The sequence below is a fragment of the Nuphar pumila genome, chromosome 4, assembly GCF_984573655.1.
Source record: "Nuphar pumila chromosome 4, dmNupPumi1.hap1.1, whole genome shotgun sequence".
Lineage (NCBI taxonomy): Eukaryota > Viridiplantae > Streptophyta > Magnoliopsida > Nymphaeales > Nymphaeaceae > Nuphar > Nuphar pumila.
The window spans coordinates 8084255-8196124 of record NC_143252.1 but is presented as its reverse complement, the minus strand read 5'-3'; the positions used below and the strand labels follow the sequence as shown (position 1 = coordinate 8196124).

At 36.9% G+C, this 111870-nt stretch overlaps 4 protein-coding genes across 8 annotated transcripts; 3 read left to right on the top strand and 1 right to left on the bottom strand.

Moving 5' to 3' along the window:
* Positions 1-22082: 22082 nt before the first annotated feature.
* On the top strand, positions 22083-26868 carry LOC149839251 (auxin response factor 2-like). Its single transcript, XM_090003956.1, has 11 exons — positions 22083-22173; positions 22934-23046; positions 23259-23354; positions 23720-23776; positions 23858-24010; positions 24414-24498; positions 25254-25344; positions 25423-25584; positions 26353-26472; positions 26546-26621; positions 26692-26868. The coding sequence occupies exons 1-11, from the start codon at positions 22083-22085 to the stop codon at positions 26866-26868; spliced, it is 1221 nt and encodes a 406-aa protein (XP_089860082.1).
* Positions 26869-27333: 465 nt separating this feature from the next.
* On the top strand, positions 27334-29519 carry LOC149839250 (auxin response factor 24-like). Its single transcript, XM_090003955.1, has 3 exons — positions 27334-28125; positions 28304-28494; positions 29047-29519. The coding sequence occupies exons 1-3, from the start codon at positions 27334-27336 to the stop codon at positions 29198-29200; spliced, it is 1137 nt and encodes a 378-aa protein (XP_089860081.1). The 3' UTR covers positions 29201-29519.
* Positions 29520-33493: 3974 nt separating this feature from the next.
* Positions 33494-62428, bottom strand: LOC149839249 (putative mediator of RNA polymerase II transcription subunit 19b). Of its 3 annotated transcripts, none has more exons than XR_016431473.1 (7): positions 62169-62428; positions 60613-60654; positions 35470-35759; positions 35139-35369; positions 35006-35065; positions 34347-34483; positions 33494-33509 (listed from the first exon to the last, which is right to left on the bottom strand). XR_016431473.1 is itself a non-coding variant. In XM_090004055.1 (6 exons), the coding sequence occupies exons 2-6, from the start codon at positions 60644-60646 to the stop codon at positions 34433-34435; spliced, it is 666 nt and encodes a 221-aa protein (XP_089860181.1). In that variant the 5' UTR covers positions 60647-60654; positions 62169-62428; the 3' UTR covers positions 34298-34432. The 3 variants fall into 3 exon arrangements, 1 of the variants encoding a protein (XP_089860181.1); XR_016431474.1 differs by lacking the exon at positions 33494-33509 and adding an exon at positions 33856-34268; XM_090004055.1 differs by lacking the exon at positions 33494-33509 and having other exon boundaries at positions 34298-34483.
* Positions 62429-103045: 40617 nt separating this feature from the next.
* Positions 103046-109593, top strand: LOC149839248 (large ribosomal subunit protein eL20z-like). 3 transcript variants are annotated; one of them, XM_090004053.1, is made up of 5 exons: positions 103046-103206; positions 106846-106916; positions 108887-109010; positions 109081-109198; positions 109332-109593. In XM_090004053.1, the coding sequence occupies exons 2-5, from the start codon at positions 106901-106903 to the stop codon at positions 109383-109385; spliced, it is 312 nt and encodes a 103-aa protein (XP_089860179.1). In that variant the 5' UTR covers positions 103046-103206; positions 106846-106900; the 3' UTR covers positions 109386-109593. The 3 variants fall into 3 exon arrangements, with proteins under 3 accessions (XP_089860179.1, XP_089860178.1, XP_089860180.1); XM_090004052.1 differs by having other exon boundaries at positions 106840-106916; XM_090004054.1 differs by lacking the exon at positions 103046-103206 and adding an exon at positions 105891-105923 and having other exon boundaries at positions 106840-106916.
* The last annotated feature ends 2277 nt before the right edge of the window (positions 109594-111870 follow it).

Genomic DNA, 111870 nt, shown 5'->3' with positions numbered 1-111870 from the left:
GTTTATTATAGATTTTAGCTTATGGATCTAAAAACTAAAAAATGTTTAAAACTTGTATTATTTGAGAAAAGTAAGATGTTTTTTATATATAAGTGCTTTAATTGGTGTCGTATTGGATCTAATTATGAAACTTTATAAAAAAATCCATTTTAGCCCTTTGATATGGATCTTAAATTGGATCCAAGTACGAAAAATGTTTAAATTTCAAGTAATTTGAGAAAAAAATAAGAATTTATATTTTTATGTACAAGTACAAAATCATAAATAAATCATAAAACCCTAAAATGTAATCAAATAAATCAAAAAACCATAAACTATAATAAAATAAACCATAAAATCAAATAAGTCATAAATAAACTGTAAAATTAAATATAAAAACCCTAATCAAAGAAAAACACAACCCTAATCAAATTAACTATAAGAAGCCCTAATTAAAATTTGATTCAAAGCCCTAATTAAATAAAATCAATGAAAATCTCTAATCAAATTATATATCAAGGGACCCAATTAAATATATTTTATTCAAAGCCCTAGTCAAAGAAAAACAAAGGAAAAAACCTTAATCAAGTCAAAGAAAATCACTAATCAAAAGAAATATCAAATACCCTAATTAAATATATTTGATTCAAAACCTTGAATCAAAGAAAATCATAAAATCCCTCAACCCAATGGCGTAGTTGTATAACTGGTAGGGGTCTGCCTAACCCAGCCTTTCAATATATATATATATATATATATATATATATAGCAATTACAAAGAATTATATCATTCCTCTAATGGATATTAAAGTACGTGTTACATAGACTCACAAATTTAGTTCATTGCAAGACTAGAGCTGCAAGCTCTTTCTAAAAAAAAAAAACTAGAGCTTTTAGCAGGTTGGCTCCTAGTCAGTTGTAGGGATTACCGAATCCAACCATATCGGAACCTGGCTAATCAGATTAGGATGAAAAAAAAAAGCATGGGACTTTGTGCATGTGAACACACACACACACACACACATATATATATATATATATATATATATATATACTTACGGGTAGGGATAGCTGCCTACTCCTATCTGTGCCTACCGCTAGTCTATTGGGTTTTTGAAAGATTTTTGTTTTATGTTCTTCTCAAATCTGACCATATAGATGTGTTCTGCATGCTTTGATTTTATAAGAATGAACTCTTGCATTGTCCGATTCCAATATGTATACGTGGATAGGTTTTTATAAGGTTTGAGAATCGATGGTGCAAGAGTTTCATAAATATTCAAGTTTAAAATTTTGTGTTTTTTATTTATTGAAAAACATGATAAAAGTACTGCTACTGTATAAAACGCATCTGCACAGATTTGCAAAAAACTGCCTTTAAAACCCCCACTCTAAGGCACTTATTTCCCTATATGGTAACCCAATTGTTTGATCATAAGTTGGACGAAGCGTTATTGTTGATGGTGCCCAATCAAATGGCCATGCTTTGTCGTTTTTTTGTGCGCTCATGGGTTTTAGCAGCGGTATTAACTGCCGCTAAATCTCGGGGGCCAAAACAGAGAATTAGCGGTGGTTTAAAACCACAGCTACTTCTCATATATACCTATTTGAAATAAACAGGTATATATATATATATATTGCAATTTTATGAATTTGGCAAACAAGTTGATGGATCATGGTTGACCTGACACTGTATTGGACTTTTAAAGACTCGATCCAATTTTAAATTTGGATGCATCTTAGATTTCCTGATAGAGTCCTCGGTCTTGTTATGATCCCAATCCCCGTGTGGTACCAAATCAAATGAAAGATGCAAAATATATTGATTTTCATGTGAAAAAGTAAGATGGGTCGGGCAGCTTTGATGCCAACCAATGGCTAAGCCACATTAAGGACAAGGTGGGCAAGTGCCCACCTTGACTAAAAAACCCCTCAAATAGGGGAGTTATGGTCACCCTGACCCGTTGAAGGTCGGGTCAGTGCCCGCCCAGCCTTATGAGATATCAGGTCAGCGTGGGCACCACCCAACCCAACCCTTTTTTTTTAAGGCAAGTTGGGGTTAGGCATGCCCCTACCAGTTATACAACCATACCTTTGGGTTTTGAACTGGCAACGTCCACATGCACTAGCTGCTCCTACCTGACAAGCGACCTCTTTTTCGCTGCCCATGCTTGACCCCGATTCCTCTCTCTCTCTCTCTCAACTTTTACATAGTTTGCCATTAAGTGGGCCTCTCCCTGCATACCCATGGTGGTTGACCATTTGGTCATCTTCTTCTTCTTTCTCATCATCATCATCATTTTCTTTTTTTTCTTCTTCTTTCCTTTTGTTTTTTTAAATTATTTTATAAATCATAAATGAATGCTTTACATGGTTTTTATTTTAGGGGTTTTATTTGTCTATTCAATAATCATAATACATGATTTTGTTAGGGCTTAGGTCTTTATTTAGTTTTTATTTTTAAATAACATGAATGTTTAATTAAGATTTTAGAATTTTTGTATTTTTAATTAAGACTAGATATGTAATGAATGCTTTATTTTGATTACAATATTAAGAGTTGTTCTTTCTTTTTAATTAGCATAGATCTATGAATATTTTAGGACTTAAGGTATTGATTTTGGATTTTTCTCAAATGACGTGAAAGTTTTATTAAGGTTTAGTTTTTTTGTTTTTTTTTAATTATCATTAATTATGATTCCATAAGTGGAATGCTTGATTTTAGTTCACTTATCAAACCCCTAAATCTATTATTTTTGTTAGGATTTACGTTTTTTCATTTTGGTTTTTGAAACAAAATAAATATTTAACTAAATATTTTCATGTTTTTTTTTAATCAGCATTAAACATGACTCCATGAATGCATGCTTGCTTTTGGTTAGAATTTTAGGTTTTTTTTTTTTTCAAATTACATATATGTGAATGTTTTTTATTACAACTTAGGGTTTTGATTTAGTTTTTTTTATAATAACATAAATGTTTGGTTATAGTTTTAGAGTTTTTTAAAACTACCACTAGGCATGAATCTATGAATCATAAATGCTTGTTTTTAGTAGAATATTTAGGTTTTTTTTTTATCAATCAGCATAAATCCATCATTTATGATATTTGTACAAATTTAAGGTTTTGATTTTTTAAAATTTTATGAATATTTAATTATGGTTTTAAGGTTTTTATATATTTTTCTTTCTCAATTAGAATTAAGCATGAATCCATGAATAATGAATGTTTGATTTTTGTTACAATATTAGGGATTTTGTTTTTTTGTTTTTATATCAATTTGTATAAATGAGAGATCCATGATTTTTATCAATTGTTATTTTTTTACAACTACCAATGAAACAATTATGAATTGTTTTTCAAATATAAAAAAATTGATATTGACAATTGAAAAAGGGGAAATGAAAACCTTTTCAATGGAAACCCTCCCAACCCTCCCCAATAAAAACTTGTTTTTTTTCAAAATTTTGACCATATATGATTGATTTACTATAAACATGAATTTTGGAGAGAGAAAATGGTATTTGGTGCCTAAAAAATTTATAAAAATTGTACGCCATTGATTTTGAAACTTATAAAAACCTATCATGCATGAGAATCAAATGCTCAAAGAACTTATTCCTATAAAAACAAGCATATAGATTACATAAACATAACAAAATCCAATAAAACATCCATTGAAAAGGTTTGGGAGGGTTTTCCATTGGGGGTGGTTTTCATTTCCCTTACAAAAAGTACCTTTTAGACTAATTATTTGTTTTTTTTTTAATATATTATTATTATAATTTATTAATAAATGTTTTTCTTTTTACTATATATTTGTGCTCACCCTAGTTTAAATTCCTGGCTCGGCCTCTGATTCCAACGTGAATCAAACTGGCCCAAATCTTATGAATCTGACATAGAATTACAAGCACTAAAGCTGATCAGGTGATCTGCCAAATCACTGTGGGGAAGCACTTTAGCATTTCCACCGTCCATTTATCCAATAGCATTGTCCCCCGTGCAAGTCGGGGATCCCATCAAAAAGGTCCTAATGATATCATCATTATTGGCCGTTAATCCCCAGAATCGGCGGTGGAGATGTCAGAGCATTTTCCTGCCATGAATTAGCAAATCATCTGATCTGCTCTCATAGATACATATTACCTGGATCTGACAATATGGGTTGGTTCCCCCAAGTGCTTCCTAGGTGTGGTCTATTTGGCGTGTCACCTGATTGGCTACCCTTGATGGGTGATGGTATGTAATTGGTTTAATTTTTCAATTAAAAAAACGGGTAACTCCCAGTCATAGTGACAAATATCGTGAGATTTATGAAAATCTCACGATAATATCTTGAGAAATTGCCTGAAAGTTAAAAACGGCAATTTCTTGCGAGATTTTCAAAATCTTGCGAGATTTATGAAAAAACACAAATACCGTGATTTAAAAGTGATATTTACGTTTTAAAAGCTATTTATCATGAAAAAAATGTGTATTTTTATTTTTAAATAATTTTTATTAATATTTTCTTATAAAAAATAAATTTTATATTTTTTAATTTATTGTTTTATTGCCGAGATTTTGCCCAAAAATATACGAGATTTATAAAAAAAATCAATTTCTCACGAGTTTTTGAGAAACGAGAAATTGCCGTTTAAAACGTTTGTCACTATGCTCCAAGTGTCTTTTCTTAAAAAAAAAATGCCCAAAACTTGGACATGGGATCCTGTCATATTCGATATAACAAATATTTGGTGATATTGATTACTAACCTGACAGAAAGGAGATTATTCTGTTGATGGTTATTGGAAAAGAAGTATTGACATTTTGTTCTCCCTGTCAGCAGGTGGGGACCACCACGGCAGCGCTGAGAAATGAGACGATCTCCTGGTGGTTCAGCTTGTGGTGGGCTCGTAAAGAGCTCGTTAGACTCGTAAAATAAGCTCGGGAAGGCAAACATAAATAACAGGTGCCTGCTTCAGCCCGGTTCATATAGGCTCGTTTAAGTAATAATAAATATTTATATATCATTGTAACATAGTTTAAGTGTTTGGCTCGCGAGCAGTAGATTTAGAATTAGAATCATATTGCTTTTAATTTTTTGTTTGAAAGGCAATCTGGGGTTAGGCAGACCCCTACCAGTTATACAATTATACCATTGGGTTTTGAACTTGCAACGTCTCAACACAAGGTGACGTGCACTAGCTGCTCTTGCCCGACAATCAGAGCCCCCATTGGTATATTGCTTCTAGCTTTGGAAACAATGTCTTATCTTGTGCAGCTTGAGCTCCCAGTCAATAGGTTCAAAGTTCAAAATCTATTACTCTAGTATCTTTTTTCGAACTGAGCCAGATCAAACTTGCCTAGGTTAGCTTGGACTCATCATGATCTCGATCACAGCTAAACTCGTCACAAAAACCTCATGTTCGGGCTTGTTTATCAACCCTATATCAGGGGTGGACATATGTGTGGTCAAATTTTAATATCACCATTTTTTGGTGATATTGAATATGACCGAATCCCTTCTCTAAGTATTGTAAGGAAGAAGAAGACCTAGATGATAGTAACCCTTGATCTCCTGGCTCATTGTTCCTCCTCATCACCAACATAGGTAATTATTACCGGGAGGGGGTTCGGCATTTGTGGTTGTCGAGGTTCGATTCCGGTGAGTGTCACTCTCTTGTGCATGTCGACGTCCAGCATAGGCCCTCGAAGTGAGGGTTTGAGGCTCAAAATTCGGCACCTCTGGGCCGACAATCATAGGTATGGCAGGCTGAGCCAGTGTGACCAGGCCTTAGAGCCCATACATGGTTTCTTTGGGTGATATAAAAAAATCATAGGTAACTATTGCCTTGATTGAAGGCGTGATGTTTGCTCTCTTTTTTTTTTTCAACACACTAGGCAGCGTTTGATTCCCATTAATCAAAAGAAAGAAAAAGGAAGAGGAGAAAGAAAAAGTAAAGTGGAAGAGAAGATGGTGAAAGATCTAAATTGTCACTTGCCAGGGCAGCCGTACAAGCATGTTGGTGGGTTTAACAGTGATGCTGCTCCACATTAAGCAAACCATCCAACAAATGTAGTCAGATCCCTTTGCCACCCCCACCTACAGATGTTGCAGATCGACTTGCAGTCTACATGGGTTTTACAGTGGGAGGTGCCTATATCTTTTTCTTTCTTGAATACCTTGAGTGCTGCTGTACATATGTCAATCACATGATCAATGTACCATGACACACAGAGAATCAGAGGGATGTTTGTGGATCACATCCTGACCCCAGCCACATGCAACATTTCCTAGAAAAATAGTCGTCCAGGCCTCTCTCTCTCTCTCTATATATATATATATTCAGTATGTTATGAGGATTAGAAATATGGGCATTTTTATCATTTTTTTTGCAAATCCAACCATGCAGATGTGTTCGGCAGGATGAATTTGTTAGGAATCAACTGTTGGATCGTGTAATTTATATGAAATATGTGATTTTTGAATGCTTAAATATTTATGAAGATTATGAGCCATTGATTTTAAAGCTCTAAAAAGATCTCGTTTATGCATCATAATTGGATGACTCAAGAGCTGATCCTTATAAAGCCAAGCATGTAGATCACATATGTACGTTTAAATTCAGGAGAAACAAAACTAAATCCATGACTCATTCTAGTGATTATATATATAAACTTTTGTTTGAACTGAGTTTTTTATTTTTTATTTATTAAATCTGATTATATGGATGTGATCTACATGCTTGGTTTTCTAATGACCTAGAAAATTGGTCATACCAAACATATCTACAGAGTCAAGATTTGTGAAAAAAGGTCGCAAATGCCCAATTCACACAGTTTTCATTGTAGTTCACATATTTCAGTTATCCTCTCTCTCTCTCTCTCTATATATATATATATATATATTTGTTTATTTATTTATTGGGGAGCTTATATCAGATCCCAGTATAATTATGTAAACTTGGGTCAGGACTTGGAGTATCACATTCATAAACACACACTCTTGATTTGTATCCATCTATGTTCTTTGCGAATCTGACCTGCCGACATCCCCCAAAAAGCCACAGATTTGCTTGTTCACCTTTTTTTTTTATTGGTGTTGAAAAATGGGAAATGCATGATGAGGGTTGGTTGGTAAGTCATCAATCCAACTAACATCCCCATCATTAAGCAGACAGAGAAAGATCTATGATAGTAAGATTCTCAACACTGTATTTATATAGTTCATTTTGTAAAAAAAAATTGAGACAACAAATGACAATGTCAAAATCGTGGATTTGAAATGTAGTTGCAGGATATTTGACTATTTGTCATGGGGGTCTTTGACACTTATTTTCTTTCTTTAAAACCAAGAGTTAACATCTGAACTTTCACCTGTTTATTTTATTGTTTTTTCCTTGAATTTTTTTCCCGTGTATATATTAATAATGTTATAAATATCATTGTAATAGGTGGGATCAAAAGCTTGGATGCGCACAACAATGACGATTTCTTAAAAGAAATGGTTGCTATATCGGGGTTGAATCTGAGCACAATAGGGTTGAACATGACTTCTGGGATACAATCAAGCTTGAGAGAAAGCAGAAAAATAAAAAGAATAGAAGGTGAGATAGCATAAAGAAGAAGGGGGGAACATAAACTTATCGACTCCATGACCTAAGTCTCATGGTGTATATACATGCCTCACTAGAATGGTCACGAAAAAAGTAGAAAAAGAGATAGCATGAAGAAGAAGAGGATAGCATAAACTTGTTGACTCCGATCTAAGGCACTTGGGGGTATATGTAAGCCTCAGTAGAACGGTCAAATGGGTAACATGCACTGGTTAATGCTCAAATGGATAATATACACCCATTTAAGGCCTCAAACAGGCTTTATGCACCCACTAACATCCCAATGCATTTAAAGACATTAAGGTAAGGCTAGGTGTTGCTCTCCGAATAAGTAAAAAATAACTTTGGATTGCCCTGCACCAAAACGGTTGGTAAAATAAAAGCTTTTTAAGAGAAACTGTCCAAAAAGATTAGTCAAAGTCAAACCAAGATAAAGAAATGAGCCGAATCTAAGTTCAAGTCCAAAGTTCTATTGACAAGCCTTTGAGGGCATTGCCCTCCAAGTCAACTACTTTAGACCATAGCGACGAAAATTTTTATTGACAATTTCTCATTTTTTAAAAACTTGCAAGAAATTTAAAAAAAATCCATAAATCTGGCATTTTTTGGCAATTTTTTTGGAAATAAAAAATAAATTAAAAAATATAAAATTGATTTTTTATAAGAAAATATTAATAAAATGTATTAATATCATGTTTAAATCACAATAAATAGCTGTTTAAAACATAATTATCACATTTAAATCACGCTATTTATGTTTTTTCATACATCTCATGATATTTTAAAAATCTCCCAAGAAATTGCCGTTTTAAACTTTCAGGCAAATTCTCGAGATATTATCTCAAGATTTTCATAAATCTCGCAATATTTGTCACTATGCTTTAGACATTTTAAATCCAATGTGTTTTTCAAAAAATGTTCAATATAAAACTAAACATATTTTATAAAGTAGATTTCTTCTCCAAAATCTATTTTTTCAAAAAAAAAAGACAATAAAAGGGTTATTTTGGCCAAAGAGCTTGGTTAAAAAAGGCTATATTTTTAAGCCAAACATATAATAGTTGGTGGCTGTTGGTAATATTTTATATTCATGAGATAATTATCAATTTGGTAGCGATACTTTGCATGTTTTGAAGCATGTAAAAGTGCAACTAATAGTCGAATACATCTCTCCACTGGGCAAGGGGGGCCTTAAATGTTTTACTAATTGGATGACTGCCAATGTGAGGCTGGTGATGAAAGGGTATTCTATTGGCCCAACCGAAAAAAGAAAAAAAAGTGCTAGTAATACACAAGAATGCACTCATTCTATGGGCTCCAACTTACTTTTTCTACAATTAGCTTGATGCCTTTTATTATAGACTTGGTATGCTAGCACACTGTTCAAAATTTGGCTGACAAACTAAGCCACTCATATGGTTCTTTTATAGTTAGATTTCCTAGTTGTATAAATTTTCCATGATCTTGTTTTGTTCTTGATAATATCATAGTTGTATTACTTATTGTATTACTTAAGTAGATGACACCCAAGTACTTTTGTGTCTATTAGAAATCAGAACCCTGCACAAGAACTTGCATAGGCATGGATTCTGGACAAGCCAAGGACATGTGACTCAAGCAACAGAAGCCCTCCACTAAAATCAAAGTCTGAATCTGTACAAGAACTTGTATGGGCTTTGGAGTTTTGGCCAAGCCAACAACATGTGACTCTAGCAACCAACACTGGTGAAGTCACTATCACAATATTGATGTTGCTGCATATGTTCAAAACCTCATGAGCATAGTTAAGTCATCTAGGCCTGTTTGAATGCGGATTTCAGTTCCTAAGAAATTATAAATCCTGCGAACTTAGTGTTTAATTCATAGTTATTGGAAGCACCTCTCTAAGGGGGGAAGCATGCTTTCTTGGAATCACACTTCCTAAGAGAGAAGAATCACACTTCCCCCAAAAGGGAGAAGCATGGGGGAACACACATCCCAGTCTCAGCTTGGCATATATTTCATGCAAATGCAACTAGTTGCTAGCCAATGTTTGTTTACGACAAGGAACCCTCACGGAGAAACGGGTCACTTAATGGGCTTACCTCCCTGCGAGGTTTTACCCGGTTTGTGCTCAAGTCCTATCATTTCATAGTAATACTGAGGTTGATTGATAATCCAAAAGTTGTGATTGTTGGTCACAAGGTCAATCTCTTGGCTATCTTTCAAAATATTCAAAGGAGAAGCATTTTAAACCGAGAACCACAATCACAATTTTTTTTTATGACAAGAAACCTTAGTCAAGAACCGGGTCACTTAATGGGTCTGCCTCTCTGCGAGGTAAACACCGGGTGGGGTCACCGACACCCAAACCCTTACGGAGCCCACCAGTTAAAGGCACCCCCACACCCAATGGGAGTCGAACCTAGGACTAATGGGTCAGTACTATCGCAAAAAGCAAAGAAAATCCCAAAAGACACACAACATTGCAAGCATGCCCTAACCGCCTTTGCCAAAAAAAATCCGGCTAGTGAGATTTGTGACGTTGCTTCTAAGCCAGTCGCTATAGCTTTTTAATTAGCAACACTTTCATGAATTGGGCTTTGGAGTAACTTGGCCCAAAATGATTTAATGCTTTGATGTAAAGAGTCAACATAGGGGTCCTTTCCTGGAAATGCCAGGTGATTCCTTATTCTTATTGGCACCATTTTGGAATAGATCACCCAGGTTTTGGGTTCATAAGCAGTGACAATTGCCCTATTAAGACTCGTTTGTCTTACCAACTTGAATTACTGTATCTAGATACACAATTCCCGTAATTGATGTGACATGGGAAAGCTTTGACTGGGTTCTAGTCACTCAGATCAACTTTAGTTAGGGTTGCAAGTAGTTTGGATTCAGTTCGGATATATGCATTATTAAAATTGATCCTAATTGGATTTAAAATCAGATGGAAAAGGAAATACCGAGACTGGATCCAATTAGCTAGTTTGACATGATTTATATGTAATCCAATTTGGAGTCAAATTCTGACGTAATACTGCATATAGGATTCATATTCTAACATAGTATTGAACAGCAATCCGAATCTGATTGTTAATTGGATGATATTTGCTATACCAAATCCGACTAAACAGATTTAGACTTAATCACATATCTGGACTAAATTTGATCTGTTGATATCCCTAACTTTGGTTTACATACCAACTAGGGACCAGATCCAATTTTGGTTTAACATTTTTTTTTGTTGGTGTGTATAACATAGCCCTTTTACTTTTTTTCTTGGTTGGGATCAAGTCAATCTGGTGGCGTTACCTTAAACACATTGTAGTGTTTGATGTAGACCCAAGGGGTTTGGCTTAGTGGGATGGGGCCTAAACAGTTTGACAGGCAGTCTAGGTTCAAATCTCATGAACGTCATTTTTCTGCATAAGCCAAAGCTTGGCGACTCCCTTGGGTCGAGAGGTAAGCCCTCAAAGTATTATGTTAACATAGACATGATCAAAGTATGGCAGGCTGAGTCAGCACGGCTAGGTCTATGCCCCCGAGAGGGGGGGGGGGGGGGTAATGTTTGATGTAAAAAGAGAAACAATTTAATATTTACATATAAAATATATTGTTTGACATGGAGGGTGTTTTGGTAAACCCCAAACATGCCATATTTTATTTGGTTACAAATAATTTAAGTTACTACAAGAGGCTTTTCTTTATTTTGATGGTGACTTCAATGTCCCCTTGGATTTGGACATCTTGGGTTATTCCCCACACAATGGATGGGCCCCATTCCCTTTGTGATTACTTTTTGTTTAAAGTAGTATAATCATATTTTAATGGAATTAAATATAATATCTCTAGGGCTCAAACAATTTGGAAACTTTTTCACATTGAGACATGGTTGAAGAGGTCATACAAGAAATAGTCAAACCTTGGCAAACTATGGGCATGTCTAGGGCAAGGGAGCAAGTGGGGCCAAAAAAGATGAAGGTGTGAGACTCACTGCAAGAGAAATTCCACTAACCAAGTGGGTCACACTCCCCTTGTTGTTTGCCCCAACATGGACCAATTTTTGGTGCCCAAAATTTGTTGATATGGAAGCCATAGGAAAGACAATGTGCCCTTCTAGTCCTTGGTCCCCAACTTGCACCCTCACCATGTGCTACCATGTCCCTTTGCATAGGGCTCTTGCATTGTGCCTAGGGGTGACAATCGGGTCGGGTTGGCGTGCCAGCATACCTCAACCCAAACCCGACCCGTTTAATAAACGGGTAACCCGACACGACCCGCCAACCCATTTAATAAATGGGTTGGGTCGGGTAAACGAGTTTTCAGGTTCGCGGGTCAGATTGGCGGGTCGGGTTGGCGGTTGATGGATCGGGTTGGCAGGTAGGCAGGTTGGCGGGTCGGGTTGACGGGTTGACGGGTCGGGCAGACGGGTTGGCGGGTTGACCCACCCGTTTATTAAACGGGTCAGCCGGGTTGGCGGGTTGGCATACCCCCAACCCGAACCCGACCTGTTTAATAAATGGGTTACGCGGGTCGACCCGTTTATTAAACGGGTTGGCTTAAGCCCAACCCGAACCCGCCTAAGAGGCGGGTTGGCGGGTCGTGTCAGAAATTGCCACCCCTAATTGTGCCCACCAGAAAGGCTTCTGTTCTGTATCTTTAGGGTTTCTCCATCTCCCTCTTGTCAAATGGTATCTCTTGCTGCTAATGGACTCCCAAAATCTACCATTAAATTAGTAATTAAGGAGTTTTTTTGTAGTAGATTTGGGCAAAATTGGAATCTAATATGCTAATTGTTTATCAAAATAAGAAAAAAGAAATTTGATAAGATTGCAAATTTCTTATATCCAGGTGACCCTTATGGATGCCTTTGGATTAATGAAATCTGCTCTAATTGGACTTAAGTTCCATAAAATATATATATATATATATATATATATATTTGTATAAAAAAAAAGAAACAGAAGAATCTTGATGGAACTAAATTCTGATTCCACCCAATTTTGTAAATCCTAACACACACATTAAAGTCAAAAGTTGGAACTCACTATTCACAATTGAAAAAAACAAGCTATAAAAATAAAAGATGATATAAGGGCTTAATTCTGTTCTAATTTTATAATGATGAGGTTAAAAAAGCATGTATACGTCATCATCATCATCTTGAAGCTTTATCACAACTACATAAGGTCAACTTTACACGGCCTAATTAAAACAAATTTTTTAACTTTTTTTGAAACATTAAGTATATGAGATATTTTTCTTGACAACTAAGTTGCACCATGTAGCTGACCATCTCTCTCTCTCTCTCTCTCTCTCTCTCTATATATATATATATATATATTGCCGGGTTAATCAATAACCAATGCTTAATGATGTCCTTAAATAGATCTTGGATATTTGATTTGCCTAATTAACACCGACATTTTAAAAGCATAATATTTTAAACTCTATTTATGCTTTGAAAAATCTTTCAACTGGGTAACAAAATCTTATCGGGTAAGGGTGACTTGTGAACGTCATTAAGTTGACATGATGTCACGAGTTCAAACCTACTTTGCCGTGAGGGCCAAGCTAGGTGAACTCGCTAGTGAGGGACCCGCAGTTTTGCGTCAATAAACTTGGTGAGCTAGACAGTTTTTTTTGCCGACTAAAGAAAAAAAATAGTGGGGAGGGGTTGGTTTGGGATGTTAGATGTAGGGGTTCACAGGAGGGTCTGATCAGATTTGTCTTCAAACCCCTGGCCACAAAATGCTCACACAGATTGCAGCACGAATCATGCCAACATTTACCCCACCACACGTGCACCTGGGGTTGCTACTGACAAGTCATGAGAGTTTTTATTTTTTTGATAATCCAAGGGGAAAACCCTCCCACATATACATTGGCTGGCCGTCGATTAGTAAAATCCATGAGGTTTTTCTTGTTCACTGGGGAATACACTCAGCTTTGATCTTGCGGCAAGGAACGCCACCCATGGGTTTCGAAAAGTCGTGGGAGTTGCTCTTCGAGTTTTTTTTTTTAAAGAAAATTTTCAAAAAAGGTACCTAAATTTTGAGCATTAATAAAAAAAAAATACCTAAGTTTTAGAAAATTTTAGAAGTGCACCTAAAAATATCGTAGTTAATTAAAAAGGCCCAAGAGTTTTATTAGGTCAAGTTTGTTGTTAAATGTGATATATAATTATCATTTTACCCTTAACATCATATTTTAAAAAATACACTTAAAAAGAGTCTTTGAAGTAAATTAACTTTCTTAACTCATCTTGGGTTAGTGATAACCTAGGTTAAATGAATGAAAGTTTGTATTTTATTATGTGTGCAAAAATTTAGGTGTTTTTTTAAAAAAATTCAAAACTGAGGTGCATCTTTTATTAATTCCCAAATTTTAGGTGTGTTTTTTTTTCTCTAAAGATTAACAATAAACAAAAAAACAAAGACAAGATTAACAATAAAAAAATAAGGACTAGTTTCAAGATCCTCAAAATTTGGTGCATTTTCACAGACATATTTAAGATCATTTTACCCTTCACATTTAATTTATGAAAAAGTTCTAACCTTCACATTAATAGCTTGCAAATCTTCAAAAGACAAATCCAACTAAAGAGATTTGATATTTGTGCAAACTTTTAACCTTTGCATCGATATCTTGCGAACCTTCCAACCCTCACACAAATATCTTACGAACCACCTTAAGACTATAATCTAACTAAGAAGATTCACATCCTCATGACTAAAATCTAACTAAGCATATTCACATTATATTTATGCGAAGTTCTTTACTTTCGCACAAATATTTTGTGAACCTTTGAAAGACTAAAATCCAACTAAAGAGATTTATATGATATTTGCGTGAACCTCTTGACCTTTGTACAAATATCTTGCAAACCTCAAAAAAAATAAAATTGTGAACTAAAAATATTGGCATAAAATTTGTGTGGACTCTTGACATTTGCACAAATATCTTGCCGACCTCTAAAAAATTAAAATTGCAAACTAAAAATATTTTCATAAAATTTATGTGGACTTGACATTTGCACAATTTTTTTGCGAACCTTCGAAAGAATAAAATTCAATTAAAAAGATTTGTATGATATTTATGAGGACCTCCTAGCCTTCCCAAAAGAATCTTGCGAACCTATGAAAGACTAAAATCCAATTAAGGAGGTTCACATATAATTTACATGAACTTCTTGACCTTCACACAAATATCTTGTGAACCTCCAAATTATTAAAATCCAACTACAGAGATTTGCATGATATTTGTGTGAACCTCTGAACCTTCACATAAATATCTTGCAAACCTCCAAAAAATTAAAATCACAAACTAAGGAGATTCATATGGTATTTGTGCGGACCTTCTGACCTTTGCACAAATATCTTGCAAACCTTTGAAGAATAAAATACAACTAAGATTTGTACCATATTTGCACAAACCTCCTCACCTTCGCACAAATATCTTTGCTTTGATATTTACATGATGAAACCACCCATAAGATCAGAGACCAAGCCGCGCTGGCTTTGCCTATCATACTTGTGGTCATTGTTCTAGCAACGTAATACTCCACTTTAAACCTTCTAAAGACTAAAATCTAACTAAAGATATTCACATAATATGTGTATAGACCTCCTAACCTTTGCACAAATATCTTGTGATCCTCCAAAATTAAAATCGCAAACTAAAGATATTCACATAATATGTGTATAGACCTCATAACCTTAGCATAAATATCTTGTGATCCTCCAAAATTAAAATCGCAAACTAAAGATATTCACATGATTTTTGTGTGTACCACTTAACATTCACACAAATACCATGCAGACACTTGAAAAAGTTAAAAGAGAGATTTACATAAACCTGTTGGCAATTATACCTATGCATCGTTAAGTACCGAAACATATTGTTAAGTGTGCTTTCGCCTATTATAGCCAATCACACTACAAATACAATATTTGTTGGATGTCTATAAGATATTTATGCAAAAGTTAGGAGGTTCATGCAAATCTCCTTAATTGAGTTTTACTCTTTTAATGTTTCACAAGATATTATGTGAAGGCAGTGGCGTAGCTAGGATTCATGTGAGGGGGGGGGGGGGGGGGCAAACAGTGGTGTAGAAAAAAAAATTGGTTTGATAGTCGGGGGTTTGGGGGCAGCACACCCGATTTTTTTTTGAGATAAAATAAAAAATGGCAACAATTTTTAATAAAAAACTATTTCATATGGACAAATCAAACTATTTGCTGCACTCAGGGTTGGGCTGGGCTACAAAAAATGGATAAAAATCTATTTCATATGGAATCAGGGTTGGGCTAGGACTAGTCTTTAATATATATATATATATATATATATATATATATATATATATATATATATATATATATATATATATATATATAACTATTTCTGGAGGCAGGACTGAGCTACAGCCCAGTCCTGCCCCCCCCCCCCCCCCTAGCTCCACCTCTGTGTGAAGGTCAAGAGGTCCGTGCAAATATCATGTGAATATCTTTAGTTGAAATATAGTCTTTCGAAGGTTCACAAGATATTTTTTTGAAGATCCACACAAATATCAATTGTAATCTTTGATTTTTTGGAGGTTTGCAAGATAATTTTGCGACATTCAGGAGGTCCACACAAGTATCATATGAATCTCCTTAGTTGAATTTTAGTTTTTTGGAGGTTCACAAGAAATTTGTATGAAGGTAGTATAAACATCATGCGGATGTCCTTAGTTAGATTTTAGTCTTGAGAAGGTTAACAAGATATTTGTGTAAAGGTGAGGAAGTCAGCACAAATATCATGTGAATTTTCTTATATTTCAATGTTACGAAGTTTTACAAGATATTTGTGCGAAGGTTAAGAGGTTCGAAAGATACTGATGCGAAGGTTAGGAGGTCCACGTAAATATCATGCAAATCTCTTTAGTTGAATTTGTCTTTTGGAGTTTTGCAATATATTGGTGTGAAGATTAGGAGGTATGCACAAATAGCATGTAAATGTTCTTAGTTGGATTCGTCTTTTGGACATTCACACAATACTGTTGCTAAAGATAGGAGATCCACACAAATTAAATTAAGAATTTTGACATGTTTTTTGGTATTTGCAAAAAACAAGCCAACTTTGAGGTTAGTATGGTCATTTTCTAAAACCCATGTCAAGTCCGTATAACAAATCCAGACTCAAAAGTAAAAGTGATGGATTTAAAACCTAGGCTTAAAAAAAGCATGTAAGTTAGACTTGACTTGGATCCACCCACAAAGATCAGATTGAGGACCAATCATGCAACCTGAGTCTATCCTTTGGTTCATAATAGTTTCAGGTCAGATATTTTAATCCACATCCACACCACTAGGGTAATCAATCATCTGCTAGTGAGGGCATTTTCATTATTGTGAAAGAACCCAACGACCTTCCCATCATTGGATTGGACCCATGCCCATTTCTGTAGGTTCGTATGTCCTGAAATCACCTCTTGAACTTCATAACCGCTAACCATGGGTTAACCCGCAACCGAGAGTCTGCTTCTAGCTCGATGTTGACATGTCAGTTCCAACATTAACCTTGGTTAACGAGCATGCTCGCCTCGGAGAAGTCAGGCCGACTCCTGAAACAAACGGCGTTAAGATTCCGTTACAGGCGATGTGAGTTCCCTCAAAGAGGATTCAATAGAGTTCGCGTCCTCTTAAACTGAATTTTCGTGTGGAGTTTGTCGCTTTTCGGCCTTAAAATCGGCGAGTTTGACGTGGGCCTGTTTCTGAATCGGGGATGTGCACCACGGTACGCTGTAAATAACATATGAGGAGACATGACACTGGAGTACAACCAGTCCCAAGGGGTTCGGTGTAGTTGGAAACTTGGAGTGGTGCTTGGCCACTACAAAGGTGGTCAGGATTCCATTAGCATGGGCATGAGTTCCTTGGATATAAGAAGGGGTAAGGGCATTATGTCTCTTGCTCATTCCTAAGCAAGACAACTTTTTGAGGGTAAGGGGTGCACCATGGGTTTACGTTGCTGGGAAAGTGACTGTTGTAACTATGCCCGACATAGTCAGCACGACTAGATCTTTGATCTTGAGGTTGGTTTCCTTATTCCTCATTGAAAAAAAACTGAGCTCCCCAGCCTCATGCCTAGGGGTGGCCAACCAACCCACCAGCCCGCCCGATGGGCCAAGCCAACCCCGTTGGATCATATTTCGGATCACATAGTTTCACAATCGTCATCATGATATAAAACACGATATAAATCAGGAAATACAACAGTATAGACAGCATGATCAACAGACGATCAAAACAATAACAGGGAGCAAGCATGTCAGTTTCCACATACAACAAAAGTCCAGACAACAACATACAAAAAAATAAATGCAAAGAACATAAAGAAAACAACAGAAACATGTTTAGATTATGTAATGGGCTAAGGCGTACGAAAGTACTCCCCTTATAGAAGATTCGCCTTCACATACAGTGCAATCAGGGTCCGGCGTCCTTCCCCCAAAATACAATAGCCACGACGATTAGACCGGTGCACTCCGACGAATCGTCCTTCGAAAACAACCTCCACGAACCGAAGTTGCAGAAAACCCCTTTCGGAATAAATCAGGAAAGAGAGAGAGAGAGCAACAGGGAGATGAAAAATCGCAGAGCTCTTCTTCAGAAATCCAGAGCGTCTCAGATATCCTGTAACCCCACCCTCACCACACTTTTATAACCCACGAATGGTTACAAAGCATGAAAGGACCCGTTACGGATTCTGAGGAGACGTGACCCCTTAACGGACTTCGAAGAGTCGAGATCCGTTAAAGGAATTCGAAGAGCCATAACAGGCATGAACTACGAGGAGTCGTGACCCATTATCATTTTCCATAACCCGATACTTTGGTCTTGATTGGATATGGCCCTAAAAGGCCAATTACTCGAACCCGAACTCGAACGGCTCGGCACGACGGGTGCGCGCGCGTGTGTGTTGTGTGTTGGTCATCCCATCCTCTTGTTCTCAGGAACAAGTGTATGAGTTTACATGTGGCTTATAAAGCCCACAACAAACTCAAGCACAATCAATGTGAGACTATTCCACGTCATCAAAACCACTTTTTTCAAAACAGCCCAGTTTTTTCTTTTGAATTTTCTCTCCCTTCCTTCTTACACCTAACAAACCCTGCCCGTTATATACGTGGGCCGAGCTCGAGCTAGCACGATGGGCCTAAGTTATTTATTAATTTTTTAATAATATAAAATCTTTATATAGTATATAGTAACTTGAATAACTATTATTATTTATCTATTTAATTACATGTAAACTTGCTATTTGTTAATTATTATTAATTACATAATTGGTTGTACACTTGTACTAATTAAAAATTAGTTGCATGAAAACTTGTTATTCTCTCGTTAACCCATAGTTTCAGTCACCATTTATGCATTTTAAGTTTGGGCTAGACCGGGGCCGGACCCAGCCTGCTTCACATTGGCCTGTTGGGCTAATGGGTTGGGCCATGAGCTTCTCTTTAAGCTCGAGGGTCAAAAACTGGTCCCTTAGTAAACAAGCCAGGCTGTTGACGCCTGATGACCACCCCTACTCATGCCTTTAACCAATGAGTTTATGTGCTTTGGCACCTTCCTTGAGGCCTTGAGGGTTGGTAGGTTGTCGAAGACTCCATGAGCATTAGACTTGGTCCTGTCTTACGAAGTATTACAATTGGGTCCAATGACATTTTTCATCTATATTAATGTTGGATTTTGAAATATGCTTGCTTAATCCGAATTGAACTAATCCCCTTAAACATGTCCAACCAAGTCCGTTTGCGTTATACAATTAGAAGTGTAACCACATGGACCAACATATATTGTTATGTTTCGTTTGCGTACACACACACACACAAACCAGTATCATCGAACGGGTTAGCATCGAACGACTCTCAGATGCACGGCCACACAAAAAAAACCCAAAAAGTGTTTTTAGCAAAATAATTTGCACCGCTGATCACGTGCGCAATTAACGGTGCAAAAAGCGTGATTTGTGTCAGTTACCTGTTTGATGATCCGGGTTACTCTCTCTATATATTGTGCATATAGAGTGTTTTATAAGATATATTTTGTAAATGAGTAAATTACAAAATGCCGCGTACCATATCAGCCCTACATAATACTTGCACACATATGTACACGTGCGCACACACACACCGTATAGGTAAGATGTACATACAAAGCATTTTATAAAATAGTAAGTTCACTTTTTATAGTGAATGATATTGCCATGTTATTTAATACACTATTTAATAAATACAACTAACTACTTATTTTTGAAATGCAATTCTTGTCACATATATATATATATATATCATCAAACACTTAAAGTGTTTGATGATGGTCGGATGACTATCCACCGCTGATCTGCATGATCGGCAGTAGAAAAAATGCTGTTTTTACCAAAAAATGTATTTTGCGGAAGGTCTTTAGCTGCGGTTTTGCCTGCCGCTAAAAACCCCCAAAAACAAAAATAAATTAAAAAGGCAAAAAAATTCTGAATCAGACTCATAGCGCGAGTCAGATTGGGTGCTCGTTGATATATATATATATATATATATATATATATATATATATATATGTGTGTGTGTGTGTGTGTGTAACCAATATCCCTTGCTTCTCGAATCTCATTCCATCTTTATGGCCTGACTTGAATTTCTCCTATAGTGCTATGAATAAATAGTTGTACTCAACATATAAAAAAAAATGTTTTTTTTTATGAATCTCTTTTAAATGGTTGATACTAGAAAATGAAGCTTATACGTCACGTAATAATGTAAAAAAACTAATTTGCAAAAAAAAAAAACCACATAACTTATAAGCTATATGTGTGCACCCGCATGCATTTGTGTGAACTATCTTCTCGAATCTCATTCGATTGGTATTCTATTAAATGTTTGGTTCTAGAAACTGACCTTGTGATGAGAGGTTGCAAGTTCAAATCCCAATGGTATAGTCCTGTAACCGGTAAGTGTCTGCCTAATCCCAGCTTGCTTTGTCGAAAAAAAAATGATTGGTTCTAGAAAATAAAACTTTAGATCTACACGCGGCATATTGTGCAAGAGTGGTTTACAAGAAGCTGCATACTTTTTTGGCTATTTATAGAATACTGCCTAACATTTTATTTATTGCATGCATTTTATGTACCAGATATGAAAAGACATTTTGATTCTTTTCATACAAAACAACTCATCTTATGTCATGTTATGGTCTTCCATTAAACAAAACAGCAATGTGGACATAGCCACATTTGTTTTACTATATTAAAGGTCACCTTAATGGGTTTAGAACCAAGCATGTCTTTTAAACATAATTTATAAAAACAGGTAGCTAATGTAATGAAACAGGATGATTAAATCACACTATTATAACCAAGGGGCCTCAGGTTTGAATCCCATATCCTCTAGCTTCCTTATTAAAAAAAAAGTATTTTTACAGATGCACACAACTCTGGATACAAGGTTGTCATTTTCAACCACCGAGGTGGTATCCCATGTGGTAAGCGGGGTCCTGTGTTAAGCTCAAGGCCCAGGATCGAATCCCTCTACAATATGGGGCGGCTGTTGTTCTTGTAGGTGTCTGCCTAACCCCAGCTTGCTTTTCAAAAAAAAAAAAGCTTGTCATTTTCAAAACACTTTTTAAAGGAAGAGAAAACCACATATAGTCAGATTCTTACGGGTAGTTTGTTTCATCCAATTTACACATGAAAATAGGGTTTACTTATGAATCCTTTCATTTTTGTATACAGGTGAAACAAACACGCCAACTCCCTTTTTCTATGGAGTCTACATTTCTCATGAGTTTCTTTTCACGTTGACAATGCATTTACTGTGAAAACTGTGAAAATCCAAATTCATACACACCACCCCTTGTACCCGTGTGAGTTGATTTACTTATTCATTTTTTCACACATAAGGTAGGAGATGCCTTTCCCACGGAGTCTTCTTTTTTGTACCTGAGGATATATTAGCAAAACTAGTAAAAGAGAGAGGGTAATCTGGTAAAGTAGCTGTGTGATTAATATAAAGCAGGGTCATTACCCCGAGTCTATCAGGAGAATCGGTGCGCCCATGAAATCCAGTTTCCCGAGACAGATGCTGACTCGGGGGAAAACTCTAACCATGGTTAATCAGTGGGGTGCCTTCAGATCTGACTCGGGGTTAAGTGGTTTCCGTGAGTTTGATTGGACGATACGGTACGGTAGTGCTGCGTGCAGCAGGGTTTAGAGAGAGAAAGTCTGAGAGAGACATATAACAACGCATTCTCTCTCTCTAAAAATCGGAAGTGTTTCAATTGAGGTGGAGGGTGACAATTGAAGAGGCGTTATGCCACATTGAGGAAGGAGAGAACGTTGCTTCTCATGTAAAATCCTGCGGGACGTTGTTGGTGTTGGTGGAACGGTACTGATTCCGGGAGTCTCATCTTCTTCCTCTTCCTTGAATTCCTTTCGTGGTAGCTGTTGTTGGTATTCAGTATATATATATAGAGAGAGTAGATGATGGCATGGAATGGTGGGGAGAGACAGAAGGGCACTGGTTGTGGGGATAGCTTGGCTTCTGAGGGGGTTAACTTTTTTGGAGGGATGAATGGTAAACGTTCTTCCCTTCTGAAGTTTGTGTTTATGTGTGGTTCATTCATGGGTTTTGATTGCTGACGTTCAGATGGTGTTGTTTGTTTAGTTTGGGTTGTTTCTTGATTGTTTGTAGTTTGGTGGGGTGTGGAAATTTTGTTGATTATTTTTTCCCAGTAATCTAAGTATCCTGTTTTCTTCTGTTCTCCTGGTTTTTCTTATTGGCATTTACTGTTTCTTATTTGGGCTCTGTTGGGTGTTCACAGGAAGAGCATTTCCCCCCCTGCTTTTGGCTTTGTTTGTTGGAGGGTGTTCTTGCATGCATTTTCTGGGTTTTTATCTGGTTATTGGAAAAGGAATGCCACCAGGATCACTACTTTTTTGGGTGTCCTTATAACTCTCTCATGGTTGAATTGCTGGACTTTATCAAGTTTTCTTCTTATGCTGGTCATATTTGTAAACCTTTTCATGGGTGGCATTGTTGCTGCTTTTGTTGTTGAATGCTGCTGAGGCTATCCTGTTGGTAGCTCAGATTTTGATTTCTGAAGGATTATGAAAAAATGTGTGTTCTGCAAATTTTCCATCTGATTTGGTTTTCTTACTTATTTTCTCATAACTATTTTGTTTAAAATTATTAATATATATTCCTTATGCCACCGAGGGCGTGTGAACTTAATACAGAGAACATGCATTCTTGTCATTTATTTTTAAAATTCGCTCTCATCGTTTTTCTTTTTTCATTTAAGTGATTCAAAGTAGTAATGCATATGATTTTTTAGATGCAGATGATGTTCTTTACAGTGAGCTTTGGCATGCCTGTGCTGGTCCCCTTGTTTCCATGCCAAAGGTTGGGGACCTGGTCTATTATTTCCCTCAAGGACACATGGAACAGGTACTCTGTTCCCTGTTAGATATTTGGTTATGTTAACTTTTCTTTTAGGTAGACAAACGGCAGAGGATTTTGACAAAATCTGATTCTTGATCTTGCTATTGCCATGGTTTTTCTTACTTTTATGGGTATGCTTGTTGCCCTACTTGTTTGATCACATTTGTAGCCCATTTTTACACTTTTGTTTCTTTTCCCCCGTTTCTTGATTGTTACAGCTAGAGGCTTCTACAAATCAGGGAACAGAGACGCAGTTACCAAAATATGATTTACCTTCCCGGATCCTCTGCAGAGTGATGGATATCAGGCTATTGGTCTCTCTCTCTCTCTCTGTGGTTATTTTTCAAACAATGGCTAGACCTTTTGCATGCTAGTCTGCATGCGTACATAGAAGAATTCGGACATAGCACAAATTCTTGAACATATCATGCTTGTACATTGTGGTCTTGAAGCTAGTTTACGTGGATGTATCTGTACAAATGCTTTTGAGCACACACAGTGTGCATGTGCACCTAATTAGTCACAGCCTGTAGTTGGTTTTGCTCCAAAGTTTTTAATTTATGGAGAAATTCTATTTGCTTGTTCTTTCTCTTCCTTTTCGATTTCTTGGTGTTGAGTTTGGGTGGTGAAGCTTCAGCATTACAAATTATGTTTGTTGATTGGAAATGTTCTTTTGCAGGCTGAAGCAGACACTGATGAGGTGTACTCACATTTAACATTGATGCCGGAGCCAGAGGTGAGCATTTGTATATAATATTGTGTTTTTATGTATTTGAATTTCTAACTGATTGTATTTGGTGGTTGTTTCATATAACAGAAAGATGGATTTGCGAAAGAAGAGACTGCAAAGCCACTACCTGCTAGGCCCCTCATATACAGTTTCTGCAAGACGTTGACTGCCTCAGACACGAGCACACATGGTGGGTTCTCTGTCTTGAGACGGCATGCTGATGAATGTCTTCCTCCACTGGTAGGTGTTTTTATCGAGGTTACTTGAACTACTTTGTTCAATTCTCTCATTCATCCTCATGTCATCATGCCCATTGAGATAATCGATTACGTTGAGGCCTTGTTCGATTGTCGATATGAGTAAGGTGAACACTAGATATGCATTTCATGTTAAGTACCTACCTAGTTTTTTGAAACCAAAGGCATTTTTGCAACCCATGATTTTCCACAGTGTTTGATAAGTCTTCAGATTTTTCTTTTTTTCTTAGTGGGGGTCAGGTGGTGGGGTTTGGAGGGGTTGTTATGGTGGGATTACTTGAGGTATTGCAACTGTTGTTCTGGGTTTAACTCAGTTCATCATGAGTTATAGCTTGTTGACATTATATAAATGACAATTCTAACATCCTAAAACGCTGCCCTTACAGGACATGTCTCAGCAACCTCCAACCCAGGAGCTTGTAACAAAGGATCTTCATGGCATTGAGTGGCACTTTCGTCACATATTCAGGGGTAAAACATGAACCTAAATCTGGTTCAGCAGTTTTTATTTCCAAATCAGCTTGCTTGTACAATATGTGTAATTTTGGGCACGTTCATGTAAAAGTTTAAAAGAAATTTGTGTTTGTGGTAGATCTGGTGCTCGAATTTCCCGTCTGTAACATGGATAGTCTATGGTCACCGTGGCAAACTTTTTTTTTTTTTTGCATTTGTTCGCATATTAACTATCATCTTAGCTACCTTATCACTTCCATGTTGATGTTCTTGCATGCATATTCATCTTGTGTTTGTCTGCTTTAGCATGTACTGAATTGTTCCCTTTGGTGTTTGCTCAGTCTAACTCAGACTAGGTCAACTTTGGCTTGAATCTAAAATAAACTTTAGTGGCGTGTTATATCGCTTGCACAATAAGTTGATGATCTATGTGTCCTGGACTGGTCATCCAGCAGGCTCAAGAGGTGCCCTACTTCAAGGCACTGTGGTGTTTAATTCAGAGACATTGGTCCTTCAACTTTGTGAATTGGTGGCTATAGAGACCTAGTTGTGCCTCTGAGGATTTGATTTCCTATTGATAGAATTTTATGAAGTCAGGCAATTATTTATATTTGTGATCGTTTGATGCGTGTCATGGCCTCCCATACTCTAATGATATCCCATGATATGGGTTTACCAGCTTCTCTCTAGCTTGGTATTCCAGTTTAAGTAACACAAAGTTGTGGAGATCTGAAAATATGGTTATTGTCAATGATGTTATTCTCAATTTCCAGGCCAGCCAAGGCGCCACCTGCTTACCAGTGGTTGGAGTGCATTTGTGAGTGCTAAAAGGCTGGTTGCTGGGGATGCATTTATTTTCATTAGGTCAGTTTATCAATCTAGATTCATGAATGGAATTAGCTTCTTTGTATTTCAGTGCTAAGGACTGTTTATCTTTTGCAGAGGCGAAAACGGGAACTTCCGTGTTGGGGTCAGACGTGCATTACGGCAACAAGCCACCTCTTCTTCTGTCATATCAAGTCACAGCATGCACCTTGGTGTACTTGCAACTGCGTCCCATGCAATTGCTGCTGGAGCCATTTTCAGTGTCTTTTACAAGCCTAGGTAAGTGGTTTCAGATAGATGGCATCATATTTAGGTAAATACACTGCTGCTTATCTAGGTTCAGAAAACTTTAATCGGCTTTAGATTGCTGGTAACATGTCTTCTTATTTAAGTTCTGAAAACTTTAATCATTCTTGTGAAACCAGCATTCTGTTGTACAGATAACATGCAACCAATCATGGTGTCTTTTTTTTCTTTTTTCTCATTTCAAAAACTGAGCATGCACACAGAGATACTTTATATTTGGTTTCACTTGGGGGCATAATGTATTTTATCTAATGTGACGGCTGGGTGTTGTTTTCATAACATATTCCTAGTTTTAGTATGTAAGTTCACCCAATGTCCATTTCTAAGAATTTGTGTCTTGTTACACACACACATAAGCCTTTTCTTTATGAGGTTCCTCTTAGTCCTAGTTTATGACATATCATTGTTTTGATAAGATATTCATAGTCCTATGTAACTTCACCTAGTCCCCATTGCCTTAGAGTTCATGCCTTTTTCAATGCAAAAACAAAGACAAAGTTAAGATTAAGACAAAAAGACTGAGATCTCACAGAGGATCATGTTCCTTCTTTGAAAACATGATGCACATCTCTGTATATTGGAACTGGATGATGTCTTTTGTAGTTTTGTGGAAAGAGATATCTCCCTCTTTGATACTGAGAGGTCAAACACATATGTGAATGTACTACTTTCAAAACTTGTAGGCATATTAAAGACTTTTTTATCTTTCTTTGTCACATGGAATGTGGTATATCTTGACAGGATGAGCCCTGCTGAATTTATAATACCATACAGCCAATATGTAGAATCCATGAGAAACACCTACTCCATTGGAATGAGGTTCAGAATGAGGTTTGAAGGTGAAGATGCTCAAGGGCGGAGGTGCAAAACACATTTTATTCAAACTTAAAAATTTGATTTTTTTCTATCCATTAATGCTTGTTCCATGAACCAGATTTACTGGCACCATAATTGGCATTGGAGATACGGATCCGATTCGGTGGCCAAGGTCAAAATGGCGATGTCTTAAGGTTCTCTCTCTCTCTCTCAGAGCATATATGGCCAGTCATGATCTCATGGAAATTTTCTTCTTTGGTACAGGTACAATGGGATGAAACATCTGCCATAGCTTGCCCAGACACAGTTTCTCCTTGGAACATTGAGCCTTCTTTTGCCTCCAATACATTTAACCCTCTGCCAATTCCACAACCCAAGAAGCCTCGTTTGAATGTAACTTATTCAGCTGATGATCTTTCTGCTCTTGGTAATGATGGTTAGTTTGTTGCCACTCTTTGATAAGCCGGTCTAGTGACAGATGCTTATTGTTGAATAGTCAATTTCTGGAGTTAGCTTTTCATGTATGTCTAGTCTAAAACCTTATGTTAGTAGTCATCCTTTTTAATAGGATTGGTGTTCCTTGCATGTCCTTCAAACAATATTATGTAAATTTTCCCATAAGAAAAAATGAAGAAACTCGGTTTTGTGTGGTTTCACCTTTTTGAAATGCATCATATCATTATTTCTGCAAACCTGCTGAGCTTTTTTCGTTCAAAGAATTCGGATGACGTGTTACCAACCATATTGTAATATTAATTAATGTCATTATCATTGCTGGTATGTTATTTTTAGTCGTCTTTGTTGCTGGTGCTTTTTCATGTATTACAAGTTACTCAGACAAAATGCATATCATGTTTCTGGAAGAGTGGGGCTTGATTTTTTTCATGTGTTTGCCATGTTTTAGGAATGTCCCCAGCTGAAGGATATCAAACAGCCTTGCAAGGTCAAGAAATGGTGACCTTAGGCCGGTGTTGCAATGTCCACAATGCACATGATACAACACAGAAGCTGTTTCCATGGTCTTTGGGAGCAGAAAGCCAAGAAATTAATATTAATGAGAGCCATGAGGTTGACCTAGACAACCGGGTTCCTTTGGGGCACAATCCTAATAACTTGGGCACCTTACCTGGTGAATGTTATCATCCAGTTTCTGCAAATATTCCAGAGCTTTCTGGTTCAAATTCCACATCAAGCCTATGTTTGGGATCATTCTCCCGATGTCCAGGAGATTCAAGTTTGAAGAGGCCTATGCGATCAGGCGAGATAAGATTTATAAACAGAGATGTGAACCCAGCCAGAGATCCAAGTGATGGAGGAAACTTTGGGCAACTTTTATTGTCTTCACATTATGAATGTGGTTCTGTGCCCCTTGTTAAATTGAATAGTAAAGGCTTTGAGAAGTGGAAGGGAAACACCTCTATAGATGATTCAGCAGCGCGATCAGTTGGGTCCAGTACAGTAAAGCTTTTTGGCCAAACATTGCTAGACTCTCGAGATTTATTTGGTAAGGTGGCACGGTCAGAGCTGGCTTCCCCTTGCTTTGATGCCACTGCTGAAACTCTGAGAACTAGAACAGTGCCTCCATCAGCAGTGCACTTGCCTGCTTCAAACCTTGACCAGTTTTCAGAACGGTCAAAAGTGACAAAGTCAGTGGACAGTTGGAAAAATCCCAGCAGTTTGGTTAGGAGCTGCACCAAGGTAAAATTCTTGACTCGATTTGGCATAGGAGCCATTGATAACCTTTCCTTTCATCTGAATTCCATAAATGAGTGTGTTCCCCTTGAGTGGGCCAGATAATTCATGCTATCCTTTGTATCATCAATGATGACTCTCTTGGTGTCTTATTTGTTCATATGTCTATTGTTTCTTTTGATAGGTTCACAAGCAGGATAGTGCTCTTGGAAGATCTGTGGATCTCACGAAGTTTGATAGTTATAAGGAGCTTCTCCTGAAACTTGATCACATGTTCAACTTTAATGGGGATTTGGTTGATCCTAGCAAAGGGTGGCAGGTTGTGTATACCGATAATGAAGGGGACATGATGCTGGTTGGAGATGACCCATGGCCGTAAGTTTTTACTCTCTTTTTCTTTCATTCTCTCTAGACTTTTTCAGAGAGGGTCACAAACAATTTTGTCATCTCAGGATAAGGTGGTGTTTCCTTTATTTCTTTCTACTCTGTGTTAGAGAACTAGAAATTGATAAAATTATTCAATTTCAAGTTTACAGAGACGTTGATTTAGGTTCGTCTATCAATAAATTTATATTGGCTAATCCCCTAGTTATCAGACAGCAAGCAAAGACCCAGGGCTTTTGGTTGCTTGACCCAGTTCATTCATGGTCTGGTATAACATCTGATGTATGCTCCCATGTGGGACACATCTTCTAATTCCTTACCATAGGGTATCCCATGCCATACTTGAGTCCTTTGAGCTTCTGAATTATTGGTGTCTTTGTCTGCAGTATCATTTTCCTAAAGCTTTACATTATTTTTATGCTAAGTGGAGATGTTTCATCATTAGCAGTTGAAGGCACCATTCGAGTGAAACTGTTATAGCGTTTTTGCTGTTTTCGTCTTTGCTATCTATGTCTCTGTTGTTAAACAATGCCATAAAAGCAGGGAATTTTGTGCAATGGTTCAAAAAATCTCGATCCACACTCGTGAGGAAGTGCAGAACATGAAGCCACGTGCTCAAAATCCAAGGTGTGGCGAGGGGTCGGATGAACTGGCCTCTAGGAAGACACAATCTAGCTCTGATTCTAAGAGTTCCTAGCTTCACATTATTCAACACTGCTATTCTATTATCGGATACTCGCCGTTTGTGTTCAAGGTTGTGCAGTAGTTATAAGACAAGAGGTTTCTGGCTTCTTTGGCAGACAGGTTTTGGTTGCCTTGCTAGTTGGAACTGCAGCTGCAGTTTTTTCAGCATATTGGAAGGGAGATGGTGCAACAGCTTGCTCCAAATCCCAATTTTGCTTCAGTCGACCTACTATTGCATATGTTGGTTCCCATACAAGGGAAGATGTCTTTGTAAATTGCTGAGTGCCACTGTATAGGTTATATGATAAATATATGAAAATGGTTTACATAGGCATGAATATATGTTTTCAGTTCCATTTTCTTCTGTTGTTTGTACATAGTCTATGGATAATGTCTGTACATGTGTAGAAAAGTATTTGATTTCATTCACTGTCTATTGATTTTATTGATCTTGGATGTGTAATGGTATTCTTATGAATAGTAATTGATAAAAAAAAATAGTCCATTTTGAGGCCTTTCATCTTATTCAGTATTTGATTATTATCAATTTAACATGCATGCAATAAAATGGGAAAATGTTGCCTCCATAAGAGGGGAAGCTCTGCGCAGTACCTAGTTTGATGCTAAAGGCCTGTATGTCCCCCTGATTAATTATAGAAAGGGATTACATTTGGTCATGTGAACATGTCATCATTACCTACAAATGAGTTTTCGTTTTCTTTTTCTTTTTTATTTGGTAAAACTAACACTACAGGTGTGATTTACATGTTTAGGTTGGTGGGAACCGGCTTTTAGATAGTTCAAGGTTTTTATAAGATTTAAAAAATCAACGGCCTACAATGTATGGTACTTTCTCGAGTCATCATAAAAAGACATGATCCAAAATCTGGTTTCTGCTATTTTAAACATGCTGAGTCCATCCATGAGGTCAGATTGGATCAAAACAACCCTCACCACAGAGATTCAAATGCATTTGTACTTAATGGTGCCGTTACCAAATGGTATCCCTTAGAAAAAAGCCTCCATGGTCATTCTTAATCGAGGTATGCATAACCATGCAAGACCTTGGAAGATGCAATCCCACAAACACTTTTGTTAACCAAGTGTCACTCCCAGCATCTGCTGGTTCATTTCAAGGTGTCATGGTTTGGTTCAAATCCCAAAGAGGGGGTCTTACCAAAGGAGTGAATTTCACTGCTTAAGGCTAGTGCACTATAGATATCTATTGACTGTTCATAAGGGACTCGGATTTAAGCGAGAATGGGAATTATGGTTTTCTATATTAAATGTATCAGCACTTTTTCCATCTTCCGTAGTCTCTCAGTAGTGTTAAACAGTGGCACAGTAATGCCTTTTGAATAAGTGCATTTCTTGTAGGGCAGGGCTTTCATAGATAAAAAAAAATAATAAAGGCTTCTAGCAAGTACGGTTGCCCTGCAAAAGTCACTATCAAACTATGTTTTTTTCGATTTAGACCATCAAACTAGTTGCCCTACTTTAATAAAAAAGGCATTCGGACTCACAAGAGTCCATCACCATCAACTCAGCAGAGCAATTCTGTTGGGGAATGGCAATGGTGGTATGTTCAAACTCATGTTTGCTACGAGCGAGGCTGGTAAAAGAGCTTAATGAGCCAAACAGTGGTTCTGTCTGGGCTCGTTTACAGGAAACCATTGGTCCAGCTTGGCTTGTCTGGCTTACGCAAGCTGAGCCGAACTCGAGCTCATATGTGCTTGAGCCTGATTGTTCATAAGAGATTGCTTTTTATAGGTCCATAGTGCAAATGAAACCCCAGACCTGTTGGTTCCAAACATACTCATCCAAGCAATTGAGCTACCATATACTTTTTAACATGTATGATACATAAATCCTACAGAAGCTCATCTGAATGAGCCTAGGCAAGTCGAGCCAAGCCAAACACCCTTTGATTGTGTTCAGCTTAATCATGCTATACAAGCTGCCGTGGCTCTGCTCTTCAAGCCAACTTGGCGATTAGGAACGACTTTCAGACAAGCCATGAGCTGCTCTGTTCATTTACCAGACCTAGTTTGTAGGCATGACAGTGACTCCCCTAAAGTTTGGCAAGGACGGCCAACTAGTTCATTCAACCTGAGCTCTAAGTCAATCGACTTGTGCCCAGTTGAACATTGTGTGGGGTTGAATTAGCTGGACCCCAGTGAACCCATGCAGCTTGCTTAGGTTTTTTTTATTGATGATGGTTCACTTTTGTTCAATTTCAGACTTTTTATGAGCTTTCCTATTCGTCCTTGCTGATAATTCATTCCCTTGAATGTGCCTAGTGTTTCATTAAAGGTGTCAACGTCAGATATAAAGTTACCAAGACTTTCTAGTGTATTATTGCAAAATCTTTATTACCATCTACCTTGCTATAATTAACACACACACTCACACACACTCTCTCTCTCTCTCTCTCGTGTACGGGTGTGTCCTTAGCATTCAGAGGTGGGCCACGTAAGGCAGAATGGATCGAATCGGTATCCAAGTTTGATCCACAAATACTGGGATTCTGATTCAGATGGACTATAGGTGGATTTGATAACGCTGGGGTCGGGTTGGGAAGGATATAGTAACTAGTGGACTTGGATTCATGTTGGCTGCTCCCAACCCGAACACCTAAACCTGCAATGTGGATGGTTTTATATTTCATCAGGGTTGGGTACAACAGGGCACTATTTTTTAATATGGATCTAGTTTTTTTCTCTAAAAAAATAAAAGGTATGGATCTAGTTTTGGACACAGCACCAATCTCACTCGGCTGGAGTCTGATGAGGATCCATCAAGATTGGTCATGGGTTTGTGACATTAAGTCTGGAGGACTCATTCAACTGGTGCAAGCAGATCGAGGTGGAAACCCAAAGAGCTGCACCGACCTTTGTGGGCAGATGCCTCTTTTTTTTTCATTCTCAAGTCAGATATCCAGTGGATCTTGTTATAGATCCACAACCAGATTAGGGTACCCAATGAAGGTCGGGTCCAAACAAAATGCAGATGACAACAACCTGGCCCTATAAGGTGCGTTTGGGTCTGTGCTGATCCAGGTCTTGAGCCTGGCGCACCAAGAGACCTGGAGGTCCCACCATATTTTAGCAACACATGGAAGCGTTGTTTACATCCCAATGCAAGGCTCCCAAACAGATTTAGTTGAGACTAATGTTTGAGACCTGAAACCTGACTGGGGCACCTAAGAGTCCCTTGAAGAACAGTCCCTTCAGTCCTTGACCAAACCATCAGCAAACTCATGAAAAGCACCGATCTCCCTTTGTACAAGCCAACGGTAGTTTGGATCATATATATCCAACCAAACCCAAATCCATTTCATGGGATTTATTAAAGTAAGTTGCATTTGATTAATGATCAGAATCAGATTCAGCTTTAGTGTTTACATCAGAATCTGAATTCATGAAAATGCATATCGAAATAGGATACTAGTCATTTGAACCAGATTCAATAAGGGCGCATCTGGTTACAGGCCTTAGTCCAACCCTTTGCATTCCTACATTCTATGAGCAGAATGCTAGATGCTTATAGTACTAAGATAAAACAAAATGAACTGCATGGGGAATCGTTTGGGCCTAAATCAAGTCCATATTGAGAACCTCTAACATGAGCCTTATCCAGGACAAATCCAAATTTTCCTGTATGCCGTTTTTAAAGATAGGAGCCACATACTTTCCCCATTAAGAATAGTATGTAAGGTAACATGATAGGAGAGTAAATTGCAGTATCCCTGAGATAGTCTGAATGTCCAATCCACCCATAGAGAAGGTTAAAAAGTTCACACTTCAATGTTGGATCTAGAAAGAATGAATCACATCAGGTTAAAATCCAGAAGGATTCTAATGATTTCAGCTCTATCCAAGGTTCGTGATTTTAACCCCTTTGTAAAAACAAAACTGCAATCACAACATTGAGAGAGAACATATTTCCAACAAATAATGCTCCCCTTTAATTTTTTCAGATGTTTATATTTTTTTATTGCCTGCAATGGTAGAACTGGACGCACTGGAAACACCATTCCTAATATTCAAACACCACGCTTAATCGGTTGAAATTGTGAGACCACCGACTGGTTAACCAAAACAAGTAAAAGGATTGAATTTATGGTTGTACTTGTCCAATAGAACCCAAAGAACACAAATTCCTTAACAGGAAGTTTCTGCCAGAAGACCAACTGATAAAGAAGAATTTCTTACATACACAAATCCACTCGATCTTTTTAACCACAAAAAGAAGACCGACCCACTTGTAACAGAGAACACGGTTCACATTACAGTTCTCATCAAAATTGCTTCCATAAACAGCTACAAAATGACAAACCAAATCATGATAGCAATGAACAAGCAAGTATTGGGAATATCCCAAGAAAACCAAAATATGCTATTATTCTCATTACTTGTCAACTTCGATTAATGATCTTCAGTGCTAGACTCTTAAAAAGAAAATAGAACAAAAAATAGCCTTCAAAGTTCGACAGCTACCCTTTGAAAAAGTTGCACTTGAGGCAAAAGAGATTTATGGGAAAGAAAATATATGCTTTCCTGAACCAAAATCATTAACTAATAAAAAATATATAATTTTTTTGAGGTTAATGACCAACTCATTGGAATCCAACAAGTCACAGATAATTTAAGGTAATATGCACCGATGGGGCGACTCAAATCTTAAAATTTCACATAGAAAGGGAATAACCAAGGAACACTTGATACATCATTGCAATGAGCCTATTTCCAAAGATACCATGGCCATTTCACTTGTTTGTGTTGCTTATTATAATCAAAAGATGGAACCATGGATATGAGCAGCTCGGGCTACACATGACCAGCCCAATTCTAGATCTCAGGTGAGCCTACGCAAGCTGGACTGAAGTGGATGTAGTTTCTACAAACACGACATTGAGCAACTTGGAGTACTGTATCTCCAGAATGAACGAACATCGAGAAACCAGAGATTGGTTAGTATTCATTAAGCCAAGGTAATCCCAACCATCACCAACTAGTAACACACACATACATTTGTTGCCTTTGGACCAAAGACAAGCAGAAAGAATGATTTATTATTTCCTGAAAATAAAGGTTATCAGTTCATTAGAAGAGTACATGAAGACTACATGGAGCAAAGAATATATACAAAGGAATTACCTTGAGTTTTTTCTTCCAAGACAATCCCTTCTCCCAACCTCCAGTCTTGCCAATATGCATGATGAGAGCCTTCTAACTGAAAACGATCAGCTCTTCTCCTTTGTTAGTCCTGCATCATCACCCTTGGAGTCCCTGTGCTGCAAGTTCAAAGTCAAAAAATGTCATGGAAATTGCTTTGTTTATGCAAGGGAAAAATATCATTGGCATTATGTAAGATCTACTGGTCAGGTTTGACATGTAAGAACAAACTAGCCAAATAAACATGAAGTCTCACAAAAGATCTTCCCAGAGACAACTCAACCCTTTGGTACAACACCCTCATGTACATTGCCAGACTTCCGGGTGCTAGAAATAGTATTGAACTATTTGCTAAGTTCAACCAAAATTGCAGGGTTGCAGAACGAAACATGACATTAAATATCTGGGTTAGCACAAAAGCAGTTCTATGAATCACCAAATTGCAAAGTTCAGTAAAACCAAGTTACATGCTCCAAGTACTGGAACTGTGAACACTGTGAGACCACCAATGTCTACGGTGTATGTCACTCAGTTTGAACAAGTCCAAAGTAAAACCATTTGACTAATAGAAATGATATTTAGATGGATGGTGCATTGAGGATGAACTCTGTGTGTGTGTGTGTGGCCTAACTGAATGTTACCTTCTTTTTTTTGTGCCTGTGAGCATCAGCAGCATCTCCATTCTCCTCGTGCCTTCTTTTCTGAAGCAGAAGCAGGACTAGCATTTAGACATAACAAGACAAAATAAAATTAGAGAATGACCAGCCTGCTAACCTTCTCATGATGTTTCTTAGAGTGATCATCACCACCTTCATGGTTTCCACTTCCATCTTTCCTACTCTTGTCTTTATCTTTGTCTTTACTCCGGTCCTTGTCACGATGTTTGTGTTTTTTGTGCTCCCTGTCTTTCTCTTTGTCCCTGTCCTTGTGTTTTTTATGTTTTCTTTCCTTGTCTTTTGAATCAGAATTCGATTTCCCACCAATAGTAGGAATTCCTTTTTCAGCCTGTCAATAAGGAGAAAAAGAAGAGGAAAGATGAGTGACAAAGCTCAAAACTATGAAACCCCAAAATGCCAATGAAACCCATATAAATGATGAGACTCACAGCAGGCAGCTCGATTGGTTCAGTCTCTCTTAGTTGGAAGGCTTGTCTAAGGGTGTCCAAGTCAAATGGTCGAATACGTGAATCCAAATTTTGCATATATGATGTATTACGAAAGAGCTGATCCAGTTCCATTCCTTCTCCCTTTCTGATTTCTGTGTCACCCACCACATTGTAAAGGTAATGTGTGTCCGAAATTGCTGAAGGGAGGTTTCTCTTGCAAAAGAAATTGTGGTGAGGCAACAACTTGTAGTGATTCAGAAGATCCATGGCACCCGTAAGTTCCCTAGGTCCTGAAGACCCAAAATAAAACACAGAGTAAAGCATACAAAATACATTCACGAATAACCTGCTAGAAATACCATGTTTGTATGTAAGGGTAAAGTGGTCAGATGCTGCATTCTGTATTTGTAATGTAATATGCTGAATGTATTAAGGGTAAATCATTCGTTTGTCATACCCCAATACAATGTTTATATGATTAATGAAAACATAAGCCACAAGGAAAAATTGTGGGATTCTTGGCTGCACACCTTGTCTTCTTCCTCTCTTCCTCTCTCACATGTATGCAGATCTCGGTGAAGGCGAGGGCTTTTATGGTATCAGAGCATGGATCCAAGTAAGTTCCATTAGATCCAAGCTTTTGATCTCCCCTCCTTCCTCTTCTTCTTCTATTGTTCTTCTTCTCCCTCTCATACTCCCCTATTTATTCTTCTTGTTCTATCTCCTCCTTCCTTGTATCTGCCTCGTTGGGTCATTAGATATAGTTTGGTTCAGATCCATTATTTTACTAATCAGATTTGACCTGAACCGTATTCGATCAGGTTCAGACCTGATATTTTGAAACAAATATCTTCCTGTCCGCCCAGTCTTTGGATTTGATTTGCGTCGAATGTTACCAACATCAGATCTGAACCTTTACATCAAGATACTTTCTTGATCTTGATTCTCATACCCAATCCAAATCTGTGTGCCTATTTCTTTACCTTCCTTTCTAATATCGTCTTCTTAGTTTTGCTTTATTCACGTTTTGCAGCCTTTATCTATCCAGGATAAGAAATAACATGTTACACTATTTCACATTATATTTGTCTACAAACTGTTAGCTGATTGATTGATGTGCGTATGAATTGATATCGATATTCCTGTATTGGGATCTCCTTTGTCTGGTTGCTACAGGCCATCTGAAAAAAAAGGAGGCGCTTGTTACTTTGTTGAGTTATATTTCTGGTTCTCTTTTCTGATCTAATTGCACTAGCGTTTTTCATGGCTGCAAATGTCTTTTCCTCTTCCCATAAATTCCTCTTTTCTTTCCCAACTTGTTCGAGAGAAATTGATGACTTCCAACTTTATGATCTGAAAGTGTCAAATCACTCTCTTCATAGAAGGCTTGGATTTGATGGGACACCTGAATGATTTTGATCATATGTCCCCCGAGTTCCTTGTAGAGATGAAACGGAAAGGAGAGAATGTTCAGGCAGCCACCTCGCTGAACCCAGCATATCTTAGTTGGGTGAGACAGCAGGAAATTTTTATTGGTTTTGACGTCAGATTATCAACCAAAGAACTATGGGACAAACTATGTCAGTCATATTCTCAAGCCTCAGAGTCTAGGACCATGTAGTTGAGGGAGGAGTTTTTAAATACCAAAATGAGGGATTCTTCAATCAGGGAGTACATGAACAAGATGGAGAGAGTTGTAGATGAATTAACGCTGATTGGTAGGCTCGTCCCTGATGATGAGCATGTTCGTCAGATCCTTGCAGGTCTCAGCCCAGAGTATACCATGCTGGTTGTTTCTCTTCAGTATCAGGAAAAACTGCCTTCCTATGAAGGGTTGTGAACCACTCTTTAACATTTTGAAGCCAACCATGTGTAGAAGATGAAAAACAAACAGCGAAATGTCACCCAAGAAGTGCTGAACATAAATTTCAATGCTGGTCGTGGAAGAGATTGGCACAACAACAGAAGAGGAGGTTGTGGCAAAGACCAAAACAATTTGGCCAAAGGAAGACACATTGATCCCCTTCCACAAAATGTGCAAAATGCCAAGCAGGAAGCCAATCGAGTTGTTGGTCAAAATAATAATCAACAGGGGAATGTAGTGCAATGTCAATTATGAAAGAAAAGAGGACACACAATTGATAGTTGCTGGGATTTACTGGTTTATGGTGTTGCCGTCGGTGCTAAAAAAAATGATTATAATGCTAATTACGTTCAAACTCAAGAGGGTCGTGTGCAACAAGTGCAACAGGGGCAGCAAAGCAACGAGGTATTAGCACCCACTCTAGAAGGGTTAAAGTTGGACTTGCACACTTCCCAAGGTGAATGGTACATTGATCCAAGGGCCAGCAATCATGTTACTGGAAATCTGGGTATGATTTTTTTATCACAAAGTCTTTATGAATCATGGTAGAATTATCATTGGAGATGGGACTCCTCACCCCATCACTCACATAGAAAATTCCAAGTGTGTAAAAATGATCACTTGTCTTTACCGAATACCTTTCTTGTTCCTGGTATTAGGAAAAACCTTATTTATGTATCCCAGTTGTGTGATCAAACTGCCCCTTACGTTGTCTTTACTCTTGTGCATGTAAAGGACCTTCGCACGAGCAAAACACACACTGAAGGAGTAAGACGTGGGAGTCTCTATGTCATTAAGGAAGCACATGGTAGTACTTCTAGTTCGTGTTCACCTAGTCCTAGTCCTAGTCCTAGTCCTAGTCCTAGTCCTAGTCCTAGTCCTAGTCCTAGTCCTAGTCCAAGTTCGAGTTTCAAGGTGTTGATTTTCAAGACCAAACCCAGCTCGAAGGATGTTGATATTTGGCATTGTTGTCTCACCCATTGCAGTGTTTCGTTTTTGAAGTCATTGTCCAATAAAGGAGTCATATCCAATGTCTCTTGTAACAAGTTAGTATCGTAGTGTTCAAGTTGTCAAATTTGTAAGAGTCACCAACTTTCATTTCAACAATTAAATAAAAGAGCTTTTTTCTGTTTGAAATTGTCCATTATGATGTATGAGGGGCCGCACCCACAAGTTCCCTTTCATCTAGTAGATACTATGTCACTTTCATTGATGGTTACAGTAGATATATCTAGATATTTTTCATGAAATGTAAATATGAGGTATTTGGTCTGTTTCGTCAGTTTTAATCTTACATTCAGAGTCAATTTGGGCAAAACATAATCAAATTTCAAAGTGACGGTGGAGGTGAATATAGTTCCTATGCATTCAAGGATTTTATGCATGAACACGGTATACATCATAAAAAAATCATGCCTGCATACTCTGCAGCAAAATGGAGTTGCTGAGAAGAAAACAAGCATATTATAGAGAGCACACTTAGTATGATGCACACGTGTGGTGCACAATTGGGGTTGTGGACAGAAGCCTTTCACACTGCTGTGCATGTCATTAATCGGCTACCAATGAAGGTCCGAGGAGAGAAAACACCATATGGTGTAGATCCATCGTATGATGAGTTAATAATTTGGGGTTGTGTGTTATGTCAACATATATGATTCACAAAGGAATCAGTTTTCTCCAAAAGTGCAAATCTATTGATTTGTTGGATATGCCGATGGATATAAGGGCTATAGGTGTTGGAATCCAGAGAAGAGGTGCATAATCACATCGAGACACATCACTTTTTATGAAAAGAAATTTGATATTGGTAAAACATTAAAGTGCAAACAGATGCATGATGGTGACTCTCATGTGCAGATGAGTTTGAATTTTCGTCAAATTTATCGTAGTTGCAAGGCACAAATAGTGAATGCAGTCTTGACCATGATCAGTCCATGCAAAACCATGAGGAATTACCGGGTGGTAATGAACCTATTTATGCAGAAATACCAGCAGCAGAAAAACTGAACGTAGATGATGTTAAGATTAAATGTATCATTTTGTGTGTGTATATATATATATATATATATATATATATTGGGGACTAAGTCAAACAAGTTGACTTAGTCCCAACGGCTAAAATTTCTAGCAGTTGGGAGGCTTCTCCTTGTTGGCTATTGAGAGGACTTCCTCTCCTTTACTTCTTCCACCTTTTCTCCTCTATAAATAAAGGGTGTGTGTGATGGATAGTATTAGGATTGTGTATTATTTTTCTTTGAGTGCATTGTAGTGAGCCTTGAATGTAATTCTATTTTGTATTTCTTTTAATGTCCATTATGAATAAAATTAGTTATTAAATTTTGATATGTGTCTTTTAATTCTTAAGTTTGTTGTTTAAATGTATAATGTTTTGAATCTTGGAGATCATCATGGAACACATTGGAATCCACACTGTTTCGTGACATGGTATCAAAGTAAGGCATCGGTCTTGAAAATGATTCGTATTAATAAATGAAATGGATTCAAAGATTTCATATTCCGGTATGAATCTTTGGCTTCTTAGTTTTTATATGCATGGAAAGTTTTAAAAAAAGAGTTATGTTAAAAATAAATATTTTTGTGAAGTATCTAGAAATTGTGGTGTTTTGATATGTTTTAGATTATGGATATGTGTAGTGAAAAACTATATTTTGTATATGTTTTTACACTCATTTCATTTGATAAAAAATATTTATTTTTATATCGTGCCTTATTGTGTATCCTCTTGTAGAATTTGTGATTGTTTTCTTTTAAAACACCTCTTTTTGGTTCCCTTTGTGGGTATTGTGAGTGTGTTCCTTAGGGCATGTTTGATGGTTCATCTCGTGCGTCGCACAAGACAAAAAAGACGTTCAGATGCTTTTTTTAACAAACATTGGATGTGGCACGCGGCGAACGACATTCTGCGCGTCCACCACATTCAATATGTGGTATAATTGTCGATCCACCTCCCCCCTGTTACAAAATGAACATGAACAGAGGGGACGAAAAAAAAAATGTTTAGCGACGGGCGCGCCAAAATGAAGTAGGGTTGAGGAGGAGGAGGACGACGGTGATGAAGATGACGAGCAGGTAGAGGAGGAGGAGGACGGGGAGAATCAGGTGGTGCCGTGGACGTTGACGTCGTCGCTCTCTGAGCCGTCATCGAGCCCTAGCAGCGAGGAGGAATCTTCTGGCCGGGAACACGGCCGCACCGACTATGGGACTCCTCCGGCCGTATTGATGAAATGAAGACATGAGAACGAAGATTTCTTGTTTCAGGTTCATAATTTCTGCTCACAGTTTTGTTTTCGGTAACACTTATCGAAAAAAAAATTAGGAAGAAGAGAGGATTAGGGATTTTTTTAGTTCAAATTTTGAGCGATCATGTAGGATTTCGGGATTTTGAGAAGGTTTTTCTTTGTGGATTAGTGTTTTATGCATTTTAGGCAAAACTTCTTTGATTTTTCTATATGCTGTCAAGATTGAGCGAAAAACGTGAAAATTGTTTACCTCTTCGACTACATTTTGGATTTTCTCCATGCTTCTCCTTGTGTAAATCATGTTTTAATTGCTTGATTGGGAATTTTCTTAGTTTTTCTTAGAATATGCAGGTTATATATCTCTTTTCTTTTTCCAAGCATTCCTCAACCTTAATTGACATTTAAGATATGCACCTTTTTGCTTTTTGGATAACCAGGGAAAAACACTTCTTCTACTTGTAAGTTTATTGGTGTAAAAACCTCAGATCCTCCTTACCCACCAGGGAGTATACCCACCTTTGGTTTCGCTCTGAGAGATTTGCACACTTGTGAGTTTTAAACTTGTGACGTCCCTTCAGCTTGACGATGTTTACAAGCTATGTCACAGGGATTCGGCTAGCAGGTGTAATGAGATATGCGGAAAAACAAAGAGTGCGATAAGCACTTACAACATCCACCAATGGACAAACAAAAGAGATAACACCCAAATCCACAAAGAGACAACACAACATAAAAATATAAATGTCTCTTATTGAAAAGAGAGAGAGCTCTCAAGAGTGAAGAATACAAGAGGGGGGCACCCCTATATATACAAAAGGAAAGGGAGAGAGGGGTGGCCTTATGGCCTAAAAAGAAGTGCCACAAAGGGGGCTCCCCATGGAGTCGTTGGGAGCTCCCAACGGTCACAAATGTGACCGTTGGGGGCCCCATCGACTCAATGGTGGGGCCCCTTATGTGGGTAAAAAAACAAAAAAGAAAAAAAGAAAAAAAGAAAAAAAGAAAAAAGAATGTGCAAAATAAATACAAAAAAGGGGAAAATATCAAGTACCCCTATCGAGTACTTGTGAAATGACTAAAATACCCCTATTGGGTATATTAGACAATATACATATATAGATTACATATATTTTAACACCCTCCCTCAAGCTTTACGGGGATATAACCGAAAGTTTGTTAAGGAGAAACAAAAAACGAGGAGCAGCAAGGGCTTTAGTGAAGAAGTCCGTCAACTGGTACTCGGATGTGACGTAAGGTAGTGCTATGGTTCCTCTTAGGTATTCATCACGTACGTAATGACAGTCTATCTCGATGTGCTTAGTACGCTCATGGAAAGTGTGATTGCTTGCAATGTAAATTGCGCTTTTGTTGTCACAACACATCTTCGAAGGAGTAGAGATGACAATGCCGATATCACTGAGGAGACTTCTTAGCCATACAAGTTCCATGGTTGTAGTGGCCATAGCACGATATTCCGCTTCCGTTGAGGACAAGGATACTTTGTGCTGCTTCTTGCATCTCCAAGAAATCATAGTCACCTAAGAAAACACAAAAACCCGTAGTTGAGTCTCTGTCCTTGGGATTTCCTCCCCAATCAGCATCAGTATAAGCAATTAAATCAAGTGATGAAGAGGAGGAAAGAAAAACTGCCTTAGTTATGATATTTTTAATGTATCTGACAATCCTTAAGACTGCACTCATGTGCACGGTTGTAGGTGCATGTTGAAACTGACTGACATAGTGGACGGCATGAGCAATGTCTGGCCGAGTGATGGATAAGTAGGTTAGAGACCCAACAAGTTGACGGTAGGGAGTAGGATCCTCGAGAGGTGTTCCATCTTCCAATCTTAACTTTGCATTGATGACTTCAGGGGTTTCTGTCTTCTTATCATCGGAGATACCAGACTTGAAACAAATGTCAGCAGCAAGTTTCATCTGAGAGAGAATGTACCCTCGAGGAGAATACGCCACTTCAATTCCTAAAAAAGTATCTTAAGAAACCCAGGTCAGACATGTCAAAATTTTCTTTTAAAACTTTCTTAATATCATTAATTTCTTGCTCATCACTTCCAGTGATGATCATATCATCAACATAAAGTAGTAGAATAACCACTGAAGACCCTACACTTTTCACAAACAAAACAGTGTCAGTATAACATGAACGAAAATTCAAACTTGTCATTACATTACTAAATCTATCATACAAAGCCTTTGGGGCTTGTTTCAAACCATATAATGCCTTTTTAAGTTTGAGAATTTTATTTTTACCAATACATACTCCTGGTGGAGGATCCATGTAAACCTCTTCATTTAGTTCACCATTTAGGAATGCATTCTTAACATCTAGTTGATAGATAGGCCATTTTTTAACTGACGCAACAGCGATAAGAGTCCTAACACTAGTCATCCTAGCTACGGGTGCGAAAGTTTCTTCATAGTCTATACCGTATTCTTGAGCATATCCTTTTGCTACTAATCGGGCTTTATAGCGTTCTAATGAACCATCACTTTTAGTTTTAATTTTGAAGACCCATCTACATCCAATCGATCTCTTCCCAGTGGGTAATGAAGTTATTTCCCAAGTTTTTGCCTTTTCAAGGGCACTAAGCTCTAAGTTCATGGCTCCAGCCCATTGGGGAATGTTTTTGGCTTCATTATAATGTGAAGGTTCATGAAATGAGTGTAACGCAATTAGACACGTTCTATACCTTGGAGTTAGAGACTCATAGGAAATAAACCTATTAGGAGGATTGGAGATTCGGCCGGATCTCCTTAAAGAGGTTTCTTTTATGTTGGACCCATGAGAGTATTTTTCTAAGGCACTCATTTGAGCTTGTTGACCACGCCTAACATAGGTTTGGATTGGTCTATCACTTTCATTTTCAACACTGTTAAGAGGAATATCCTCTAGGTCATTTAACGACTCATTAGAGATTTCCTCTTCTTGAGGAGTCTCATCTTCTTGGGAGAGAAGATCAAATAAGAAAGCATATTCACTTTCGTCAATATCTTTAGTTTTCATAAAACCATTTTCATTTTCCAAAAAGGTTACATCTTTGGATACATAGAGTTTGTTATTTTTCAAGTCAAAACATCTAAAACCCTTTTGATTTTCTCTATATCCTAAGAAAACGCATTCAATAACTTTAGGAGATAATTTGTCTCTTTTATGTGTAAGGACAAAACATTTACACCCGAAAATTCTTAATCTATTGAAATCGAGTGTTCTTTCAAATAGTTTTTCATATGAAGATGTATTTTGTAAGGATGAAGATATCATTCTATTTATTAAGTTGAGGTTAAGGCGGCTTCGGCCCAAAAACTCTTTGGAATTTTCTTGGAAATAAGGAGTGTCCTAGTGGTTTCCATGATGTGTCTATGCTTTCTTTCGGCTAAACCATTTTGTTGAGGAGTCCTAGGACACGATCTTTGATGACAAATTTCATTTATTTCTAAATAATTTTGAAATTCGTTTGATAGATATTCTCCACCCAAATCGGATCTAAGAGTAGAGATATTACTTGAAAATTGATTTTTGACTATCATATGAAATTTCTTGAAGAAGTCAAAGACTTCGGATTTTAAATTGAAAAAGTAGATCCACACATACCTAGTGTAGTCATCAATGAAAGTAACATAATAAGAGTATCCTCCCTTAGACATGACCGGAGAAGGACCCCAAACGTCTGAATGGACTAACTCAAATGGTCTTTTGGACACAAAAGTTCGATTTAGAAAAGGAGTGGATTTCATTTTGCCAAAAATACAACTCTTGCAAACAAAATGTTTCTCATTACAAAATTTCTTTCCAAATGGAAAGGAGTCTATGCCACATGGGTGCGGGTGCGGGTGCGGTGCAATTTCAAAAATTTTGGACACGGGGACTCGGCTATATATATATATATATATATATATATAAGACTCGGTCAAAGTTGTGCCCATTAGGGGACAGGTGATGAGTTGTGAAGGCATTCTGTACACTTCATACAGGAATAATTCACTTTTGGGCACTTTCTTCATACACTGTAATAATTCACTTTCTTCATACAGGAAAAAACCACAAAAACTTGAGTTGTGCCCATTCTGTACTTAAAACTTGAAAGTGTACAGGTTTTTTAGTTGTGATGGGTTTTTTTCCTTACAGCTGTAGCCCAGAAAATTTAAAAAAAAAATTCAAAAAAAAAATTCCAAAAAATAGACCAAAATGACCCTGGGTGCGTTGACCACACCCAGGGTCGGGTTGACCGAGTCCGAGCCGCACCCGTGTCGGTGCGTTTCGACGCGGGTGCGGTGACCTTAGAGCCGAGTCCGTGTGACATAGAAAGGAGTACATTTTTGAGAAACTTGGATGTCCAAGTCTTTGATGCCAAATTTCAATATTTTTATCTTGGACATGGTTACAAAAAGAATTAGTTGAAAGTTTCAAGTTGCTCATGTAATAGAGATCTCCCCTCCTATGGCCTTGCCCAATCTGCCTATCGGACCGGAGATCCTATATAGAGCAATCCTTAGTTGAGAAGGAGATTTCACATCCATGATCACATTGTGAGCAACAGAGAGGAGATTTAAATTAAGTTGAGATACCACTCTCATGTTTGGCACAAAGAAATCTTTGGAAAAATTTAAAGTTCGAAAACTTTTTACTTGTAAAGATGTACCATCGACAGTTGAAACATAGGAATTTTTAGAGTTATTACACAAATCAGAAAGCTTATTTTCAAGAGGGGTCATATGAAAGGAAGCTCTAGAATCAAGGATCCAAAAAGACATACCTGGAGGAGAGGAAGAAGCTATGGCGGCACCCGAGATTGATGGTATCTTGAGTAGATTTTGTAGTGCTTCCGATAGTTGAGCAAGAGAAAAAGACTCATTCCCTTTGATAGTTTCCTCTTTTTGAGTAGCTTCTTCAACGGAGGCAACCTTATTTTTAGGTGCTTCATTCAACTTAGGGCAATTAGGTCTTGTATGACCCGGTTATTGGCAATGATGGCAAATGACTTCTATAGTTGCCATTATAATTATTTTGCCTTCCAAAGTGTGGAGGAGTATAGGCTTTTACATGGTTGCCGGGTTTAGATACGGCCAAAATGTCATCTCCTCCTTTAATCATGTCAAAACGAGTTTCTTCTTGGCATATTTCGGCTATGGCATCTTCCAAGGGAAGAGGCTTAGATCTATGAAGAAGGGAAAATCTAACTTGTTCATATTCGGGCCTAAGCCCATGTAGAAATTGGAAAAAGTGTTCTTTTTCCATTTGTTCGCTTCTTAGTTCCACATCCACACTAGAAACCCACTTTGGTTCTAGTAAAAATAGCTCATCCCATAAGGGTCCAAGAGTGCTAAAGTAATCCCTTACACTCATTTCTCCTTGCTTGATAGTCCAGATTTTTTCTTGGAGGAAGAATTGACGAGCAAAGTCTTTTTGAGTAAACATACCTTTCATAAAGAACCATGCTTTATTAGCCATCCGAAATTTAGCAATGTTGGCGCAAATTTTGAGCTCCACATTGTTCATGAACCAAGCAAGAATCTTCGCATGCTTACTTTCCCAATCTTCCACTTTAAATTGGTGATCTTCAATGGCCTTCATGCGGGCATTTCCTTCAAGAGTTTTTTCTTGATCACCATCCATCTTGGTGAGTTGGAGTTGTGGTTCCGGAATGGTGCCCATAATGTATCCCCAAAGTTTTTTACCTTTGAGGTTGTTCTCCATGGCGGCGGCCCACATCATGTAGTTGGAGCCATTAAGCTTGAAGGAGAGATCAATCTTTTGTTCCCCTTCCATTTAATCTCTCACAAGAAGACAAACAAAGAGAGATACAAAAAGAAACAATATATAACTACTCAACTAGCTATATTAAGAATCAAGAGCATACACAAGGCTCTGATACCATGTAATGAGATATGCGAAAAAACAAAGAGTGCGATAAACACTTACAACATCCACCAATGGACAAACAAAAGGGATAATACCCAAATCCACAAAGAGACAACACAACATAAAAATATAAATGTCTCTTATTGAAAAGAGAGAGAGCTCTCAAGAGTGAAGAATACAAGAGGGGGGCACCCCTATATATACAAAAGGAAAGGGAGAGAGGGGTGGCCTTATGGCCTAAAAAGAAGTGCCACAAAGGGGGCTCCCCATGGAGTCGTTGGGGGCCCCATCGACTCAATGGTGGGGCCCCTTATGTGGGTAAAAAAACAAAAAGAAAAAAAGAAAAAAAGAAAAAAGAATGTGCAAAATAAATACAAAAAAAGGGAAAATATCAAGTACCCCTATCGGGTACTTGTGAAATGACTAAAATACCCCTATTGGGTATATTAGACAATATATATAGATTACATATATTTTAACAGCAGGGTGCCGCACCCGCGTCGACGCGACTCGACGCGGGTGCGGTCAACCCGATCCTGGGTGCGTTGACCACACCCAGGATCATTTCGGTCAATTTTTGTTTAGATTTAAAAAAAAAAAATTTGCCCTACGAAATGGGCTGCAGAATTTAAAAAAAAAAATTCTGGACAGCTGCTTGCTGTTGCTGCTCTTGTTTTATAAAGGGGCATTTGTGTCCACAACATCTGACGAGCTTTGTTGGCATCCCATGCTATTCCTGCCTCCAAACAATTAATTCACAGCGTTGGAAAACATACTGTTAACTTGGAAATGATGATCCATCTTCCTCAAAAATTAAAACCAAAATTCAAGAGCCTTTTGAAGTCTTTATGCTTCAACCAACCAAATCCTTTTTCGTCAAGGATTTTCTCTCTCCATAATAAATGATAATAAATGATAATGATGGTGGTAGAGTAGAGCCTTGGTGGCTATTAGTATTCACTTTTCTCCCGACGAGGTGCTCTAGCCGTAGCCTTGTGTAGACCTCTCTTTTCCACATGTCAAATCCAATAAATTTCTTTTAGCTGTCATCTGTATGCAACTGTATATAAAATGAAATTTGAAGAACCCTAGGCAGTGGCGTCGTAAGCCTCGTGAAGACTCTCTCTCCAACAAACCACGTCAAACCTTTTGCTTATATTTTTTTTCGTGAAGAGCAGGGAGTTTCAGACATGATTGAATCATGTCAGTCAGCAGAACGCAGCAGGCTGGGTCGATCAGATTGCCAATCCTTTCGGTTCATCAATTTTGTCCCGTTGAGCTAAAGTACACAACAAGCAGAACGTGGGTAACAAGTCTTCAAACAAACACACCAGCAAAAAAAACTGAACCCCAACCCGCGTCGGGGGAACCCGCGACCCCCTTCTCTCTCTCTCTCTCTCTCTCTCTATATATATATATATATACATATATATATATATATATATATATGCCCCTGCCGCACCCCCGCATCCGAGTTTTTTGGAAGTGACGAATCCCCGCACCCGCACCCATGTGACAGTTTACAAGTCACCCCTACGAGATGAGTGGGGGGGCCTCATGGGCATTCTTTGATTCGACATAAGTGATGAAGATGAATAATGATATAAAACGAAGTAATTTGACCCATTATTCATGACAGTCCAAGCTGTCAGCACATCGTCATCAAACAACGAACATTTTGAACATAGCATTTGAGTACGGTGTAAACAAACATTGAACTTGGAACAATTGTTACGGAACGAACAAAACCAATGTTTTGTTCCGTTCTTTTTGTTCATTTCGACCAACCCTGGACAAGCGATCAAACATACCCTTAGAGAACACCTTTGTAGTTATCCACTAAAGTTGAATATGCAGTTTCTTATAATATTATGTGTTTTGAAAAATACTAAAATTTATATTTCTTAATATATGTATGGACTATCTTTGAAAAATTTTAATATATTATGATGTGATCAAGCATAATCTTTTATCGTTATGTATTTCTAATGAGGCCTTTTTTAATATGTTATTTCATATATATTTGAGCAATATTGCTCTATTAAATAAAGATTATTTTCAAATGACATGTGTTGGATTAAGAATTTCTTTTTGGTATATGCCTTAATTATTGAAAGGCATAATTATTACTTGTTATCGTATAAAAAATGTGTTTATCTTTTGTGATTTCTCTCTTGCGTATTGATATTCTACATGCTTTTTAAAAAATGTTACATTATGAGAAAAATCTCTTGTTTAGTGTGATCATATATATGTGGATATACGTGGATCTATATAACTCTTTGGGAATCTCCATTTGATTGTCTTCAATTGCTTCATAATAGACTTATGAGTTAGGTCTAACTTCTTAGTCATATATGTTTTTGTCTCTTTAATGAAGTTTATTGATCTTTTGTATGTGATGTGCTTAGTGCACTTGGCTCTCATTGGTGGATTTATGATCTTTTGAAGGATTCTCAAACTTCATAATTCCACCACCTCGATGAAGAGTGCTTATATTGGGCATGACTTGTTATTTGCTTATTCAAGAATGTGAAAATTATCATGAGACATCTTGTATTGCATACAATTGCATCCATTGACATATTTTTGTTAATATGATTGAACTAATTTTTATACTAATGGTTTTACCTAACCTTTTTATTATTATTTGATTTGAAACTTGTCTTTTCAAATAGGATATTTGATATGAACTCACACCTATTTGGAAATTGAATTATGTGAGTATGTATTGCCTTTTTATGGCATTTTGATTTGTCCATCATAAAATTTTATATGATGCATCATCTCTCTTGGCTTTGTTGTTAGGTCTGGGTTAGCCATTGAGGTGAGTTATGTGTGCACCTCAAATCATCTTATTAATATGCTATTATCAAAGTTTGTGTGTCATGTTGACACCAGTCTTGGATCTGATTGATATTTGATTGGCCTCTAAATTCATATATGCTTTTGTTGATTCAGAGATGTTTGTTGGGTGAGTTTTGTGCACCTCGTTTTATGTCAGTTTAAATTGTCAACTTATGGTTTGACTCTAACTGACAGTTGTTTGATCTTTGAATCTGAGTTTGATGTTTCACTCATTTGTTGTATGGTCATTATTATTATGGATGCTTATAACTCTGTTTATCCGTGATGGCTATCTACTTTTAAAACTATGGTGTTTCAAAAGATTGTTAAAATTGATATTCTTATTGATAACATTAGTGTGTTTCCATTACAAGCCTTCTTACCTCGTGTGTCTTCTTCTCTTTATGCCTCTTATCTAAGTGTCATTATATGTAGACAAGAGATGTTTTTAGTCCTTTGTTGGCATTGAGATTATACTCTTGATCTAGTCGCTAATACATTTAATTTTTTTAGTATCATTATATGCAGACAAAAGGTATTTATTCATACATTCGTGTGTATTTTACCTCATTATTGGCATTATACTCTTGATCTAGTCGCTGATACACTTGTTTTTTTAGTGTCATTATATGTAGACAAGAGATGCTTATTTACACCTTCGTACGTGATTTTAGCCCTTCGTTGGCATTGTGCTCTTATTCTAGTTGTTGATACACTTGTTTTTCAATGTCATTATATGTAGACAAGAGATGTTTATACACACCTTCGTATGTATCTTTGGCCCTTTAGTAGCATGATGATTATGCTCATGTTCTAGTCGCTGATTCACTTGATATTTGAGGTTTGGAGGCTTAGGAGGTGATTGTTTGTGGTGGTTAAATTAGTGTTTTAATTTGTAAAATTCATTCATTATGATGTATGAGATTTTTTTAAATCTATTCGTAATTTGTCAAACTCATTTTTTCTTTTATGAGAAATGGTTGTTGAAATATTTTCATGCATTTTGCATTGTATATGCTTTACTTGCATGAGTTATCACATGATTAATTGTCTTCCATAATTTGCATAAGGTTATGTTTTTTCTAAGCATATATTCAATAAACAAATATATATTCTTCTTTGCTTATATTGCTCTTTGTTGGCTCTTTGTATTGTCCCATAGTGGACTTGTGCTTATGTACTTTTCTGCTTGTATTGTGCCATCGTATCTTTGTATTGTCAATACTTGGACTTGGACTTGTATGTGCTTTTGCACTTTATTTTTTGAAAATTTTGCATATTTCATTATATGTTTTTCTAAGCGTTCCATTAGTAAAATTTCTTATGTGTATGCCCATAGTGGCTATTATGTATATTTGTATTATCTTTTGAAAAATTAATGTTTCTTTAACACTTGTCTTTTATGTTTTTTGCAGTGTAAAACTGTCTTGTAATTTTAACTCTTTTGTGAGTTCTTTCTTTAGTAATTATATTTTTTATGTGATAAATATGTGTATTCACTTCAAATAATGCATGTTTTCATGTATTGTATGATTAAAATGATAAAAGTTTATCGCATTTGAAATTAATGATTTGTTCACTTTAAATGGTGTTAAATTAAATAGTTTTTATATTGTGTGCTTGGTCATCCTCTCTCCATAATATATAACCAACATAATTATCATTTGAAATCTTCTTAAGATATGTTTTTTTTGTATAGTTGAATGTTTTGTTAGCTCTATTTATAGGTTCTCAAGGAGTGATGATAAGTAAAGATTCCCCGTGTAATAAAGCATATGATAGAGCACCTCCTAAAGGAAGCAATGAATGAAAGAAATTGATGAAGATAAATGATATTTTATGCAATGAGTTGCCTATTTGTATTTGCAAACTTACAGTGAGACACTGTAAGTTTGAGGGGGTTAAGATTAAATGTATCATTTTGTAGAGATATGTATACACATAGATATATATGTATATTGTTATTTGTATATATACATATTTATATTTATATAGTATAATAGTATATAATATATATGTATACGTTCACAAGTATACGCATATATATATAGTAAGGACTAAGTCCAACTTGTTTGACTAGCTCCCAACGTTAAAATTCTAGCGGTTGGGAGGCTTCTTGTTGGCCATTGAGAGAACTTCTTCCTCATTTTCTCTTCTATAAATAAAGGTGTGTGCATGTGTAAGGTTGAGAGAGTGATAGGTAGTATTTGTAATGAAGTATGCGAAAATATAAAGAATGCAAAAATGCATTCACAATCACCAACAACAGAGAAATATCAAAAGGGAGCAATACACAAGTCCACTGTGGGACAACACAAACAGAAGCTTTATAAAAAACACAACTAAAATAAAAAGATTCTTTTATTGAAAAAGTGAGCATAAAATGCTTAAGGAATACAAGGGGTCTCACCCCTATTTATACAAAGAGAGAGGAATGAAAAAGGAGCCAAAAAGGGGGGCTCCCAAAGAGTCGTTGGGAGGCCCAACGATCACATTTGTGACCGTTGGGAGGCCCAACGACTCTATTGTGGGGGCTCCTTTCGGCGTGAACCCAAAAACAAAAAATTAAAGAAATAAAAAATAAAAAGAAAAGAAAAAAAAGAAAAACAACACTTGTTTAATAAAAAATGTGAAAAGACTATAATACCCCTATTGGGTATTATAGTCTTATACATATGATTTAACACCTCCCCTCAAACTTTACGGGGTGATGGCGGAAAGTTTGCCGAGGAGAAACATGAAGCAAGACGTAGGAAGTACTTTAGTGAAAAAGTCCGCAAGTTGGTATTCTGATGTAACATATGGCAATGCAACTGTTCCACGTAGATACTCATCTCGAACATAGTGGCAGTCCATTTCAATATGTTTGGTCCGTTCATGGAATGTGTGATTGCTGGCAATATAAATGACACTTTTATTATCGCAGCACAATTTTGATGCGCCAGTGATGTACCCCCATGTCTTTGAGAAGACTTCGAAGCCACACAAGTTTCATTGTAGTAGTTGTCATAGCCCAGTACTTATCTTCAGTAGAGGATAGGGAGACTTTTTGTTGCTTCTTGCATTTCCAAACAATTAAAGAATCTCCTAAAAAGACACAAAAGCCAGTAGTTGAGATTCTATCATTAGGATTACCTCACCAATCTGCATTAGTATAAGCAAGTAAATTTAATAAAGAAGGAAAGGATAAAAATAGCCCTTTAGTTATAGTATTTTTGATGTATCAGATGATCCGGAACACAACACTCATATGCACAGTTGCAGGGGCATGCTGAAATTGGCTAGCAGAGTAAACAACATGAGTGATGTCAGGTCTGGTGATGGTAAGATATGTGAGAGATCCAACAAGTTATTTGTACGGTGTGGGATATTCTAGAAGAACCCCATCCTCCATCCTTAATTTTGCGTTGATTACTTCTGGAGTTTCCACCTTTTTATCATCTGAAATACCAGACTTAGCACATATATCTACAGTAAGTTTCATTCATGACAATATATATCCTCGGAGAGAATATGCAACCTTAATGCCAAGAAAATACCGAAGAAAACCTAAATCAGACAGGTCAAAACTATCTTTTAGCATATTTATAACATTAACAATACTATGTTGATCATTTCCTGTGATAATCATGTCATCAACATAAAGCAACAAGATAACAATATTCATACCTACATTTTTCACAAAGAGAGCAGTGTCAGTATAACAGGAACGAAAACTCAATTTGTTCATGATATCACTAAATCGATCACACCAAGCCTTGGGGGCTTTGCTTAAGACCATATATTAGATTTCCATTTAAAAAGGCATTCTTCACATTAAATTGATATATAGGTCATTTCTTGGTTGATGCGACAACTATTAAGGTTCTAACACTTGTCATTCTGGCTACAGGAGCAAATGTTTTCTCGTAGTCAATTTCATATTCTTGAGCATATCCTTTAGCCACTAATCTGACTTTATATCTTTCTAAGAATCCATCGCTTTTGGTTTTAACCTTAAAGACCCATCGACATCCAATAGGCTTTTTATGAGGAGGTAGGGTTACAATTTTCCAAGTATTGGCCTTTTTTAAAGCATCTAACTCAATTTGCATGGCTTCAACCCAATGTGGTATAGTTTTGGTTTGATTATAATGAGCAAGTTCATAATATGAATGTAGTGTTATCAAACATGCTCGATAGCTAGGAGTAAGAGACTCATATGACACAAACCTATTAGGTGGGATTGATTCTCTAGAAGATCTTCTAATAGGATTTTCTTCTGAAGATTCGGTGAGATGAGAAAATTTCTCTAAGGCACTAATAGGCCTTTCTTGACCTCTTCTGGTATAAACATTAATGTTTTCATTACTGATATCACCATTAGATGATGATATATCAATATTGGATACATCACATGTATCCTCTATATCCTCAAGATGATTCATGGAATCATTACACACCATCAATAAGGTCATGTAGAAACATGTGATCAACTTCATTTTGGTTATCTAATTGTTTAAATCCATTCTTATCTTCCAAAAATGTTACATCTTTTGAAACATATAGTTTGTTATTTTTAAAGTCAAAACATCTATAGCCTTTTTTATTTTCCCCATAACCTAGAAAAACGCATTCAATCGCTTTAGGAGATAACTTGTCTCTCTTATGCAAGAGAACAGAGCATTTACAACCAAAGATGCGAAGACGATTGAAGTCAGGAAAAAATTTAAAAAGTTTTTTATATGGAGATACATTCTTTAGTTTAGAAGAAGGCATTTTATTGATCAAATATGTTGACATTAAAACGACTTCGGCCCAAAAGCTTTTTGGAATGTTTTTAGATACAAGTAAAGTTTTAGCGGTTTCAATAATATTCCTATGTTTTCTTTCCGCTAGTCCATTTTGTTGTGGAGTCCTAGGACACGACTTTTAAGGACAAATTTCATTTTGCTTTAAATAATTTTGAAATTCAATAGACAAGTATTCTCCACCAGAATCGGATCTGAGAATGGATATATTACTTTGAAATTGATTTTGTATTTTTATATGAAATTCTTTAAAGAAGGAAAACACTTCCGACTTATGACTAAGGAAATAAATCCAAACATATCTACTGAAGTCATCGATGAAAGTGACATAATAAGAGTAACCACTTTTAGACATAACTGAAAATGGACCCATACACCCGAGTGCACCAATTCAAAAGGTCTTGAAGAGAAAAAAGTTCTAGTTGGAAATGGAATAGATTTTATTTTCCAAAAAATGCAATCTTTGCAATAGATGTCTTTTTCCTTACAAAATTTGTTTCCAAATGAAAAAAGATACATTTTCGAATAACTTAGATGTCCAAGTCTTTTATGCCAAGTTTCAATGTTTTTATCTTGGACATAAGTACAAAAAGAATTTGTAGGAAGGTTTAGATAATCTACATAGTAGAGGTCGCCTTTCCTATGACATTGCCCAATCCGCTTCCCGTACTGGAGATCCTGCACGTAGCATCCATTAGATGAGAAAGATATTTCACATCCATGGTCGGCAATTTGAGAAACTGAAAAAAGATTTAGATTTAATTTTGAAACAACTCTAACCTTTGAAACAAAAAGATTTTGAGAGTTTTTAGAATCAAGAGTTCCAATACTTGTGATTTTTAAACAGGTTCCATCGGCCGTGGAAACACATGAGCCTATTGAATTGGTGCATACATCGGTTAATGCATTCTCATGTGGGGTCATATGAAATGAGGCTCCGGAGTCTAAGATCCAAGAGTACGTACCGGGAGGTGAAGTAGATGCAATGGCCACACCCGATGTGGAGGAAGTAACTTTGAGAATTTGTTGAAGAGCCATAGAAATTTGACCAAGCATTTCTTTGAGGTCTCTGCTCTTGCCTATGTCACATGGGTGCGAGTGCGACACTTTAAAAAATCTTGGGTGCGGAGGTGCGACAGGGGCAAAAATGAAAAATAAATAAATAAATAAATATATATATATATAGAAGGGGGGTCGGGGGTTCCACCGGCGCGGGTCCTGCTGCGCGGTCCGCGATCCAAGGGGGCCGCCCTTAGCGGGGGGTTATAGGGGGGCAGCCCCCCCCCCCCCAAGTTTTTTTTTTAAATTCCGAAACCCATTTCATAGGGCACAATTTAAAAAAAAATCCAAAAAAATGGACCGAAATGACCCTGGGTGCGGTGAACGCACCCGGTGCTGCACCCGCGTCGATGCGGGTGTGGCACCCTGCGAGTTGAATCCTTGTGACATAGGCTCTTGCCTTCATCTTCTTTGGTAGTGGATTCTTCAAGAGAAGCCACCTTAAGCTTGAATGTCCCATTTAGTTTCGGGCAAACGGGTTTAATGTGACCCGACTCATGGCAATGATGGCATACAATAATTTTTCTTCCTCCACCATAGTTGCCTTGTTTCCAAAGTGAGGTGGTTTGTATGTTTTGACATTGTTGCAGGGTTTGGATACGGCAAACACTTCATCAATGCTTTTACTCATGCCAAGCCTAGTTTCTTCTTGAGTAATTTCGGCTATGGCATCTTCAATAGGAGAAAAAATAGATCTATGGAGGAATGAAGACCTAACTTGCTCAAATTCGGGACGTAGATCGAACAAAAATTGAAACAATCGATCTTGTTCCATTTGTTTTTGCCTTAGTTCAACATCCTCCGTAGATACCCATTTTGGCTCTAAAGGAGCCAACTCATCCCACAAAGGGTTTAGAGCACTATAGTAATCTTGAATGCTCATGTCCCCTTAGAAGTTCTAATATTTTCTTGTAAGAAATAGGCTCTTGCAAGATCTTTTTGGGTATACATACCCTTCATAAAAAACCAAACCTCATTGACTCAGCGAAATTTGGCAATATTTGCACATACCTTGAGTTCTACATTGTTCATAAACCATGCTAGGATTTTTGCATGGTTGCTCTCCCAATCTTCTATTTTTCTTTGATGATCTTCAATAGCTTTGAGGTGAGCATCTCCCTTAAGAGCTTTTTCTTGACCTCATTCAATCTTGATGAGCTCAAGTTGAGGTTCTGGAACGGACCCCATTACATAACCCCAGAGTTTTTTTCCTTTGAGGTTATTTACAAATGTGGATGCCCACATCATGTAATTTTTGTCATTTAGCTTGAATGATAGGTCGATCTTGACTTCCTTTGTTTCCAATAAGGTAATATGAGAATAAAGAAGAGAGAGTTACAACTTCACCTTACAAAAGTCGAGTGGCTCTGATACCATGTAATGAAGTATACGGAAATATAAAGAATGCAAAAATACATTCACAATCACCAACAACGGAGAAATATCAAAAGGGAGCAATACACAAGTCTACTATGAGACAACACAAACACAAGCTTTATAAAAAACACAACTAAAATAAAAAGACTCTTTTATTGAAAGAGTGAGCATAAAATGCTTAAGGAATACAAAGGGTCTCAGCCCTATTTATACAAAGAGAGAGGGCTGAAAAAGGAGCCAAAAGGGGGGGCTCCCAAAAAGTCGTTGGGAGCCCCCAACGACTCTATTGTGGGCCCCCCTTTTGGGGTGAATCCAAAAACAAAAAAAGAAAAGAAAGAAAAAAGAAAAAGGAAAAAGAAAATAAAAAAAGAAAAACATTGTTTAATAAACAATGTGAAAAACTATAATACCCCTATCAGGTATTATAGTCTTATACATATGATTTAACAATATTAGGGTTGTGTATTATTTTTCTTTGATTGCATTGATGTAATTCTATTTTGTATTTCTTTTAATGTCCATTATGAATAAAATTATTTATTTATATTTTTATGTCTTTTAATTCTTAAGTTTGTTGTTTAAATGTATATAATATTTTGAGTCTTAGAGATCATCATAGAGTGCATTGGAATCCGCACAGTTTCATGACAGATGACTATGTTCAGCCCTTTGCAGAAAATACAAATGTTAGCAGTTTGATTCGGCAGAGTAGAAATGCACAGCAGCAGGAGTTAATCAACACGAGTGAACAAAGTGCGGAGTGCGGAGTGTGGAGTGCGGACAGGTATTAAGGCCAGACTTACCAAAGAAGAATAAATCAGCCTGGTAGAGTTGATGCAGGTGAACAGCTGAGTGATTATCAAACTGATGAAGCTGGACATATTGTACAGCCACAGAATCAAATAGACAAAGCTGCCACCACTGCCTTACAGCCCCAAGAATCACTTCTTCAAATGTCAACCAGAATAAAGAATCCAATTGATAGGTGGGTTTCATATGATACCTTTAAGCTGAAATATCATGCTTTCTTCAATGAGATTCAACGTGAGCAAGAGCCTATTTCCTATGCTCAAGCTAACAAGAATTATTGAATGGATGTAAAGAATGACTATATGGTTTGAAAAGGCCTCTAGTGCTTGGTTTCAAAGATTTTCAAATGAGATTCAGGCATATGGTTTTCAACGAAGTCAAGTGGACTACTCCTTATTCACTAGCATTGGGAGTCATGGCATTACCATTTTATTGATATATGTCGATGACATTGTCATCACAATGACTTCTGTAGAGCATATAAATCTCTTGAAAAATTATATGCAGATGTGTTTCCAGATGAAAGAATTGGGAGTTTCCAGTACAAAAGCATAGTGGGAGAACTTCATTATTTAACATTTACACATCCAGACATCTCCTATGCAGTCAAGTATCATAATATATGCATGATTATAGAGAAATTCACCTAGAAACAGTGAAAGTGTATCCTAAGATATATCAAGGGTACCATGAATGTTGGGTTGAAGTACATCAAAGAGAACAATAACCATCTGGTTGCAGTTGGTTTCACAGCTGCTGATTGGGCTGGTGATCCCGATATCTAAAGGTATGTATCGGGATACTGTGTATTATTTGATAAGAATCTTACATCTTGGAGCAGTAAGAAACAAAAAACTGTTGCAAGATAAGTGCGGAAGTTGAATACAGCCTTAGCATAAGAAGTAACGTGGATTAGGCATCTACTAGACGTCTTAAGACAAAGCATAATATATTGCGACAACCAAAATGCCATCAGAATATCCATGAATCCAATTTATCATGGCAAGACCAAACATATTCAGATGAGCCAACATTTTATAAGGGAGAAAATAGAAGATCAGGAGATATATGGAAGGTTTGTTGGTTCAGAAAATCAGGTGGTTGATATATTCATGAAAGGATTATTGAAGGAGCAATTTTGGTTTCTTAAAGGCAAGTTATCCATGATCAAGAAGACATGTACAACTTGAGGGAGGCTGTTAAAAATACTGTGTTTGTATGTAAGGGTAGAGTGGTCAGATGTTGTATTTTGTATTGTAATGTAATATGCTGAAAGTTTTAAGGGTAAATCAGTCTTTTTTCATACCGTAATACAATGTTTATATGTTGATTAATGAAAACAGAACCCACAAGGGAAAATCGTGGGATTCTTGGCTGCACACCTTCTTATCTTCTTCATCTCTTCCTCTCTCACGTGTATGCAGATCTTGGTGAAGGCACAAACTTTTATATCCTCCACTGCCCAACTCAAGGTCCTCTTGGAGAAACAGAAATTCAGGTCTTAGATTGCAAACATGGACATAAAAAAGGGAAAACATTTTTTGTATCTATCATCTATGGTCCTAAATTCCTTAAAAGCATATGCAGAAGACAGATGATTCACTAATCTGATAACAAAGTTCCCCAAATAGAAAGATGCTGGTCTATTCACCATACAACAGAGATTATTTGTTCTCCACAGGTAATCATGCACGATATATACAGCTGAATCGTCCATACCGGCAAGCAAAGGAAGTGGTTTTCAATAGCAAATAAAATCGGTACTTCCAAATGCAGCTTGAGAGATGATGATGAATTATGGTTGCCCTTTTTGGAATGATTGGACTAGCTCACAAAAGATGTGCCCGTTTCCATTTCCTTGTTCTGAAATGATTATGAGAATATCACTAGCTATTATAGGGCGAGGTAGTAGAACAAATCACAGAGAAAACAAACTCGCGGATCACTTGCTAGTAGTTTTTCCAGAAAAAGTAGAAAGGAATCACAGAGGTTGTATTGCATGTCATAATGGTAATGTAGTTGAATGGTTCTTCGTTCCTATGGGAAGCCAGCCTTATGGCTTGGATCAGGTAAAGATAAATGGCAAAAGGACAATGAAGTGCATCTAGTAGCATCCCTTTTCAATACTCTCACACTAAATCTTGAAGCCAGTAAATAAGTGCATATTACATAAGTTTTCATATGCTGAGATTCGCTCGTACAAGCAGGCAGGATAAGAATATTGAGCAATATTCTAATCATCCAGGAATGAGAAGCAATGCTTTATAGAACAACTGTGACATAATAAGATGATTCCATTAAGGGATTGATCTCTTGGAGTACAAAGACCTGTGATAGTTAGTGAAATAGATTTTCTAGTGCATCAACAGTTTGGATTAAAATGTTGCAAATTGCATGTTCATATATCATCTAGATGGATATGAAATGGAAAATTGGCATACATGATGTTAACCTTGCGCTGGAAGGCAGACAGTTAAATTGTTACCAGGTGTCTATGGGTTGCTGCAATTCCTTTCTTTCATTATCTTTACAAACTAAAACTCTTCCACCATGTGTAATAATGCTACACTTCAAACTTCTTGCATGGAAAATATTAACATTTCTTGTATTATTCCATATTATCAATAAAAGTTTCACGTCATCATGAGTCCTAGTCATTATTATGGCCGATACATAGAAATTCTAAAACCTTTATTAAGGATAACTTATTGTAGGAAATTCAACGTTAGATTTGAATTTTTCATGCACTATTACGATATTTTGTGATATATCCTTGCAATGTTCACTATTAAAAGTTCAGTTTACCCAAATCCCAATTAATTTTCCCATTAAATTTGCTAAGGCTTCCCATTATTCTTTCCTAAGAGAAACAAATTGCCTATAAAAACTCTAAGGAAATTGCCAGGCTGCCATAATAGTAGGGCTGTACATGAGCTGAGCGAAGTCTGAGCCTGGGCCATCCAAGCTCGGCTCAGTGCAGCCTAAAACAAGCTTGAGCTACCAGTGTTCTGTTTAACAAATTAAATTTCTTGACATAATTTGCATGAGGGGATGAAACACAAACCTACCTCCTCTCACATAGGAGGACAACATCTACCCACTAGAGCAGGGCCTTATTTATTGAAATGCATGCATCATATAAATATTGTAACTCTGAAATATGGATATATACATTTACCGAAAAAACAAGAGAGCCTAAGTTCATATTTAAAGATGTCCGTAACACAATACCCTTAACGTGCATATTGTCTACCATACCTCTTCCAAACTTCAAGCCTTCTGCATCCATCATTAGTGTATCTGCAAAAGGCAACAGGTCATATTGATTTAGAACAAAAGCAAATTTCAGCAAGCATCGCACCCAACAGAATGATACACTATCTGATCCACAAACTTCTCATCACATGCTTTCATCCACAAGCACTAAAGATAGGCTGTCAACTTTGTTACAATATCCTTCAAATGGGTTTGCCTTTCCTCCATCAGTTTCACCTCCCTCTTTCATTATAGAGTTTATGCTTCTCTCGCACACAGAAGGGAAAAATAAAAGGGCATGCAATTTTGGTACTGATTTCTAAATTTTAGGTTTTGATTTGGCCAAGTGTTATGTATCTTGGTTGGTTGTGACTAATGGATGAACATTTCTAGTTGAGAATAGTTTGAGGAACTGTAGAACAATGGGAAGTGTTGCTCCTTAGTTTCAGTTGCTCATTTGATCTAGGGTCACAGCAAGAATGGGTGAAATGATCTGACAAAATAGTGAATTGTGTCAAGTCTAAATCGGGTCAGGTTTGAAACTAACCTGACACATGCCCATGAATTACCGGTACAAATACCAGCATCCACATTGGTATGGGCATCCTTCTAGAAGTACCCATGTTACATAGAACTCAATGTATACAACTAAAGCTGCCAAAGAAGGAAACAGAATTGAAAAGGGATGCATGAAACAAAACCGAGAAAGAAGGTGGTGACTAGAAACCATTTAAGAAACGAGTTGCATAGTTCTTTAGAATGCATAAATAAAAAGAGTAAAAATTGATAGCATATGCTATGTGAGTCAGATAAAGATCGAAAGCATTCTACATTTTAAGGGATTTTAGAAAATGTTTAAACAGAAACAAAGTTGTTATGCTATATGAGTCTAATAAAAATTGAAAACATTTCACATTTTAAGGGATTATAGAAAATGTTTTACCATTTAAGATTTATTGTTCAATCTAATTAAAATAAGTTAACTATGGAGCTGTTATTATGAGAATCACAATTTTCTAGTTGTGTAAATGAATATTTTTTTAGTGAAAGTTCAACTCAGTGAAAATTATAGTGATATCTAATGTTCTTGAAAGCGCACTTCCCATGATAAAGGGACCGAATTTCAGAAGCACTTAGCCTTCAGCTTATAAAGCAACTTCACGAGAAACAAGCTTCCTAAGATAGACAGTGCTCTTTTGCTCACATTATCATTAGATGCCATGAAAGCAATAGCTTCAGTCCAATCCCTCTTGTGATCGCCCAGCAGAACCCTAAACCTTTAGGACTAAAATCCACTATTGGAGAGTTTCTTTGCACTTTGGTATATCGTCTTAATAATAGATTTATTTGTGGTTTCTCTAGAGATTCAATGTAACCATTATTTGTCAATTTTTGACATTAGCAATCCACGGATCAAGCAATGGCTCACACAGACGAAAGGCAACTCATAAACACCCACATCGTTCCGTTTGTGAACAAAAAAAGAAAAGAGAGAGAGAGGGGGGAGGACCCAATTGGTCCAAGGGGTTAAACTGGAAGAAGAGGAATGTGGGTGATACCTGTTTTCTTTCCTCTCTTGAGGGAGTGGTTGGTAGTCGCCTCGATTCAGCGGAGCAACGAAACGATGGTGATCGAAATCTAGAGAGAGAGCGCAGGTGTGGTCGCTTAGATTCAGCGGAGCAACGAAACGATGGTGATCGAAATCTAGAGAGAGAGAGATGGTGGTCGCCTGGATTCAGCGGAGCAACCAAACGATGGTGATCGAAATCTACAGACAGAGAGAGAGAGAGAGAGAAAATACCTTGGGACAATGAAAAGTGAGGATGGATTCATATCCCAATCTGGGTTTTACTTTTCTCAAGATTTTTTTTTGTGTTTTCCTATTGAGAAATTTTTATTTAGTGCCAACTTTTTGCCCTAATTTTAAAAATGAGTTTCAAATTACTGTTTTTTTCTGATATGAGACTCTTTTTACTGGAAACTGCAAAAGAAAGGCTAACCCATACCTGACCCAACCTGACGTCCCAAACGGATTATACCCAGCCCAACCCAATTTTAGTGTACACATGTGTTCGAGTCTGGTCCAAATATACAATCCTATTGAAAATGGGTCTGGTCTTGAGCATTGTAAATAAAGACCCAAACCTGTTTAGACCCGACCCATTTTTATAGTTGACTCGAATGGTTCTCCATAATGTAAAGTTGAACCGACCCGGTTATGTACCTGAACCTGTTTTATTCTTGAACCATCCCGAACCCAAATCTGATTCACAACCAAACCTGTTTTATACGTGAAACGAGCCGATACATTTTGAATATGATATATTATTGACGTCTTTTTATTTCAACTTGAAATGATTGGTTGGTGTCAAAATAATTATTTTATATTTTGATTTTGTCATTATTTAGAATAGTTAATAAACTTATCATTTGTTAACATATAATCTTCTTAATGATTCCATTAATTTACATATTTTTGGATTGGTGGGTAGGTATAAAATATCAATCGTATCATGACCTAAATTGAAACCCAAACTTGTTAAACCATATGGGTATATTCTTTTTTCAGTCATACCCAATTCCCCGAACCCGAACCAAAATGAGTAAGGTCTGAGTCTAATTATTAGACGGTTAAAAAAGGGTCTATTGAACATACCCGAACCTGTTGACCTATATGGTCTACAATTTCTAACCATACCCGAATTAGATTGGGTGGGGTTTGTAGACTCGATTCAGAATAGGGTCTGATAGGATCCAACCCTAACCAAACCTGGTTACACCCCTAGATTAGGGGGATATCCAATTCAAATATGATTTGTAGCTTCTATATTCAGACCTTTAGAGTAAGATCAGAATGTGGATGAAATCAAAATTCTTTTGAATTTAGATTGTGTTTCAGTTTGGGTTCAGATCAAAACCCATCTAGTTGGTTTTTTTTTACATGTAAAGAGCTTTTTTTATTGTTTTTTGTTGGATACAGTATTGGCAGAAACTAAATTCAAATTCAGATATGTTGTTTATATTTTGAATTCATATTCGGATTTAACAAGATCCAAACTCATATCCGGTCTGTTTGCACCCCTACATTCAGTTGACTTTGGTTTGTCAAACCTAGTAATCAAGATTGCCCTCATTTGTTCAACAAAAAATCATAAGATGCGTTGTTATATGAAAAGGAAAATAAAAATGTTATTTACGCTATTTAGATAAATCAGGTGGTCCAATGTAGTAATTCAAACACTGGGTTTTTACATAAATAACTAATATGTTTGAGGCTTTATGTAAATTGCCCTTTTTTAGGGCATGATTCCCTTATTGAGTCGCAAGTTTGGATAGGGTAAAATATTGACTACTAATGAAGGTAAGAACTAAAATTCACTTTTTTTTCATAAAAGAAATTAATTTTTTTAGATCAAATGTCACAATTGTGATCTACATGGTTTGTTTAATAGGGAAACTTGTTTTGCATCATGTGATTATGACAAGTAATTAGGTTTTTAAGGGATTAAAAAATGAACGGTCAACAATGTGTCAAAAAATCTATTACTCAAAAAATCTAGTTTTTACATCTGACCCAAGGCTGATCCTAGCAAACAAATCATGTTCAACACATCCATTTGTCTTCTCTGCAGGTTATTGATTCATGCTTGCCTTCCTTATATTGCCTTGATTGGTTCAGCCTTATCTTCAATCATGCTAGCCGTAGGATTATTTTTGACATTCAGACTTGGGGCAAAAAGAATATGCCAACTAATAATAAGATCTTGATTGTGAACATGAAGAATGGACAGACATGACCAGAAAAAATTATCACCATTTTATAAAAATAAGACACCATGACACGGATTTTTTTAAAAATTTATTTCAATCAATAAAAGACTATTTTTGGCACTTTAAAATAAAATGCATATATATCTAAAAACAATTAAAATTTTAAAAACATTAAAATAGTGTTTGTATGTATTGATGTCCATGCCAGCATAACTGCATAAACATGTCCAGTCATTCCTACTCATGTCACCAAAAATATGCATGTCCCTATGACATTTTTTTTATATTTACACGAAGAAGCCACCTCTAGGATCAAAGACCTACCCGTGTTGGGTCTGCCTGCTGTGCTTACAATCACTGTCCTGGCAGCATAAATGCCCCCAGGGAGTTGGCACTCTTTGGCTTGTGCAAGAAGTGACACCCATAGGATTTGAACCCAGACTGCCTGCCTAGCAGCATGGGCCCCATCCCACTGCACCAAACTCCTTTGGGGCATGTCCCTATGACATAAACATGTTTAATGAAACAAATTGAATAGCACACACAAATAGGATTGGATCTATCATACATGATTCATTTTAACAAAAGAAGAAAACTAGTAGACTGGTTCTTAGATGACTTGCAGTATGTTCATTGAGTATTTTACTCTTTTGCACACATGGTCTTCCTTTCTTCACGTATTTTAGATTAAATATCTTGGATCTATCAAATGTATATTCTCTATTCTGTGGGCCCCACGTTGAGAACCTATGTAAAACAAGCAATGGATCTGAACTGCAACGAAAATGTATATTTTCAGATTTTCACATTCTAAGAGAGACATGGATCTCTAGCTCAATGTGGGGAAAAAGAGAAGGGTCAGAGGTGCATTCATCTTCATTCATTAGATCTTTAGATTCACGATTGAGATCTAAAGAATCAGAAATTGACACAATTGTTTTTATGACAGAGGAAAACCCTCACCGAGAACAGGGTCACTTAATGGTCCTGCCTCCCTGCTAGCAGGGACCGACCCAGAAACTTTTAATGGGGGGCCAAAACATAAACCATTTTTTTTCTTGTTTGTCAAGTATCATGACATGTGCATTACTTGGTGGACGACCTTCCACATTTCGTCGACGTGTACTCATCACCAGATTTTGCTGGCTTCAGGTCCAGTTCTCTTCTGATAACTGTATGCTTGTTACTGTAGATTATGTTGGCGATTGTTTTACAGTTTTCCAATATAAAATTAGTTTGACCTTGGCTTGTCTATTCGAAAATTCCATGAAAAAGATTGAAATTCCAAAGCTTATATTTCATAAAGGAAAAACAAATATTTTCCTCTAGCTGTTATGTCCTTTGCGAAAATTGATGTTTTGAAGGATAAAATAAATAAATACCTCTTTGTAGCGGAAGCGAAAAAATCGATCGTTGATGCTCGTCTTGCTCAACAGATGCGTTCTCTCACTTGGAGAGAACGGTGAATCCAAGTGATCCACGATGCACTGTCACCACAAAGATGGCATCACCATCTTCTTCTTCTTCCTTTTCAAAATGTGCACTCACTTGCACAAGATCTCCCTCTGTCTCATTGAGCACACTTTTTCCTCTCTGTTGTGATATATCTCTCTCTCACACAGTGCTCCAGTACCCTCTTCTCTTTCTTCTTTTGTGATATATTTCTTTTTATGTAAAAGAGAAATAAGAAGAGAAGATGGGGAGGTGGGCGGTTTCGAAACCGCCCCCTCATCAAAAGGTGGGCCGAGTCCAGATCTCGCCCATCATGGGCAGACCCGGTACCCAACCCAATATTCTCCCACTCGCATATGATGAAAAGAGATCTTAAAAGTAGAAACACCATATGTGTTTAAATGGTGAATGACATCGGGTATTCATACTGGCAAATAGATCGTGCGACCTGTGAGCTTAGGGAATGAGGCATATTATATACCGGTTAATGTAACATAATAGCCTAAACTTGCAAAAAATAAAATGACACAAGGTATACTTGCACAAGCCAGGTAAGAAGCTCACGGTGTCCTACATCAAATACATTTTTCGCATTCTAGCATACTGAATCCCTCTGCGCATATTTATAGTGTCAAGCTATGCTAGACAAGGCCTTCTATTATGTCACATGTTTAATCATAAACCCAACATCCCCAGGATGTGGTAAAATAAGCTAGTTTTTTAACATGTGCATAATCTAAAAATGTCAAATGATCTACCTTTTCAACACTCATTCTTTGAATCAAGATAAGTTATTTTCTCAGACATGTTCTTTTAGACCGGATCAGACATGGCCTTAAGCAACATGCTAAAGTAGCAACACTCATCCTTCTCCTTAAAATAAGGTCAAAAGTCAATAAGGACACCAATATATATATCAAAGACTCACACAATGAAGAAGCAGAGATCATTCTTCATTTTCTTTTGTTGTCGACTTATAGTAAGCAACATGCTAAAGTAGCAACACTCATCATTCTCCTTAAAATAAGGTCAAAAGTCAATAAGGACACCAATATATATATATATATATATATATATATATATATATATATATATATATATATATATATATCAAGGACTCACACAATGAAAAAGCAAAGATCATTCTTCATTTTCTTTTGTTGTCGACTTATAGTTATGGTGCGACATACGTGGTATGACTCACGTATTATGTCTAGACTATCTCATTCTAGTAAGTGTATGCATACACCATAAATTTTTTGCCATACAGATCTTTACTAGTTCAGTTTCTCTCTGAAAAACTAACTTGAGTTCTTCAGGATGCACATTCCTATGCAATGTTTATCCAAGTCCTTAGATCTGGTCAACCAGGTTACCCTTGACATTTAGATAGCAAGGTCGATCTCTCTATATAGTTAAATATACACGAGACCTCATCCTAACCTAGTTAGAGCGATGTATCCCATATACGTATATATGACGAATATCATAACTCATTGTACTCCCACTCTTTTGAGTTATTAACACATGATATCTCCAAAAACCGACATGCTTATTAATTTAGCAACCCTAGATTTTGTTACATCTCATCTCATCCGACTCATAAACAGTGTCTGAGGCGATAAATCCGTGTGAGAAGATTTATCTCAAACCTGGTAGCATACTCATATAGATGTGCAACATGCTATACAATAATCATAGAAAGAAATATGAATAACATTATCATATCAAATCTTACAAATACCCATAGATTTTACATGCTTAACATAAGAATCCCTATTAATCAACTTAGTAAAGGGATCTGTCACTATATCTTGAGTATTAACATATGCCAAGGCAATCTTGCCTTTAGATACAATATCGTGCATATACTTGCATCTCGTGTCTATATGTTTGATTCTACTGTGAAACTTAGGATCTTTAGCAAACATAATTGCCGCTTGATTATCATAGAATAAAGTCACTGACAGTTTTGCATAAGAAGTGACTCCCAAATGTTTGATGAATCTCCTTAATCAAACACATTCCTGCACTGCCAATAAGCCTGTAACAAATTCAGCTTCCATTGTGGACAAGGCTACACACGTTTGCTTCTTGCTACACCAAGATATAACACCATTGTTCATTAAAAACATATAGCCAAATATAGACATATGCTCATCAGGGTCCCCATCCCAATCTGTATCTGTATAGCCTACTACACGCATGTGACCACCATGGTAGCAAAGAACTGAATCTAATGTGCCTTTAAGATACCACATAATCCTCTTAACAACCTTCCAATGCACTTGTCCTGGATTAGTTTGATATCTACTCACCAACCCTACTCATAACATATGTCGAGTCAGGTGCACATCATTAGGTACATTAGGCTGCCTACTGTACTGGAGTAAGTGAATTTGGATATAGCTTCTATTTCTTTTGATTCCTTTGGACATACCTTAAGACTTAAATCATTCCCTTTTGCAATATGAGTATCTATGAGTTTACAATCTTGCATATGAAATCGTTCTAAGACCTTCTTTATATACGACTCTTGTGAAAGAGAAATAAGTCTTTTTGAACGATCTCTTTTAATCTCTATGCCCAGCATAAAGCATGCTTCACCCATGTCTTTCATTTCAAAATGAATAGACAACCATTCTTTAATAGTTTTCAGAAGATCTAAATGATTACTAGCCAATGAAATATCATCTACATATAGAGTTAGAATTATAAATTTTGGACCTTAACGCTTAAGATAAACACAGTGATCCTCATCAATCATAGCAAAGTCATTGCTCATGATGGTTTCATGAAACCTTAAATACCACTGTCTGGATGACTGCTTTAATCCATAAATGGATCGTTTGAGCTTGCATACTTTGCGCTCAAATCCAACAGTAACAAACTCCTCGGGTTGTTCCATGTATATTTCTTCATCCAGTTTCCATTTAAGAATGAAGTCATAACGTCCATTTGATGTAATTCTGAATCTATATGTGACACTATGGCTAGCAAAATGTGAATAGAGGTTAATTTGACCACAAGAGAGAATGTCTCCTCATAGTCTATCCCTGTCACAATAGAGGTCAATTCGAATCTCTAGAACATGAAAAACATCATGTAATAATAAAGATCATCCTTCTCGCAAATCCAATTTGTAGGTCCCGATCCTTTTGACTTCTGCTTTAGTGTTGTTCCCCAGGAACAACCACTTTGAACCAGATGACATCTTCCTGTATTCGACGAAGTTTGTGCGATCTTTGGTCACATGGTCGATGGCTTCTAAGTCTAAAATCCACATAAGATTAGATTCAATAATTAGTGCACAACTAAAAACATTTGCACATAAATCAAGAGTTATAAGAGAATGTACCTTCTTCTTCTCATGACATTCACGACATAGTGACCCAAATTGCCACACTTAAAGCATTTTGCATTCGCCTTATTTTTTTTGTTACCACGCTTCTCAAAACGCTGATAAGGCTTCTTTTCTTGCTCTTTGTCTTGTCCCTTCTTGTAACCTTTCTAGAACTTTTTTGGTCTATAAATTTTTTTCTTAAAAAATTTTGGCATCTTCGAGCTTTCTGCCACATATGCCCTCATGCTAGATGGTTGAGTTGCTTCTATGCGATCATTTTCTAGCTTTACATGACTAGCAATATCATCAAAAGTCTTAATAATCTTGTTATGAGTCATATTAATTTTCATATGCTCCCAACTGTGTGGCAGAGACTGAATCACAATCTGGACCTACTATTCATCTGTAAGGATATGTCCTGCACTATTGAGCTCTCTTATCATATTTGTCATCTCTCTGAGATGCTGGCTTATGGTGTGCTGAGGGGACTTCCTGTAGGAATCAAACCTGATGGTCAGCCTTCTAAGCTTTGTGACTGATGTTTCCCCAAACTTATATTTAAGGGTCACCCACATCCGTTGAGCAGTCTTATAATGCTCAAATTGGCACATGATGTCATTCTGCATAGAACATAGCATGGTGACACGTGCAACAATATTTATGCACTTTCATTTCTCATAGGTCTCCATGTCCCTACGAGATTGTGCCCCATTACCAATTTCAGGTCGTTCCACAGTATGGTTGAGAGCCTTCAAGGCCTCAGCCTCCTCCAGTGTAAACTGAATCTTTTTATGCCATATATCATAGTTATCACCGTTCAATTTCTCAATTCATGCTAAGTCCATTATGAATTTGCTTGGTGCAGCCATATCTTTATAAAGATACAATGCACAACTATGTTATTCATGTATGTTGTGATCTAATCACTAACACATCTATATGCAGTCATAATCACACGATTAGATAATATATAATTTCACTCAAGGCGTGGAATTGAAAGCTCATTACGTTCACAATCATCTCCCACTTTACCTAAGATGATTATATTCATTTAAACTGCATTATAACTGTATAAATAGAGTATTAACTCATGGAGTAAGTACTTTCAAAGTACTTCAAACTCCTCAAATGCATAACATAAACATGTATATATGACAAATTATATATACTTCAATATATGTATATATATCATATCATGCATAAATATATATATATATATATATAAATATAAATAAAAATAAATATAATAATTATCCCAGACTGGGTCCGGGTATCCATGAACTAGTCGGGGCTCAGCAAAAAAAAATGGCTTGTGGCACCAGCCGCAGGCCATTAGCCTCTGCTCACATGGACCTTGGCTGAATGCCAGGATCTAGCCAAAAAAATAAACAAGGTCTGCGGCTCTATCGCAGTGGGTCTGGTCGGAGGCCGGGCCTACGACCCTGCTGCTGGGCCTGCATTGCAGTGGCATGCCAGGATGAAGGCCAGGCCTATGGTCTAAGCGCTGGGCCTAGCCAGAGGCCGAGCTTGGGCCGACGTTATAGCCGACCGATCCCTCGCCTTGGCCGTGTGGCCACAGTCACACGGTCAAACAAAAAACAAAAAAATGAAATATTTTTTTTTTATTGGTGTATGGCGGCCCCGCCGCGTGCATTCACGATGAACGCACATGGTCCCAACCATGTGCATACGAGGGATACATCCACAAACAAAACAACATAAAAAAAAACTGTTGCTCTGATACCAATGAAGGATAAAAAAAATATACCTCTTTGTAGCAGAAGCAAAAAAATCGATAATTGATGCTCATCTTGCTCAACGGATGTGTGCCCTTACTTGGAGAGAACGACGAATCCAAATGCTCCATGACACAGTGTCACCACGAAGATGGCATCACCGTCCTCTTCTTCTTCCTTTTCAAAACATGCACTCACTGTGCACAAGATCTCTCTCTGTCTCACTGTGCACACTTTCTTCTCTCTATTATGATATCGCTCTCACACACAGTGCTCCAGTACACTCTCCTCTCTCATCTTTTGTGATATCTCTCTTTTTACGTAAAAGAGGAATAAGAGGAGAAGATGGGGAGGTGGGCGGTTTCTAAACCGCCCCCTCATCAAAAGATGGGCCAGGTCCGGATCTCGCCCATCATGGGCGGACCCGGTACCCAACCCAACAGATGTATATACAATAAAATTATTTTTCTTTGCCACTGCCTTTTGTTACTACCTTTCTTGGCTGACTTTGAAAAAACATAATATCATACTTTGTTGTTTTGTGGTTTCTTTTTGTGCTAGTGCATTTCCTTTTCTTTACAAATCTTGGATTAAAATGGGATGCAGTTGCACAATACCACATAAGGAGATTATGGTTGAATGTTGTGATGAAGTTGATCCTGTTGCCTAGGTATTTGAGAGAGATTCTACCTTCTTGAGTTCAACAAAATTACTTGCCTTCTGTTATACGCTGAAAATTGCATGTCAAAATTTGAAAATCCAATATTTGCTGCAGTTTCATTTACATTCTTTGATTTTCAGGCTACTGGGGTCGTAAATGCGATTATTAGACAGGACGAGAAGCTGCTTGGATACAACACTGATTATATCGGTGCCATCTCTGCTATTGAAGATGCACTAAGAGGTCTTTATTTTGAAATATTTTCAGGTGATACTTAACAAATGCTAGCTACATTGCCTGACAAGTTATGTGCCTGCTGTAATTTATGATATCTGCAAATATCAAGGTAATATTGCTGGTGGTTCACCCCTTGCTGGAACTATTTGTTGTCATTGGAGCTGGAAAATCACTTGCTTATTATGGTGCTAAAGAAAAGGGAGCCAGAGTAGCTGTCGCCAATAGCAATTATGGTATGGATTCTCTTCAACCATTGATTTTTGGTGAGGAGTTTATGGGCTAGTGTATACATGTCAATGATTTTTCTCTCCAATTTTATGTCAAATACGGTCCTGATTTGATGTGGCTATGTCAATACCTTTTTCTTCACTGCCACACCTTAACATGCTTATGGACTCAAACTTTTTGGCAGAGATTAACATTTGGATAATTAAATCTTCTGATGTTTAGTTAGACCGTTTTCTACTAAGGAAAATTTGAAACTCTATTGTTGAATTGTAACCAATGTTTCTTCTTACTGAAAAGACCAAGTGAAAGCCCTTGCGGAGGCTGTTGACGGTCAGGTAATTCCTCTAAGCTTGAACACTTCCATCCAGAAGGAATGATCCTTGCAAACACAACACCTGTAGGGATGCAACCAAAAACTGGTGTATCACCAATTCCGAAGGTTTGCCTCCTTTTCTAATACATGTGAACCAATTTTTTCAATTTCATTTGTATGTGATCTCACTGGTTACCAACTACTGATTCCTATATAGTTTTCTCAGCATTGCACGAACTGAAACTTTTGGCATTAGTCATAAAATGTCGACTCTCTAAATCCAAGTTTACCAACTCTTATTGTTTTCTTTCTGCTAATACTTGTTCTCAGCCACAATAAAGAACTTACAAGGTAATATATTTGTGTCTGTTGCAGCATGCTCTTAAGCATTACACACTGGTGTTTGATGCAATTTACACCCCTATAGATACCCGACTCTTGGTTGAGGCAAAGGAGGCATGAGTTATCCCTGTTAGTGGTGTTGAGATGTTCCTGAATCAGGCAAAGGGGCAATATGAACTTTACACCAATGGCTCTCCTGGTAATTTCAATACAGCCATCCCTTTGTTCAATTTCATTCTCAGTGTTGTTAGTGTGTAAGAAGGAATTCTATTTTTCATTATGTTCTATAGCTTACTTGATGCCTTACTGTTGATCTGCTAATGGTTGATGCAGTACCGGTGGATGTCATGCGGGAAGCTGTCCTAAGCAAGAAGTAGAAGCCCCCAGAAAAGTTGTCAGTAGAAAAAATGTTGTCAGTCATTCTTCTTACCACTAATATATATAAAGATCTGTTGCTTGTATTTTTATTTAATAAGGCTTTGTATGTGGAACTCTTTCTTGGTTGTGTTGAATTAATTGACAATTATATTGATGGAATTAGATTATCATTTCTTCTTTCTTGCATTGTCCACAAAAACCTGAAAGTGAGACATTCATGAGTTGCTGCTGTAAACTGTGCTCCATTCAAAGCTCCAAGATACATGCTTCTCAACCAAGGCTGGTAACACACTTTGTTTTTAAGACGAGTTGAACCAAGCTTGAGCTTATGGTGAATTCAAGCTAAAAGAGTTGGGTTTCAGCTGGCTTGTTACATATATATAATGGAAGTAATAGATTTTGAACTCTAGACCTATTGAGTCCAGCTCAGGATGGCTCTTTTATGGAGAAAATACATTGTTTCAGAACTAGAAGAATTTGATTGTCACTCAAATCTATTGCTTATGAGTGAAAATCTTGAACTCTTTGTTCTACATTACATGATACGATATAATAAAAAGTATATTGTTATTGCTTAACAAGCCTATATTTGCCAAGCTGAGAAAAAAAACCCTGTTATTCATGCTCGGCTTGGTTCACCTATTTGAGAGCCTAAACAACCTCTTTACAAGCCGAGCACGAGCTGAACCATGAGCATCTTGTCTCATGTCCCAAACCTATACCAAACTCGGGGTTTGGTTATCATTGTTGAGGATACCATAGACAACTAACCATTGATGTCGTTGTTTGTGGCAGCAGTCTTTTGCAGCAGAGATTAGTCATGAGCGAGATATATAATGATTTTTTCTCAATCAAACTAATTGCAGTCTTATTATCACGTAAGCATATGGTGGTCCACTACTCATAACGTGCTACATGCCCTTGCTTGAAAAGTTTATCTTCCAAAGGGAGAAAATAAGATGTACACAAGTTGGGAAAAAACAAAAGTCTATGGCTACAAACAATGGCTTGAAACGTAAGACTTGTATGGCTACAAACAATGGCTTGATTAGCAAGCAAATGCCTTGTAACAACCATAGTGATAAATATTGCGAGATTTATGAAAAATCTTGTGATAATATCGTGAGAAATTACTTGAACATTTTAAATGGTAATTTTTCGTGATATGTTAAAAATATTGTGATTTTTTCATCAAAACATAAATATCGTGATTTAAACATGATATTTACATATTTAATGACTATTTATCATAAAACACTGTGGTTTTTATTTTTAAATATTTTTATTCGTATCTTCTTATAAAATATAATTTTTTATATTTTTGATTTATTTTTTATTGCAGAGATTTTGTCGAAAATGCAAGATTTTCAGAAAAAAATCTCAAATTCTCGCAAGTTTTTGACTGCCGATATTTTGCCATTTTTTACTTTTGTCACTATGTGGTAACAACTAAGCTTTCTCTTTCTAAGTCCCATTTGTCAATTGTTATTATTGTGTTGATCATGGTAATTGGCTTTGAAATGTCTCATGTCTCGGCTTGCCATAGATGAAACAATTACTATTCACAGTCGGCTATATATCTTCCTTTGGGCTTGTTGTGATAAGTCCTTAGTCTAAACCTATATTTATTGTTAAGAATTTGTATGTGCAAGATCGAAACTTCTCTTATTGTTATTGAATTATCTTTGGCTAAGTAGTTAAGCCGAGTCATGGGTTTCTAAAAGTTCAGACTTGGACCCCTTCTCATGTGCACTTGTTCAAGCCTCGGTTTCGAGGTAGTCTAAACTAACAGGCTTAGGAACACATCTTAGCACCCTCTGATGTTGTATTAGATTATGCTGTCAATGGGTCGGGTACCCGACCCATCAGGGTATACTCGAATCTGCCCAAATAACAAATTGTCGGGTTCGGGTGTTGTCAGGTCACAAAAATACTATCCCAAACTCGAGCCCACATAATTTCAGAAATTTATTTTTTTTCAAAAATACATGTAAAATACTCAAAGTCGGGTCATGTACTCCAAAAAAAACGGGTTGAGACGGGCACCTGGCAAAAATTATGACCCAAACTCAGCCCATATATTGCTTAGGTCGGGTTTGGGTTGACCCTAATATTTATTGGAGTTGACACTTTTCATATATACCCATACCTGAGAATTCAGGTTTGGGTCAGGCTGACTACCCACTACAAAGCCAACCTATTGACAGCCCTTTAGGGATGGCAGTGGACCAGGGCGGAGGCCAGGGACAAAGTCTCCACCCCTGCCCCATCTCAAAATTCTGCCCTCCATTCCCACCTTCATCCCTGCACGGATTTTGATTTTAACCTCCATCCCCGCCTTTATCCTTATTTCATGTCCTCCATCCCCAGTCCAAACTGGGCAAGGTGGGGCGGGCCCCATTTCTCCCTAGTTCGCTGCCATCCGTAAAGGCATTTTAGTTATTTTATTAACGGAGATCGGGCGGGAGAAAGCACAAGTCCATCTCTGCACCGGTTTTAATTTTAATCTTCATCCTCACATCCGTTCTAATTTCATGTCCTCCATCCCCAGTCCAAACGGCACGGGGCAGGGTAGGGAGGGGCCCATTTTCCCCCGTTCCACAACCATCCCTACAGCCCTTGTTTTAATATTTTAGTAGTTTTAAATAATTTTAATTAAACTTAATAAAGATATACATGTATATTAAAATATCAAAAATACATTTATGTATTTTATAATATCAAAAATTCATTTTTTATTAGTTCAAATTTAAATAAAAAACATGTCCATGAGTCTTATTTTTCAAGAAAATTACGAGCACGCATCTCGAACTCATGTCACACGTGAGGTCCTACCCATATTCTTGTCACATATCATAGAGGCTATTTAAGATGCTGCATCTTATTTGAAATGATGTTCACCTAGCATACAATTAAATTTTTAATCCTTCATGTTTAACCACATGCTTACATTCTCTCGTTTAATGAGTTACATTATCATAAGCCCCATGCGGTTTGGTGCAGTTGGTGGGCCTTTGGCCACTAGAGGGGTGGTTAGGGTTTCCTATATGTGCCAAACCCTTTGCATTAATGAGGGCAAGACATAAAAGTCAAGGGAGTTTTAGGCTGTCGACCGTAGGTATATCAGGCTGAGCCAGCCTGAGAGTAGTTGGGCAACTCCCTGGAAGCAAGGGGTGTGCCATGGGTTTACACCGTCGGTGCATGCAAGCCGGTAGATTTGGCTTGTTTAACAGCTCAGTTTAGTTCATGAAGTAGGCTCATTGTCTGTGCTGAAGGCTAGTCAGTTCCGTAATGACAAGAGTTAAAAACGGTAAAATCTAGGCAGGCTAAAAAACTTGGGAGATTTTGAAAATTTTCATAAATCTCACATTTTTTGGGGGCAAAATCTTAGGAATAAAAATAAAAAAAATATAAAAAGTATTTTTTTATAAGAAAATATAAATAAAACACATTTAAAAATAAAAATCTAGGGGGGGTTTCATGATAAATATCTTTTAAAAATATAAATATCGCGATATTTGTCACGGTTTGAAAATCTCACGAGAAATTGCCGTTTTAAACTTTCAGGCGATTTCTCGCCATATATCAGCGATATTTTTATAAATATCGCAATATTTGTCACAGGGGTCAGTTCATCCACCTGACCCCTGTGACAGATACCAAGCTCAGCTTGGGCAAGTCGAGTTGAGCTCAAACTTGTGCAGGCAAAAAAAATCAAAGGAGCTCAAGCCTCTATTGAAGTGCAGTTATAGATGAGCTTGAGGAACCAACCATTTGGATGCCATTTGAACAAGTTAAACTTTAGAATTTGTGAGATACTATGGACACTGAGTAAAATGACAGAATACCCCTGTGCTCTCTAACAGACAAGCCATTGAGCTGACTGCTTATTTTACAAAAAAATGGCTAGTTTCTTGGAAGAAACAATCAATTCATCCCACTGAAACATAAGCCTGATGAGGATAAACTGACAAATTTCTTCCTATTTATTGATAATAGTGAAGAATTCCTATATGCAGGTTATTTGACCTTCCAAGAACATCTTTTTGCTGATATCTTCTCTTGAAATCTGCATGATCATTTAATCCCTTCAAATTTTCTAATATTAACATGCAGCTTGTTCTTCAGGTCCCAATTATTGGATTGGTCAGGGGAGAGAGGGGGCTAATTTCTCGATTGTTTTTCCCCAAGTATGGTGGATACCATACTTTTGGTACACTTGATGCTGGCAAGAAATGCGGTCCTTGGGAACCTACATTAATAGATTTGTACAATATCTGGCAGGTTCAGACTGATACTAAAATATTTGGTGTTATTGGAAAGCCTATAGGACATAGTAAGGGGCCGATGATGTATAATGCAACATTAAAGCGTGTTGGATATAATTTGGTGTATGTACATCTATTGGTGGACGACTTTGCAGGTTTCCTCGATGCATTTGCTTCACCAGACTTCCCTGCCTTCAGGTTCAATTCTCTGAGAAAGCATTGGAACATCATTGCAGTTTATGTAACGAGGGATGTTGTATTCTTTCCAAAACAGAAAACCATTTAAGATATTTTCATTTTTGTATAAGAATGATGCTGAAAGTGATTGATATGTGACAGAATTGTCTTTCAATAGTTAATTTCAGCTGAATGAATGACTGCTTGATTCAACATAAAAATTATGTGGCAGTTTTGTTACTGTGAGGGACTTATCTGCTTAAATAGTAGAACCTGTAGTCTCATTTGTTTTTTCCACAGTTCTATTAAATGAAAATACTGATTTGATCATTATGATTGAAAGCTTTTTATTTTCTTATAGCAGATCGTTTTTTCGTTCTTGGTTGCCAACCTGTTGTTTAATTCAATATGCAGTTGTGGCATCCCTCACAAGGAGGCTGCAGTTGTATGCTGTGACGAAGCCGACCCAATTGCAAAGGTACTTGATTGGTATCACCTTCAATGGTCTACTGAATGGAACCTAGTTAACCAATCTAAGAAATAGTGAGAAATCTTAACCTCAAATGTTATTCTTTTAGTATTGTGAGAATTCTTGATCTCAGATGCTTTAGTGCTAATGCTGGCAGCAATCTGGCCATCTGATGTTGCAACTGTATTATGTCATTTTTGACATTGGATAGCCACCACCAGTGTTGATATTTTATTTTCCAGATTTGCTTCTAGTGTATTGGAGCTGTGAATAAAATTGTGAGACGGTACAGTGATGGGAAGTTGATTGGGTACAATACCGACTACTACGCTGCCATATCTGCCATTGAAGATGAACTCAGAGGTTTATAATGATTATCAAGTATCACCTACAAATGGTAGTTATTTTTCCTGGTTGATGTTGGATATTCCATTCTGGGGAATCAAACAATGGAATTCATTATTTACATTTTAAGTCAGCATTAAACATAGCCAAGTTACAGTATTCCAAAGTTTACACTAATTTCAGGGGACCAAGTTCATGAACTTGAGGAACTTGGTCAAGTTTCATATGTGCACAAATATCACTCGCGCATATATATATATATATATATATATATATATATATATATTTATGTGTGGTTAGGGGTAAATAGTAAATTTCAACAAGTTGATGAGACGGTAAAAGGGGTAAATAGTAAAGAGAAGTCTGTTACGGGCCTATTCGATTCAGTTTTTTAATATTTTTTACATGACACATTTAAAAGAGACGTGCCTTTTTGTAATTAAACCATGTCGTACTAAGGCTATATATATATATCTCTCTTAACCTCTTTCCCTTCTCTTCCACCTGAATAAAACGCTCTCTCTCTCTCTCTACAGAGACCCCTTCCCCCACCACCTACACACACCAAAAGTTTCACCTTTCTTGTTTGTTCTCTTGAGGAGGTTCCCCCACATGGAGAATAGGCACCCCAACGAAACAAGAATAGGGTTCAGGTTCTATCCTAGTGACCAAGATTTGGTGGGGTACTACCTGCGACAAAAACTTCTAGCTCCTGATGCGGATTCTTATGAATCCAAGGACTTGATTGCCAGCATAGACCTCTACTCTTACGAGCCATGGGACCTTCCAGGTTTTCTCTCTCTCTCTCTCTCTAAAAGATTAGTTTGTGTTTTGTACTTGTATTATATAGACATGAATATTTTCCACTGAAACTTTTTCTTTGAAAAATATATTAGACAAAACAAAACTAATGAAACTATTAATCAAAGAGGTAAGATACTATTAGACAAAAAAACAAGACGCTATTAAACTGTATTGCTAACCTAACCAAGAAAATACTAATAGAACTGTCCACGCAGCAAAGAAACACATTCAATAGATGCTAAAAAAGATCGACCAAACCAATGATGGTAGTCTGCGTGATATACGGCATGCAGTTAAAGTACCTTACGTTTCACAAGCCGACCCGATGGTTTTGCATGAGTTACACGAATCACACAGTCAGCTAAGATTCCAGCGAAACAAAATATTTTCACACTATTTGTTTAATCACACTGGTTTCTAGAGAACTGAATAATTTTAAATCAGAAACATTGATCCGCAACCCCAGCAAATCAGAATCAAACAGAAAATCGGGTTCATGTAATTCTTATCAGGTCTGGATATGATTTGTTACCGGGTCTGGTTCATGTAATTAATTCTTATCAATGTAAAAATCGGATTTTAAGACCCTCAAGTTTTCAATGTAAAAATAATAATAAAAATATTATTTTACCGGATCTGGTTCATGTAATTCTTATCAGGTCTGGATATGATTTTTTTTATAGTGGACCTGATTAAACTCAGGTCCGAACCCGATACGATAAGTGAAAATCGGGTCCGTCTGGTTCCACCTGGGTTGGAACCAAACCCGACCGGTTAACAACCCTTATTGTTCTTGTTTTGTATCCCTTGATCAAATATACTCCATGCCTCTCTCTCTCTCTCTCTCTCTCTCTCTCTCAACACACACATGCACAAGGTCTCTTGGTTCATTGTTACAAAAGAATTTTACTGCTTTCTTACTGTTGATCATGATGACTACAGGGAAGGCTGTATATGGAGAGTGTGTCTGGTACTTCTTCACCCCAAGAGATAGGAAGTACCCCAAAGGGAAACGGCCGAGTCGAACTGCTGGGAACGGCTACTGGAAAGCCACTGGTGCTGATAAGCCCATCTTGGATGACAAAAAATGCTTCATTGGAGTGAGGAAAGCACTCGTCTATTATCAAGGAAAGGCTCCTAAAGGCACAAAGACGGACTGGATAATGCATGAATACCGTTTGCCAGATTCCGAAGGCAACAACAACAACGAAAACAAGAAAACCACACTCGGCAAGGATGATAAAAATATGAGGGTATCCACTCTCTCTCTCTCTCTCTCTCTGTCTATATATATAATATGAACTCTTAAGTATAATACATAAAATATATTATATAATATATATCATGTATAAATAAAATTGAATGTTTTTACACGAGCCTGCTCGTGTTTGGCTCTTCTCATTCAGGGACAAGCTGAGCTCGAGCTCAGCTCGGCAAAACACATGCAAACACGAGCTCAATCCATTGGTAAACAAGCCGAGCCCAAACATTCCCTGTTTGGTTCGTTCGGCTCATTTAATTACCGGCCCTAGTCACATCCTACGGTTTTGAATAATGTGATTATGATATCTAAGCTATTTTTTTAAGGGCTTCTAAATTCAAGGGCCCATGATATACCAAAATTTTATGACTAAAAAAACAATATTTTTATATAAAAAATCTATTATCCAAAGTTTGATCTTTAGCAAAACAAATTCTGCTTAACATATCTATCTAAGGGCATATACCAAAAAGCATGCTGTCACAATCTGTCTCCATCTACCAAACTTATCGAAAATATTTTAAAGAAGGAAGGTACAAAATGTTCATGCCCCTATTTATCTCTAAAGATATATAGGGTGTCCTAACCATCCAACAAATATTTCATCTTCATTATACATTCAGCCCGCTTTGGACAATCCACCTTTTGCCAAATTATTATTGATGTAATCATAAAAAGCTAGTTTAACAGAATATATAGACAGAGACATGCATCATTCTTGTCAGGCTTTGCATCCATGAAATACGTTGACGGAGACATGCATGCTCATTCATCTCAAGTCAGGATCACATCTTATATGAAGATTATAATAGTTTCTTGTTTTCGGATAAAGCTTATTCAAAATTGTCTATTATATTAAAGACTGATTATATATCAATGCACCTTATATAAGCAGAGAGTTTTTGTGTATATATATATGTGTGTGTGTGTGATCATTTATGTGGGTCCTTATATTAACATACAAGTAAAATTTTCTGCAGTTGGACGATTGTATTCTATGCAAAGTGTATAACAAAACTGTTAAGAAAGAATATGAATCAAAATCTGGGATTTTGAATAAAGTGAATGTCAAGAGTGTCTGGAGAAAGGGGAAAGGGGTTGCCGAAATTGTGAATGGAGAAGAAGCTAATTTCTCACACATAAAGAAGCACAAAGTGTCACCCAATTGTGATGCCCTTGTAGTTCCAAAGCCTTGCATGGAAGGGGTTGGTCCCAGTTGCTCGCCTAACCGCAATGGCCAACTTCCTCATGTTGAAGATGGATTTTATAATTGGATGTATCAGTATCTCCAAGGCCAGATTCATCAGCCTATGGTGGACATACATGCACTAAGTTGTCAGCCCAGTAGTTTCACAATGCAAGACTCATTTGCAGCTCGTCATTACGATAGTTCAACAATGGTGGACCCTCGGTCACCAGATTGGAGGATGACAGCAAACCTCCTGCAGGACCTGCACCAAACAATGGGATGTGACCGTACAATCTTTCCAATGGTAAATGATACTGCCCCAAGTAACCAGTTTGGAATGAGTTCTCATCAACAATGTCATGAGTGGTATAACTACATCAATCGTGACGAAAACTGGGGAGACCATTGAGTATTTTCTTGGTTGGTATAGTGTTTGATGTTTCACATACTTTGTCTATGGTATTTGCTTGTGTAGGCAGATTCTTTTTTCATTGCACATTCTTTAATTCTTTAACTATCAGAACATGTTTGACAATATCATGTTATTTTTTTAAATGAATTCCTTGGCATCATATTGTGTATTACTGATTGGTTGGGATTTGTAAGAGTTGGGGCAGACATGCACCTCAGTCAAAGTGATACTTCTACGGGTGTACAACTTGAGATGGATTCAAACACTTGATAATTTGGACTACTTGGGTAAAGTTTGAATTATGTATTCGACATTGGGCCATAACAAGGGTGCGTTTGGTTTCCAATCACATGAGATGGATTCAAATGTGGTTGAAAGTCGTGATTTCAAACCACATATTCTACCATGAGATTTGGAATCGCATAAATGTGATTTCAAATTACCTTCAGTTTCTTATTTGCATGAGATTCCAATTTGGTTATCTGTGCAAATGATATTAATTCTCTCATTTGGATGCCATTTCAAATCTCATGTTTGGTTAGATGTGCAAATGAGATTCATTCTCTCATTTGCATGAGATTCTAAATTACATTTGAATGCAACCAACATACCATAAATCATATAGCAAATCATACACTGAATCTTAAATCCTCTTCTTATGAATGGAGGTCCTGGGGTGAGATTTTGAAAACTGCAGAGGAGAATGGTAAGGTGATGTTGGAGACTGGGAGAGCTGATAATGCAAGAGAGGTGACAGATGCCTTGGAAAGTAGAGTGGAGCTCGACACCGGTATGTCTCACCTTGTAAACGTCTTGTATAGTTTTGATCAGTGTCGTATAGTTTTCAGATATATATTGTAATTCATCATTTTTGTGTATAGAGTACTAGCCAAGTTAGCAAGATGGGGCCTTAACCACTCATGGAAGGACAAACCCACGGATTGGTCTCCCCTATTATAAATGGAGAGTGTTTATAGCTCTTTTGATTCTTCGTTAATATATTGGTAGGGGTCTGCCAACTTTATCTTAAAAGAAAGAAAAACTCAACAGTCTACAATTTTAAAAAATGTTCAATGCTTAAAAACTCTGTTTTTTTCTCAAAAAGACATGATGTAAGTGTGATTTTCTAGCAAATCCATCATGCAAACACATCTGCAGGGTCAGATTTTTGAAAAACATCCTGAAAACCCTTATCCAAACTCGGTTGGCATGTCGTAGGTAAAAAAAACATCAGGGACCTACACATATATATATATATATATACACACACATACACGTATCGACGGGTAAGATCTGGGTCAGATCAGGTAATCCGACTAGTTAAACGGGTAGCCGTCTGTAAATGGGTTTACTGCAGTGGCGGAGCCAAAAGTTTTTCGTTGGGTGGGCAGACTTCGGGTCTCGGGGACAATGCTATGGTCTTGAAGTACGATCCATTTATTGGGACCTTTACCTAAAAAGACTTTTACTGAAATGACTGCCCTCCACACTCTTGCACTCAAACCGATAAACTTCAACCTCACCATATATCAATATAGACATAAATATTGATTTCTCGGAAGATGGAAAACCGACCACAGTTTCAAACCAGTTCTAGACCATCAGCCTTTTAGGAAGGTCCAAGAAAGAATTCTTAAATCATTCTTCGACAGAGCAATTCTGACTTTTTGAGTACTCTTAAGTTATGTAAGAGAATGCCGGGATCAGATGGGAAATATGCAAATTTGTTCATTGTTGCCATCAACTAACAGAGCTGTTCAACTGCATACATTTGGTGAAGATTTTCATAACCCTCGAATGAAAAGGCAAAAACAAGGAAGACATCCTACTATATGAACCCAAAAAAAAGCTCATGTAGACTGTTAAAGAGTGTTTTCTATAAACTCTTTGCTCTAGATACAGAGATGGAAAGAACAAATCATGCATGAAGTACGAAATTGAAAAAAATGAATTGTAATGGCCTATTAAATCCTAAACATATAAATTTTATGCATTCCTCTTATTTAACACCTGAGATAAAATTGTATCTCATGTATTCTATCTATGAGCTCCTTTTACCCTACAATGTCTACAAATCGAAGTAGGCACAGTTTTACCACCCTCCTGTGCTTTGAGGATACAGGAATTTCTTCCCCTATATACAGTACACCAGCATGTTGATTGGGTAGTCAAACCTATATGGACGGGTCTGAGTTGAAAGTAAAATTCAGCATGGAAAAAAAGAACTACTACCAAGTAAGGTTGGGAGTACAAAGCTGTTCAGCTTCTGTGCATAGCGTAGTCATCAGATATACAAAATTTAATTGTAGAAAAGAAAATTTGTCAGCATAAAAACCATTTGTCAGCATAAAATTTACATTTTCTTTAAATTTTCCGTTTCTCTAAATAATTCGTAGTGGGTTAGATTTTTTTATAAATCGAGCCCTCCCAATTTGCATCAGGCTGTCAACCCCCACAAGAGCTTTGCACACCTGCTCAAGTGGGTCAGCTTAAGGTCTTCAAGTTTTCACGTCCTTTGTCACAAAATAAGTCAAATGAAAAACTATCCCCAGTGTGCATGAGAGAGTACTCATAGAGTTTCACATTGCAGACATCGACTCAGTCACAACTCAGTTACACGGTCAACATAACACCTCTCAGCTAGAGCAGGTAAACAAGCTGAACAAGACAAGCTTGAAGTGTTCAAGCTCATAATTAACTCGAGTTCAAGGCATCGAGTTCGAGCTGACTAGTTTATAGAAAAAATACAGAGGCTGAAAAATAAGATTATAATAAAATATATGTAAAATATATTTCTTACTACCCAAAAAGCTTATATGAGTCCAACTGAGCTGAGTACCTATTGTTCATATTCAGCTTGCCGAGCCTATTTTATGAGTTTGAACGAGCTTTTTAAACATGAGCCGGCTTGTTTCCAAGCCCTATCTCGCCCGGGAAGGGGATGTCCAAAACATAGCAGTGGTTTCTCCATGCTAATCGAAATAGAAAAAAGATAAAAAAAAAAAATCAAATAGTAAACAAGTTTGGGTTTGTGGTACCCGACCCAATCCAAACCCGATCAACCGGGTTGTTAAGTTGGTACTTCTGGCGGGTCCCTTTCTCTCTCTTGGGTCACGTTGGAGGTTAACTTGTAGACTAGGTGTCTGTTCGGAGTATTTTATGAAACTTTGTGTATTGTTTGAAATTTGTAGAAGTTTAGGATGTTCAATGTAATTTTATCCTTCAGGACCCTATCCATAAATTCCGCATTTTTGTTGAAAATATAACGACGCTGTCATCCAATTAATTCCTAATACCCATCTTCTTTTGCAAAATGATGTACTGCCACCTTCGATGCTCCCAATTATCAGAAAACCCCTCATCCATGGGGACCTTCGATTCTGGGCTTGTAATATCCGGGATTTTTTCATTTTTTTCCCAACATATCCTGCATGCCCAAGGATAAGAACTGATTATGTATTGTGAAAATCCAGAAGGGTCGCTATGGAAGCTTGAAACCATGATACCCTCCAAAGTGTTCGACGAAATGCCCAAGCCAAATTTGTACTTATGCACCTCTAGGATCGTTGGCCTAGCGCGGTCTGGGATGGTTCACCATGCACGTCAATTGTTTGACAGAATGCCTCAGAGGGACTTAGTCGCTTGGAACGCCATGTTATCGGCCTACTCGCAGAGTGGGTATTCCAAAGAAGCTCTGTCTTTGTTCATGGACATGCAATTCGGGGGGTTGAGATGTGATCCATACTCTTTTACTGCTGCCATTAGCGCATGCGCGAATGTGGGTGAGCTCAATTATGGAAGAAAAATACATGGATTGATCGTTTCTTTGGGTTTCCACTCATCTTTGCCTGTTTGCAATTCCCTTATAGATATGTATGGAAAATCATTGGACCCATCGAGCTCATTGGCTATCTTTCGTCAGATGAAGGATCTCAATTATGTATCCTGGTGTTCTCTGCTTTTGTCCTATGTCCAATCGAGCTTGTTTGAGGATGCCCACAGAGTATTCGATAGAATGCCACAAAGAACAGAAGTTGCCTGGAACATTATGATTGGTGGTTATGCTCATCGTGGGGATGTTAATTCATGTTTTACTTTGTTTAAGGAAATGAAGAGGATGAGTGGAACACCTGAATTGCCGACTTTTTTGAGTCTCATGAGTTTATGTTGTGATGTGGAGCATGCTTGTTATGGCTGTATGATCCATGCCTGCATTGTGAAATGTGGGTTGGACACGATAGTGGAAGTAATCAACTCAATTCTTAGCTTCTATGCTAAGTTTGATTGCATGGAGGAGGCCACAAAGCTCTTCGAATCGCTGAGGAATCGTACGCAGGTCTCATGGAATGTCATGATCGATGCCTACATGAGACACTCCAATGTGGATGAGGCTTTTACTTTGTTTCAGCTGGCACCTGAGAAAAGCAATGTTTCCTGGACTACCCTGATTGCAGGATGCACCAGGAACGGGCATAGTGAACTTTCACTAGACCTCTTTGTCAATATGCGAGTGAGTCAACTTCTGCCGGATGATTTTACATTTGGAGCTGTGCTTCATGCTTGTGCCAGCTTAGCATTACTGGGACACGGTAAGATGGTTCATGCTTGCATTATTCGAATGGGTTTCCCTTCATTTGTTTATGTTGCTAATGGTTTGATCAATATGTATGCTAAATGTGGGAGCTTGCTTGAATCATACAAAGTGTTTAGTGCTATAAAAGATAAGGATGTAGTTTCTTGGAATGCAATGATCTTTGGGTTTGGGCAGCATGGGCAGGCTGAGGAAGTCTTGAAATTGTTTGAGGCAATGGTAGAGTCCAAAATGAGGCCAGATAACATCACTTTCATTGGCCTGTTGACGGCTTGTAGTCATAGAGGGCTCATTGAGCAAGGGAGACACTACTTTGAGTCTATGATCCATGTCTATGGGATCACACCTGAGGCTGATCACATAGCATGCATGGTTGACATGCTAGGTCGGGCTGGGTTTTTGAAAGAGGCAAGTTCAGTGGTTGAGGGTTATATGTGCAGCACAGAAGTTGGCACCAGTGGGGCGTTGCTTGGCTCATGTGTGTTGCATGGCGATGTCGAGCTCGCGAGAAGAGTAGCAGGGGAGTTGTTAGTCATGGAGCCAAACAAGGAGGTTGGTTATGTGTTGCTATCTAACCTGTACTGTGGTGTTGGGCAATGGAAAGAGGCTCAGAGGATGAGGAAGGAAATGGTTGAGCAAGGGGTGAGAAAGTCACCTGGGTGTAGTTGGATTGAGGTGAAAAACAATGTAGTAGTTTTTGTGGCAGGTGAATCTTCACATCCCAAAATGGATGTCATTTGTAAAGTTTTGCACTCATTAGCTATCCAAATGAGAAGCACAAGTAGCAATCTTTTTTATTTAGAAAGCAGTCTCATATCCAAGTGGAAATTATAGCATCTATTGGCTTTTACATGCTTTCAATCATGAAATTCTGCTTTCTTATGCTTCCAAGCAAGCCCTGTAATTTTGCTTTACCAAGTCTACGAGGGTTTGGACTTGGTTCTTGTTTGCACAAAAAAAAAAACATTGTCTTATGTGCAAGTGCATGGAAAACAAATTATTAAATATATTCACTCATCTGCACATACGTAAATGATCAACAAAGATAATAATAATAATAATTATATCTAAATTAAAGCTAGCTTGCACAATATGTGCAAGTTAGGGTAAATCATGTTTTTAACTTGCATGCAAGCTGAGGTAAACATTTGCACCTACATGCACTTTTGCCTCATTTGCACTCATATGCAAGTTATGGTGAAAAACATAATTTTGCAGTAAAATCACATTTTCTTTAACTTGAATTACCACATTGGCAAGTCAAGGTAAATATCCTTTGGCATTTATGTGTAGCTTTTACTTCACTTGCACGCATATGCAAGTTGTAGTAGAAGTAAGAGGTTCTACCTTAGCATAAAATGTTAATCTCACTTGCGTCCATGCAAGTTAAGATAAAACTCAAATTTTAATCGAACTTGCACCATGCAAGTTATGTAAAAAATAATAATTTTACCTGCTCCCAAGTACTCACCCATGTTCTGGCTAGTTCTCACAAAGTAAGAATGCAAGTAGTAGTGGGGTGGTTACATGACACATGACACCCATCAAGCCAAGATAACATCCACGGTTAAATAACTTTCATCATGGGGTGCTAAACTTAAGGAAGAAGCTTTGCCACGTCACCTTGTGTTGGGACGTTGCACGTTCAAATCCCAATGATATCGTTGTATAACTGATAAGGGTCTGCCTAACCTCAGCTTGCCTTTAAAAAAATATTTATCGGGTCCATTGATGTAGGTTTCAAAAGCATGACTCGTGCCCCACGCGGGCTAGTGTCCCGCATTGCACATCATCGACCATGGAATAGATCCATCTGCACGGTCCACTACCTTTGGTACTTGTTAAAAAGTATCCACCTGAAATAATATTACTGCAATTTCAATTGCGTTGCAAATTTTCATATCGCCTTTAAGTACCAATCTTTCCAGGTCTTTAATAGTCTTCCTTTATTAATTTCTTCTAATTGTATCATGTCAACTTTTTTTTCTTACTGGTACTGTAGCAAGCCTTTGTGCAACATGTCTAAACCTTCTTAAATGACATTATCTTACCTTGTCTTTCATTGGTAGGACTACCAAGTGCATTATGATATATTCATGTTTAATCTTACTCTGTTTTGTAACTCCAAATTAACATCCAACTTAACAACCACCCCGGTGGTGACTCATGTGGTCAGCAGGGTCATGTGTCAAGCTGAAGACCCAGGATCAAATCCCACTGGCGCATGGGGGTTACCGTTGCTTTATCACGGTTGAGGCCTGTAAGGATGTGTGGTCTGGAGTTTTTACCTTGCATGGAGGTGGGCCCATTAAGTGACCCGATTCTCAGTGAGGGTTTTCTTTCATCATTAAAAAAAAACATGCATCTTAACAATAATATTAATAATACTTATTATACTTTTTTGTTATTGTTATGCAACTTCAAGTTTTGATGTACAAATGGGTTGTGCGTGCTCAAAAAATGAACCATATCAACTTGGCCTACCTTTGGATACATTCAGTCCAGGCCAAGCTCAGACCACATTCAGGTCAATAGGTGGGCTGGATTGGATCCGGCCTACCTGCACCATAGTTGCACTGTGTAGGTCTACCATTGTCTATTGAACTAATCCATATTGTCAAATTGATCACAGCAGTAAAATTCTGCTTATTGGATTTAATTGATTGCCACCAACATTCCAATTAAGCCATTTGCAGCACAACACCTAACTAGACCAACTTGGAACTGTTGATTTTTTCTTTTAGCACTCAAATAAAAAATGTAAGAAACTTGCAACTTTATTTAGAAACACTTGGACTTTACAATGGCCTCTTATTCTTAGAATCTTGAGATACACAGTGAGAAGCAAATGAAGGAAAGAGGAAGAGAATGACAGAAGGAGAATGTTGGAGGACTGGCTCCTTGTGTCTTCGGCTCTCTTTAATGCACTGACACTTGGGCAGACTCTCCTTTTCTAATTTGCCTTCTTGATCCCTTACCTCTTTAACCTCTCATTTTTATCCCGTTGGTATGGAACTGATAAAGTTAGTTGAGAGTAGAATCCTTATTGTTTTCTTGGTAAAGGACGTGATCATTGTGCATATAGATTATTAGTCCTTATATGAGTTATCCACATCTGTTTATTGTATGATCATTGAGTTTGTTGTTTGCTTGAAGCATTGAATGTCTTTTTGTTTTTGGACGGGATCATGTCAGAGTGTGCTCTGAAGCAATCTTGGATGCCGTTGATCTCAAGTCGCTTAGATGAACCCACCAATGTCATTCTTGTTTAGGATGGATGGCATCAGAGTGGTTTAAAATAAACAATCTCACAATGAGCTTATTCATTGTTTCGATGGGTGTCGTTCATTTTTAAGACGAGTGACATCCAAGGTGTCTCTGAGGGTGTTACTGTCAAAGGTGGCTCTGACGCAATCTTCTCTTTGTTTTTTTTTGCATTGCTGTTGTTTAGGTCACAAAGATGTGTGGACATGCAGATTTTTTTTTTAAGTTTTAATTAATAAAAATTGTTTTTTAAATATTTTAATATTATACATGTATTTTTATTAAAACAATAATAAAAAATAAAAAATAATGATTGTATGTGTCAGTGCCTGAATCAGCATGTCCGGTCACGATGCCAGTGACATGCGGCCGAACGTCTCCTTATTATCATTATATGCATTTTACCTTCTTTCTACCTTTTTTCTTTAATGTCCAATATAAATGCATATCATCATAAATGTTACTTAAGACCCCCTCCCTCTCTCTCTCTCTCTCTCTCTCTCTCTCTCTCTCTCTCTCTCTCTCACACACACACACACACACTTTTATCTCCCTCTCCCTCGCGCAGTGGACCTAACAAAAGAATGGGTAGGACATATATATATATATATATATATATATATATATATATATATATATATATATATATATATATATATATATATCGGTGCTCAATGAAACATGCTAAATGAATTTTTTGAATATTTTTTGTTTAAATTTTAAATTCTAACCCTATAGATGTGATCTATGTACTTGATTTTATAAGAATCAACTCTTTAAGCATTAATTTCCAAAACGTGTGAGCTTATAAGGTTTGCAAAATCAACAGTGCAAAATCTTTATAAATTTTAGAAGCTCAAAATATTTACTTTTTTCATTGAAAACCCATGATCCAGGTGTGAAACTGTGAATTCCTAGTAAATCAACCATGCCCAACACATTTATGCTGTCAAAACCGTAAAAAAAAACACACACAAAAACTGAAAAACCCATTTAGTATGTTTTATTTAGCATATTTCATTTAGCATGAATATATTACCTTATATATATAGGGTAAATATTGGCTACTAATGAAGATACAAAACTAATGAGCTAAAAATCATAGGAGCAAATGGTATCAACTCAATCTAACCACATAGATATGTTTAACATAGTTTATTTGTTAAGGATTAAGCCTTAGATTTTCTGATCTAAAAATGTGATATTTTAAGTGATGAAATTTGGCACGTTATGGGTCACTAATTTTTAGACCCTTTTAAAAAACTTAATTATTTTTTTCATAATCACATGATTCTAAACAAGTTTTTTACTAAACAAACATTCGATCTATAAAAAATTGAATTTTTTTAAAGAAAAAGTGATCTCTACTCATTAGTTTTGTACCTTCATTAGTAACCAATATATAGGGTAATTAAAATATATAAACCAATCGAATATATAAGCTTGTATGAATTGAGATTCTCATAAGTTTTCTTATTTTTTCTAAAATTTTACCTTACATATGCAATCTAGATTTATGGTTTTATAGAAACAGACTTTTGGATCTTTGGATTATGATGTATAAGAATGATCTTTTAAGGCTTGAAAATCGGACTTCGAATTTTCATAAATATGCAAGCATAAAAGATCACATTTCTTGATCTAACTAAGATAATCAAATAGTCGATTCCAAGCAAACAAACCACATCAAATGCATTTGCAAGGCTAAATTTGAAAAAAAAAACTATGAAAATGTTGGTTCATACTAGTTTTTCCTATATATATATAACACACATATATGAGTCGCGGGAATACGAGAACCGACAAATATCAGAACTATTCAAAACCAAGAACAATCGTCCGATCAACCTAGATCAGACGGCTATCAAAGGCTGCTAGGCTGGCATCCCTTTTTGGCGTTTCTTTTTCCGCCTATCACTCCCAAGCCAAAACATGACTCTCTCTCTCTCTTTCCTTGTTGCCATCCGGGATGGACTGGTTTCCCAGTGATTGTATGTAGGGTAAGGGGCCAGCTCTAAGGGCAAAAGCTTTGGCGTGGCTTGTAGCTCTGGATCGTGTTCAAACCCAAATTAATGTCAGGAAACGGGGGATTCAATTTCCAAGCATGTGTGTTCTTTGCGAGAAGGCTATAGAGGATACAACTCACCTATTTTGGCTCTGCCCGGTCGTTCTAAACTTATTTTTTCAAACTTGGGGTGCGCCACCTGTTCAAACTCGTTCGTGCTCCGTTATTCGGGACCTCTTGCTTGGTCCCAAGATTGTACGATACAAAAAAAATGGAGATTATTGTGGCGGGTTTGGTTGCTTTCAGCATGGTGGGCCATATGGACTGAAAAAAACGACATCTTCTTCAGGGTTATCAAATTCGATTTCGGAAGGCTTCGATAACGGGTCATGTCTGATGTGTATCTGGCTCTTAAATTACATAGTAGGGGGGAGGGGCTGATCGGCTTGTACTCTGAACTATGCATAATCACCATCTAGATTGTGGCTGTTTTGCTCTTATGTTTCTCTTTTGCCTCTCCCATCCAATATTCTGTTGGATGTATTTTGGTAATGTTGAATGGTGAATGCTCTCTCTCTCTTTCTCTCTTGATTATTCCATTTCTCACTCCTCACCTATGTCTTATTTCTGGCTTTGAATATGAGAGGAGATCTGAATGAGCTGCTTGACCTGTTTGAAAGGCTCCCCCTCGATCAATAGCAATTGTCCAATCTCCCGATCAACTGACAAATGATCGTCTTCAATGTCGTCAGAGAAGACAACGATGACCCACTCCACCCACCACTTGCCAGTGTTGGATCCCCTCACCTCGTCGGCATCGAATCTCCCAACCCTCGTCTCCCTCCAAACAATGGTGACCTGCCTCAGCCACTGCTCGTCGGCGTGCCCTACTCGCTCTTCTCTCCTATTCAAACCCTAGTCTCTCTCTCTCTCTTTGGAGTGCCCTTTCTCACTAGCACCCCCCCTACTCGCATTGATGCCGCTCGATTCCTCTAATCGCCGGATTCCTTTGGGCGATATGTTTGAGTCTCCATTAATTGATTCTTGAGTAGCTTGGAGAGCATTTTCAGTATTTCATATTTTGTAGAACTTGTAGTGCTAAAGAACCTCTGGGCGATATGTGTGAGTCTTTTTGCTTGATGGACAAACTCCCGTATTAGGATGTGTTTTGTTGTTTATGAGATTATGTTGGTTTTTATTGCTTATTGTATCTTAGTTATGCTTGAGAATAGGGACATCCATTGTTGTCTATTATTTTTTGAGTTCTCAATATGGAAAAACTTACATCGATCTAAATTTTGTAGGTAGTTTTGCTTCCATGATCAATAAGTTGAACATCTTAGGTATAGCTGATCATATTGTGGACCCCTTGAGAGGCCAGCAAGCCCTTTGATTTTGGAAAACTAGATCTGCCAGCGAACCACCTAAATGCTGACCTAATCTCGGTGGTCTCTAACAACCACACTTAGTTGAAGATCCTCAGAGCCATAAAAAAAGGCACGAGAAAGGTCTAGGATCATTCCACCTGATGTCCAAGGAAGACTTCATGATTCACCATATATATTTTTGTTTACATATTGATTTTTTGAGGTCTTTGTAAAGGTGGTAGTTTCAATAAAATGGTTCATGGGTCTATGCCCATGTTTAGCATAGTGTCTATGTTGTCTGATCTCAAAATAGTAAAGGTTTCAATGAAAATAAAACTTGTTCTACTAGGCTACTGTATTCTTCTATACTTTGTTCAAGCAAGCAAGTGAAAATGTTGATAAGGCAAGCAAAACATAAGCAGACAATTGTTTTTGTGCCAACTTGTCATCTAAGGTCAACTCTCAATTCTTAATGGAGTCATGTTGTGCCATTGTTGCAGAGAAAACATATTTGGTGATTGATTTTGACTTCACAATGGTAGAATGTGCTGATCTTTTGGGTTTATCAAGTGTGCTCTCAGGTAAGTAGAACCTCAAATATAGCAACTGAACCCATGACATCCTTGAACTTGAATGTCTTAGGCCAACCCACCTAATCAAATGTGCCAAACTGTTTCGGGCTTTAACTATGTATTACTTTTTTTAAAGAAAATTGTAGTTTCATTTGCTATCGACTATGATATCACCCATTGCCCACAAAGACTTTGTATATCCGGCTAAGTGGGTCAGCTCAAGGCATTTAGCTGGTTAGACAACCTATGTCGGGCAAGATTGAACTATCCTACCTATTCCATCATATTAGTCATCTAAAGGAAGAAGTATGATCCAACCTTCCCATACGAAAATACTTCAAAGTTAAAACCTTATCAGGTAAGGCAATTGCATTTGGTTATCTCAACAAAGAATATGAGGCAATTGTGTTATTGTTTTTTTAACTTTTGATGGGTCTAAATGCTGATTCCAACAATACCAATGCAATTGCATAAGTAGGTTATTAGCTAGACCAAACAAATGTTTCAGGCTCATATGCTAATAAAAATACCATATCACCCATGGCTTCGTTGCCTGAGCAATATTTCCTCAAGCACAGTTGTTTTCAAGGAAAAAAGTTGCTAATGTAAGTACAAAACATGTCATTCACTTTTCCATTTTTCTGCTCTCATTTTTGTGTGTCATCCAATAATGCCTTCAAATTGGCTGATTGGAAAGCATAATGGTTTAACTAATGGAATCTTATTAATGAACAAAAGGCAAATATATAACAACGAGTCATACAATAATGTATCACCAAATTGTTGTTTCTCTTTTCCCTACAATCAGTAGAAAAAAATCATATATGTTTGGGATTACGTCAGGGTGACATGGCAAACATATATCATCCCAACCAAGGCCACTAATTCTACTATATCAGAATGAATATCAGGATCACTTAAGCATTGACATGACTTCAGAAGTGGGTCGTATATCTCCCTAAAGTCAAGCCCATACCTCCAACAACATATAAATGCCCATTTAGAGCATCACATACAAAATGACACCTTCAACTGTACTATGAAAACCTAATACATGGTGATATATTGATTGTCATCTCCAAATTGAAGGGCAACCACCTAGAAAAAATATATATAATAAAATGAGGAAGATCTCTTAGCTTAAATAATCTTAATTAATACCCAAAAGATAAAAGAAAATTTGTAACAAAAAAATAAAGTAAGCTTCATAATTGCAAGTAAATGTTCTAAAAAATATGAAATATTGGAAATGCTCTCCAAGCTGCTTAAGAATCAATTAACGGAGATTGTTGAAAGATGCATTCTAGATTGGCAGTGTAGCTGGAGCGTTGAAAGTTTCTATCTTTATCTCTTACCTGACATATCATGATGTCATTGAGCCGTTGAAGATTTTTTTGTTTGTCTCCCTTATCTTCTCTCAATAGGAAGATAATCTTTCCTTGCTCGCTTGTAACTACCTATCATGAATCATGATGGTACTTTTTTGTGAAGGCTATTTATCCTTGTACATGAAAAATGAGAGATATATGAAAACTCCAACACAATTGCTGTGTTGTCTTCTTCGTGGACGTAGGTCCTTGGACCGAACCATGTAATTTGCTTCTTTCCTTGTTTTTCTTATTCTTCAACACGGTATCAGAGTTGGGTTGGTAGTCCCTTGCCCATTTGTGTGCTAGCTTCCCAATTGCAATCATGACTGAAGAGTCAAGTGCTAGAATCAACAATCAGATGGTTGAAAAAATTGTTGTGCAAAAGCATCTTAGTCCTGCAAACAGGATTACTTCAGTCCTGTTGAATGGTTGTAATTACTTGGCATGATCTAAATCTGCAATGCTTTACCTGAGCGGCAAATCAAAGTTGGAGTATATCACTGGAGATCTGCCCAAACTTGATGAAAGTGATCCATCCTTCAAAGAATGGAGATCCAATAATCACTTGGTTATGTCTTGGTTTTGAGCTCAATATTTCTCAAAGATTTCTCTTCTCTAAAACAACAGAGCAAATATGGAGATCAACCAAAGATCTATACAGTGAGAAGAACAATATTGCACGTATGTATCAACTTTCTCAAAACATACGTGATCACAAAAAGGAGAATCAAAATTTCAACGAATACTTGAGAGATTTACAAGGTATGTGGGATGAACTCGATTTCTTTATTAATATGTCATCTAGTCTTAGATCCAAAGAAAAAATGCGTGAGCAAGAGAAAAATTTTCAATTGCTTGTGGGCCTTGACCCTGAATATGAAACCATTCGAAGTCAAATCCTTATGGCTCCTGAATTACGATCCTTGAGCACAGTTTATTCGATTCTCATGCGAGATGAATCAAGGAAAAGAGTTATGAATCCCACAAAAGAAATGTCCAAAGACAACATTAATATTGAACATGTGACATTTTATGGGTCTGAGAAAAATGGAGACATCAAATGGAGAAACAAAACCAAATGATTCTGCTATCATTGTAAGAAGGAAGGCCACACCAGAGAACGATGTTTGTTTTTGAATGAGAAACCTACTTCCATCAAGACAGAAAAATCAAAAGAGAATCCCCCTGCTACGGCTAAAGTTGCTGAAAAAAATCTGACTCGTCTAATTTACCATCCATTTTGGAAAAACTAAGTGAGCTACTTCAAAGTGTTAAAGACCACCAAATGGTGTTTCTGCTTCAGCGAGTTCTGACGTTCATCACGATACTACCGGTAAGGCTTTGTATTCTTCTATTTCTGATATTTGAATCATTGATTCTAGAGCTAATGATCAGAAACAAATTTCAAAATTACTCTACTCATTTTGCCCAAAAACCTGTTACCATAACCAACGATTCTACTATGCATGTTAATGGTGTAGGAGAACTGTATTTTTTAAATAAGGAACAGGGATCTAAAGTTTTACATATGCCTGAGCTATCATCCAACTCGCTTTCTGTATCCAAGATTACTAAGGACTTGAATTGTCAAGTTATTTTTACGCCCACTGACGTAGTGATACAGGACCTTGCAACGATGAAGAAGATTGGTGAAGGACTCTATGTGTTGAATACAAATGAATCGACCTTGACTGTGCGAATCAGTTGTGATGGATCTCTATGGTATAGAAGGCTTGGTCATCCTTCATGTCGGGCTTTGAATATTTTGCTCCCTAACCTGGCTTATGATTTTCAGTTGTGTGAAGTATGCAAGCTTGCTAAAATGACTAGACTTTATTTTCATGAATATTTGAATAATGCCATTGCTCCTTTTGAATTAGTTCACTTCGATGTGTGGGGGGCAGCTCTTGTGGATTCATACACAAACTTTTGTTACTATTTGACATTTATCGGTGATTTTTCTAAAACCACTTGGGTATATTTGTTAAAAAAGAAAGATGAAGTCTTTTCTAAATTTTTAGAGTTTTATAAGATGGTTGAAACTCACTTTGAAGTTCGTGTCAAATCTCTCCAATTTGACAATGGAACTGAGTATAAGAAACATGTTTTTGAACAATTCAAAAGGAAACATGGAATGAAACATCATTTTACGTGTGTTGAAACACCCCAGCAAAATGGGGTAGCAGAACGCAAAAACTGACATATTCTTGAAATAACCATATCTCTACTTTTTCAAATGAATGATCCAAAACATTTTTGAGTGATGCTGTTATGACTGCATGTTACATCATAAATTGCATTCCTACTAAAATCTTGGCCAAAAAATATCCTTTTGAAGTTCTCATGGGTAGAAAGTTCAAAAACAACATACAATATCAAAATCTAGCACAGAGGCAGAATATAGGGTGATGGCTGCAACCTCAAGTAAACTTATTTGGGTAAAATCTCTTATTCAGAAGTTAGGTTTTTCCGTCAACTCTCCCATACCTATGCATTGTGATAATCAAGCCGCAATCCACATTGCAGCAAATTCTGTGTTCCATGAACGTACTAAGCATATAGAAATCGTCTGTCATTATGTTCGTGAGAAAGTTCAAAAGGGAGAAATTCTAATGCATTATATTAAAATCTCTGAACAACTAGCTGATGGATTCACCAAAGGTCTTCCCTTCAAGCAACTTGATGATCTAAAAGGTAAGCAGTGCTATTTAAATCTCTATGCCCCACTTGAGGGGGAATGTTGAAAGATGCATTCTAGATTGACAGTGTAGCTAGAGTGTTGAAAGTTTTTATCTTTATCTCTTACCTGACATATCGTGATGTCATTCAGCCGTTGAAGATTTTTTTTTGTTTCCCTTATCTTCTCTCAATAGGAAGATAATCTTTCCTTACTGGCTTGTAACTACCTATCGTGAATCACAATGGTACTCTTTTGTGAAGGCTATTTATTTCTATATATGAAAATGAGAGATATATGAAAACACCAACATAGCTACTGTGTTGTCTTCTTCATGGACGTAGGTCCTTGGATCAAACCACGTAATTTGCTTCTTCCCTTGTTTTTCTTATTCTTCAACAGATACTCAACAATATAGCCCAGAGGAATCCAACGATCAGAGGCACTGAGCAGTGTCGATGCGAGTGGGAGAGATGACAACGAGCATGAACACTTTGTAGAGAGAGAGAGACTAGGATTTGAATAGAAGAGAAAAGAGAGCATGGCATGCCGATGAGTGGTGGTTGAGGCGGGTCATCATTGTTTGGAGGGAGTCGGGGGTGGGAGAATCTAATGTCGACAAGGTGGAGGGGGATCCAACACCGTTGAGCAAGGGACACCAATGAGTGGTGGTTGGGGTGGGGTGTGTCGTCGCTTTCTTCTCTGATGACATTGAATAGGAGTGTTTGTCCATTGATTGAGAGATCAAAAGGTTGTTGTTGATCTAGGGGAGTCGTTCAAGAGGCTGGACAACACATCCATAGCCCCTCTTATGTTCAGAGCCGAAAATAAGAGATGGGTGGGGAGTGAGAAATGGAATAGGCAAGAGAGAGAGAGAGAGAGAGAGAGAGAGAGAGAGAGAGAGAGAGAGAGAGAGAGATGTTTTGGCCTAAGAGTGACAGGCAGGAAACGAAAAGCCAAAAAGGGCTGCCAGCAGCCCCTGATAGTCATCCGATCTGTGAACATGCTAAATGAGAGAGAGAGAGAGAGCTACAAGCATGTTAAATGAAATATGCTAAATGAAACATGCTAAATAGTTTTTTCAGCTTTTTTAAAGTTTTTTTTGTTTTTACGATGTTGACCACATAGATGCATTTGACATGGTCAATTTATTGGAACTTGACATCCAAATCATGTGTTTTTTAATGAAAAAAAGATATTTGGAGCATCAAAAATTTATGTATGGACAACATACCATATATGTGTTCGACACGGTCGATATAGTAGCAAACAACGTTTGGTTGTATTTTTTGATGAAAAACATGATTTTTAAGCCTTGAATATTTAAGAAAATCTTAAACAAATGATTTTTTAAACTTATAAAAACCTACATGTATATCAAAATCAGATGATCCAAGAGTCGATTCCTATAAAATCAAGCATAATCCCCTCTCTCTCTCACACACATATATACATATATATTATAGAACTGTTGTTTTTCAAATCTTATAAAAACCTAACTAGGTGTTGTAATCAGACAATCCAAGAGTCGATTCCTATAAAATCAAGCATGTAGATCATATTTATATGGTCAGATTTTAGAAAAAATAAGAAAAATCCTTTCAAAGCCTAGTAGAGTTGCGGTAGGCTCAAAAAGTGGTCAGGCAGCTACCTCTCTCTCTCTATATATATGTATATATATGGGGTTAATATTAGCTACTAATGAGCTAGAAATCATTGGTGCAACTTGTATCGACTCAATCTAACCACATAGATGTGTTCAACATGATTTTTTTGCTAAGCATCAAGCCTTGGATCATATTTTTCTGATATAAAAATGTGATATTTTGAGTCATAAAAATGCACACTGTTGATTTTTTTTTAGCCCTTTAAAAACTTAATTACTTATCATAATTACATGATTCAAAACAACTTTTTACTAAATAAATCATGTAGATCACATCTATGTTAGCCAATATATATATATATATATATATATATATATATATATATATATATATATATATATATATATATATATATAGAGAGAGAGAGAGAGAGAGAGAGAGAGACACACATACTCCCACTTAATAAAAGCTTTAGATTTTAAAAAATTTTGAACTTTTTTTGTTGATCTATAAGCATTATTTAGTAGAAAACAAGTTTGGATCATATGATTATAACATATATGCAAGTTTTTAAGACCTTTAAAAATTAGTGGCTCACAATGTATCAAATTTCATCACTTAAGAAATTCTATTTTTATGTCAAAAAACCATGATCGAAGGCATGACTTCTATCAAATAAACTATGTTAAGTACATTGATAATGTCTGATTAACAAGATACAACCTACAATTATGATTTCTAGTATGCGGGAGTAGTAGCACCGCCGCTACCACTGCTAATAACTTCACATCTCAACATTTTTCTGAATGAAAACTACACGCATCTCGAGAAATGCCAAGATGGCTGGGTGGCAGCCCCACTACATATAATGTGAATAACAATGTTCTAAAACCCAATGACTCATCACTCGGCTCATCCTTGAGTGACTCGTGATAAGGCTGGGTCAACTCGGTGACTTGGTCATGTCATGTTAACTTTATATTTTATATAAAATATATAAATATATGTATATATTATCTATATTTTATAGTATTTTCTCAATATATTATATATAATATATATAATATGATATTTTTATAATATATTTAATGTAGAATTATATTAATACATGTATAATAATATTTATATATATATATATATAATATACATAATATTTATATTATACTTTATATAATATATGTAATTATATATAAAATATTATATATATATATATATATATATATATATATATATATATATGCATGACTCACCCATGAATCAACCGAGTTTTGTTAAAACTGAGTCATACCTAGTTTTTGACCTAGTGACTGGGCAATCCAGTCCAAGTCAACCGAGTCACCGGGTCAACTTGATCAGTTTTTAAACCATTGTGAATACTCACCCCCGCCCCCCACCACACACATATATATACACACACAGAAGTGTCCGTAACATTGGATGCCTCTGGCATTGAACGTGTTGGAGGCATCCGTATGTTTTTTTGTTTTGAATTTTAATGCCGGTCCAAGACTGCCGCTAAAAGTCATAAAACATGAAAAAAGAATGTCGTTGATCACATGTACAATCAATGGCGCAAATTTATTTTGCGCTTGGCCGTCAGGAACCACCGCTAAATAATAAAAATAAGCAAATTTTATTGGATGCATGGTGCAAAGCTGCACGTCCGATATCAATCCGACAAAAGGGGGTCCGATGATACCCTTTCACACACACACACACACACACACACACACACATATATATATATATATATATATATATATATATATATATATATATATATATATATATATAGAGAGAGAGAGAGAGAGAGAGAGAGAGTAATGCATTGGTGTTGCACCTTTTCTTGTTTTGCCCCGTTATGCCCCCTTCAAAAATCATATTTTCTTGCGATTTTCTCACATTTAACACCATATATGTGATCTATAGGTTTTGTTTAGCGAGAATCGACTTTTGGATCACCAGAATCTTACCTATATACAAGGTTTTTTGTTGATCTAAAATCAATGGCTATGAAGACATAAGTTTTCCCAACTCATAAAATCACATTTTTTCATCGAAAAAACATGATCCAAGAGTCTATTCTCACTAAATTGAGCATGCTAGACACATCTAATGGTTTAGATCTATCATAAAACACTTCAAACTATGGGGCCTAATGAGATATGGGCCTAATATGTCTGAGTTCTCATATATATATATATATATATATATATATATATATATATATATATATATATATATATATATATATTATCAATCAGTTAAACTATTTGGTGATGTGTCAGACATTGCCATTGATCGCGTGTACAATCAATGGCGATGTTCCATTATTTTTTTTCACACTATAGGCTTTTAGCAGCGCGCTAAAACCTTGGGTGCAGTTCAAAACTGCTGCTAAATTCTCTATTTTCGAAAAAAAAGTGTGGTGTTAGCCCATGCAATTGGGGAAACCCGTTTGAAGATAAGAGGTTTCATATATATATATATATATATATATATATATATATATATATATATATATATATATATATATATATATATATATATAGAGAGAGAGAGAGAGAGAGAGAGAGAGAGAGAGTTATGGGTAGGTGCAAAATGAAATATGCTAAAATGAGGTTTTCAATTGTTTTTCATTTTATTTTTAAATTTTGACCGTACATGTGATCTATGTAGTTGATTTTATAAGGATCAGCACTTTTAAGTATTCAATTCCATCACATGTGTGGGTTTTTATAAGGTTCGAAAAATGAATGGTCCAAAAATCTTTATAAATTCTCAAGGCTCGAAATATCACTTTTTCATCGAAAACACATGATCCAGGTGTGGATTCCTTGTAAATCGACTATGCCCAACACATTTACGGGGTCAGAACTGCGAAAAAACACTAGAAGAGCAAAAAAAACCATTTAGCACTTATCATTTAGCACCTACCCATTATATATATACTTGTATATGGGTAGGTGCCAAATTGATACGTGCTAAATGAGCTTTTCTGCTCTTTCTTTTAGTATTTTTTAGGTAGTTTCAACTCGGGCATGTTCAATTTAAATTCACAACAAGATCATGTGTTTTTCATGAAAAAAAATGATATTTGGAGTTTAAAAATTTTACAAAGATTTTGAACAGTAGATTCAACATTTAAAAATAAAAATAAAAAACCTTAAAAAAGTCATTTACCACGTATCATTTAGCACTTACCCATTATTCTCTCTCTCTCTCTCTCTCTCTCTCTCTCTCTCTCTCTCTCTATATATATATATATATATATATATATATATATATATATATATATATACGTGTCAAACTTTTTTGTCATGAACGTTTGTTCCATCTAAGCCACGTTGCCCAGCTATTTATTTCAAAGCACCTTGTTCTAACAGTCTACTAAGATACCCATTAAACTTTCCCTCAAAAAAGATAATGATTAATCTAACCCAACCTATCTTAATGTTAAAAAAACATAAAGAAAATGATAATATGATCCATTTCGCCCTTGTACCATCCATGTCGGTTCCCCCTCAGCAAAGTATACAGGAAAGCCGAATATATTATTGCATACACCATGTAGAAACATCCACCTTCCACTTTTTTTCTTCCTCTCCTATATATTAACTTCAATGATTTGGTGACGTTAGCAGAGTGCTCCGACTTTTGATAGTTAAAAAGTTGGGTTCTGTACCCCAACATCCTGCGGCGGACCCCCTTCCTGCAAAGAGGGTTGGTCCTTCGTTTCCTCTGCCTTATTCCACATGGTACTCTTTTTTCATCCCCCTTCTTTTTCACCACCATCATCATCATCACCTTCTTTTCTTCTTCTATTCTTTGCTATTGTTACTGCAGAAGCCGGAAAATCGACTTTCCCGGGCGGAAACGAAGCGGGTTTCCCTGGTTTCGTTGATTTGCGTAAAGAAGGGATAGGGAAACTCTATTTTTGTATTCTGGGGAGTCGATTTTCTGACCAAATTCGGAGTGGGTTTCTCTTATTTTCTTAGTTTGTCGAGAAAAGATGGAGAAAACCGATGGCCAAATTCGAATTGTTCGTTTTCTTTTGATGTGGTTGGTTTGTCGAGGAAAGGGTGGTTGGTTTTCTTTTGATGTGGTTGAAGGGTGTTTCCTTCTTTCTTCGTTTGATGGATTGAAAGAAAGGGGAATATTTTGCGATTTGTGCGAGTTTTCCTTTTCCTTGATTCAATAGGCTGTCTGTTGGTTTGTGTTTTTTTTTGTCTGTTAGTTAATCAGTAACGGATTTCATTTTTTCCAATTCATTTTTTTTGCATTAAAACGATTTAAAAAATATGGCCCTCCGGAACTTAAGTTGTCAGTCTGCCAATTATTCTTTGGATATGTTGTTAATGGTGGTTCCAGTGTTTAAGGATTCTTGATGTAAACATTTGGTCTCATGGAGAAACACAATTATTTAAAAGAGAATGGAAATAGAGAAAGAAACTGTCGATTGGGGACTTCTGTTACTGTTTATAGGGCTATGCATCAAACTAAGCACACGGTGGTTCCTTTTATCCCTCTGCACACACACGCACGCACGCGCGCACGCGTGTGTGTGTTACTTTTTCCATCCATCATTATCTTGTTGCTATCTTATGTCAACTCTGTAACTAAGATATCATGTTTCATGATGTTAACAAGGCTGCGGAAGGTAGTACTTTGTGTTTAATCTATACTTTAGAATTAAGTAATAGACTGTACTTCTGAAGTGACTGTTATTACCTTTCGATTAACACAAGGAATTGACTATAGTCTAAAAGTAAAAATATGCGTCCTTTTGATCCTTTTTTTCTCTCTCTCGCGTGCGCGTGTGTGTGTGCATGTCAATTAAGGTATCCTAATTTGGGTTCTTCAATCTCATGCACATTGGTTGTAATCTCTTTTATTTAAAACATTTTGGATTCAAGCTAGTGATGTTTTGTTGAGCATGTGTCAGAAGATGATGTTCATTTGGTGAATCATTGGTTGAATTTGAGGTGGTGGGAGGATTAGCATGTTATCGGTATTGGAAACATTGTTTGAAATTTTTGTGAGATTGTTGGATTTCCACACTTTAAATTGTTAATAAGGTGTTGCAGCCATGCAGACGTGCACATTGATAGTCTTTGTTTGAAGTTTGGATCAGGTGTAGGGTTCTATAAATATTCGCTCTGCTTTCTGTACTGCTCAAATGTTGAAGAGCTTAAGCTTGAGTGAGATCCTGGTCTCTAGTGTTTGAAAACAACTGATAATAAAAAATAGTCATGCAACCCTTGTTGATCCTTTCTGCGATAAAGACGGTAATTTTCTTGTAAAACTTTCCTCATTAGTTTCTTTTGACATGTTTGTCAAACTCTGGAATAACTTCAGCAACTTTTTGTTACTGAAATGCTCTGAAAGTTTGTGGTAAGTGGAGCAATTTGGGATTACATCTGGCATCTGAGGGTGTAACTTTTCCCTGTTTTCCTAATTAAGTGCTCACACGATTATCTCATGATATTTACTAATGGCATGATTAAAATCACGCTGGGCCTACTTGTGACAGAGAATATTTTTCCACGAATCACTGACATTTAGTTATGACTTGGACACATTTCATTGTCTTGGTTAAGGCATGAAAGGCTAATTAATCTAAAATCATATATACCTACTGAGACTTCTCATGTTATTTATTGTCTCTCTCTTTCTCTTTCCTAGATAGTTGAATCTAAGTTTGGTTTAAATTTAAATTTTGTGCTGAATCGAGTTTAATATTGTGAACTAGCCTTTTTCTTGGTGTCACATTTGCTGGCAAACGGCCTCATTGCCTCAATCTTTGCTAGATTGTTAAGATGTACTGAAGTTATGGACTATGGGCTGGGTCATATTTTGTGATTTAGTGATTATGTGATCTGATTGTTTTTATCTTTTTTCCACCTATTTTGCTACACCAATGTCCATAATGTTGGGAAAGCTGAAATAAGAACCATGCCCATGAGATTGTTTGTGCATCACATCCTGTTCCTTGTACAACCTTAATTTTTTCTTCTTCCACCATCCCCTTTTTTATGAAAAGATACAATTTATAATTTTAGATACTATCAGGTATTTGCTTTCAGGAACCATGGCATTGACATGGTTCATAACAATGTTGTAAGTATTGTATGATACATATCATTACTGTAGGCAAAAGCTATACGATAAACACTTGTATCGTGATACGATCAATACGAGTGTGTATCGTATGTATCATAACTGTATCGTGTTGTATCGTATGATACAGGGTGCATCGTACATATCATATGTATCATATGAAACATCCCTGTATCGTTCGTCAACGCACTTTAAAAAGAGCCATTTTTTTTTTTGAGTTTTAAAGACTTCTTGAGGGCTGACTTCCTCATTTGTGTAGAGGCCATTAGAGTGGTATTCACACACCCTAAGAATCGTGAGAGCGATTTGGGGGCCGATCTGTGCACAAGGGAGAAGGCTTTTGCGGTTTGCTCAAGTAAGAATGCATTTTTACCATTTTTTCACTCAAGGAAGTGGGTTAAGGTAAAAAATCTCTATTATGAGTAAAATTATAAAACTAACCTCCAAAATTTGGGATTTATATTAAGGTAGAAATCAATATCCACACTTTTTCAATTGAAAATGAGATGATCCGGCATGGCAATGGGGCACTCAAGTAATGAGTGAAAACCGATTAAAAATTGAGTACAACTATTGCCATAATAATTTTGTTTATGTAATATGAAAGTATGAATCTTGTGGAATGTTCTTAATTGCAAGATATTTAATATTTTGCATTGTTCTTGTGATATAGTTGATGTTTGATGATGTCTTATACAAATTATAGAGACATAAATGCTTCATATGTAATTTTATGGTTGTATTTTGTGCAATTCATCATTGTTTCATGTGTTATGGTTTTTTAGATTTTTTGCTAATTTTTTCTGATTTTCATAATTTTTTTTGAAAATTTGAGTCATTTTTTATATGTAACAAGTTCTTGTTTTCTCTTTGGAAAAATCAATAAAGAAACTATATTATACTTCTTTGTTTCACACCTAAATGTATTATGCAACCCTGTGCACATGCACATTAAGACACTTCTCTCTTTTTTCTTTAACTGTCTTTTGTTATTGAATTTCAATTCATGCACGAATCTACCAATAGCCTCCATTTCCTATTCAGTGTTTCATACCTATGTGTTGATCTTTTAGTTCTTCTTTTACTAGTATGTGATACATATTTTTTTCCAAATAATTGCAAGGCACATTTTCATAGAGAGACTTGCAGCCTCTAGTTTCTGCATCTACATTGCATCATCATTATTTTTTGGTTGTTATTGCTTGTTCCTGATATTATTTTCGTTTCTGCCATTAATTTTTGTCATTTTAAAATAATTATATATTATGAAGCTGTAGGGCTTCTGCGGAGTGGATGACTTTGGCTTCCTAACAAAGTGAATGCAATATACTTATGCAAATGGAACAAGGTACTGCAGTGTTGGAATCATGATGCCTAAACTTTTACCAAGTGTTTACTTGTCTATGATGAGTGGACTTCATATGGTGCACCTTCACCAAGTACAACTGCAAAATCTTGGTTAGATACGATGAAATGATAACTTTGATAAAGTTCCATATATTGCCACAATTAATCATGTGATTATTTAGGTCCAGGATGCCTCGAATTTAATATGCTATGGTTGAGTCATCTATTGCTTTGTATATTTGATTGTGATACCTTACTTTTCCTATAATTAGTTGTTTTTAATTGATAGATGTGCTATTATTTCTCCACTTGGTCTAAGACATGTATATGTGCATTATTACCTGGTGTTGGGAAGTCATCTTGGTTCTCGCTTGTGGGAATTTTTCCTTTATTATTCTGGGTCTGGAATGAATATTTCTTCTTCTTGTCCTCTCCTAATTCCTTGTGTTTTTAAGCATTGTTTTCGTTGTTATTTTTCAGGCAATTAGATTTCTAATTCGTATGGTGTCCATTGTTACTTGATGTCTTGGAATTTAGCTTGACTCTTATTTATGAGATATCACATTTTTGGGTTAAAGTGAGTTTTGATGCTTGTTGCTGGTTCCTAGTGTTTTTAGTTATTATTCAATTGTTATATTTGAAGTAGTTGGTTATATTAAATAGAATAAATGTGCTTTTACAATGTTCATCACAAGCAATCTGACTGTGGTCAGTAAATTGCCCCTAGGTATCTATCCTAAAATATCAGCTTTTGAAGACCTGTTGTCACATGGTTTTCGTGAGAGAACCTTGACCCATATCTCCTAGATTTTCTTCCTTTTTTTAAGGATAATATATGCTTTATATATGTGGACGTGCACATCCTTTTATTTTTATTTTTCTTGATATCTATTTGTTGTATGCACTAGAAGCATTCGTGTGACTGTCTTGTTGCCCCCTTGTCCTCTGTACATTGTTTGGGTTATTTTGGACACTATCTTATGATGAGCTTCAATTTGCATGCTTTTTCATTTTCCGTTGAACCATACACTGAGGCTGGAGTGGTTCTACAGAACTTGCTGTTTGTAGACTTGGTGTCTCGTGTCTAGGGTTGGGATTCAGCTTGAACCAGAGTTGTCAGTCGGGTAGGCGGGAGCGGGAAGCGAGGCACTTCTAAAATTTTAAGAAGCGGGAAGCACATGACATCTTAGAAGCGAACTAGGAATCATCTCAGAAGTGAGAAGAGAAGCAGATCGGAAGTGACCTAGGAAGCAAAAAAAAGGAAAAAGAAATAAAAATAAAAATGAAAACACAAAAAAAAATGAAAAAAGAATGGGAAGCGAGCTTCCCATTTTTTTTGGCACTTTCCAACACATTTTGGAAATGCCACGTTTTGTGCTTTCGAAACACGCTTTGGGAAAGTGTGCTTTCCCATGTCCTATGATGCTTCCGGTAACCCTGGCTTGAACTTGGTTTACTTCAGTTAAATAACGAGAGTTATTTAAATCCCACTAAAAATCCTGATTCTGATAAAAACTGAGTGCACCAACAGATGCATTGAGAATATCAACATATCTATTTTTTATTGGCAAAATCTTGGTGAAAAGCATTATTTTTAATATTTCATATATTTTTATTTCTCCTTATTATATTTCAAAATATTATTGTTATTATTATTATTATTATTTTGACTGGCTTTTTCCCATAGAACCTGAGAAAAGGATAAGTTTGGAAAACTCCGGAGTATTTCATGGCGAATGAATTGCAGCTTGAACTTTTGTCCCTATGGTTATGGATCATGGCATATGGCAGTATATGCCATTTGACACCGGTAACGTGTGTACCATACCTAGTATTATTTAATGTTGGCGACTCTTTTTTGTGCTTTTCTTGTAGCCGGTTGTTTTCTGGTTTGATGGTGTATTAAATGGTGAAATCATCTCTGCCCCTGAGTGAGGGATGTCGGAAACTGAGAACTGTACTCTTGAGCAGGGCCTGCAGTGGATGGCAAGAACTGTGAGGGAAGGTACTCTCTGATCAATGTTTCCGAAGGTTTGCAAGTGGGGATATATGACAAGCCCCTCCCTTGCTTTGGTTGTGGGATGGGATGGTTCTCGTGAGTCTCTCTCTCTCTCTCATTTGTTTTATTGGCAATTTGGAATTGATGTTCTCTGTTATTTTGCCAGTTTTCTGCTTGGATTTGCTTTCCCATTGATGTGGTACTATGCCACCATCCTCTATTTTGATAACTACTACCTCAAAGACCCAAGGGAACGTTCTGGTCTTGCAGCCTCTGCAATTGCTGTACTCTCTCTCTCTCTCTCTCTCGTTATTTGGCAAGTAGGGGATTTGCTTGGTTAGCTTCTGGCCATTTGGGCCATGCCAATGCCGTACATATTTGCATTCTAAAAGAGTTTATGCCTAATGACTTTTGCAGGCTTTGATATGCACAGTTGCCCTCGTCATCGCTATGGTTGTTCTATTGCTTTAGTTGGTAATATCATTATTCTCAGGCCGATCTCAATTTATCTGTAACAGTGCATGTATGTGATGATGAAAGTGAGCATGGAGAGATGATGGAGATGCTGGATGGGCTGGGGTTGCTTCATAACTTGTATCATGTTACTCTTGTATAGTGAAAAAGAATTGTAACTTTGGGAAATTGGCTTTCATCAATGATCTAATTCCTCTCTACTTCACATTGATCTTATTACTGTACCATTCCCACTCTGCATTGCACATTCCAGTCTGCAATCCGTTAATACATATGGCTTATGAATGAATAAGTGTACACAGTTTTACCTGACACAAGCTCATTCCAAAGTTGCCATTCTTTGAATTGGTCTCTATCGTCTTTCTCTATCGATACTAGAATCGATTCCTCCCTGATGTCGATTTTTAGAAAGAAGGCCTCCAACCAAAGTATATCCGATTTTTTTATTTAGTTACACTGAGATATCCAATGCCTCGTAGCAGGTAGATTATAGATCGACCACGGGAGGAGAGGGTAAAAACTCTGTGGCTAGGACCCTCGCTCCCAAGGCTTATGCTGAGCGTGGGCTTGTGCAAGGAGGTAATGCACACAGGAATTGAACCTTAACCACCCGTATGATAGCCAAGGTCCATCTCCACTGATGGTCGTGGTTTAAACATCCTAAATGAAAGATCTCATTGGCTAGGGCTGACCATAGTGACAAAAGTTTAAAGCAACAAAATAAGGACAATCAAATTCTCGCGAGGAATTGCTTTTTTTTTTTCTCCTTAAATTTTCATCCAAAGTTCATAAAATTAATAAATAAAAAGAGGAAAATATGTAAACCAGAATAAAAATGATATGAAAAAGACCAATAAAAACACAAATATTGCCTGATGTTTAAAAAAAAGTACCACAATGTAACATTTGAAACGGCTGATAAAATATCAAAATGTTTTTGAAGATATTGTGATATTTGTCAATTTCCTAACCACCATTGATCTTTCTAGCAATAGGTTCACCGGTGAAATCCCAGAAGAGATAGGGACGTTGGCAGGGTTACATGTACTAAACATGTCTCGCAACCATCTAAAAGGTCCCATTCCAAAGTCATTGGGGAATCTGGTTCAAATGGAATCTCTGGATCTTTCTCACAACCAACTGACCGGAGGCATACCACAGGAGATGACAAAGCTCACATTTCTCTCCAGATTAAACTTATCATTCAACAACCTCCAAGGAAGCATACCCAGGGAACGCCAATTCAGTACTTTCGATGATACTTGCTTTGAAGGAAACCCTGAGCTTTGTGGGACACTGTCAAGGCCGTGCTCTGTTTCAAGTTCTAGAGACACTCCTCTCATAGTTGGTAATGATGAGGAGCCTGAATGGGAGTACATGGCCCCAGGGTTAGGCTTCGTGGTGGGACTGGCAGCAACCATTTTGCCCATCTTGTTCAGTAAAAGAATGGGGAATTGGTATTGGGATCTTGTGGACAAAGTGTTGGCATCATTGCTCCCACGACATTAACTTGATTGGATATGTAAGAGTCTTTCAGTTGGTTGAATAAAGTATGGACGGTTTGTTGTGCATGATGTTGTCAAATCAATTATGGTTGGGTCTTTGGAGTGAAAAGCAAAAAAGTTTAACCATAGATGTGTTTTGATTGCTTGCATGCGGTCTTTCACACAGACAATTCATTCACATATATGTAGAAATGGAGTCACTAGTATCTTATTATCTAGGTGTTGTTCACTAGTTGGTTTTTAAAAATATTGCTTAGAATATACATTGGTATTCATCGTTCACCATTATCACTAAATCTCATTTACCCACATGGCTATCAACCACCTCTCTCATTGATCCTATCTTTCTATGAGTTGTAGGACTTTGCAAAACTTTACTTATATTTTAAGGTTACAAGGACAAGAAAAATAACACTATAATTTCATGTGTACATTTATAAAAATAAATTAAAATTCTCGTATTCATGTTCAATGAGAGATTACTCTTAAACCTGTATGAGTTAACGGAGTCGTGCATAAACGGGTCAGGCTTTCAGACAGACCTGTTTTTCATAATTGGGTTAAAAATTGGAGCTGGATCCTACCCAATTTGATTCTGAGGTCCTGGTCTGCATATGACTGAAATTGTAAATCCATGTTAGTTAATGAGTTCCGCTATACAGCAGGTCAGGTAAAGACGGGTTTCAAACAAACCCTTCTTTTTCCGGGTACCCAATCCAACTCAGTTTTTTAACTGATTTATGTATTTTTAAGAAAAATATTTTTATGAAATCCGGGTTTGGGATTTCATTTTCGTGACCCGACAAAATTAGAACCCGGCCATTTATTATTTGGGCGGATTCAGGTATACACCATGATGGGTCGGAACCCAACCGGCCGTTAATTGCCCTAGTGAAAATAGCCCACACTTTTTAGCCCTTAGTATATTATGGATCTAGTTAGGGCTGTCAATGGGTTGGATCTACAGTTAGATATCA

Excerpts from the sequence above, each read along its gene's own strand:
- LOC149839251 (XM_090003956.1), top strand. The coding sequence starts at position 22,083 with ATGGCATGGAATGGTGGGGAGAGACAGAAGGGCACTGGTTGTGGGGAT. Across the intron at positions 23,777-23,857 it reads CATTGATGCCGGAGCCAGAG|AAAGATGGATTTGCGAAAGA; the intron begins GTGAGCATTTGT and ends TTCATATAACAG. Across the intron at positions 24,499-25,253 it reads CTTTCGTCACATATTCAGGG|GCCAGCCAAGGCGCCACCTG; the intron begins GTAAAACATGAA and ends CTCAATTTCCAG.
- LOC149839250 (XM_090003955.1), top strand. The coding sequence starts at position 27,334 with ATGTCCCCAGCTGAAGGATATCAAACAGCCTTGCAAGGTCAAGAAATG. Across the intron at positions 28,126-28,303 it reads TGGTTAGGAGCTGCACCAAG|GTTCACAAGCAGGATAGTGC; the intron begins GTAAAATTCTTG and ends TTCTTTTGATAG. Across the intron at positions 28,495-29,046 it reads GTTGGAGATGACCCATGGCC|GGAATTTTGTGCAATGGTTC; the intron begins GTAAGTTTTTAC and ends CCATAAAAGCAG.
- LOC149839249 (XM_090004055.1), bottom strand. The coding sequence starts at position 60,646 with ATGATGGATGCAGAAGGCTTGAAGTTTGGAAGAG. Across the intron at positions 35,370-35,469 it reads AACCAATCGAGCTGCCTGCT|GCTGAAAAAGGAATTCCTAC; the intron begins GTGAGTCTCATC and ends CCTTATTGACAG. Across the intron at positions 35,066-35,138 it reads CTAAGAAACATCATGAGAAG|AAAAGAAGGCACGAGGAGAA; the intron begins GTTAGCAGGCTG and ends CTTCTGCTTCAG.
- LOC149839248 (XM_090004053.1), top strand. Across the intron at positions 109,011-109,080 it reads TGTGGGATGGGATGGTTCTC|TTTTCTGCTTGGATTTGCTT; the intron begins GTGAGTCTCTCT and ends TTATTTTGCCAG. Across the intron at positions 109,199-109,331 it reads TTGCAGCCTCTGCAATTGCT|GCTTTGATATGCACAGTTGC; the intron begins GTACTCTCTCTC and ends TGACTTTTGCAG.